The sequence below is a fragment of the Tursiops truncatus genome, chromosome 19 (assembly GCF_011762595.2).
Source record: "Tursiops truncatus isolate mTurTru1 chromosome 19, mTurTru1.mat.Y, whole genome shotgun sequence".
NCBI lineage: Eukaryota > Metazoa > Chordata > Mammalia > Artiodactyla > Delphinidae > Tursiops > Tursiops truncatus.
Genome location: NC_047052.1, coordinates 50337029 through 50478545, shown reverse-complemented (window position 1 = coordinate 50478545; position 141517 = coordinate 50337029). Strand labels below are relative to the sequence as shown.

Below are 141517 nucleotides of genomic sequence, written 5' to 3'. Positions count from 1 at the left end.
TCTTTCCTTCTGCTAACTTTGGGGGTTTTTTGTTCTTCTTTCTCTAATTGCTTTGGGTGCATGGTTAGGTTGTTTATTCGAGATGTTTCCTGTTTGTTAAGGTAGGATTGTATTGCTATAAACTTCCCTCTTAGAAATGCTTTTGCTGTATCCCATAGTTTTTGGGTCGTCGTGTCTCCATTGTCATTTGTTTCTAGGTATTTTTTGATTTCCTCTTTGATTTTTTTCAGTGATCACTTCGTTATTAAGTAGTGTATTGTTTAGCCTCCATGTGTTTGTATTTTTTACAGATCTTTTCCTGTAATTGATATCTAGTCTCATAGCATTGTGGTCGGAAAAGATACTTGATACAATCTCAATTTTCTTAAATTTACCAAGGCTTGATTTGTGACCCAAGATATGATCTATCCTGGAGAATGTTCCATGAGCACTTGAGAAAAATGTGTATTCTGCTGTTTTTGGATGGAATGTCCTATAAATATCAATTAAGTCCATCTTGTTTAATGTATCATTTGAAGCTTGTGTTTCCTTATTTATTTTCATTTTGGATGATCTGTCCATTGGTGAAAGTGGGGTGTTAAAGTCCCCTACTATGAATGTGTTACTGTCGATTTCCCCTTTTATGGCTGTTAGTATTTGCCTTATGTATTGAGGTGCTCCTGTGTTGGGTGCATAAATATTTACAATTGTTATATCTTCTTCTTGGATCGATCCCTTGATCATTATGTAGTGTCCTTCTTTGTCTCTTCTAATAGTCTTTATTTTAAAGTCTATTTTGTCTGATATGAGAATTGCTACTCCAGCTTTCTTTTGGTTTCCATTTGCATGGAATCTTTTTCCATCTCCTCACTTTCAGTCTGTATGTGTCTCTAGGTCTGAAGTGGGTCTTTTGTAGACAGCATATATATGGGTCTTGTTTTTGTATCCATTCAGCCAGTCTGTGTCTTTTGGTGGGAGCATTTAATCCATTTACATTTAAGGTAATTATCAATATGTATGTTCCTATTCCCATTTTCTTAATTGTTTTGGGTTTGTTATTGTAGGTCTTTTCCTTCTCTTGTGTTTCTTGCCTAGAGAAAGTCCTTTAGCATTTGTTGTAAAGCTGGTTTGGTGGTGCTGAACTCTCTCAGCTTTTGCTTGTCTGTAAAGTTTTAATTTCTCCATCAAATCTGAATGAGATCCTTGCTGGGTAGAGTAATCTTGGTTGTAGGTTTTTCTCCTTCATCACTTTAAATATGTCCTGCCAGTCCCTTCTGGCTTGCAGAGTTTCTGCTGAAAGATCAGCTGTTAACCTTACGGGGATTCCCTTGTGTGTTATTTGTCGTTTTTCCCTTGTTGCTTTTAATATGTTTTCTTTGTATTTAATTTTTGACAGTTTGATTAATATGTGTCTTGGCGTGTTTCTCCTTGGATTTATACTGTATGGGACTCTCTGTGCTTCCTGGACTTGATTAACTATTTCCTTTCCCATATTAGGGAAGTTTTCAACTATAATCTCTTCAAATATTTTCTCAGTCCCTTTCTTTTTCTCTTCTTCTTCTGGAACCCCTATAATTCGAATGTTGGTGCGTTTAATGTTGTCCCAGAGGTCTCTGAGACTGTCCTCAGCTCTTTTCATTCTTTTTTCTTTATTCTGCTCTGCAGTAGTTATTTCCACTATTTTATCTTCCAGGTCACTTATCCGTTCTTCTGCCTCAGTTATTCTGCTATTGATCCCTTCTAGAGTATTTTTAATTTCATTTATTAAGTTGTTCATCATTGCTTGTTTCCTCTTTAGTTCTTCTAGGTCCTTGTTAAATGTTTCTTGCATTTTGTCTATTCTATTTCCAAGATTTTGGATCATCTTTACTATCATTATTCTGAATTCTTTTTCAGGTAGACTGCCTATTTCCTCTTCATTTGTTAGGTCTGATGGGTTTTTATCTTGCTCCTTCATCTGCTGTGTGTTTTTCTGTCTTCTCATTTTGCTTATCTTACTGTGTTTGGGGTCCCCTTTCGCAGGCTGCAGGTTCTTAGTTCCCGTTGTTTATGGTGTCTGCCCCCAGTGGCTGAGGTTGGTTTAGTGGGTTGTGTAGGCTTCCTGGTGGAGGGGACTGGTGCCTGTGTTCTGGTGGATGAGGCTGGATCTTGTCTCTCTAGTGGGCAGGTCCACGTCTGGTGGTGTGTTTTGGGGTGCCTGTGGCCTTATTATGATGTTAGGCAGCCTCTCTGCTAATGGGTGGGGTTGTGTTCCTGTCTTGCTAGTTGTTTGGCATAGGGTGTCCAGCACTGTAGCTTGCTGGTCGTTGAGTGAAGCTGGGTGTTGGTGTTGAGATGGAGATCTCTGGGAGATATTCGCCGTTTGATATTACGTGGAGCTGGGAGGTCTCTTGTGGACCAGTGTCCTGAAGTTGGCTCTCCCACCTCAGAGGCTCAGCACTGACTCCGGGCTGCAGCACCTAGAGCCTTTTATCCACACGGCTGGCACAAGGTGGCCATCCCTGGTTTCACATCAACATGATCTCAGGCACAAACCTCCTTGTTTTTCCATTTTGTTTTTAAGTTACTTGTTGAAACAACCGGCCCACCGTCCACACGACTGTCGCGGCTTCAGCCGCCGGGGCCCCTCCAGAGCCGGCAGCCTCAGTGAGGCCGCCCTCCCCTCGGGCTCCGGGGCAGTTCCGTGACGGCGGAAGGAAGAGACCCCGAGCCGGGAGTTCCAACTCTGCGGAAACGCGGGCTCCGTTCAGCATGCATTCTTTATGTTTGGTTGCATGGATAAACGGATGGACCAATGGACAGATAAGTGGATGGAAATGGATGGATTGATAGATGGATAGATGGATCCAGTGATGGATGGATGGGCTGAAATGACGCCTGCCAGCCCCTAGGGGTTCTGGGTAAGGTCTCTGCCTGGCAAATGGGGGAAGGTACAGGGCAGGTGGGACAGGGGAGTAGTCAGAGGTGAGGCCTGACACGCCTTGCCTACAGCAAAGTGACAAGAACCTTTGAGTAACTGTCTCTGCCCCTCCTGCCCTCGCCCCCACCGGGATCTACACACGCCCTTCATGGCAGGATCCCTGTCTCTCCTATGGTCCCTCTGGCCCTCACCCTTCCATCACCTCACCATGTCGAGGACCCCTGCCGACCCCCCGCCTCCGATCTGCTCCACCCATTCAGAAAGCGTTGCCCCTCGCCTGGGGGGTGGGGTCTAGCTTTTATCCCGCCTGCTGCAATGTGGTCCTTTGAGGGGTCTTGAGTAAGGGGGAGGGGGAGTTAGGGTCACCTGGGAACCTCCAGGCCAGCTGGTTCCGGGTGTGGGCTTTCGGCGCTCCCCTGGCGGCCACCGTCTCTCCAGCATCTCAACTCGCTAGGGTCTAGAACTTCCGAGATCCTGCATCTGACAGTCCGCACCCGACACTCTGGGAGAGGGGGACGTTAATGTTCACGCAGGACCACGGGCGGTGCCATGAGACCGCTCCAGGTATGGTCACCAGGGGCGTCCCCGCCCTGGATCCCCAGGACAGTTCTCAGCAATCCATCCGGAACCCGACCTCCTGGCCAACCCTCCTCCCTGCTGGGGCACGTCCAGCTCGTGGGAGTGGTTCCTCTGCAGTCCAGATTCCCTCCCACCTCCTGGCCGCTTTTGCTGGGTCCCTTTTGCTGATCCCCGCCCGCTTCCACGCCTCCTTCCCTCCCTCTCCCATCCCCCTCTCTCCTCTCCTCCTGCTTTTGTTTACTTAGCTCCCACTGCCTCAAATGCCACCAATACCCACTTGCTGACCGCCCCAGTCTCTCCCCGACAGGGCCTCTGAACTCCTTGGGTCTGGCCACTTCCGCCACTTTGCCTTTTACAAGCCTGATAGGCAACTCGGGCTTGATCTGGTCAAAATTCAATACGAATTTCTCTGCCCCAAGCCCCCTTTTACTTAAGTTGTCCCCATCTCAGTTAACCAGCTTTTTACTATTCCCCCTCCATCCGTTCAGTTCTCACTCATTCTCTGTCTCCCTCTGCCTCTCCTCACCAGCCAGGAACGGGTTAGTGCTCTGCTTCCGGGAACCTGTGTTCCCCAAACCATCTATGTCCCATCTCCTCATCGAGCATCCCGCTCCATCCAAATGTTCCACCCAGAATATCCTCGGTGTCATCTTTGGTCTCTCTCCACCCTCTCACGTCCACGTGCAACCTCTCAGCCAATCTGGGCGTTCCACCTTCAAAATGGATCCAGAATCTGACTGCTTCTCCCCTCCACTGATTCCACCCTAGTCCAGCACCGTCATCTCCCACCTGGACTACTGCAGCTGCTTTCTCGCTTCATCTCTTGCCCCCAACAGTCTGTTCCCCAACCACGGCCAGAGGGACTCTCTCTCCTCACATGGTCTGAATGGCACTGCATGATGCCGTCTCAGGTTGCATCACGGGCCTCACATCCCACATTCTCTCTTTGGTTCACTTGGGTGCAGGCGCCCAGGTCTCTTTGCCCTTCCTGAGGCTCCCAACCCCAGGGCCTTTGCACTGGCTGTTCTCTCCACCTGGAAACAATTTTTCCTGTCATATCTTCATGGCTGCCTCCCTTGTTTTATTCCAGTCTCTGCTCAAATGTCAATTACTAGGAGAGGACTCGGTATTTTGGAGTTAGTACCTGGGTGGGTAAGTGGGGGTGGGGACAAATGCAAGAGCTCTTTCAAAGGGAGAATGGACATGACCTGGGTAGAATCTCAAATCTGGACAAGTCACTTCCCTTGTCTGTACTTCAGATTCCTCAATGGTAAATAAAAAAAGAGGTGGGGGGAGCACAAGAACGCCTGTCACACTGGGACCAGAACAAGGACGTGGGACAGAGACAGCCTTCTAATTATGGAACAAGCATTAATTGTTTAAATGACATTATCATTAAAGGAAAGGGAGGAATCCATGATGTTGCCAGGTTTTTGGCCGGGGGGACTTAATGTGTCACCCTAGAGTTTGGGTCACAGGAGGATTTTAGACCATAGGTCAATTCCCCCCTCCCCCGCCATGAACTTGTGGGGCAGGTGAGCACAAAGGGTTGGAGGTGTCCTCAGCCATCTATCTATCTGTGCTCCTGCCTCATTCATGGAAGGCTGGGCTCTCCAAGTGGAATGGACAAAGTTCTGCCTGGCCCCTGACTCTTAGCAACTGTGTGGTCTTGGGTAAGCCCCTTGTCCTCTCTGGGCCAACATCTCTTTGGATGGCAAATGAACACAGCAAAAACGTCACAGAAATGGTTTAGTTTCTTGCAGACCTCGGAAAGCTCTTAGAATTTAAAAAATTACTTTCCTGAGCGTAAAAACAATGCATCTTGGGCAGGGATCAGAGCCTAACTAGAAACCACTCCAGGTGTTTTAAACAGGAAGGGATTTAATACAGGGAATCAGGTGCTTACAAAACCAAGGGAGTCTGGGGCAGCAGGCTCTAGGCTGGGCCCTAGGCTGGGCTCTAGGGATAATGCCCAGGATGGCTGCACAGAACCCACCTGCTTCCAGAGAACCTCTGGGCATTAAGAACGCCCAGTACTGGCTGTGACCCTGGGGTCACTTCTGCCGTCCATGTCTCTGGAGGGACTCTAACCGCTGGGGCCTGTTCTACACCTAGAATCCAGCTGCAAGGGCGTCTGGGAAATGCAGTTGCTGCCTCCAGCCCCTGCTGTAAGGAGGGTGGGCGGAGGTTGGCAAAGCCCACCCAGGGTTTGCCCCAGTGAAGTGGAGAAGATACATAAAAGCAGATTTAAGGAGGAAGATACAAATCTAGCATCATTCACCATCCGAGCGTAGTCCCTGGTAACCCTGGTGTACATCTTCCGAAATGCCTTTCTCTGCCTATGTTTATTTACATTTTTAAACCAGTTAGAGTCATAATCCTTTCCCCATTTAACAGTCCTCTGAGACAGACCATAAGTATTTTCGCCGATCATTAAAAATTCCTCCCCATCCCCCCCCCAAATATTCTCCCCAAAGCTGTTTTTTTCCTTAAATGGTGATGAAATACCCCATTGTGTAGACATCTCACTTATAAAAACCCATTTCCCATCGTCTATATTTGGACTGTTTCTGTTTCTAATCTTCCACACAGCACATCAAGGCATCTATGTCCACATTTTGAATTCCTATTTTTAAAAAAGTTTGGAAAAGCTGGAAAAAGGCTGAAGATGGAAAACGCATCCCCTGGAATCCCCCACCTGAGAGACCCTGGGCACAGGGTTAGTACAACGAACCCCAGCATGGATGGGGCAGATCCTGTTTGCTTTATGCCACAAAAGAGCAGAACATAAACACATTCCAGTTACTACACGTGCTTCCGACCCCTGGGTTAGTGGCCGCAGAGGCCTCCCTCCCCCGAGTGGCCAGGCCCAGCCCACGGCCATTACCACGCTTCCTTCCATTCTACACAGCACTCCGACCGACCTGCCTCTGCATTATGCTTTTCCCCAAGTTTCCGGCCACTTCCTTCAGGCATGTTCCCAAGAGTGCAATCAGTGGGTCAAGGGAGCATGTGTCAGGAGTCTTTGGCACAGATTGCAAGTTTCCACACTTTTTTTTCCCCCATTTTTGTTTTTCCCTAACGTTATAATACACTCCTCTAGGGCTTACTCTGTGCCAGGACCCTGTCCTGAGCACTTCTGTGTGCAGAATCCACCCCTGGAATAACCCAATGAAGTAGGCACTATCATTATGTCCATTTTGCTGATGGGGACTCTGGGGCACAGAGAGGTGAAGTAACCTTCACGAGGTCACACAGCTAGTATGTAACGGAGCTGGGATTTGAAATCAAGACTCTAGCTCCCAAGTCCATGCTCCTAACCACAATTTAAGGCTGCTGCCTACAGATGGCCTCCATCCTTTAAATAACCAACTCTAGCTCCCTCTGCAGTATAGATGCACTATCATTTATTCAGGCACCACTCAACTGGTGGGTAATTCACTTTTTTTAATACCACAATTGGGAAGATTCAGGTTTTGTGGTGTCTGAAGCTTTTACAATTTGGGGGACCCGCTACAGGAAAAATTGTAAGTTACAAGTTCGAAAGGAGGTGTAGGACCTTGGAAGGGACCAGTGCAAGTTAATTAATTGACTTTGAACCTTAAGCCTCCATCAGCATCACGCTAAATCCCAATGTGCTTTTTCCCAATATTAGCAAGATTTTCAAACAGTAAAGGCAAGTGAGTTTTCCTGGGAGCACCCACATGCACCAGCACCCAGATTCTACCGTTAACATTTCCCTGAACTTGTTTGTCCGTTCATCCCCTTTATTTTATGCATTTCAAAAAGAAGTTGCCGACATCAGGGCACCACTGCAGCTTGCAAATCTTTACCTAGAGTTCAGCATTTTTAAGTTTTTTCTTTTAATGTAAAAATCAGAAGTGAAATATAATTGACATGCAGGGAAACCCACAAACCTGTCTTTGCTGCTACCCCGTGTTTTTTGCACACAGGGGAACAGATGCATTTCCCCAGGACATTAAACAGTGAGAACTTCCTGAGGACACTGCCTAATGCCCCGGCTGGCAGAATCTGCCCTCGGGTAGCTGGGATCACTCCATCCCCCGGGTATCCCAGCATTTGACAGATGCTCTGCTGGCCATCTCTGGACATTAAGAGTTTCCTTTTTCCAGCAGCTTCCTTCAGACTCTCTTCCCAGGATGAAGTTACTGGGTCAAAGGCTGGGGCTTAAGGCTTTAGCAGACACTAAATGGCTTCCATTTGCACCACAACTTACCATCCTCTGCCCCCTCCCCTATACACACACGCACACTGCAGTGTTCTTGTCTGTACAACAGTCCTTTTTAAGATGGGAGAGGGGGAGGAACAGCAGGAACAGTTCCTTAAATTGTGATGTGGGGGGAAGGAGGAGGCTCTGACGTTAGTCTCTCCCTTCAGCCATTTGTTTTATAAATTGCCTGCTCTATTTTTATAAACATCTTGTCCTGGAGCAACCTGCCTAAAGGCCATGATAAAAAATAGACGAAGACTAACAGAAAACTAAAAGCAGTGGACACTCCTGTCAAGATACCATGCACAAAGTCAAAGGAAGAGCCTGGAAGAAATGTCTGTGACATGTATGACAGTCTTCGGATCCATAATAAATAAAGAGCTACTATAAACAAACAAGAAAACAGCCCAGGAGGAAAATGGTCCAAAGATTTGAACCAGCATGGAAAAAACCACCAGTGATCATATGAAAAGGTGCTCAACCTTACTGGTAACCATGCACGATAAAATAAAAATAGTGAGACCATACCGTAGTAAAGCTATGAGCAAACAAGGGGTGGGGGGGCTCCTGTAAGCAGGGAGCATTTTGGCTGGATCCAAATGACATTTTAGATACACTTTCCCTGTAGCCCAGAGATTCACTTGCAGGTACCTGTCCTACAGACACATGTGAAATGGCACAGGTACACAGGTATCCCCTCCAGCTTCACCAGGAGCAATATGGGCCTGGGTGAGTGGAATCACAGCACGGTCGTACCGTGGAATTCTCTGCAGCTGTGAAAAAGAATGAGGATGCACCCTACACAGACATAAATTCCTCAACATGCACTAAATGGCAAGTTACAGAACCACATATGGTATGATCCTATCCCAGACACAGAAAAATTAAAACACTTCTATTTTCCAATGTATACGTATGTAATTTAACAGACTCACACGTGGAACATGACAGAACCCTTCAGAGCAAACTGCAGAGCCGGCTACCTCTGCAGAGGATTAGAATGGAGGGCAGGGCTTCCCTGGTGGCACAGTGGTTAAGAATCCACCTGCCAATGCGGGGGACACGGGTTCGAGCCCTGGTCCAGGAAGATCCCACATGCCACAGAGCTACTAAGCCCATGCGCCACAACTACTGAGCCTGCGCTCTAGAGCCCGCGAGCCACAACTACTAAAGCTCGCGCGCCCAGAGCTCGTGCTCCGCAACAAAGAGCAGCCCCTGCTCAACGCAACTAGAGAAAGCCCACACGCGGCAACGAAGACCCAACGCAGCCAAAAATAAATAAATTTATATTAGAAAACAAATCAAAAACCCAAACACCTCTCTCCCTTCTCTCTGCCCTGGGTCTCTCCTTCCTCCTGTAACACTGAGGGAATTACTTCTTCAGGAGCCTCAGTTTCCCCTTCTATAGAAAGGGGGGGGTGGGGAAAAAAAGGAGGGCAAAGGTCAAGGGTGAGGTTCACGTTTCTTTGGTATGTGTATGAACCGTATCAATGACTTACAGTGAGACCAGTCCTTTATTACTTGCAGAATAAGGGTTTTTAAAAGTCCTTTATAGTGGGGGTGGGGGGGGAGGATCAACCTCCTTTCATGGACTTCAGTTTCCTCACCTTTAAAAAGGGGATAGGGACGGGGGGCTTCCCTGGTGGCCCAGTGGTTAAGACTCTGCGCTTCCACTGCAGGGGGCGCAGGTTCAATCCCCGGTCAGGTAACAGATGCCACATGGTGCGGCATAAGAAAAAGGGGGCGGGGCGGGGATGGGTAACTCCAGCCCTCCTAAACTGGCTGTCAGGGCTTGAATAGAAAGGATAGGCGGGCAGCGAACGTCAGCTACTACTCTAAACAATGTGACATGCCTGTAGTCAAGGTGCCTGCGGTCAAGGTCCGCCTCCCCCCTCACTGCAGTGCAATGGGCCACCTCCCCCCACCAGAAACCCAAGTGCAGCCCTCCCCTCTCCCACACCCAACAGCAGCTGGCCCGTCCCCTCCGCCTACTTCTGTAAGACGCTGCTCGCTCCCGGGACGGCTGCCCCTGCCTCTGCCGGACAAGCCCTCTGCCACGCCCTGGCTTCCCACCAGCCTTTGGTGGAGACGAAGGTCCTGGTACCCACATCCCTGTGTGCTAGAGGGGAACAGGCAGAGCTGCCCTCAGGAGGGAGACAAGTCACACGCGAGGCCTGAGGTGTTGGTCAGAAGGTGCTTTATTGAAGGGCGGGGGCTCCAACATCTCGTGGCAGCTACAACCTGGGGACAGAGGGGAGGCTGAGGGTGGATGGGGGGGCCACATCCTCCTCCACGTGACACCCCTTCTTCCGGTTTGGGCCCTTCCATTTCCCCTCGGGGACCCTCCCTGGTCTGACTCTGGGGTCAGGTGGCTCTGGCAGGCTGACCCTGTCCCAGGCCTGGCCGAGGGAGCATCGCTCCATCACTGGCTACAGCAACCGGGTCTGGGAGGGGCCCCGGGGCCGCTGGAGGCCACTGGGGAGCAGGGGAGCGCCACTCACTGGATCTCGCGGAACGCCCGCTTCTCCACCAGCTTCACTTTGTACTTGCGCTTGAACCTGGGGGAGGGAGAGGAGAGCAGTCGGCGACCTAAGCCCATCTGGCACCCATCCGGCGGGGGAAGGTTCCCGATGCCCGCCCCACATGGCCGGCCCCGGCTCTCACTTGGCTCGCTCCCGAGGCTCGATCATGTTTCTTCTCTGGAAGCTCTTGAACCGGTCACGGAGGATGTTGCCCTCAGGCTGCGAGACACGGACAGGGAGGCCTCAGCTGGTGCTAGGCAGAAACCCCAGGGCCCTGACTGCTCCACAGGGTCCAGTGGAGGGGGGAGTCCGCCCCGCAGTCCCCCCATTAGTCAAAGCCCCGAGTCTGGCCTCACGTACACCAGGGGCTCAGCCTGGCCCTGACTCATGGGGTGATAGGTACTGACCCATGGGCCGGCCCTGAGCTGGGCTTGGAGGAAGCAACACGAAGGAGGCTGGAGAAGGGGGAATGGGTGTGGCCGGCAGGGGAGCGCAGGGGCAGAGGTGGGGTCAGAAGAAGGGTGCACAGTTGGCCCACTACAAGTACAGCTGGCTGGAGCCCCAAGGCGCGTCAGAGCACACAGGGTCTGTGGCTGTGTGAGCTGGGCTTCCTCCCGGGGGCACTGGGGAGCCACAGCAGGCTCCGAGTGGGGGAGGAACAGGGTCTATTCTGGGCTTTAGAAAGACCCCTCTGGGACTGCAGACGCTGAGAGTGGGGCCCGCAGACCAGGGGCTACAATGGGACCTGGCCAGGAGGAACGGTCTTCTGAGGGCCCCAGGCTGCAACTATCCATCACTCGGCCCCTCACCCACGGGGACCCCGTGCCCTCAGCCCCCAGGCATCAGCCCAACCAGCCCAGCCTGGGGGCAGCCATGATGTCGCCCATAGTCCCCGGGGGACACGGGGAGCAAGGATGGGTATCATCACCAGGCACGGGTGTCTCCCCTGCAGCCCCCCAGCCCCCCAGCCAGACAAATACCTTCAGGGTCCTGAGTGAGTCAGACAGCTCCGAGCTGAGCTGCACGTCAATGTCGGGGTCCTGATACCTGGGGAATACGGGGCGTCCGGTGGGGGGGGGGGTGAGGTGAGCCTGGCCCAGGACACAGGGCCAAAGACCCCTCTTGGGAACAAGAGGCCGGGCAGTGGGGTTGAGAACACGGAACTCTGGGGGAAAGAGATGGTCTCCCAGGAGAGGCCCAGGCTGAGCAAAGATAGGAAGGCGCCAGATAGGGGATTTGGACTCCTCCCAGACTCCCAGGGAGGCCCCAGCCCAGGCCTCACTTGAGCCGCCCCAGCCGGCGGGGTCTGTCCGCCTCTGCCAGCCGCTGTGCCTGCCGCCGCTCCCGCTGTCGAGCCAGCTCCGCCAGCCGCTGCGCTACCTGCGCCTTGATCCCGCGCAGCCTGAAGACCTGCTGGTGCCGAAGCCGGGCGGCCCGCACCGCAGCCTGCTGCACCCTCTGCAGGGACGGGCAAGGTCAGGGGCCAGGTCGAGCACCACCTCGCCCCGGGGGGCCTTTCCTCCACCTGCTCCCAGGTCACAGCAGCTGTTTCTCCACAGCGCTTGCTTTCCTTTCTTAAAAATTTTATTTATTTGTTTTTGGCTGCACTGGGTCTTCACTGCCGTGCCCGGGCTTTCTCTAGTTGCCGCAAGCGGGGGCTACTCTTCACTGCAGTGTGTGGGCTTCTCGTTGTGATGGCTTCTCTTGTTGCAGAGTACGGGCTCAAGGCACGCGGGCTTCATTAGTTGTGGCACGCGGGCTCAGTAGTTGTGGCTCACGGGCTCTAGAGCACAGGCTCAGTAGTTGTGGTGCACGGGCTTAGCTGCTCTGTGGTATGTGGGATCTTCCCGGACCAGGGCTCGAACCCGTGTCCCCTGCGCTGGCAGGCGGATTCTTAACCACTGCGCCACCAGGGAAGCCCAGTGCTTGTTTCGTGAACTGACCTTCCTTATCCGTTTCTCTCTGTCTGTGGTTCATAAAGCCTCCCCAGCCCCCACCCCCGAACATCATCACCAGGGCAGCAGGGCCTGACCTGGCGTGTTCCCCACTGCATCCTCTGAGCCCAGAGAGGCATCTGGAAGATGCCAGGAACTAGGTCTCAGCTGACAAAGGAGCTTCAAGGATCCCAAACAGCCCAAAAAAAGCAGGCTGCAGGCAGGAGAAACCAGGCTGTGGGACTGGGCAGAGCAGACTGGAGCCCAGGGTGCTCACCAGCATCCGGGCAGCCTTCTCCCGCCGCCGCTGCTGCTCCGTCTTCTTCTCCACGGAGGCCGGGCGGACGGCTGTGGGCGAGGCCTCTGCTCCCGTGGCCTGGTCTCCTCCAACCTCGGGACCCTCGTCCTGGCCCTCGCCGGGCTCCCCTTCCCCATCCGACTCCTCCAGCAGCCCCTGGCACATCTCCTGGAAGGCAGACTCCTGGGGAGAGGGGGCAGGTCAGGCGCAAGGCAGGGAGCGGGCGGGAAGGGTGGGCGAGTGGGCCTGGGCTCACCTGGGTGGCGGCCTGCTCCGAGGCCGGCGGGGCCAGCTGCCGCTCCAGCTTCTCTGCTGCCTTCTGCCGCAGCAGCTCCACCTCATGAGCCGCCCGGAGCAGGGTCTGGGAGGGGGCACGGATGCAGGTGAGGACCCAGGCCCTGGAGGCCTCTCCTGGGAGTTACAGACCCGGCCCTCTTACCTCCCACCTGCACCTCCACCCCAGGGCTCAGCCCACTCCCCTCGATGGCCCAGGCGCCCCCTCCTCTCCCTGGCCTCCCTGCACCGGCCAAAGGGGGCTTCTCATCCCTAATCTCACATCTGCTCTGCCTGTCCTCTTAAAGGACAGTCTGGTCTCTACACGCCGCAGGGTTCCACTTCTAGGCAGTGCCCTGAACAGGCACGCGCACAGACAGGAAGAAGTGGTGGCTGCCCGAGACCAGGGGAAATGCGGAACTGGGGGGTGACGGCTGATGGACATTCGCTTTCTTTCTGGGGTGATGAAAATGTTCTAAATTTGACTGTAGTGATGGCCACACAACTCTGCATATACTAAACACCACTGAATTGAGTCCTGTAGGTGGGTGAATCACATGCATGGAAATTATATCCTGATAAAGCGATTACATTAAAAAAGAGAGAAAAAGAAAGCGACAACATCTCCCCGTGAGCGACAGCCTCTGCGAGCAGCCTCCTCTGCCTGTGGCCGACCTCATCCTCTCAATGTTTCGCGCGGCGCTGTTCGTCCCGTAGTTGCTGTTCCCTGGGAGAGGGACACGGCCCCCTGCCCCTGGTCAGCTAAGAGTCTGTCTCACGGGGAACAATGCTGAACAGCATTCACAGGAGCACCTGCATCTACTCAGTGACCTCGATTTCTCTCCAGGAACCCGAGCTCCCCGAGGGCGGGGGTTTGTCCCCTCTGTTCGTGACATCTGTACCCGACAGATTTCTGTGAGATAAACACCGACTCTTGCCACCAGCTTTTCCTGTTGCTAAACTACCTTCACCCTTGCACAAAGCTTACTAGGTCACACGTTTTGTTGCCAACAGTTGAAAGTCTTTTTTTTTAGTTGAAAGCCTTTTGCATTTACGTCCCACAGAGTTCCTGAGACGTGCCACAGTCTCACGCATCTCTGGGCCTTTGCACGTGCTGTTCCCTCCGACTGGAACACCCCCATTCCTTCCTCTCTTACCATAACAAACTGCCCCCAGTCTCAGCTCTGATGCCCCATTCTCCAACAAGCCCTCCCTGACTCCCAAGGCTGGGTCTGATGCCCCCCCGTGCCCTTCCATCCCAGCCCTGCCCACTCTGGGTCATCACTGTGCACGAACAGTTCTGTCTCCCCGACTGGACCACAAGCCCTGCGAGGGCATGCTGACCAAATGGCCAAGCAGCGAGTGAGAGGCCCGGCGGGGCGGCGTACCTGGTGGTCCTCAAAGGTCGGGTTGTAGGAAGCTCCCGCGGGCATCACCTCCACGGCAGGCGCCTTGGAGGGCTTGGTGTGGAGACGCTGCGGCCGCTGGAGGAGGACAAGACCAAGGCAGGCTAAGGCCTGGGAGCGCCATGACTCAAGCTCCCACAAGTGCTGGGACCCGGGCCCGGGAGGCGGCAGAGGCCTCAGCACGGCGCACGGCCTTCAAGCTGGGAGGTGCCTGCGGCAGCTGGAACAATGGACAGCTGGTACCGCAGGCGCGGCAACCCCAGGACGAGCACGCAGGGACTCCGCTTGTCTTTCCTGAGTAGGGTTCCTGTCGCCAGAGCGGTGGGGAGGGGTGACACTTGCAAAACCGTATGGTACGGTCATCAGGCCATAGCTGAGATCGGCAGCTGCGCCTGGCAGAGGGCATGAGGTTCTGTGTCTGTCAGTGCAGGACACCGCAGACAAGGGCTGACAGACACTTAGAGTGTAGCCCTGCGCCCCCGGGAGCTTGGGAGAAACGCAGGGCCACGGGCTCACCTGAAACCAGCTAACCAGAACCTGCACTTTAACAAACCCCCAGGGGACCCGAGTGCACGCTCAGCTCTGAGCAGCATCTCCCCGTCTGGACTTGCCACGTCCCTGCACGGCTGGCCTCCACCCCAGCAAAGGCTCCCCGTCTACAGCAGAAGCCTGGGGGTTGCCCCTGACGCCCCCTGCCCCTCCCCACAGCCAACTGCCCGCCAGGCTGGGTGCTTCTGCCCGAGGACTTGCCTTGGGTCACCCCCTTCACCCCCGCGCTGGGGTGCCCGGCCCCACCTGTCCCACCTCCTCGGAGCATCCCACAATCCCACCGCTCCCGTGTGCAAAAGCACTTAGGATAAAAGCCCACAGCCCCAAGTGGGCTCCCGCAGCCTTCTCCCACCCCCGACCAGCGGGTCTCCGCACCCTACAGCCGCGCCCTCACTGGAGGCTCCGCCCCCCATCTCTGCAGGCTCGCTCACGACACCAGGTCTCCTGCCCCTTAGTACCATCTTACTTTCCAGTGAAGGTTCCCCTCATCTCCCTGAAGCACGTCCCACCGACCTGCCACCACTCTGCTCTGTGCCCTGGAGGCGGCACTGCCTGCCTGGCTCCAGCAAGTGGGCTCCCGGTCACAGGACGGTCGGGCTCTGACGCTGAGGCTCTACGGCCTGAACGCTCCCCAGCCCCGTGCTCTGACCCCTATCCCCCAGGACGCCCTTCTGACGAATTCTCACCTTCACACCTTTCTTCTTGGTCTGCTCCAGGAAAAAAGGGTCCTGGCGCTCCAAGGGCCGGTCCAGAGGGTCTGCGGAGGCAGCGAGGGGCAGCTGCTGGGGGAACATCGGGGCCCCGAGGGGCTCCCTCCCAGCCCTCCTCCCTTAAGACGGCACCGAAGCACTGACTGCAAGATGGCCCGGGAAGGACTGACTCTCAGACCCCACAGGGCTTCGAACGCCAGGCAAAAGAGCATGTGGACAGGGTCCAGAAAGCAGAGGAGACCCCAGGCGGAGGGGCAGGAGCCGGCCCGCTTGCAAAAGGGGAGCGCGAGCAGGAAAACGGTGCCACTTCAAGACTCCTGACTCTGCCGAAGACCCTCAAAGCAACCCCCGTAGGGCGCCCCCCTTAGACACGGCGCACCGCAGCTGCGACACTCACTGTCTTTGACCCAAAGGTCGTAGAAGGGCCGCTCAACCGTGTCCTGTGGCCCCGGCTTGGCTTTGGCCACAGGAGGGTGGAGGAGCCGGGCCTGAGCCCTGCGCACCTCCCGGGGCAACTCGCCCTGCTCTGCCAGCCTCTCCCATAGCTGCTCCTTCCGCTTGAGCTTCCTGGCGTTGGGGACCTGGTGGGCGCGGATGCTGGGCCGGGGAGAAGCGGCACAGGCGCAGCGGGTGAGGCGAGCTCCCCCTGCCCCCGCCAGGCATCCCAGCACCTCCTCCCTCCACAGGGGGCCTCCTCACTCGATCCAGCAGCTTCAGAGACCACCTCCCCATGTCTGCCCCCAGCCCAGGTCTCTCTCCTGAGCCCCAGACCTAACAACACAACAGCCCCTGGGGCCCTTGCCCTGGATGTCTCCCAGGGACCTCACACACCATTTCACAACCAACCTCAGCATCGCTCCACTGTCCGCCCCATCAGCCATCCACGCCCCACCCCCACTTCAGGGGTCAGTCACTAAGCCCTGCCTGACCCATCCCCTGGCCGTGGCTGCCCACCCAGCCCTCCCTTCCATCCCCAGAGCCCTCGGCCACGTCCAGGCCCATCCTCGCCTGCCCCGCCACAGCACCCTGGCCCCAGCCTCACTGCCTCCAATCCGCTCTCCAAAGCGCAAATCCGACCCCATCCTCCCCTCCAGTGCCCTTCACCTATCACCCTCCCTCCCCAGAATTCCTTTAGGGTCAGGAAGTGAATAGGGCCTGCACAGAAGGGTGTGAGGCCAGAACCAAAGGGGAAGGAGGGTCTGGGGCTGGTGGGACACTCACTCTTTGGGTGCGGGGACCTTGGACGTGTTCTCTAGGATGAGGTCGATCCGAAGGGGTTTCTTGAGAAGCAGCGATCTCTTCTGACCTTTGGTCCTCTTCTTGTTCGGCTCTGGGGGTGGAAGAAAGGAAAGAATTAAGGCCTCAGGCCTCCTCACTACCCAAGACCAACTTCCCACTCCCCTCATTCCGGCTCCTCTGGAGACCTGCATCCCAGTACAGACGTGGAGGGCCCAGGCTGACCCCAGGCTCCCACCTGAGGAAAGAGGCCCCCGCAAGGGCAGGGCCCAGGGTGCCCAAGCTGTGACTCCCCACACCACACCCATTTCCTGGGCCAGCTGGAGGCAGCCCTGTGCTGGGGACACAGAGGAGTCAGACCCACAGCCCTGCAGACAAGGGGCTTCCAGAGGCAACAGGGAAGAGGCCACAGAACCACTAACGCTAACTAGGAAGAAAGCAGGTGGTCAGGCGACATGAGGCCCAGGGAGCTGGACTCAGGACCCAAGACAGCCGATTCTCAGCGCAACAGAATTTTCTGCTTTTACTTCTAAAGCCTAACAGTAAAAAGGACTCTAGAACAACGCATACTAGGATGGAATCCGCATCCTTCCATTTGCTAAAGGACCTCATGAAAGTGACTTTCCTCCCCCGTGCTGCCAAAACGAGGTTTAATGCCTGCCTCACAGGATCGGGCGGAGAGGCACTGGGTTGACCAAAAACGTCGTTCGGGGTTTGCCGTAACATCTTACGGAAAAACCCAAACAAACTTTTTGGCCAACCCAATAATTGCAGCTGACCACTGAACAACATGGGTTTGAACTGCGAGAGTCCACTTATACCAAGGTTTGTTTCAACAGCAAATACTACAGGAACACACGATCTGCAGTTAGTTGAATCCACAGATGTGGAACCAAGGTACAGAGGGCCGACTACAAATTACACGTAGATTTTCGACCCCATGGAACGTCAGCACCCCTGACCCCTGCATCGTTCAAGGGTCCATTGTATTTCGACTCCACAGCACAGTGATCACCCGTGAAAGCGCGCAATCGCTGTTATCCTTCTGCTTTTTTTTTTTTTTTTAAAAATCTAAAGCAGAATCTGTAACTACTTCCTCGCCTGTTCACCAGGGCAGCTCCCTGCCTTTACTCTTCTGTTCACAGAGCAGATCTCCTCACTCCTGTGAAAGTCGACCTCTTTAATACCCCTTCCTTACCTGCTCACTCAAAGACTGCTCTCCCCCAAGAGGTCCTTTCACTTCCCTTAGACCAGACCCCTTGACTGACCTCATACGTGCTCATCAAGGCCATCCTGCTGCTACAGCAGCCTGACGTTTTGCTCATTAAAGCTATCGGCTTTCCCGTTCAAACGGACTCCTCAGCTTTTCTAGACGCTCCTTAAAGCAAGTCGCTTATCCTTCATCTGTTTCTCCAGGTATTGACAGTGAACCTTATTACTCACTGAAGCAAACCCTAACTTGCTTCTCCTCCACTTGTTTTAGAAGGTCCCGACCCTGCATTTTGGCAAATTAAAGCAAGCGGGTCAAGAAGGATCTCTTATTCAAGTTGATCCTTTTGTTCTCATTAAAGGAAAAACAGGTACGATTCCTTACAGCAAGTCCCTGACTTGGTTTTCTGCAAATTAACGGAGACCTCCTGATTTATGATTATCTACTCAACAAGGCAGACCCCGACTGGATTCCCTGGGCATTGAGACCTCTCTGAAACCTCAGAAGAAAAAATGAGTTCTTTAGGTTAGTTCCTAACTTGCTTTCTGTTCATTCCAGGTCCTCTTGTTTATACAGTAAATACCTTTTTTTTGCAGGCGTTTTCCACCCAAGCCACGTCATTAACACAGGTCCTCTTAGAGGCTGAGAGAGCCTCACTAAGGACTAATCATCGCCATACACCCGCCACAAAAACCCTTTCTCACCTTCATTCTTGGAGCCAGTGTCCACGAAGAAGAGTTTTTCATCGGGGGCCTCAGATATCAAGCCACTGGAAGATAGAAATTCAGAATGTCAGCCATACATGTTGGGGAGAGGAGCACGAAGCTAAGAAAGGAACAGGTTTAACCTCTCCGGGCTCAGCTTTCCTGTTATGCTCATTCAAGTACAAGCTTCCCGCCTGGGACCCCTCCAGGCCAGAGCTCCTCCCTCCGGTTTGCAGAATTTACTACGTAAAACGCACTCAACTAGGCTGGGTGCGTGGTACGTACTGATATCAGAAAAGTGTTTGTGGTTTACCTAGATTCTAATTTAACTGGGCGTCTTGTACCCGGTGACCCTATCAAGTCCCACAGGCCGTCACCCGGAGTTCCCAGTCTAACCCCTCGGCTTCCCCAGCGGTGCCAGACAGGGGCTCCCAGGCCCCCGGAAGTCCCCCCAGGCAGCTCGGCCTCGCACCCCGCCACAGAGAACTTGGCCCACCTGTCCGCAGTCCCGCCCCACTCACCCGCTCGTGCGCTCCTGCAGCCGCACGTCCTCCAGGAACTGATCGACCTCCAATCCCAGCGGCTCCTGAGCGAGCCGCCGCCAGCCCCGCTTCTTATTTCTTGGGCCTCGCCGCCGCCGCCTCAGCGCCGGGTCCACCGAAGTGGGCCGCAGCCCCAGGAAGCCGGAATTGGCCTCGCTTTTCGAGCACTGCCCGCCACCACCACCACCCCTTCCCACCGCCATCTTGTTAAAGGAAGAACTTCTTCTCCGGCGCCCGGAAATCCGGTTTGGGGCATGCGCGCGCCGAAATCCCGCCCCTTCCCGTGACCTACTTCCGGCGTCCGCCATCTTGGTAGGGTGGCTGGAGCCGCAAAGGGGCGGGGAGGCTAGTATCTTGGTAAAGGATAAATGGCTCCTCCCTCTTCTGCAGATTCCGGTCCGCCCCAGGTTGTAGGTTTGGGGCTCTAGCCCTAGGCGAAATACCTTTCCTGGCCGCCTAGGAAATCTTTTAAAATCGGAGTATCATTTTTAATTTGTTGAATTTTTAAAAAATCTAGTTTTCTTAAAAAAGAAAAGTTATACCCGTCAGTGGCAGATTCGGCACACAAGACTTTCCAATCTCAGAACGTTTGACCTGTCAATGTTCCAACCCTAGAATCTTGGAAATCAGAGTTTTCGGAATGTCGAGGTTGGGAGCACAGAACATTTACGTGCGAGAAATGTTAGAAACATACATTATTAGAACCCTAGAAGCACAGGCTCAGAATCATTAATCTTGGGTAAGCTACACAGTTGTGCCTCAGTTGCTTCATCCGTAAAATGGGGGCGATAATGGTTCATCTGCCTCAGAGGTAATTCTGGAGATTAAACAAAGTAATATATACAAAACCCTTACGATTGTGCCGGGATCTAAATGTTAACTATTGTTATTTCCTCGCCCCCTGAGACTTTATCTTAGAACCATTTAATCTATGCTGTTTACAAATAAGGAAAGGAGCTCAGATGCCCTTGGGCCCTGGCAACCATCCGTAGGGATCCAGAGCCTCATAAGGCCGTTCTCCACTCGAAAAGAAAAAAGGCACAGAGAAGGAAGGTGCCACGCTGTGTTCCGGGGTTACACAGCGGAACTCGGCCTGGGGAAGGTGACAGGCCCGGGATTTGGCCCTGGAGACCTGATCACCCACCACCTGGGGCAGGGGGTTCAGCGACCGGCCAGCCTAGCTCTCGTGTGTCCACCAGGGGGCGCCAGGAGCCGCGCCACCGGGCGCGCGTGGGCGGGGAGGGCGCGAGGCCAGAGTGTCCCGGGGGCCGTGGGTGTGGCCTCGGGTGTGAGTCGGCGAGACCACGAGCGGGGTCCCCCTGGGCGTGAGCGAGCGCGTGCGCACAGTTTGGGGATCCTAATGGGCAGCATCACCTCCCGGTGTTTTGTGTCAGAAGCTATGTACCCAGGTCGTGTGGGTGGACGTCGGCGGGCAGGGAGGAGGACGGGGGCACCTTGTAACCAAGTTGGCACACACACACACACACACACAACCCCACGGCCCAGGGCTTGGTTCCCAGGCCCCCGCGGCAGGAGGTCTGAGGGAGGGATGTCCCGGAGGGAGGGCCTCAGAGTAACTTTTCTTCGGAAAATATGTCGGTCTGGTCCCCAGCCCAGGCCTGAGTCATCAGGCTCCCGCAGCATTGAGTCACGGCCTCCACCTCTGCCCCTGAGAGCTTGGAGGGTACCCCCCTGAAGTTCTGCCCAGGGCTCTCCTTCCCCAGAGGGTTTGGTGGGGAGAGCGATCCCCACCTCTAACCTGTCCCAAGACAGCCTGACTCCCGCAGAGAAAGAAGCCATGGCTTTATTTACGCTGTGGGAACGCTATTACGTTCACAATCCCCTCCCAGGCACGGGGTGAGGGGTGATGGGCGTGGGAATCCCAGCGAACACCCTGGAGGGGGCATCGTCCCCATCTGTTTCGCGCTTCCCCATCTTTTCCGTGTGGTCCCCCACCAGGGTCAAGCACTAATACGTAGTGAAGGCAGGAAAAGGTGTGTGTGTGGGGGGGGTGAGAGTTCCCTTTAGGGGAGGGGAGGGAGGGTTGTAGCACCAAGAGCCCCTCCCCCCACGACGTCCCTGAAAAGGGGACTAAAATAACATCCTGGGGCCTATCTGGCAGGGGCTCCACTTAAATATGGACTGATGGTGGGCCCTGTGCCCCAGCAGTCTAAAATTCGGACCACCAGCTGTGGGGAGCCTGAGGTGGGGGGCGCAGGCTGGGCTTTCAATCCAGGGCAGGTGAGTGGAGGACAGAAAGGCCTCAGAGCGGACGCCTTCTGGGAGAAGCAGGGATGGAAGGCGGTTTTTGGTCTGCAGAGGATCCTTCTTAAAGAAAGGGGTGTGGCAGGAACTGGGGGGAGGGGCTGAGGGGTCCAGCTGAGGAAGTAGGAGGTGTGGCTCCCCCCCCCAGCCCCCAGTGGTGCCAAGACCTGAGGACGCCATGGGGTGGAGGGTCCCCGCCTGGCTGGGCAAGAGGAAGCAGGGCAAGGGGACCCTCTGTTAGTCATTTCAACCAAGTGGCCGCTCACTTATGAGGGGTCCTGCTCAGAATCACGGATCAGACGGGTTAGGCCTGGGGGTGTGTCTCTGTGTGTTTGAGTGATTCTGTAGGTGGTCTCTCCTGAGAATGTCAGCTCCATGAGGGCATATAGAGGTGTCTGTTTTGCTCTCTGCTGTAATCCCCAGTGCCTAGAAGGAGCCCTGAACATAGTAGGTGCTCAAACAAATTTTTGAATGAATGATGCATGGATGGATGCTTGTGTGTGTGTGTGTGTGTGTGTGTGTATTAGTGTCGGAATGATGTGCTAAGTGTACGTGAGGGTAGAGGTGTGAAGGGTGGGCAGAGAAGCCTTGCCCCTCCCCTGGTCCCCACAGAGGGACCCCCATCCTTGCAGCTGGGAGAGTGGGCAGGCAGGGTGCACGTGGGCCAGGGTGGGAATGTGCGTGCAGCCATCCGGAGCTGGGGAGCCACAGCAGGGCAAGAGGGAGGAAGGGCCGGCAGGCAGCGGCTGGCTCACTCAGCGGAGCCCTTGTGACGCCGCTTGGAAGGTGGCACCAGGCGGCGGGGCAGGTTGGTGGGCAGCCCGTGGCCCTCGAGCTTGGCCTCGATGAGGTGGCTGGCCAGGGCGAACTCCTCGTCGTCCAGCATGCCGTCTCGGTCAACATCGCTCAGCTTCCAGATGCGGCCCAGCACAGAGTTGGGGAGCTTGGTACCCACCATCCAGGTCTTGGCCTTGGTGCCGCTCAGCTTGCCATCGGACGGCGCCAGGTTGTAGAAGATCTCATCATATTTGGACTTGTCCTTGGTCACCACCCACTCAGCCTCATCATCCGAGCCCTCCTCGCCGTCCTCCAGGACCTCGTCAGGCCCCCGCTCTATGAAGGGGCCCATGTGCGTGCCCTCGAAAGCGCCCCCCTGCACGCCCACATCCGTGCTCTCCAGCTCCTCCTGCCGGAGCAGCGGCATGAGCTTGGCGATGTTGTGGGTCAGCATCTCATCCAGCGCCTCCAGCAGCTTCGGCTTCAACGAGTGGAACTTGGTGAAGTCGTGAGCCATCAGCAGCTCCTGTGGGGAGGGGAACACAGAGACGTCAGGGGGCACCATCCCGAAGCCCCCCAGCCCCGTGCTGGCTCCGGGCAGCTCTTGACAGAGAGGTGCAGAAGTATTTGATTATCTGAACACCCCAATCCACTTGGGTACCCACCACTCAGAAGAGACTTGGGCAGCAAGGTCCCACGGTGCCCCCCACCCCACCCAGTGCCGGGCATGACCCCAGAATCCCTGGACAGTAGGGAGAGCAGGGGCCTTTCATCAGCTGGTAGAGAAGGATTTCAACATTTTGACATCAGCCATGGCTTTACCAGAGCGCACCCACCAGCCCTCAGTCCTGCCCACCCTCTACGGTACCCCAGCTGCCCAGTCAGCATCCCCACCATTATGCACGTTGAGAAAATGCAATTCCTGCCACCCTGCTGGCTCTGTTACCCCACCTCACAGAAAGGGCTAAGCGGCTTGCTCCATATTTGGAGGTTAGGTTTGGGATGGACAGGTCATCAGGAGATCCTGGGACTACCCCCCACCCCCGGGGCAAGAAGTCATCTGGTACTAGAGCCGCTGCAGGGCTGGGTTTGTGGTCACGCTGCTTCTCACACGTGCAGCTGTTAACGCGATTGCCCCAGAAGAGTTGCAGCAAAGACCAGTCCATGTCGCAGCACCACATTAATTTCCAGAGCCAAGGCAGAGAGCTCCACTGATCATGACCATAAAGAGACGGGGGTGTGATTAATGGTGATGAGTACGGAGGACTCCAGGGCCAGGCTGCCCAGGTTCCAACCCAGCTCTGCCACTTGGGAGCTGTGTGTCCTCAGTCAAGTGACTTGACCTCTCTGGTTTCCCTGTCAGTTTCCAGATGTGTAAAACAGGTTGAGAACTAGCACTCCCCTCACTGGGAGGCGGGAAAGGCGAAATGAATTCATCTGGATGAAGTGCTCAATAAATGTCAGCGTAATATTCACAGCTGCTCTTTATCTAGCCCAGCGGCTCTCAACCAGGGATGACGGTGTCCCCCAGGGGACAGTGGGCAATATCTGGAGATTTTTTTTTTTTTTTTTTTTTGCGGTACGCGGGCCTCTCACTGTTGTGGCCTCTCCCATTGCGGAGCACAGGCTCCGGACGCACAGGCTCAGCAGCCATGGCTCACGGGCCCAGCCGCTCTGCGGCATGTGGGATCCTCCCGGACCAGGGCACGAACCCGTGTCCCCTGCATCGGCAGGCGGACTGTTAACCACTGCGCCACCAGGGAAGCCCCTGGAGACATTTTTGATTGTCACAACTCAGGGGTGCTACTGGCATCTAGTGAACAGAGGCCAGGGATACTGCTAAACAGCCTGCAATGCACAGGACACCCCCTACAAGGAAGAATTATCTGGCCCCAAATGTCAGGAGTGTGGAGGCTGAGAAACCTTGATTCGGCCCAAACTCTGTGCCAGACACTGTCTAAGGAGGTCGCGAACACTGGCTGATTAAGCATCCAAGGTAGATACTATCAGGATGCCGATTTTCCAGCTGAAGAAACTGAGGCTCAGAAAAGTTAAGTGACTTGACCAGGTTCACAGAGCTAGTCAGTGACCAAGGGGAAATTCACTCTATTATAATTGTTCAGTATTGAACTAGAAATATCTAAGACCTAAAGGTCACAGGCTTTCAGTATCAGCCTAACACAACCTCAAAACAGAGGCTGGGTTAGGGGCGCTAGTCCTTGCCTGCATGCCTGAGCCTGGACCTCTGTCCCCACGTGCATTGGTCACTCCTGCCCTGCCCACCTCCTGCGGCCCTTCATTTACCCCACACTGCCACACCCAGACTCAGTGCTTTCCCCGACACTGGTTAATCCTAGGCCTGGACATGTGAGGAGCCTCCGGTTATCCCCTAATATCCATCTTCCTTTCTTCCTCAGTATGGAATCCCTGAACGTTACCTGGGTATCTGGCCACCTAGAGAAAAGACTACACTTCCCAGCTTCCCTTGCAGCAGCTGTGGCCATGTGACTAAGTTCTAGCCAATTGGATGTCAGCACGAGTTGCACATGCAACTCTAGAATTGCCCTGTTCAATGCAGTAGCCACATGTGGTTATTTAAATTTAAATTAGTTAAAACTAAAACCTAAACTTTCAGTTTTAATGTGGCTAATGGCTACCACATTGGACAGCATGGCATAGAAAGTCACCATAGAAAGTACTATTGGACAGCACTGTTCTAGTAAGTGTTTTTAAAGAGAGAGACTGTACCATTAGCTTCCCCTCCCGCCCCGCTCCTCCCCCTCTTCTTGCTGGCTGGAACGCAGACACAATGGCTGGAGTTTCCACAGCCATTTTGTACCATGACGGGGTTCTTGGGACTGGAGGCCAGACTTGGAGGAGGATTAAGACAGAAGGAGACTGGGTCCCTGGCTCTGTAAAGCACCAAACCAGCCCTGGACCATATTCCAGGACATTTATGAAGGAGAGAAATAAACTTCTATCCTAACGAAGCCACAGTTGCTTTGGGTTTGCTGTTCACTCCCTTAATTCACAAAACCACGCTCCCACAGAATCATTTGCGGCAAGTGCTTTCAGGAACCTGCCATCCATCCCTCTAGTTTTCAAGGTCCCATCCCCGAGCCCATGGAAGCCAACCTTCCCATCACATCACCCCTGATGCCTTGCTCCTGGACGGCCTCCCACCTGCATCTTCTGGCAGTCCGGGAAGTCGCCGGGAGATATGTGATGCTCCAGCTGAATCTTGGCAAAGATGACGGGCAACTTGAGGATCAGCTGCTTCTTCTTGTTCTCCTTCCCAAACACGGAGGGCATCTCCTTCTTCAGGTAGCTGATGATGTAGGTGTGAACCTGTGGGGAGGAGAGTTCTCACCTAAGCCTGCCTCACGTTCACCTGCGGGGCTCGTTAAAACATGGGTTGCCCGGAGTTTCTGATTCACTAGGTCTGGGGTGGGGCCTGAGAATGTGCATTTCTAACAATTACAGGTGAGCTGCTGCCGCGGGTACAAGGGCTTCCCATCTCTTCTAGGTACTCTCAGCCCCTCCCGTGGCATAAACATCCCTCCACGTCCACTGCCAAACCTACATACCAGCCCTGGCCTCTCCCTGGAGCTCAAGACTCAGAGCTGATTGCCTTGTCAACATTCCTGGACAGCTCCGTCTTAGGACGCCCGCAATGGAATTCAGGTCCAGCTCCCAGAGCTGTGCCCCTCTCAGCTGTGCCCATCTCGGGAGACGAACGGCACCTCTACCTCTCCCTACCCAGTGGAGCCCAGAAATCTGAAAATCGTTCCTGATTTGATTCTCTCTCCTCACTGGCCACATCTGTTTCATCAGCGAGCCCTTTTAACTCCTAAATCTCTCTTCTACTTTTCCATTTCTCTGCACCTCCGTTGCTGCACCCCCAATCCCAGCAGTCCTGTCTTTTGCCTGGGGGGACACACCAGTCACCCCACTGGACTCCTGGCTTTTCCTCTGGCCCCTCCAGCCCCTCCAATCCTTTCCCCATGAAGTAGCAGCTGGAGGGTCGTTTTTGTTTTGTTTTGTTTTGCTTTTTTAAGGAACAAGTGCGGCACCATGAGACACTGCTACTATGTATCGATTTGTTTCTTATCCAAGTGCAAAATTCCTCCCACAGCTGATAAGGCCCTACTGCAGCAATTCTCAAAGCGTGGCCCGGGGGTCCCCGAGACCTTTTCAGGGGTTTGCAGACTCAAAACTATTTTCATAAGAATATTAAGGTGTTGTGTGTCTTTTTACTCTCATTTCCTCCCCAGTGGACAGTCGAGTTTTTAAAGGTTAAAAGATATTGCAATTGACTGCAGAAACAGATGCGCAAATCCAGATGTCTCCTCTGAAGCCAGACATTAAGGAGATTTGCAAACATGTAAAACAGGGCCACTGTCCTCCCTAAGTTGGGGTTTTTTTTGGGTTTGGAAAACAGTTAATTTTCATACAACATCTGTTACTTAGGTTAACAGGTAGTAGATTTTTTCTTGCTATTTTAAATGATCTTACAATGTTAATTACTATCAATATCTGTTCATTATTATCAATATCTGTTCATTAGTATACATCGACATGATCAAAATGTATAGGTAACATTTATAATAAACGTTACTTATTAATAAGGATATAAGTATTGTTTGGGAATTCCCTGGCGGTACAGTGGTTAGGACTCTGTGCTCTCACTGCTGAGGGCACAGGTCTGATCCCTGGTCGGGGAACTAAGATCTCGCAAGCCACGCGGCACAGCCGAAAAAAAAAATTTTATAAGTATTGTTGGTTAATTAATATTATGAGAGAAATAAATATGAAACGTTTTCTCAGTATTAACTTACTGTTTATTTTTTTTGTTTTTGTTTTTTTTTTGGATGTAACGCGAGGCTTGTGGGATCTTAGTTCCCCGATAAGGGATTGAACCCAGGCCATGGCAGTGAAAGTGCTGAGTCCTAGTCACTGGACCGCCAGGGAATACCCTCAGTTTTAACTTCTAATATGGTTAATTTAGAAAGATTTAATCCGTGTACATACAAACTCTTGGGGGGCCTCAATAATTTTTTTTTTTTTTTTTTTTTTGTGGTACACGGGCCTCTCACTGTTGTGGCCTCTCCCGTTCCGGAGCACAGGCTCCGGAGGCGCATGGCTCACGGGCCCAGCCGCTCCGCGGCATGTGGGATCTTCCCGGACTGGGGCACGAACCCGCGTCCCCTGCATCCGTAGGCGGACTCTCAACCACTGCGCCACCAGGGAAGCCCAAGGGCCTCAATAACTTTTAAGAGTGTAATGAGGGCCTGAGACTGCTCTATACGACTTGGCTCCTCCCACTTCATGCAACTTTATCTCCCTCCATCTGCTCCAGCTTCCTCACCTGCCGTCCTTTTTTTAATCAGCATGCCAACCACTTTCCTACCTCAGGGCCTTTGCACGTGCTACTCCCCACCTGGAACTCTGCCCTAGTCTCCCAACAACTGGCTCCTTCAGCTTCCTTTTGATGTCACCTCCTCACAGAGGCCATCCTATGGGAAGCAGGTGCCGCAAGCACCACCATCCAATTCCTTTCTACCTTTACTTTTATTGTTTCATTCACAGCACTTATCACAATTCATCATTATTTCATTTATCTGTTAGTTTACTTATTCTGTCTCCTTCCATCAGAATGTGAGCTTCCGGAGGGCTGGGACCTTGTCTGTTCCCTCTGTCCCCAGCGCCGGCACAGTGTGCAGAGAAAAGACTCAAGAAATATTTGTGGAATAAACCAATGAACTTGAGAACCTTTGAGCCATGATCTCATAAGTTATCGAAAAGCAAACAAGGAGGGGACTTCCCTGGTGGTCCAGGGGCTGAGACTCTGCACTCCCAATGCAGGGTGCCCGGGTTCGATCCCTGGTCAGGGAACTAGATCCCACATGCTGCAACTAAAAGATCCCACGTGCCGCAACTGAAGATCCCACACGCCGCAACGAAGATCCCTCACGCCGCAACTAAGACCCGCCGCAGCCAAATAAATAAATAAATATTTTTATAAAAAAAAGAAAGGAGAGAAAAAAAATGACCATTCATATGTTCTATTTTTAATAGGAAGCTCAATAATTAAATGGATAGGCTTAAATAAAAATAGAATATATCTGGAAAAAGCCACAAGAAACTACTCACGGGGGTTGCCTGCAAGGAAGAGGACCTGAGAGCCATTGGGGTCAGAGGTGGGAGGGGGCACGTTTGACAGAACATGAGTGCCTTCCCATGAGATGGTCTTAAATGTTCAATTAAAAGCACTCGTTAAAAAGTCCTTTTAGTGAAGAACCTAGAGGCAGGACAGGAATAAAGACGCAGATATGAAGATGTAGGACTTGAGGACATGGGGAGGGGGAAAGGGTAAGCTGGGATGAAGTGAGAGAGTGTCATGGACATATATACACTACCAAACGTAAAATAGAGAGCTAATGGGGAGCGGCTGCATCGCACAGGGAGATCAGCTCGGTGCTGTGTGACCGCCTGGAGGGGTGGGATAGGGAGGGTGGGAGGGAGACGCAAGAAGGATGAGATATGGGGACATACGTATATGTATAGCTGATCCACTTTGTTATAAAGCAGAAATTAGCACACCATTGTAAAGCAATTATACTCCAATAAAGATGTTAAAAATAAAAAGTCCTTTTAATGAGTCATAGGTTTAGAATGCTAAACATTTTGGTGGTACCTTGGCTGGCTCTGGATCCTCATCTCCCATCTCCACCACCCTGGGCTCCTCGTTCAAGCCCGTCCCGGCCTCAGGGCCTTTGCGCTTGCTGTTCCCTCTGCCTGGGTATGGTCTCCCCCAGATCTCCACTCTGCTCACCCCTTCCCCTCCTTCAGGCCTCTGCTCAAATATCGCCTACTCCAGGAGACCCTCCCCAATGACCCTAAAATAGCCTCTCACCAGTCTCTCTACTTCATTTTTCTTCATAATCCTTATTACATACAATATAATATTAGAGATTAATTTGTTTAACATCCACTTCCCAATTAAAAAGCAATTCTACAAGAAAAGAAACTTTATCTGGTTTTGTTCCCTGCTCTATCCCCAGGACCTAGAGCAGTGCAGGAGCACACTGTAGGTGCTCAATAATTGTTTGTTGAATTAATGCTATCGAGTCACCTCAGCGAGCTCGGTATGAAGGTTCACGGCATCCTGGTCTCCTTAGAATCAGAACCTCCCAAGACCCTGGCCTCAAGTGTCACAGCACAGTGAAATCGCCCCTTCTAGCAGCAGCTGCCACTTCAACCAAAGGGCAGAGCCAGAGGACTCATCCACATCGGACACTGGGACCGACAGGGAAACTGAGGCACAGAGGGGTAGTTACCAAGAGTGCGGAAAGGCCTTGTACTGTTGGGGGAGAGCATATGGGGAGGTAAACGGTGTGTGCTGTTGTTTGATGGCTGGACCAAGTGTGGCAGAATCACACGTGGGGGATGAGCGGGTGACACGGGGCAGGGGAGAAGCAACAAGGCTTGGTCATTGTAGACCCCGTGTCTTGATTGGCACTGGGGAGCCATAGATGGATTTGCAGGAGGAAGGGGAAGGAGTGGTCTGCAGGTCTGAGAAGGCCAATCAGGGCAGGGGTGTGGCCAGGCCGGTGGGTGGGGCCTGCGAGAGCGGGCCAACGGGGAGAGGGGACGGGGCCTAAGGGCGGCTCCTCGGGAACCCAGAAGACAGGAGGAGGCCAGGCACTAATGGCTTTTCCAGAGAGGAAGCCGCGGAAGGTGCCAGGAAGAGATAACGTGGGTGGGCGGGGTGGGCCGGGGCGCGGGTCCCGGACTCCGGGGTTTGTCTGGGTTTCCGGAGCCACCTCCTGCGTGGCGGGGGCACCAGGTGTCCGGCCCCACCCCACCCCTGGGTCCCACGGACCCTGGGCTCCCCCTCCCGCTGCTGTCTGCTTCCCCGAGGGACCTGGGGGACCGGGGTCCGTAGGGGAAGAGGGTGACCCGGGGGAGACTGAGGGAGGGAGGACTGAGAGAGGGAGAACGGAGAAAGAGAGAGAGAAAAGAGAATGAATGAGGGAAGAGAAGAGGAAAAAAAGAGAGACAATAAGGGAGAGAGAGAAACTGAGAAAGAGGTAGAAATGAGATGTAGAGAGAGACACACACAGAGAGAGACAGAAAGACAGACGGAGACAGTCCAGGGCCGGGGCAGAGGGTGAGAGAAAGGTGGATTCGGAAGCCCTCAGGAGCCGACCACACTGGGCGGCTCCCTCCCAAGGAGGATTCCTGGGGTGGGGGTGGGGCTCTGACTCACCCCCTCTCTGCAGCTCCTTAAACCAACACCTCAGCCTCCTCCATCCCCCATAACCTTCCAGGCCTCCCTGCCTGCCCAGCTTCCTGCCCCACCTCCACCCTGGCAGGCAGCCTCCCCTGTGAATGTTCCATTCGTCCTCCAAAACGCTCTTAAACCAGTGCTCTGCCCTCCCAGTCCCGGAGGCCCTGTCCTGATCCAGGCTCCTCCTTGACCCTCAATCCCCAGCCTCCTCCCTGGTCTGGGAGCCGAGTCTCACTGCCCTTGAATCCACCCTCCAGAAGGCAGCTAGAGTCTGACCCTGTCCCTCCCCTGCTCTGAATCCTTCCATGGCTCCCCAGTGCCCTCAGGACAAAGCACAAGTTCCAGGCCACAGCCCTGGGTGATCTTTCACCCACCCCACCCCACCCCTGCCCCTAGCCTCAGATTCAGTTACTCCCACTGTCTACACTGGCTTCAACACTGACATCTTTTCCTCTTCCTTGAACTGGCCATGTTCTCATCTCCAGTCCACGCACTTGCTGGTCCTGCTTTCTAGAATCTCTTCCCCTCTTCGTCCTCCTCATCCTCCAGTTTGCAGCTCAGATGCCCTCTCCTCCAAGAAGCCCTCCTGGATTTCCCCTGGGCTCCCCAGTCTCAGCCCTGACCATGTTGGATGGTCACTGTCTGGGGATGCGGTGGTCTTCTCCCCTGGACTGCCTTGGTCACCGCTGTGTTCCCAGCACCACCCGCCACAGGGCCAGGCACAGCAGGAGAACTTTCTCAGATTAGAGAACTTAGCTAATCAGAGAGTTGATGCCAGGGACCAGCAGTCACGTTAGAGGAGGATCAGAGGAAAGGCAAGAGCTGCCGCTGCCTCCCCAGCCCCGGTTACTGCTCAGCCAGCCCCCCATCACTGCTCACCCGCACCAGCCGGGCCCTCTTCACCAGATCGTTGAGCTTGCGCAGTGCGGCGTGGCGCGGCAGGCCCTGGATGTCGCGGAAGAGGTCCTGCTCCTCCAGCTCGAAGAGGCGCCGGTTGTCGGGTACCAGGAGGGGCTGGGACCAGAAGGAGCCGATGTAGACGCGCAGCACCTCGGGCGTGCCCACCACCTTGCCCAGCGCCCACATGAGCGCCCCATAGACGCGCATCAGCTGCTGCGTCTCCACCATGTCGGCCTTGTTGAGCACCACACGGATCTTGTCCTCGTGGCCTCGCAGGGCGCCGATGGCCTCCGAGAACTCGTCTGAGATCTCCAGCTTGTGAGCATCGAAGAGTAGGATGATGAGGTCCACGCGCTCGGCGAACCAGCGCAGCACTGCCGGGAAGTCGTAGCCTAGGGGGAGGGGGTGATACATGGGCGCCGGGGGCAGAGGTCAGCACCCGGACCTCCAGCCACGGGGATGCAGCCGTTCCTTTGGACTCAAGTTAGACTGTACCGGACGTTCAGGTTGTTAACCTTCGAAATTTTTGTCTGTGAGAAACAGCTGAGGCCCCGAGAGTGCCCCACAGCTCTGTCCCCACAGCCTTCAGAATTTCCCCCATCACTCTGGCTCCCGTCTCTCAAGCCATCTACTACAGGCGACAGTCACACCCTCCCCTTTTTCATTCATTCTTTAGGCAGATATTAGCAGCGGGCATTGGCCCAGTGATTGAAACACTCAAGTGTTCCTAATAGACTCCCTGTGCTTCTATGGACAACCCACCACCCCTACCCCCCGCAAGGCCCCCGAGTGCCTCCGTCACCCCAGCCCCTCCCCAGGATCTGTCAGATCTCCCCACCATCCAGCAACTAAAGATTTCACTCGGGCCCTGGTTACGCTCTTGCCATAGCAGATGTTAAATATTTTAAATTTATTCACAACATTTACTGAGTCTTCTGTGTGCCAGGCCCTGTCCTGGGCACTGGGGGGGGTCCCACAGAGAACACTCAGACAAGGTCCTTGCCTTCGTGGGGCACCCATCCCAACAGCTGGCTCCTGGGTCCATTCATTCATTCCTTTCACCTTTCATTTCCTCACTCACTCATTCATTCACGCTGTTTGCTTTTTTGCTTGTGCGCTCATTCATTCAGCAACAAGTGATGCTTGGGAGAGAGGAGCAGTTGAGACCCCCCGACTTGGCAGTTGGGAAGACCCGCGTTTGAATCCCGGCTCTGCCCCCATCAGCTAGGTGACCTAAAGCAAGCAGGTAACCTCTCTGAACCTCTGTTTCCTCCTCAGTAAAATGGAAATCATCATAGGACCTACCTCCTAGAACTGTGTGAAGATTAAAAGAATACACATGAGGGGACTTCCCTGGTGGCCCAGTGGTTAAGACTCCTTGCTTCCAATGCAGGCGGCGCGGGTTCGATCCCTGGTGGGGGAACTAAGATCCCACACGCCGCACGGCCAAATAAATAAATAAAATTAAAAAAAAATTTTTAAGTAATACACATGAGCTAAGATATATAAAGAGCTTAAACAGTGCCTGGCACTGAACTATACACTTAAAATGAGTGAGCTTTAGGCATGTAAATTATACCACAATAAAACTCATTAAAAAAACGGTGCTAGGCGCATGGTAAGCAGTAAACATTACTCATGATGCCTGTGAGACACCGCTGGGGGGGTCATCCAGGAGCCACGCCCAGAGCCGCCTGCTCTGTGCTGGGGACACAGTGTGGCTCAGGCAGCCCCAGGTCTGTCCTTACTGGGCTCACAGTCCAGAGTGGTCAGGCTGGGATGCAGCAGCCCAGAGGGGAGCACCTGACCCAGCCTGGGTGGTCAGGGAGGGCTTCCAGGAGGAGGGAACAGAGTGGCAACCTGGGGGATGGAGGAGTTAACGGGCAGAACAGGGAGCCATTGCTGATTCACCCGAAGTCACCTCATGCTCTTCCCGATGCAACTTATTGAATCTTCAAAACGACCCCAGGAGACAGGCACCCTTATGACCCCCATTTTCCAAAAGGGGAAACTGAGGAACAGAGAGGTTAAGGGATTTACTCCAGATACGCAGGTAGGAAGCAACAGAGCAGCAGCCCCGTGGGCCTCCATGCTCTGCTGGGGAGCTGGTGCCAGGCCAATCCTGCATGGGAGGAAGCAGGCTCCTGCAGCCACTGGGGACTGGATGGGATGCGGTGGGCGTGGGTGACACTGTTTTGCGGGGAGAAAGGGCCAGGTCATCAGCAGCTGGGGCCCCTCCTCCCTCCCCAATGTCTACACAAACACACACAGCGGCCCGGCTTTGGAAAGTGTGTCTCATGCAGGGAGGGACAGAGGGAGGGAGGTTGAGTCAGCGCGGGAACCGGAGACGTGGCAGAGAGGCGCCCGGGGGCGCACAACGACAGCCTTGCAGAGGGAAAGCAGTCATCATGGGCACTTCCATAGCACCTAGCGTGTGCCAAATACTGCTCTAAGTGCTTCATACATTTCGACATTTAAATTGAACCCTCAGGGCAACCTATGAGGCTGATACTATCACGTTCCCGTTTTACAGATGAGAAAACTGAGGCCTGGAGAGGTTAAGTGGCTCAGCCAAGGTCCCACAGTTTAGGAGGAGCAGAGGCCAGATCTGAACCCCGCCAGAAGGCTCCACTATGCTACAACCACACACATGTGGCCTTCACAGATATTCCAGGCAGAGGCCGCATGCTCCACCAGTGCACACACACATACACACACACGTGCACACACACACTCGTGCACTCAGGAGCGTACACCTGGACACCATCAGAGCCGCACACTACAAGATGCACACTCCCAAACACACCCCCACTCACAATCTGGAACCTACACAGATATCCGTGGTCACACAATTGCAAAGACGTGAGACCCGCACAGAGTAAGAGCAGCGGGCACACGCAAGCCCGTGCACACGCGCACACGCACCAAAGTAGAGACACAATCATATATAGTTACACAAAAGATACACTCACGCACATACACACACACACCCCCTCACTGTACACACAAGGGCACAACTGTATACAGAGATACAATCACATGTGGTCACACCAATCCAACAAAATCCCCTCAGTCTTTCCTACACGGTCACACACAGGTACAATCCCAAGCACAGCCCCGACACCTCAGAGTCACACCCACAATTACACACTTTCCCAGACACACACTACATGATCCACACAGTCACAGAAGAGTTCCCTTGCCCAACACACTCACACACACATTTCACAATACAACCACATATGGAAACACCACCAGTCACTGTCCCACACAATCCCACAAAGCCCCCCGGAGTCCCTCAGAGCTGCACACAAAGTCACACCCTGCCACAATCGCGGGCACAGACTCCCAGACACTCACACACACGCATCCTTACAGACAGATGGGCGGACTCTCCTCTTCCCCTACCTCTGCTGAAAGGGAAGGAGACCCTGTTCTCTGCTCTTCCCCACTTCCTTTGGGCTCCCACCCTGCACCCCTGCCCTGGCTTGGAGGCCTCCCTCCCCTCCGACTCTCCCAGGCCCACGCCCCAAGCTCCCCACCCCCACCATTGCTTCTGCAGCTGCCTCCTGCCCCTCTTCCGGGGAACAGGCACCGCCTGGGCAGCGGCCAGGGACTCCCGGAACCGTCCGCGCCCTCCCCCCGGGGCCCAGCCTCCTTGCCTCCCTGCAGTGGCCTCCCACTCCCCTCTGTCCCACACTGCAGCCTCCTTTGCCCCAGTTTCTGGCCTCCGAGGCCTTGTGGGACAGGGGTGGAAGGGGACAGAAATGCTGGGTGGAATGAGGGTGGGGGCCGGGCTCCCTCGGAGGCCCCGCTGGAATTCACCCCCTCCCCTCTACGCTCCCCCTGCACAGCTGTTTATAAATTCCAGGCCGCCCTTGGCGCCCGCCCAGATTCCCCTTCCCAGGTCCTGCTCAGCCCCATCTGGGGCCCAGACACAGAGCCAAGAGCTCACACGGGCCCAGGGCCTGCCTGCCCGGCTCGGCCTCCTCGCTGGGTCTCCTGCCTCTCTGTATCTCTGCCTCGCTCTCTGAATCTCTGTCCATCTTTGACTTTGTGTATCTCTCTCTGCCTCTCTTGATCTCTCCTCCTCCATCCTCCAGACCCACCCAGATATGCAACTGCAGCCCATTCGCACGTGTTCACCCACACGCCTCCCCCACCCTTCAACGTGTGCCAACATGGAGGAATCACAGCCTTCCACCAGCTCCCTTCTGCTACCCCACCAGCTCAGGGCCCGCGGACACAGGCCCAAGTCCTAGCAGAGACCCTGGGACCCTCCCGCCTCAGACCCAAAAGTCCAGGCCCCCAGCCCCTCCCCACTCAGACCCAGAGATCCGGGCCTCACTCACCGCGGCTCACTCTCTGTTTGGCCCCCGACAGGATGCCTGGGGTGTCGATGATACTAATGCTCTCCAGGACCTGATTGGGGAGCTGGGCGCACATGAACCTGGCGTAGAGGGAAAGTCAGGGGTCAGTGCAGGGAGGGGCGGGAGGAGAGGACACATAAGAAGGGAACCCAGGACTGCACCGAGGAGAATCAGGTTCAGGGATGGTTATCACCATTTTCCAGATGAGGATAGGAGAGAAACAGAGAGGTTAAGTCACTTGCCCAAGGCCACCCAGCTAGACAGCGGTTGAACCCATGCGTCCCTGGCTTAACTGCTCCCCTAGAGAAGGCAGGAAGAGGAAGGATCTAGTAGAGAGAAGGGAATTGGGGCTGAAAAGGAGAGACACACAGACAGGGATGGGGCAGGGTTGGGGGCCAGGGACAGGAAGATGCACTCCTGGCTCTTGGCCGCACACCTGTTGAGGAAGGTGTTCCCAAAGGGGTTGAGTTTGCGGAAGGGTTTGTCTGGGTCAACGACGAGGGCGTTGCCAGGCACGATGCCCTCGGTGTCACCATGCATGACGGCCACGAAGCAGTCGGTGGTGGGCTCGGGCCCGACCCGGGAGCCGGGCACCTCCTGCTCCAGCAGGTACTGGATGAAGCTGGTCTTGCCCGTGCTGTACTGGCCGGCCACCAGCACCATGGGCTTGCCGTCAAAGTCAGCATCCTCCAGGGCTGGTGAATGGAAGGCCCCGAAGCGGTAGTGCTCCTCGAGAGGCAGCAGTTTTTCACGGTACAGCTCCTTGAGGGCTGAGGTCACCGTGCGGATGGCCTCGGGCTGCTGACCCCGAGCCCCGCCCCGCTTCAGCCAGCTGAACATGGTGGCTGCACACTGCCTGCTGAGCTCGCTGATGGAGATGCACAGGGGGAGAGCTACCTGTGGGAGGAGAGGATGTTGATGGGGGACTGCCTGGAGGAAGAGGTGGAGAAGAAAGAGAGCCAGGAGGTCGAATAGATGGAGAAAGATGGGTAGGGAAGGGGAGCTTCTTAGAGCACTGTTGGTGGATGGTAGGAGTTGATGGCTGAAGGAGGAAGGTGATTATTCCAGCTGGAGGAAGAGAAACAGAGTAACAATGGCATGATTGAAGAAGGGGGATTGATGGTGGAAGACCAAGAGATAAACAAAGGGAACGATGCAGAAGCTGATTGGAAGAAGTGTATTCCTTCATCTTTTTCTTTCTCCTCCACCCCTCCCATTACTTTGCACAATTTCACTGAAATCACACCATGTGTCAAGAGCTATGAATGCAAAAATACTTCAGAGACCAGCCCCCCCGCCCCCAGCCCCGCACAGTCAGAGCCTCCAGTGAGGACAGAACCTGGGCACCAAGCAGTCAATGATGCTTGGGAAATGCCGGGCAAGTGGACTTGTAGGCACCAGAGGGGGACGTGGTGAGCCAACCACAGGATTGGGAAAGCTCTGGCTGGGCTGACTTTTGAGCTGCTCCCTAAAGAGTGGGCATGACAAGGGCATTTAGGCAGAGAGGGTGGGGAATATCATGACCTGGAGCTGTGGAATGGATGGACAGAGTGGCTGGACACGTGGGCACAAGGATGAGAAACGAGTCTGAACTACTGCCTGGGTCCCCCCAGATCATGATGGGGCTTGGGCATTCATAAGAATGTAACATTTATGATCACTGCATGCCAGACACTGCTCTAACTCATTTAATCTTCACAAAAACCTTGTCAGGTAGGGCTGTTATTATCCCCACTTTTCTGACAAGGAAATGTAGGTTCAAGAAGATAGCAATAACTTGCCCAAGATCACTTTGCTAGAAAGTGCTGAAGCTGGGACTCCAGGCCACCTGACCGCAGATCCTGCACTCCTATCATAGGTCTAAGGAGTTAGGGAGGGAAATAACTACCAACCCAGCAGCAGTGAGCACTTGCAGCGCCCAGATCATGTTCTCTACATTTCCTTACTATCCTTTCATGCTCTGTGGGATCTGTAGTGATGTCCCCTCTTTCATTCCTGGTATCAGTCGTTTGCGTCTGCTTTTTCTTCTTTTTCCCCCTTGATCAGTCGAACTGGACGTTTATAATTGCACTGATCTTTTCACAGGACCAACTTTTCGTCAGATTGGAGTCTCTAAATTCCATTTTCCACTAAAAGAGAAACTGAGGCTTCTTGAAGAAATGGCTGATTCTGGGGCTGAGGTGGGGAAAGAACAAGTGAGCCTGGGTCAGACAGTGGGGAAGTGCTCAAACACAGATGGGGCATGTCACAGGGACACAGACTCAGCTAGACAGGACTTCCGCTGGCCAAAGATGGGACAATCTGAACATCAAAAATAACTGCAAATCAAATATGTTAAAATACATAAAATCATAATGATACTTAAAAAAAAAAAAAAGGAAAAGAATTCGGGGAAGGTATGCCAGAGAGGTGAAGGAGAGGCTGGAGCCAGGACCTGGGATGTTGGCAGAGGGAGGGAGCCCTGGGTGGTGCCCTATGCAGGGAGGGACCTGGGGGACATCTTGGGGAGGCCGCTTTGGGGTTGACTGGACAGGCGATCGGGTTGGTGAGGTAGGAGAGGAGCTTGTGGGTGGGAGGAGGGACCAAATAGGAGAGAGATGGATGAGGGCGGTGGAGGGAGACCCCAAGGAGGGGATCCCCTCTGGCTGAGAGGATGAGGGAGTGGGAGACACTGGAAGGGAGGAGGAGAGTGGGGGACACTGTTAAGACTGGAAGGGGCTGGGGGGAGTGGGGGAGACAGGGAGGTTTCGGAAGGGAGTGGGGAGACCCGGGAGACCGTTACACAGTGACTGGGGTGGGGACTGAGGGTCTTTGGCGAGCAGGGAAATAACTCAGAGCCAAGGCAGACTCGGGGGCTCCGCGGGCGGAGGCTGGGAGGCGACATCTGCGGTCGGGGACCACTCACCGATGGGGCGCGCAGGCGGCTGGACCGGGCGGACGAGCTGGGCGGGGGTCCCGCGGGGATTCAAGGCGCCCGCGGATCGGCCTGTGCTCGCGGTCCAGTCCGGAGCCGTCTGAGCCGGGTGGGGCCGAGAGCAGGGAGGAGGGACGGGAGGGGCGGGACAAGGCGCCCCCGCACCCCCCCGCACCCCCCACGAAACCGGGCGCCGGGCCTCTGGCGCCCCCCGGTGGGGAGTGGCAGGGCGCCTTTGTGAGATGGGTGAGTGCGCGGGCTCCCGTTCCCGGGTTCAAACTCCATCCCTGTCTCCCTTCCTAACATGGGAATAGTAATAATAAAACAATAACACCAATACTAATAATAATTTATTATCAGTAATAATAATTTTAAAACTTAAACGAGTTCATGAAACTCCTCTGCTCACAACACTCCTTGGTTCTTCTCTCACTCCAAGTAGAAGCCAAAGCCCTCAGAGTGGCCCACAAGACCCTGAACGATCTGCGGGCTCCCTTTGCCCTCACCTCCTTCTCTCTCCCCTTTGCTCACTCAGCTCCAGCCACACTGGCCTCTTCGCTGTTCCTCATACAACCATCCAACTTCAGGGCCTTTGCACTTCTTGTTCCTCCATCGGGAATGCTGTCTCCTCCAGGGATCCAAGTGGCTCCCTCCCTCCCCTCCTTCAGGTCCCCACCCAAATGTCACCTCCTCTGAGAAGCCCTCCCTGATCTCCCACGGTTTATCCATTATCGCTGCTTTATTCTTCTCTGCTGTCTTTATCACCACTCTACATATTTCACATTTCTCTGCTTCAGCGACGATCTCCCTCACGAGAACATGAGCTCCACGAGAGCAGGGATTTTAGACTGTCAGCAAGAGGAATCGCTGATGTTCTCACACTTCGGTTGTTTTGGAATTTCTAGGGATTGTTCACTCATCGCTGATTAGACCCACAGCTAATCGTGAGCTGATACACCAGCCCCTATTACCATGTCACAAACTTGTGGATTAAAAAAAAAAATTTTTTTTATTTGGCCGTGCGGCATGTGGGATCTTAGTCCCCCAAACAGGGATCGAACCGGGGCCCCCTGCAGTGGAAGCATGGAGTCTTAAACACTGGACCGCCAGGAAAGTACCAGACTTGTGGATTTTTCCAAATATACTGATGGGACTTCCCTGGTGGCACAGTGGTTAGGAATACGCCTTCAGGGACTTCCCTGGTGAAGCGGTAGTTAAGAATCCACCTGCCAATGCAGGGGACACGGGTTCGAGCCCTGGTCCGGGAAGATCCCACATGCCACAGAGCAACTCAGCCCCTGTGCCACAATTACTGAGCCTGCTGTACTCTAGCGCCCGTGAGCCACAACTACTGAAGCCCGTGCGCCACAACTACTGAAGCCTGCACGTCACAACTACTGAAGCCCATGCACCACAACTACTGAAGCCCGGGCGCCTAGAGCCTGTGCTCCTCAACGAAGAGTAGCCCCTGCTCACTGCAACCAGAGAAAGCCCGCAAGCAGCAATGAAGACCCAACGCAGCCCAAAATAAATAAATAAATATAAATAAATAAACTAAAAAAAAAAAAAGATGAAGAAGGCAGCCAGTGAGCTTGTAGTTCGGACACTGTCAATCTTGGGTTCCAATCCTGCTCTGTGTCCAGGTGATCTGGGCCCTGAGGTAGCCATTCCTGGCCTCTTTTTCCAGATGGCTCAGCTGTAGAAAAGGGACCCCCCAGATGCCCACTCTGGTGCTCCTAGCGTCTAAGAGCAAGTATCTAAGAAGTTTGGTCCCAGGACTTCCCTGGCGGTCCAGTGGTTAAGACTTCGCCTTCCAGTGTAAAGGGTGCGGGCCGGATCCCTGATGGGGGAGCTAAGATCCCACATTGCCTTGTGGCCAAAAAACCAAAACATAAAACAGAAGCAATATTGTAGCAAATCCAATAAAGACTTTAAAAATGGTCCACATGGAAAAAAGAAGTTTGGTCCCAAGGACTAACCGTAGGAGTTGAGATCAGTTTTGGTGTCCTGCCCAGGGGCCCGGGAGGGGGAGCGTCTCTGGCTCCTGCACAGCGGGCCAAGGCTTGCTGTTATATACACCCCTCCCCCCAAGCTGGGTATGCATAGGGGAAGGTCGCAGGCTCCCAGCCAGACCGCCGGGCTTGCAGCCCAGTCTGACACTTACTGCCTCCCTCGGGGCCTCGGTTTCCTCACCTGCGAGGTGGGACTATCAATTCCCACACGGGGGCTTCTGTGAGATACCCCAGGTGAAGGGCTCGGAGCAGTGCCTTGGTAAGTGTTCTGAAAACGTTAGTCATCGTGTTCCTCTGCTCGGGCTGCATGCAGCCAGCCTTTCAGAACTGAGGCCGTGAGCAGGTGGAAATCACTGGCAAACTTCTTTACGCGGCCAGGCCACGTGAGGTCTTCCGGGAGCTTGCAGGGGACTAGAGGATGTTAAGAACTGCCATCCTCCTTCAGTGCTTTATTACGCACGCGGGGGAAGTAGGTCTAGAGCTAGGAAGGGGGGCGGTCCCTCTCCTGGAGATCCCATGTATATGCTCCTCCCCCTCAAACACCCCCAGGGGCCTGAAGAGGAACGGGGAGCATCATCCCAGTTCAGCCGCCGTCACTCCCACTGGCTATGGCAGTCGCCTCCTCGCTCGGTTCCCCACACGGCCGCCAGAGGGCGCCTGGGAAACCTAAAACAGCTCAGCTCTCTGCTCGGAACCCTCCCGGGGCTCCCGCCTCACTCACGGTCAAAGCTGTCATCACCGTGGGGCTCAAGATCCTTCAGGATAGGCCCCGTTTGTTCTCTCGGACCTTACCTCTTGTCTGCACCCCCTTCTTCCCTAGGTTCCAGTCACAGGGCCTCCTCGTTGTTTAACATTCCACCCATGCTCCTCCTTCAGGGCCTTTGCACTGTCTGTTCTCACTGCCTTGGGTGCTCTATCCCTAGATCTCCCCGTGGTTCCCGCCCTTATTTCATGCAGCTCTCTGCTCAAATGTCACCTCCTCAAAGAAGCCTTCCGCTCCCACCTGATCCTGAGGGCCGTCACGTGCAGTTGGGCAGGTTGTTCATTACACAAAGCACTCGCTTGTATGAAGGGGGCTGGACTCCAGGTCACATGCTGCTCTCCAAACTCTAGGAGAAACGGGTGCTGTTTTCTAGTTCACACAAAGGGGTTCTAGTGGATAGCAGCTGCTTTGTCCACTCCTTCACTCTGTGCCATGGATTGAGTTGTGGCTTCCCAAAAGATACGTCAATGTCCTAACCCCTAGTGAATCAGGTGTGAATGTGATCTTATTTGGAAATAGGGTCTTTGCGGATGGAATCAAGTTAAGATGAGCTCATACTGGAGTAGGATAGGCTCTAATCCAATATGACTGGCGTCCTTATAAGACACACTGAGGTACAGGGAAGATGGCTTAGAAGGAGAGACTGGAGTGGTGCGGACACCAACCAAGGAACACCTGGGAGGGCCAGAGACTGGAAAAGGTAAGGAAGGATCGATCCTCCCCTAGAGTCTCTAGAGGGACTGTGGCCCTGCTCACACTTTGATTTGACACTTCTAGCCTCCAGAACTGAGAGAATAAATTTCTTTCTTTTCAGCCACCCACCCAATTGGTGGTACTTTGTTATGCCAGCCATGGGAAACTAACACACCCTGCTTGATTTTCCCCACATCTCTGACACTGTACACGTTTATGGTCAGTCCTCGCTGTGAGCAGGTGCCCTATTTGTGAATGAGTCCACGTGTTAAAACGTCTGTGATGCCACAAACTCGCAGCACTTCCATGGACACGCACAGAGTGGCAAAAACGTTGAGTCGCTAAGGCGGCGCCCTTGTACTGGAAATGAAGTATCCTTTTGGGGGTCTATTTAGTGCCACGTGTCTCACATTTTTGTGCTTTTGTTGATTTTACTGTTTTATTTTTCATATATATATATTTAAACTTAATTTTTGGCTGTGTTGGGTCTTCCTTGCTGCGCGCGGGCTTTCTCTAGCTGTGGCGAGCCGGGGCTACTCTTCCTTGCAGTGCGCGGGCTTATTGCCATGGCTTCTCTTGTTGCGGAGCACGGGCTCTAGAGCGCAGGCTCAGTAGTTGTGGCGCATGGGCTTAGTCGCTCCGCGGCACGTGGGATCTTACCGAACCGTGTGCCCTGCATTGGCAGGTGGATTCTTAACCACTGCGCCACCAGGGAAGTCCTGATTTCTCTGTTTTAAGTGGCCCCCAGGTGTAGTGCTTTGTGCTGTCTCAAGTGCTTAAGCACAAGAAGGCTGGGATGTGCCTCACGGAGAAAACACGGGTTAGAGAAGTTTCACTCAGGCACGAGTTCTAGTATCGTTGGCTGTGAGTTCAACGTTAACGAATCAGCACTATACATTAAGTGAGGTGTCTTTAAACAGAAACACACATAAAACAAGGCGATGTCTTGACGGCTTGACAAAAACGTGACCAGAGGCTGGCAGGAAGCTAACCCTGTATTTCCCCCCAGGAGCGATGGTTCAGTATTTGCTAATTCCGTGTTCCCAGAGACCACAGAACCTTAGCAGGAATGATACGAATCGCCTGCGTTTGGTTGAACTTTTTCACTGTCTGCCTTCTCCACCACCAAGCTGGCCCTCCCAGGACAGGCACTTGTCTTGTTCAGCTGCACCCCTGTGCCTGGAACAGGGCCTGGCGCCCAGTAGGGGCTCACATGCGTATGTGGACTAAGCCCTCGCAATCCCCCTCTCCACCCACCTGTCGCCCCTACCCCCGGACTCCAAACAAGTCCCCAGAGACCCGAAAGCAAAGGGGGCCGGGGGGGGGGGCGTCAGTACAGTTTTAAAAAAAAGGATCGATTTTTAATTTACAAGAGTTCCAAATGTACAGAATTCTCCTTTAAAAAAATCGTTATACACAATAAATACAGTACAAAAAAATTTATCTTACAGTACTAGTTTTGTCTCCAAGATTTCGAAATCTGGCGTGGGTGGCTGGCGGCAGGAAGAACAGAGGGAAGACTGGCTGGGGAGGGGGTGGGAGGAAGACCCCGGTTTCCTGTTTTGGAGGTGCTCGGATTTCAGTCGAGGGACTGGAGGCTTCGCAATCTCTCGTTCTCATTCGAGCGCACACAGAGGGACATAGGACACGGAGCGGGACGCACACACATGGATGGGACACAGCTGCCCGCGGGCGCAGCGCTCCCAGCTGGGGGTGCCGGCATGCAGGCTCACGCCGCCCCTCCCGTGCGTTTCCTTTCTCGGCCTGTGGGGGGCGGTGGGGAGAGGCTGAGCGCAGCTCGCAAGGACCTGCCGGCTCTGAGCGCCCTCCACGCAGGGATCCGTGAAGCCACACGGACAGGCCCGGTACCCGGAGACGCGTGAGCAGTGGGGACAGCCAGGAAGCCCTCATCCCTGGCAAAAGCGCACGTGTCCCCCGGTGGGGGGGCGGAGTGTGCAGGAAATGGGAAGAAATAGGAAATGACACACCAGGATTACCCCCTCCTTTGGCAGGGGGACAGTTTACATTACAGCCCCTCCCCTTAATCCACGACCCCCACCCACCAACCCGGCTGAAGCAGGAGGTGGGGGGCGAGGCCTTTGTGACTCAAATAACTTAGGCAAGAAAAACTCAAGGGGTCCCCAGCTCGTGTCCCCCAGGAGGCTGAGGTCGGACGCCCGGCTGCCCCCCTCCCCCCTCCCCGCGGCGTCCCTGCGGAGCGAGGGGACAGGGAAGGGAAGACCAGCCCGGTGTTATCTGTTCAACGTCCTGGCGCCGAGGCCACCGTTGTGACTGGAGGGCGGGTAGGCCTCCGGCCTGTGCAGGGGCGTCGGGGAGGCAGGCGTGACCGCCGCCGGGGCGGCGTGTGGGTATGGGGGAGCGGGCGTCCGGCCGGGGGCCTGTTGGAGGTTCAGGATGCTGTCGATGGCGCTCTGGAGGTGTTCCGTGAGCGTGTCGTCCTGCGGGCTGTCGCTGGAGAAGCTGGCCTGGTCCACGTCGGGCGACTCGGACTTGCGCCGCTTGGCCGGGGGCAGCGGGGGCGCCTCCCAGCCGGGCTCCCGGCTGCCGCTGCCCTGCCCGGCGCCGGCCGCGGGTTCGGCCGGGGTGCCCTTCAGCATGCGCTGGTACAGCTCGTCCTCCACCGCCGCCAGCTCGCGGATGAGCCCGCTGGTGGCCTCGTCCACTTTGGTGGGCAGCGGGGCCGGGCTGCCACCCCGGGCTCTGCCCGCTGCCGCGCCCTCGGCCGCCCCGCCGCCCGAGGCCTCCACGTTCTCGCGGTAGGTCTTGCGGAGGGGCAGGCGGGGGCAGTGGGGGGCCGGCGCCGGTGGCTTGCGGTCGGCAGCGGCCGGCGGCGGCGGGTGGTCCACTGTGCCGTTCATCTGGCCGGTGGCGGGGGGCGGCGGCGGGGGCCGGGGCGGGGGCTCGGCCGCCTTGAGGGCGGCGGGGGGTGGCGGCGGGGTCTGGTGCACCGGGTCCAGGGCTGTGTTGTGGACGACCTTGCTGAGTCCGGCTTCCTGTTTGATCTTGAGCTTGAGGCCAATGCGGCTCCGGGCCTCATAGGTCTTGATGGGCGGGCGGTTACGGGAAGGCATCGGGCCGTCCTCGTCGGCGTCCAGGGAGGAGGCAGCGGAGGACAAGGCAGATGAGGACAGGGAGGAGGAGGACGCCCGGGCCCAGCTCACGGAAGGGGAGCCGCCCGCCCCACCGTGCCGGATCACCAGCTTGGTGGGCAGGTGCAGAGGGGGTTGGGTCGGGGCCCCAGACGCTGAGGACGGTGATGGGCCGTGGCTGGGGAGCCGGTGTCCCTCGGAAGAGGCGGCGAGGGGGAGGCCGAGAGAGCGCGAGGAAGACACATACTCATCTGCAGGAGAAGGGGGCCAAGAAAACCCAGGGGGTTAGGGAAAGCACGAGGCGCCTGCAGAGCAGAGCTGAGAGGAGCCGGCGTACACTGAGCGCCTACTACCTGCCAGGCCCGGGGCTAAGCCCTTGACGCATCGAGTCCTGAGGACATACTGCTAGGTAGGACCCCTTCCCCAATTCCCAAGTCCCCCCAGTGTGCAAGCACAGGTCAGCACCGGAGAGGGGACGCCCCCTCCACTTCTGCAGCCCAGGCACCTCGCTTGCTGCACCCCGGCCCTGGCTCTGCTCCCCTGCTTTTCTATCCCCTGGGGGTGGCAGAATGTTCCCTCCATCCAGGCCAGGATCGGGGAGGTGAAATGGACACTTGGTGATGGAGGAGGAGGAAGGTGAGCTCAGCTTTCTGTGGTTTCAGAGCCGGGAGCACGCGGCAGGAAGGCGGGACTCGGGCGCCGCCCAGTGGTGGGGTGAGGTAAGGCCACGCACCCTGCTCCCGCCCCAAGTCTAATTCGGCGGCTCTGGCACTGGGCACTACGCGGGTAGGAGTGGGGTACTCCGCCTCTCTCCCCTCTCACCAGGCTTCTCCTTGGCCAGCTGCTTGTCCAAGGCCAGCGTGGTCTTTTCCTCCTGAATGAACATTCGGTCGATCATTACCATCTCCGCTGAGGGGCTCACCCTCTGAGGGGGGAGAGAAGAGAAGATGGGCAAGTGAAGAGGTGAGGTGGGGGAGGGGACGCGAGCCACCGGCATGGATGGGACACATTCCAAACTGTCCTTGTGATCCCACCCAGCCCCCCTCCCTCCTTCTTGCCCAGAGGGGGTGAGGGGAAAGGGCAGGGTCCCCCGGGGAAGAAGGTGATGGCCACCCTACCCGGGACTCCTCCAAGAGCAGGAGGCGGTATTTATTGAGCATGGCCTGGGTGCGTTTCAGCAGCTGCGTGGAAACCGTCTCAAACTCCTCGTCCACTGTGGAGGAAGAGAAGGGGTCCGGAGGCCCAGATGTTGGGGACCTAGGGACCCGCAGATGCACACGGAGCTGGGCGCATCCTGACCCACAGTCAAGGGCGCGTGCAGAGTTGCACTAGCATCTGCTCCTCGGCACCCTCTTCAGTCCTCGCCACCCGCCTCCACACGCCGGGGACAGGGTGGGGAGAGTCCCAGGGGAGGCCTCACCTTTGTGGTAGTCGTTGGGGGAGGGGAGGGCACCCTGGTAGACGTGGTAGGGCAGGAGGCGATGCAGGGCGTCCTCAAAGGAGGGGAAGGCCGTCTTGTAGTCAGGGTGCAGGACGGAGCCCTGATGTTTGTGCAAATGCTCCAGGAAGCTGGGGGTTGGGGAGGATACCACACACCCACACCCACACACAGCACCCACACACACACAAACACACGCGCACACACACACAGAGCTGGTGGTGAGGCCAGGAGACAGCAGATCCTGGACCCTGAGCCCCAGGCCACAAGACAGAAAACGACGGGACAGGGAAAGGAACGCTGGGGGAGTATGTGTTAATGGGTGCTGAATGTGCCCGTTCTGCCTCAGTGCATCTCTGGTGACAACCAAAGGCAGTAGGCGCTATCATTATGCCTATTTTACAGATGAGGAAACTGGGGTCCACAAAGGTGAAGTCCCTGACCCAAAGCACCTACAGCGAGGAAGAGGCAGTGCTGGGAGTCAGAGGCCAGAGCTTGAGACTCAGCTTCCATGCAATACCGTCTCCTGCCACCTGGGGTCAGCATGTCCCCGCTCTGCCTCTGACCCAGCAGCAGGCTTGGGGAGGGGAGGTTGGGCCCCTGGTTGGTTGGTTGATAAGATCCTGTTCTCTCAATGGGCTGTTTTCTAGCCCAGCACGTAAACATGTACGAACGTACATCATACACCAGACATAATGTCCCACCAGACATGCTTGGCTGTACCCTGTGCTCTAGACCAGCAGCCCCTACACATCACGGAGGCAGGACCTGGTCTGGCTGGTGTTTCCAGAATCCAGCACAGGGCTGGGCACCGTATGAGGACACGACCAACGCTCTCGGTGGAAGGAGGGCAGGAGAGAGGGACAGACCACAGGCAAGCCGCCCATCCACCCAAACATCGGACCAGCCACGCACCCGTCTCATTACCATCCGTCCATCTACTCACCCAGGCCCCCATTCATCCTTCCACCTGCCCAAATGCTCATCGCCCATCCCCTGATACGAAGCACTGCCTGCCCCAGGCCTGTCTGAGATGCTGGGGGTGCAGAGGTGACCAGGCCACGCCAAATCCCTCCCTCTTGAAGCCGGCAGCCTAGCTGTCTCATGAATGCTCCTAACACGGCCTCACCGAATCCTCACCCATCACCCTATTATCACTACTATTCCCACCCCGCTTTCTAGAGGGGGAAGCTGAGGGTCTTCAGGGAAGTGGCACTGCCCAAACCACAGGGCTAATGGGAGGCGGAGGGAAGGCACGAGGACTGGGCACTGAACTCACCAGGCTTCTTTGCTGGGCTGAAGGGTAGGTGGCTTCTTCAGGCTGCTCAACTTGCACTCATACTGCGGGGGGGGGGGGGGGGGGGGGAGAAAGGCCAATGAGAGGTACTGCGACAGAGGAGCCTTCCCTTGGCAGCCTGACCCTCTCTACCCCCCAGCCCGGGACAAAGATGGGAGGGGGCCGACGGCGCCCGAGATGGGGTCCTGGTCCCAGCTGCGGGACGCTCTGCCGCGGCTTCAACCTGCGGGGAAGACCCGGGCTGGACACGGTGAGGAGAGGGTGACAGGCAGGCTCGAGCCCTCGGTGCCCTCCACCTGGGTCCCCTCCAGCCCCTTATCCGGCCTGGGTCTCTCGGCCTCCGCCTGGTGTCTCCCTCCCTGCCCACCAAATGGCCCTTGAATCCCTCGTCCTTGTCCGGCATCTGATTTGCAGACTCTTCTCATTTTGCCTAAATCTCTCTCTTGACTTCCCTTGCTCATGCCCGGTCTTCCCTCTCAAGCTCTTTCGAATCTTGGTCTCCGCCTCGGTCTCCCCCAGACCCCGCACACTCCCTGTCTCGTCCCTCCAGCCTGGGTACCACTATCCTAGTTCTCCCCGCAACCTCCCCCCTCCATCTCCGCTGTCTCTGTCTGACTCAGTGTCTCACTGCCCACCCCGCCCTGCCCCTCCATCTAGGGTCTCACCCCACCTGTCCCGAGCCCATGCAGCCCCTCCTCCTACAGTCAATCTCTCACCTGCTCCAGTCCCCAGTGACCGTCGGGGTTCTCACTCAGGCCATCTCTCCTATCATCACCCTGTCATTTTGGTGTCCGGGAGGGGTCTCTGTCCAACTATCTCGGTCTCCCGTGTGGCCCCCCCGCCCCGCCCAGACCGTCCTGGTGTCCCACCCATCGCCAGGCTGTGTCTCATCTGCTCGTCTCTGTCTGCCGGTCAGCACCCCTGCCCCCCTCCGGTCCCCGTCCCGGTTTCCCGGCGATGTCGCTCGGGCCCTAGCCCTCCACTCTGGCGGCCCCTTACCTGCAGCCCGGAGGACTTCCCTGGCCCAGATGCAGCGGCCTTGGCCACAGTCAGGGTGGGGAGGTTGCTGGCAAAGGCTTTGCTCTCGGCGGGAAGCAGAGGAGGGAGGCCTGGGGACGAGGTGGGGCAGACAGGACTCAGGGGTCACTGGTGCGAAGGTGCCTCCAAAGACGCGACCCTGCACCCCTCACTTCTCTGCTTCTTTGGCCTCAGTGGCTGTGTCAGCCCTGGAGGGAGCGCCCCCGGAGGGACATCTGGAGAGACGGCCCTTCCTCCTCCACCTTCCCTGTCCTGGGAGGTCTGGGCGACCCCTTGGGCTCATGCCCCCAGGCTCTGCCCTAGCCCGTCCTCCCCGGCCCCCAGCCCCCCATCCACCCACCTTCGGGCCCCCCAGCCCTCGTGCGTGGGCCACCTCTCCCCTACCTGCAGTGGCCACGGGCGCCGGGGCCGGGGCATGGCTGGGGGCGGTGGAGGTCCCAGATGGGGCCTGCCCGCTGACCAGCCCGGAGGCGGTGGGGCTGCCGAGGGGCCCCAGGCTGGCGGAGGTCTGCGGGGCGGCGGGGGCGCCCACAGCCTTGCTCTGGAGGATGATTCCGGACGGCACCTGAGGAGGGCGACAGGTGGCTGGGGGGCACACGCTAGGAGTGGGGGCGGCCAGGAACCAGGGCTGGGGGCGAAGACAAAGCCATGGAGTGCCAGGGGCTCCGATGGGACTTAAGGGGGGGCGGGGCGGGCGGGGCCGGTCCCTTCCTCCGATTACCTGGTGAAATCTCTCGAGAAGAGCCTTCGGCTGGGGCAGCGCCGGGAAGGGGGTGGCCACCATCTGGAAGGTCCGAGGAGGTGGGGCGGGGGTCGCGGCGGGCTCGGGGACCAGGTGGAGGGTCGGAGGGGGCGTGGGGGACTTGTGGGGCCCCTGGCCAGGGGGGAACTGGAGCTGGAAGTCGGGCGGCGTGGGGGCTGGCAGCCTGGAGGACGTCTCGGAGGAGGAGGCCACGACAGAGGAGGTGGAGGCTGGGGCCAGTGGCCCCTCCAAGGGCTGGGAGGGGGGTCGCAGAGGGGGCTGCGGTGGGCCTGGGGCACTGGGGGCCGGTGTGCTCGCAGGTGGGGGGACGCCCAGCTGGTTCTGGATGACAAAGATGCTAGGCAGAGTGGGGGGGGCCTGGGGCGGAGGGCAAGGGTGCAGGGCAGGCTCTGAGGGTGGCCGGGACAAGCTCTGGGGCTGCGAAGGTGGGCGGGAGTGGGGTCGGGAGGGCGGGCGGGAAGGGGGCCGCGGAGGGTGCGGGGAGGGCAGGTGAGGGCTGTCTCCCAGCGGGGCCTGGTGAGGTAGTGATGGGGATGACGAGGGGCCTGGGCCCTTCAGCGGAGCCGCCGCTGGGATCTGGGCAGGGGAGGGAGGGAGAGCGGAGGGGGCGGGGTCAGAACCAGCCTTGGCTCCCGTTGCCCCAAGACACTGGGGACCCCGGCCGCTCCCACCAGAAACCCCCGCTTCTTAGCCACCCCTTGTCCTGAAAGGACCCCACCACCCTTCCCGCCTCTCACTTCTGAACTCCCCACCTCACCGCTCCACCCGCCCCCCTCAAGCCCTGCACACGTCCACCTACCTCATTCCCTCAATCCGCCCCCCACCTTCCCCCACACTGTCTGTCCCCACCTCCGCCTTCCATCCATCCCCCCATCCCCCGACACCTCTGCCCTCCGATCTCACACCCCTCCCCATGTGCCCCCCCAGTCCCCCCAGATGAAGGCGAGCTCTGCAGGCTTTGGGGGTAGCAGCATAGGAAGCAGTGGCGGCGGCGGGGGCACTACGCCAGCTGCCCAGCGGATAGGCGGGGGGGGGGGGGGGGGGGGCCGGGGAGCACGAGCACAGCAGCAAGGGGGGGAGGGAGGTGGCCAGGAGGGGGCAGCGTTCCAGCCGCCGGCCCTGGCCCGACCGTCCAGCTAACCCAGGAAAACAGATAGCAGCACAGACACTGTGGCTGCATACTGGGGCGGGGGGCTGATGGCCGAGGAGCGCACGGCTGGGGACTAGGGGATCCAGGGAGGCAGGGGTAAGGACTGAAACTGAGGGTCAGGGTCAGGCCCCTCTGGACACCAGCCCATGAGTTACGGGTCCCCTTCTAAGTGTCCGTGGCCGCTGCCTCCGTGTGCCTGTGTGGCCGTGGCTGCACGCCTACCTGGGAGCCACGTGAGCCTGCAGGTACGGGCGTGCATGTGTGTGTGCGTGCGTGTGCACACTCATGTGTCAGACTTGCGCACGCAATCCGGGCACTCGTTCTGTAACACGTACAGTGACCTCGCCTACAATACACCTCGGCCAGAGCGCCTCAGCCCTCTGCACTCTTTTCCCTCAGAGGCCACCTCCCCAAGAACCGTAACCTCAGCAGCTACTGTTGAACCAGCGAGCACCACCGGGTACCTGACACTGTGCTGGCGGCGCCTTTCTGCTCACTGTGCCCCAGTGACGGTGCACACTGATCCAGCGCGTACGGCTGGGAACCTGTACCCCACTCATGTGGTCTCTCCACGGTCCCGAGAGCTGTGATGATATTGGACCCATTTCACAGATGAGAAATTGAGGCCAGGGAGCCAAAAGTACTGGTCGAGTCTTGGACAGGTGCTCGTCATCTCCCTGGCTTACCTACACCACCCAGTGAGTGACTTCCAAGCTGAGCAAGGAGGACGCATGCTCAGAGGGCTCGGGGGACTTGCCCAAGGCCACCCACGGCTGCCACGCTCCAGAGCTCGGGCTCTTTGCTTCAAGCCCCCAAAGTGGGCCAACTGACAATTCCGGAGTTATGGCTTGCTTTTTAAGCCTCCAGGCTTGGCCCTGCATAACTTCAAATTCAAAGTTAAAAAACCAACTAACCTATCAACCACTCTCTCTGTCCCCAAAGGCTTGCCACCTCTAAGGAGGTATCAGAAGCTTGGACCTTGGCTCTCAAGGGGCTGGTGAGATTGTCACCTGGACAACCCTCTGGAAGGCGGTTTGATCTGGTGCTTTTGAAAGACCCTCGAGTTGACCTGGTAATCCCCCCTCCAGGAATCTGGGATAAGGGGCATTCAGGAGCACGTTCACAGGGCTGGCCACTGTGGGACTATTTACACTAGAGAAAACAGGAGAAGAAACCCAATGGCGGCAGCAGGTGAGTAGCTGAAGTGAGTAAGGGCGAAGGGAGCCGGCCCACTCGACACTTCCCCCCACCCCCCCAAGCACAGGCTTCCGAGGGTTTGGTGAAGTGGCAACACAGCCGTGCCAGATGCTAAGGGAGATAAGGAGAACGGTCCATGACGCGGTCACTGGACCACTGGCTAGACTGCATTATGGACAGTGGATTTGCCAACTGTATTGTCTCACGGCTAGATTTGCGGAATCTGATAACTCTGCTGTGATCAAGTAAGAGAATGCTCTTATTCTCAAGGGCTGAAATACTATGCTAAAATATTAAGGGGTAAAGAAGCATGATGTCTGCAATTTACTCTCAAATGAGTCAGGGAAAAAAAAAAAAAGTAGACATGCTGAGAGGGCTACAGCTAGAGCGATCGCAGCCAGATAGATATTTACAGTGGGTAAACGTGGCGGGGCAGCCGGCTTCTGAGGCGGCCCCCAGCGATCCCCGCCTCCTCGGATCCAGTCTCCCACATTGTATCAGGGTTGGTCTCTGGTCAAAAGCGGCCAAGAGAACTCAGGAGAAGCGACCACACGTCACTTCCAAGATTAGGTTATACTATAAAAGACTGTGGCTGCCATCCTGGGTGCTCTCTTGCGCTCTCTCTGCTGGATCAGGCACTTGGGGGAAGCCAGCTGTAGAGCATGTTGTGAGCTGCCCTTCGGGGAGGCCTCAGCCTCAGTTCGTCTCTACATAGGCCCTCCCTCCTGCCAGCAGTTGCACGAGTGCACCATCTTGGAAGCAGATTCTCCAGCCGGGTCAAGCCTTCATATCACCGCAGTCCTGGTTGATACCTTGACTATAATCTCCTAAGAGATCACGAGCCAGAACCTTCCAGTTAATCTGCTTCCGATTCCTGATCCTTAGAAACCATGTGAGATAAGTTAACGTCTGTTGTTTCAAGCTGCTACATTTGGGGGTGGTGGTGGTGGTGGTAATTTGTTACACAGCAATAGACAACCAATACATCTGGTCAGAGAGTAAAGAACTCTCATGAGTATTATTCCCATGTACTAGTCTTATAAATTTGCTGTATGTTTGAAATGATTTTAAAATGAAAAGTTTAGTGAATTCCCTGGAGGTCCAGTGGTTACGACTCCGTGCTTTCACTGCCAAGGGCACGGGTTCAATCCCTGGTCAGCAAACTAAGATCCCACATGGTGTAGCCAAAAAAAAAAAAAAAAAAGAAAAAAAATAAAGAAAGAAGAGAAAAGTTAAAAAGTAACCAAAAAAGTTTAAAAATTAAAAAAAGAATCTCATCCTCATTAAAAATACAGAGATAGATACACACTCCCCCCAAACCAAGTCAAAAACCAAACAACATACTGGGGGAAAGAGTTGCAACTCATAGCCTAGACAAAGCTCATCTCTCTCATATACAAAGAGCCTCTAGAAATCACAAATAATAACAAGCAGTGAGAAAAAAGATGATCAGACAGTGTGCAGAAAAAGAAACACAAAAGGCTGAACTGTATCAAGAGATGTTCAACCTCACTTGTAATAAGAGAGACGCAAATCAAAACACCCTATGGAACCATGTTCAGGCATCGCATTAGGAATAAGCCGTATGTCTCATAAAGACACTCGTGCATTGCCTTTGGGGGTCTACACTGGCACCATTTGCTACAGCCTCAGAGGAATGCAATTCAGCAGCAGCTGTGCAAATTCTAAGTGCACCTGTGCTTTGAACCGGCAAACAGGCTTCCAGGAAGTGACCAGAGAGATACGCCTGCACATGTGGGAAATGACAGGTGGATGAGTTGTTTACTGCAGCTCTGTGTGGAGGACCAAAGCCTGGACGTGGTCTATCGTGCATCAGGACAGCACTTCCGGGGATGAATGCTCACCCATCCCTATCTGTACAGAGGAATACTTTTCCTCTGTAACAAAGGACCAAGGAAACTCCCCATGTGCTGCCCAAGTAAGTGGATAACGTGCTACCTGCTGGAGAGAGAGAAATGTAAACCCGTATTTGCACGAGGCTGTATATACACAGAGCTGGAAGGAGATACAAAAAGTAAGTGCTGAGGCTACGGGGAAGGGCCGGGGGCTGGGAATGCAGGCATGGGGTGGGATGCTTTTCCCCGTACTTTAAAAATGCTTTTTCATGATCGAACCATGGGACTATAATACCTAATGTCAAAAGGACAAACGTTTTAAATGGATGGGAAGAAAAAAAAGCAAGGCCGAAAGGAAACGTCATACCAAGAATGTTACCAGTGGCTTCTGCATGCTGGTATTGTGGGTGATTTGTTTTTCTTCTTGGTTCTTTTCTGTATTTTCTAAATGCTCTAAAGAAGCAGGAAATTATTTTTATAATCACTTTTTTTTTAAGCTCCCACATGAGTGGACTGTTTACTGAGAGATTCCAACTGCCCGTGAGGAGATGGGAAGATGCTCGACTGACGCAGAGAATGAGAGAGAAGCGAAGGAGGAGGAGTGCATTTTTCCGCCTGGCCAGCAGTGAGTCGGCTGCTGATCTGGGGTTGAGGAAGCCGTGGGAGAAGGCCTTCACTGGCACAGACCTCACAGAGGAGCAACCGGTTTGGTCCATAACATGCTTGGGAAGCACTTACAGTCAACCCTCTGTATCCACGGGGATTGATTCCAGGACTCCCTCGGATACCCAAATCCAAGGATGCTCACGTCCCTTATATAAATGGCACCGTGTTTGCATATAACCTATGCACGTCCTCTCGTATATTTTAAATCATCTCTAGATCGCTTATAATATCGAATATAATGTAAATGCTATGTAAATAGCTGTCTGAGCGCAGCAAAGCCAATGTTGCTTTTTCCGGAATATTTTTCCCCGAGTATTTCAGATCCGCAGTTGGCTGAATCTGGGGACGCAGAACCTGTGGATACGGAGGGCCAACTGTATACCCTCTGGTCCAGCCATTCTGTTTCTAGAAATTTACCCCTACGGGTATTCTCATGCATGTGCAAAGCCTGATACAAGAATACGTAGGGGAGTGTGGTCTGTTACCAATTCCACGGGAAACCACCTTAAGTATTCATGAATAGGGGACTGAATAAATGAAGCCTTGAGTGTCTACGTAATGAAATAAAGACATCAAAAGGGTTGGCAAACTATGGCCCAGAGGCCAAATCTGGCCTGCCACCCGCTTAGCTGACCATTCTGTATGGCCCGCAAGCTAAGAATAGTTTTTGTACATTTTTAAATGGTTGAAAAGAAGTCAAAAGAAGAAGAATATTTTCTGACTTGGGACACTGACAGGGGATTCAAATTTCAGTGTCCATACATAAGGTTTTATTGGAACACGCCCATGCTCATTCATTTATCTAGAATCTAGATCTAGAACTGCTGCTAGGCTATGATGACAGAGACCTGCAAAGCCTAAAATGTTTCCTGTTGGCCCTTCGTGGAAAATTCACCCGGCTTCTTTCACGCCTTCAGGACTTTCAACATGCCCGGCCCTGTTCAAGCACTTTACATACATTAACTTATTTATCCCTCACAACAACCTATGAAGTAGATGCCACTATCATCCTCCTCGTTTGACAGGTCAGGAAACTGAGGCACAGAGCCTGTAAGTGGCAGGGTCGGGAGCAGAGTCCCTGTTCCTAACTTCCCCTAACAACAATTCTCCGGGACGGTGGTTTTCAAGGCACACCTAGTGCCCATCGGTAATGGCTCTCCCTTTGCTCTCGCGGTGGGCTGCTCAGCGCCGGGCGCGTGCTCGTATGTGTGGCTGGGTTCCTTCCTCCACTCATTTATTTTACAAATGCTCACCAAGCATCTGCTGCAGGCCAGGCACTGTTCTGGGCGCTGGGGAGACAGCAGGGCCTGAACGCACACAACTCTCTGCCTCGTGGACTTTACGCTATAGTGAAGCGTATACGTTACAGAGAGGCATTCATGTTACAGTGAAGACAGTTAACAGGGAAAACAGGCGGCCTGGTCAGAGGGTGGTCAGTGCTATGGAGAAATGCAACGCAGGGAAGGTGGCAAGGGAGGGCCGGGAGGAGTCAGGAAGGTGACCAACTTGTCCTGGTCTGTCTGGGACCGTCTCAGTTTTAAAACGGAAAGTCCCGTCTCCCGAGATCCTCCTCGGTACTGGGTAAACTGGGCTGGTTGGTCACCCAAGGAGCGAGTCTAGACAAGTACCTGCAGGGTGTGCAACATTAAAGTGGCAGAGTACACGTGTGCCCTGGCCTGGCTCTCAACCACAGCACTCAGAAAAAGGGCTCCTACCAGCCCCACGTTCCAGCTGAGGACGGGAGCTCGTGAGGCTCGGAGAGGGGACTGCCCTTGGCCCCAGGGACCCAGGCCTGGTCCGACCACTCTAGAGACAGTGCTTCCAACCTGAGTCTCTCATGGGCCAGGCGGCCCCTCGCCCCTCCCCTACTCCTGCCTGGTCTTCCTCTCTGGGTAGAGATGACCTGAGGACATCCTGGCCCCATGTCCCTCTGGACTGACCCATAAACACAATAGCTAAGATAATAATAATAGCAAATATTTATGGAGTGCTTACCCTGTGCAAAGCACATATTAACTGGTTTATTTCTCCTAACAGACCTATAAAGAAACTATTATTCCCATTTTCCAGATGAGGAAATCAAGGCTCGGCAGTTACAGGGACTCGCCCAGGGTTAGCACAAGGCCTGACACATACGTAGTGCACCCCTTTCCCTAAACAACTGTTGATGGAATGAAGAAACTAGTTGCTTCAAGTCACATGGTGAGTAGCAGAGCCTGAGAATGAAATCATGGCTGTTTAAGGCCAAGGCCCAGCTGATTTCTGCCTTCCTGGACCTCGCTTATGTTATTCCCTCCTCTTCCTGCCTACCCTAATCCACCCACCCACTGGTCCTTTTCAAAGGAGTACAACATCCATCCTCTCAAATGCTGATGTGCTAATGACTTATATGAGACAATGGCTAATTTCTCTAATATGTAAAGAGTTTCTACAGATCAACAAGAAAATGACCATTAACCCCAAATTTGAAAATGGCCAAGGATATGAACAGACAATTCCGTAGAAAGGAAAACACAAATAGCTCTAAATCTATAAAAACCTGCCCCGCCTCATTTACCGTAAAACAAAATGCATATTAAAACAAAACAAGAGAGTATTTTCACCTATCCGATCGGCCAAGTTCAATATTGCTGAGGGTGAGGGCAAAAAGGCACAGATCATATATTGCTGATAATCTGTTAAACCAATTTACACTCCAGAGCAATTTGGCAATATCTGTCAAAACTACAAATACATTTGCTCTTAGACCTAGCAATTTCCTTTTAAAGAACTTATCCTACAAAGAGACACATGTAGAGTTCTTCTTTGCAACCTTGCTCAACCACAGCTAAAGACCAAAAGTGATCTAAATTCCCAACAACAACTGATTAAATAAATAATAGTACCTCCACACAATGGAATACTATGCAAGAATGAAGTACAGTCTCCAAGATGAACTGTTAAATAATAAAAGGTGCAGAATGCATGCAGAGTACACTATCACTTTGGTAAAAATGGAAGGGAAGGAATCCAGTTGTCATTTTGCTCGTCTATGCGTGGGAAAGGAGTGCCAGAAACTGCCTTGGGAGGGAAAGCAGGAGAGGGGGCTTTGACCTAGACCTCTTGGTATCTTCCTTAAAATGTGAGCTACCTGAAGATTAGTTACCCAGATGGGAAAATGATCATTCGAGGACCTAATCCATTTCCTGCTGTGTGGATCTCGTGTCCCTGACTAGAGTGTGGTCTCAAGCATCCATGACTGTCCGGAGACCCTCAGGAAACATCTGGGGAGCCAAGGAGAGCACCGTTTCCCAAGCCAGCGAGACAGAGAGGCAGGCAGGGCAGCCAGGGAGCGAGCGGAGGGAACGGGGAAGGGGGGCGAGGGGCAGGGCTGGTCTGCGCTGGGACAGAGGCTGCTGGGGTTCGTCTACCTGGGGGGCCGGCGCCGGGGAGGCCTGGCTGTCGGGGGCCTGAGGGCCAAGGCCAGCTCCTTTGGTGACGGGGGTGGTCAGGGCTGGGTCTTGGGCGGGAGGCGGGGCGCTGACTATGACCGAGGCGGGCACGGAGAGGTGGGGGCCCTCTGTGGAGAGGGGCTGCTGGCTCCTCTCCTGAAACAGGCAGCCCGCACAGGGTCAGAGGCCATCCCCACGGACCCGCGGCCTCCCCACCCTGACACCCCGCCCCCACTGATGCACCAGGGAAGCGGGTGGTGGGAACCGGCTGGGGGGCACCAAGGCCGGGGGCTGGGAGGGAGCCCCAGGGTCCAGGAGGCCACAACCCGGGGCAGCTCCGAACCCTCAGTCCCGTGAGTCGTCTTCCAGCTCCACCCCAATGTGCATCTCTCCTGCCCCATCTGTCCGTCCATGTCTCAGCCACTGTCTCTGTGTGACCCCTCTCCAACCCTCCAGCAAGTGGGCAGTCTGTCAGCCAGTCACTCTCCTTGTCTGTCTGTCTCTGTGTCAGTCAGTTGGCCCTGTCACCCTCAGGCCTCCTCCTCGGGGACCTGGAGCAGGGGGGCCATGTCTGAGACGCTCTCCCTAACCCACAGGACCCTCCCACCCGCTGCTTCAACCACACCCGGTTCCAGCTCTTGGCCCCTCTCCACACAGACCCCCCGCCCCTGCCCGGCAGCCCTGGTTACCTGGGGCAGGAACATCTGCAGGGAGTCCTGAGTGAGGATGGCCGTGGCGGCGGCAGAGGGCGGCTGCCCCAGGACCATCTTCTCCGGGCTGGACGCCAGGCCTGGGCTGGGCTGGGGGGTGGAGGCCTGAGCCGGGGCGGCCTGCGGGGCAGGGCCCTGTGCGGGCTGCTGCTGTTGCTGTGCCTGCGGCTGCTGGAGGCCCAGAGGCAGCGGCGTGCTGACCGCGGGGGACGCCTGGGGCGCTGTCTGCACTGCGAGGACAGGCGCGGCCTCCCCAGCGGCGGCGGCGGCAGGGGTGGCGGGCTGCACCAGACCGTCGGGGGCGTTGAGCATAGCCACGGCGCTGGGGGGCAGAGTGACCCCCTGGAGGACGGTAGTGGCGGCAGGGCCGGTGGGTGCCGGCTGGCTCTGTGTGGGCAGGCTGCCCGCGGCCAGCGACACGGGCATCTGGAAGAGCGCTGGCTGGCCCACCTGGATGGGGGCCGCCGAGAGGATGTGGGCTGCGCTGTGGGCCCCGGAGTGGGGGGCCAGCACAGGGCCCAGGCTCAGCGGGCCCGCCAGGTTCTGGTTGGTGAGGATGGGGTTGGCGATGAGCTGTCCGCCCGCGTGGGGGGCTGCGGCCGCCAGGATCTGCCCGCCCACGTTGGCCGGCAGGGCCGAGAGCGGCTGGGGGAGCTGGACTGCCGACGTGCCGGGCAGCAAGAACTGGTTCTGGCCCGGCAGCATGTGCTGGGCGGGGATGACGATGCTGCTGCCTTGATTCAGGAGGTGCACGCTCATGGGCTTGCTCAGGGCCCCGGGGGGTTGCGGCGGGGCCCCGCCCGTGGTGGTGGCGGGAGGCTGCTTGAAGACGTTCGCCTGCAGGGCGGGCGCCGGGAAGCCCGACAGCACCACGTTCTGGCCGGCCTTGCCCGCCGCCATGAAAGTCAGGTTCTGGGGGGCCTTGGGCTGCTGTGGGAGGCCCCCTGCCTCGCCCTGGATGGTGAGCGTGGCGCCCGCGGGGGCGAACGGCTTGGGTGTCAGCTGGTAGAGCTTGGGGGGCAGCACGCCGGCAGGCTTGGGCTGGATGGGCGTGGGCGTGCGGTGCAGGATCACATTGGGCGCCGGAACCAGTGGCGACGTGCCGAGGCCCGGGGCCACCGCCAGCGGCTGTCCCGAGGGCGCCCCGCTGGCCGCGGCCGTGGCGGCTCCCGCCCCTCCGAACACCGAGTTCCCATTGAGCGTGGTGGCCACGGCGGCAGGGAGGTTCTTCTGGATGACCAGGCCAGCCCCCTGCGGCGAGACGCCGGCCGATGCCAGGGTCACTGGCTCTGAAGGGCCAGCTGCCGAGGCCAGATAACCGCTGACGGGCACCTGCTTGGCCAGGAGCTGGGAGGTGGGCGGGTTGAGTGCCATGACGGGCTGGCCCACCACCTGGATGGGAGCCAGGCCGAGAGTAGCCGCCGCGGCGCCCCCGGGGCTGCCGTTGGGCAGGCCCTGAAGGCCTGGGATGGGCTGCAGGGTCACGTTGCCCAGGCCCACGGGCTGCAGGAAGGGCTGGACACTGAGGGCTTTGCTGACCACGTCCTGGGGCGGCACCAGGGCCTGGTGGGTCAGCACGGTGGGCGGGGCCTGCAGCCCCAGCAGGTCAGCCCCACCCGGGAAGAGGGCCTGGGGCCCCGTGGCCACGGCGGCAGCCCCTCCGGTCCCCGCTGGGCCAGCCCCGCCATCCGCAGGCTGCAGCGTGGGCAGCTGGAAGGGGCCCAGGTCCAGCTCGGCCTCGGCTTCGAGTGTCTGCTCGGTGATGTTGGCCTCCTGGAGGCTCTGCTGGAGGATGTCACAGGGCTGGTCGGCGCCCCCGCCGCCCCCGCCCCCCGCCGCCGGTGAGCCCAGGATATCATCTTCCAGGAAGTCGAGGTCCACGCTGGGGGCCGGCTGGCTGGGCTCTGGGTTCAAGTGGTTGCCAGAAGCTTCTTGCACGTGGAGCTGGAGGCAGGTAAGGTGTGAAGGAGAGAGCCGAGGTTAGCAAGGGGCCGGGCTCGGCACCGCGGAAGCAAAGGGCACTCGGAGTCAGGGCGGCAGGGATAGGAAGAACCTTCCACCTAGAAGTGGCTGGACCCGGGTTCAAATGCCAGCTTTGCCAGGGCTGGGCTGGGCAACCTGGGGCTTGCTTAATCCAGCCTGTTTCCCCATCTGCGCACGTCAGCAGAATGTAATAAAAACCATTTTCTAAACAGCCGTACAGGCCCGTAATACTTATCTGCAATTCCCAAACCCGCAAGGCTCTGGAAACCACAAACGTTTTGCTAACTGTAGGCTGTAAATCCTGAACGGAACTCAGGTGATGCTCTGAGGGAAAGGCATAATTCACCCACGTAATGTGACTCGCCTTAAGTCCGACCACAGAAAAGCGAGTGTGTTATGTTACATGCCGCACACACATATTCTGCATCACCTTTCCAGTATCTGAAAAACCCTGAATTCCAAAACAAGCCTGGCCCCAAAGGTTTCAGATAAAAGATCGTGCGGTTCTGTTAAAGGCAGCAGCGGCAGCAGCTACCGGACGGGAGCCTCACTTGGTGCCCAGCGCGACATGAGCCTGACTGACTGACTGATTGATTGCTTGCTTGCTTGCTGCGTTGGGTTTTCGTTGCAGTGCGCGGGCTTCTCATTGCAGTGGCTTCTCCTGTTGCGGAGCGCAGGCTCTAGATGGGCGGGCTCCAGCAGTTGTGGCACACAGGCTCAGCAGTTGTGGCTCACGGGCCCAGCCGCTCCGCGGCACGTGGGATCTTCCCAGACCAGGGCCCGAACCCGTGTCCCCTGCATCGGCAGGCAGACTCCCAACCACTGCGCCACCAAGGAGGTCCCGAACCTGATGTTTCTTAAATGCTTTCCGGGATGGCAATCCAGGACACGAGTGTGTAATCGATACATGCACGCATTTTTGAGCAAATATTCTACAAGTAATAATCATGCCAATGGCATGGAAAACCCACTGATACTTGACCAGGTAATGGATCAAAACCTGTAGTTCGGGGGCTTCCCTGGTGGCGCAGTGGTTAAGAATCTGCCTGCCAATGCAGGGGACACGGGTTCGAGCCCTGGTCCGGGAAGATCCCACATGCCGTGGAGCAACTAAGCCCGTGCGCCACTAGTGAGCCTGCGCTCTAGACCCCGCAAGCCACAACTACCGAAGACCGCATGCCTAGAGCCCATGCTCTGCAACAAGAGAAGCCACTGCAATGAGAAGCCCGCACACCGCAACGAAGATTAGCCCCCGCTCGCCGCAACTAGAGAAAGCCCACGCACAGCAATGAAGACCCAACGCAGCCAAAAATAAATAAAAAAAAAAAAAAAAAAAAAAAAAAAAAAATAACAACAACACCTGTAGTTTGAAAGATTCTGAGTTAATCCAAGTGGAGGGCTCAGAGCAGTACCTGGCTCTTGGCTGGCACGCGGGAAACATCTAGCGTTGTTACTGTCATTATTACTGTCCATGTTGTTGTTAATAACAGCCCAGTGAGGTGGGCACTGCTCCCTCCTTGCCTCCCAGACCGGGGAAAGGGGTCACCCTGCTGCGGAGTGGAGGGCAGTGCCTGGCAGGATGGGGCTCCGGCTCAGCCCCCAACCAAGGACCAGGCAGTTCTGAGTTCCTAACGGCTAAATGGCCATAACCAAACCCGCCTCCTAGGACAGTCGTGACATTCACTGACGTCACATACAGGAGGTACTGAGAACCTGACCCGGGACGTTATGGGTATTAAAAGAGGAGGGCATGGGTAAGAATAATGCGTATTGTTATTGTAATGTAATGCAAATAACATGTAAATGTAATAACAAGAACATAAGGTTTGTTTGTTGGGTTCTGGATTTAGTCATTTATATTACGCCAGATAAAGTATTTGGAGTGTTACTGTGGTTGTTGCGAGGATTAAATGAAAATTACTGTAAAGGGCCTGGTATATGATAGGTATTCGGTAACTGATAGTTATGTTGATGAAGAGGGAGGAGGGGGGAGCGGGAGGGAGAGAGAAGAGGGGGGGAGGAGGAAAAAGGAGGGGGAGGGATGGGGAGCGAAGTGGGGAGGGGAGAGGCCACAGGAGAGGGAGAAGAGGGAGGGACGGCTGGCACTGAGTAATGGCCCGTCGCACAGTAGGTGCTGGATAGAAGTCCACTGTGTTCCCCGCTCGGGGCTTTGCTCATCACCCCAGCCTTCCTCTTCCAGGTGGAGACTGAGATCCACAACAGTCGATCCCCTTCCCCCAGGTCACATACTCCACCCGTGGCTGGGCCGGGACAGGACCCCCACCCCCCACCCCCGCCCTGCCCACTGTGAACTCCACAGCCAGCCTCTGCCTCTGTACCACCTCTGTAGCAGCTGCCCTCCAAGGCCAGGGACTGAGGACCACACCTCCTTCTCTGAGGGGCCTGAGGGCACAGCTGGGGGTCCAGCAACTCCGGCCTCACCTCCACCCCACACTGCTTCTCAGTGACTGCCCCCTGACCCCCTCCCGGCAAAGTGCCTAAGGGGACAGTGTGACCCTTTCTCCCCTCCCCCACTGGCTGCCACCACAGGCCCCGAGCCCCCGGGCCACTTACCCCAGGACCTTCATAGAAGGCACTTTGGGCCTCCCCGGGATTATCCAGGAGGTCATCACTGTCAAGCTGCAACAAGACCCGCCCCCACCCAAGGTCAAAGGTCAGCTGGGCAGTGGGCCGGCCCACCTCTAGAACAAAAACCAATTTAGGGTTACATGGGACAAAAAGACAAAGACGAGGTGGGGGGGCTGAGGGGGAGATTCGAGGGGTACAGGAAACTCCGCCTCCAGAAAAGATGCCCCAAAGAAAGGGGCTTGGCTGCAAGATTAAAATGCGAGGCAACCCCAGCACTGAGTCCGAGCCTCTCCCGACACGCCTGCCTTGAACTCTAGAATCCTGCCTCTGTGGCTTTGCTCAAGCGTCTTTGGTAACACATCTGGCAGGGCCTGTCACCTTTGTCACGTCCTCCCGACAACTGTCAGTCCCTTCCTACTAAGTCGCTCCTTCCACCGCCCAGCCCAAGCACCCGGCACGCCCTGCCACCCGGGCACCTAATGTGCGTGCTGTTCCCGTGTCTAGGAGCACAGGGACCTGTCTCGTTCCCGCAGACATGGGCAATGCCTAGAACAGGCCCCAAGCGCCCAATGAATGTCTGTCCACAGCCAAGCCTCCCCAGTGTCTCTGTCCAGCTGATCTTCTTCCAGAACCCTGGTATATCCAATAGCCGCCCTTGGACTTCTACAATCCACCTCGAACACCCAGTCTCAGAGAACGGTACCACCACCCACTCAGCTGCTCAAGTCAAGTCCAAGAGGCATTCTGGATGCTCTTTCTTCCTCACCATCTAATCCACCAGCAAGTCTAGTGATTCTGCCTCCCAGACAGATCCCAGAGCCAGCGCCTGGCACCTGCTCCTGTGCCTGCCCTGGGGCCCAGGCCACCAACCTCCACTCCACACTCGCCTCCGCTCCACAAATTATGTGATACATCCCCTCTCAAGGAGCAGAGCTCCGTTCCCTCCCTGTGAGTGTGGGCGGGCTTAGTGACTCGCTTCTAGTAAATGCAGTATGACGGAAGTGACAGTGTGTGACTTTGGAGACTAGGTCATAAAAGGCACTGAGCTTCCTCCTGGCTCTCTCCCTTGGGTCACTTGCTCTGGGGGAACCGGCTGCCATGCTGTGAGGACACTCAAGCAATCCTATGGGGACGCCCACATGGTGAGGAGCTGAGGTCTCCAGCCAACAGCCACGGCAGTGAGTCATTGTGGAAGCACATCCTCCAGCCCCAGACAAGCCCTCAGATGACAGCGGCTCCAGGCAACATCCTGACTGCTACTCAGGGTAGACACTGAGCTAGACACCCAGCTAAGCCACTCCCCAGTTCCTGACCCTCAGAAACTGAGAGCTCTAACAAATGTTGTTTTAAGTCACTAAGGGATGGGATAACTTGTTATGCAGCTGTAGGTGACTGATACAGCTCCTCATGGCTCAACAGACATCCACTCTCCCCCACTTTGTTCCATTCTCTGGAGTGCAAACAGAATGTGGCATTCTCCTGCTTAATAACCCATCAGAACTGCCTGTCACGTTCAGAATAAAGTCTGAACTCCTCAATCAAGGTCCTCCAAGCCCTTCATGACCTGGTGACTTCTGTCCACTCCAGTCTTACCACCTTCTAGTTTCCCCTTCATTCCGGCCCCACAGGCCTTCTTTCTCAAACTTTCCAAGCTTCCTACCTGTCCTTCCCCTGCCCAGAGTGCCATGGGCACCTCCCTTTAATCCCTCAGGTTCACACCAGCTAGAGAAGCCCCTGCTTCTGCCTCCCATTCATTTTCTTTTAAACCTCTTTTGTTGTGCAAGTGACACTATTATTTCTTATGCTGCTCTGCATGGTGCTTCCCACCATCACCTTTATTAGCTCTCTGGTTGCTCTGTTTACCAAGGAGATGTGTATGGAGTGAGGGCAGGGATTTGCCAGCTCTTTCACTCTCTGCCCTAACCCTGGGGCCTGGCTCATGGAAGGCAAGGGGCAGATGTCTACTGAATCAGGGGGGAGCGTCTCTCAGCTCCCAATTCCACAGGCCCCTGCCCTGGGGATGCTTCTCCCTGCCCCAGCACTCACCTTCTCAGATCCATGTAAGAAGTCATTGAGGGCCTGAGGGTCACTGAAAGAGAGGAGAGGAGAGACATTTGAGGAGATGAGGGACAGGGGAGGGGAGGGAGAGGGTGGGGGAGGGCGGGGTGGGGTGGGGAGCCCATTACTCACCAAATCACGTCTAGTAAGCATCTCCCATCCTCATCATCCATCGCCACTGGACGGGGCGGGGCGGGAAGAGGGCAAGGGAGACAAGTTAGATGTCGGCAGCGTGCCAGGACCCTCCCTGCAAGGACCATTCCCTGGGGCCAAGACCCCTGGAGGGGTCAGGGTTTCTGTCCCCTTAAGTCTAGGGGCATGGGTAGGGGTGGGGCAGGTGCCCTCTGTACCAGAACCTCCTGATCAGAGACAGACAGCTGCCTCTTCCTCCTCCCTCTCTCTCCCCAGCATCTGATGACGATGGTGATGACATCAACCCAGACTGAGTCCTGATCACATGCAGGCCCCGTGCTAAGTGCTTCACACACATGTAGCTCATTTAATCCCCACAGTATCCCTCGAGGTGAGTCCTGCCACCCCCGCTCTGCAGATGAGTAAAAGGAAGAGCTGAGACCATGGTTCTCTGCCTCCCAGCTAGCAGGTGGCAGAGCCAGGCCTGAACCCAGAAGTCTGGCCCCAAGCCTGTGCTCCTGTCCTACACGTGACTGGGTGAAGGAGGGAGGGAGGGGAGGCGGCATGAAGGGGCCCGGGTTCTGGGTCCCCCTGGAAGACACATGCAGCGTGGTTCTCAAGGAAGGGAAGAGAGAGGGGGAGGGACCAGGAGGGTGGGCGCTCTGAGGCAGAGGCACCGCCGGAGCCGGGCTGAGCCTGTCGGAATGATGAGGACGGCTAACATTTGTCTCCTGCTTACCAAACGCCAGGCACTGTCCCAAGCGTTTCACAAATGTTAGCTTGTTCAGCCCCCATGGGAAAGGGATGCCGTGTGCCCCATTTTACAAGTGAGAAAACAAGTTCTCTGTGTTTGCCCATCCACCCCTGCGCCAACCACCACTGCTCCGGACATCCCACCAAGCTTCCACGCACCCATCTTTCCAAACTTCCACCCAACCACCCATCTTCCTCGTCTTCCAAACACACAAACGGACCCGTCCTTCCACCCACTCCTCCTTTTTACTTTTTTGGGCCACACTGAGAGGCTTGCATCCTCTCAGTTCTCCAATCAGGGACTGAACCCGGGCCCGGGCAGGGAAAGCACTGAGTCCTAACCCCTGGACCGCCAGGGAAGTCCCCATCCGCCTATCCTTCCATCAGCCCACACATCCTTCCCTCCCAACCGCGCAGACAGAACACGAGAAATCACACACAATCCCAGTCCAGGGCTGTGGAGTTCTTAGCCTCTCTTTTTCTTCTTGGTAGGGGGAGGGGGATGGTGAGGACATGGTGACTGTCGTGCACCGCCCCCCTCTTCCCCGCCAAACACACACAAAATCTTATTTGTGCTCTCAGCTGGGTCACAACCCCTAACCCCCAATAGCATTCTCTGAACTTCCTGATCGCCACTACAGCCCCTATTACCCTCGACGGCTCTGTGACACAAAGAATCTCAGGGAGGGACCCCACATGGTTAGTTCAGGGTCTTCTCTGAACAGTACCTTGGAGAGTCTGATGAAAGCAAAAGACCCTCTTGCCAGAAACATGCATGTGGGCCAGAAACGTTACACGTTCTTTCCCAGGGGGAAGTGTGTCATGGGACACACACATACATATGCACACACGTACACACTTCGTGGGCCCTGGATTAACAAGCCCAGTCTAGAACGGAAACACACGGCCCCGGAGCCTCACACACCAATCACCCTCGCCTCTAGAGCTGGCCCCGGGGACTGCCCCAGAGGCCCTTCCAAGGCTCTTGCTGCGTCGGTGCAGCAAGATAACACACTCTCTCCGGCTTCATATCTCCGCCCACACCCACTGTCTTCCCAGGTCACCAGCTCTGTGGCCTACGAGCCCCTGCCCTTCCCAACCAGCCTAAGGTGGGCAAGGCCTGGCTAGGGAATGACAAGGCAGGATCTGCAGAGAATCTGGAGAAGACGGAAAGCGGGGAGGGAGATCCTGGCTGCAGATGGCATGGAGGTTGGGGGAATGGCCCGAATGACCCAGGGGGCCCAGGCTGGAGAGGGAGGGGCTGAAGGATGTGGCTGAGCCAGGCTCTTCCAAGAAGGAACGTCCCTTCCGGGGAGGTGGACGGGGGACCACGGCCCCTCCGGGAATGAGCGGGATGCTTGGCTGGTTACCTGCGCTACAAACGAATCATGAAGGGAAGGAGGGGGTGTCCACTCCAGGTCTACGCAGGGCCCCCAGCTGGGGACGTGGGGAGCGTCCTTTCGGGGGCCAGCTGTGGAGAGAGAATGAGAGAGAGGCTGTGAGTGGGACAGTCAGTGAAAAGGAGAAGGATGTAGCCAGAGAGACGAGAGGTCAAATACAAGTTTAAAACTACAGGAAACAACACTGTACATTATCACATATATATAAGCAGACACGCCGCACTATATCTACATATACTGTGTGTGTGTGTGTGTGTGTGTACACACACACACACACACACACACACACACACACACATCATGCAATAGTATATAACATTATAGCAAAATACAGTCAGGTCTTGTCATCTGAGGTGCTTATGTCCCATAAGGTCACTGTGAATTTGGGATTATGGCCACTGAGTTGCCGCCCCTGGGGAAAGACGGGGTTAGCTTCCTGCCAGCCTCTGGTCCCATTCTCATCAACCCATCAATATATCCCCTTGGTTTATGTGTGTTTCTGTTTAAAGACACCTTGTTTGGGACTTCCCTGGTGGCGCAGTGGTTAAGAATCCGCCTGCCAATGCAGGGGACACGGGTTCGAGCCCTGGTCCGGGAAGATCCCATATGCCGTGGAGCAACAGAGCCCGTGTGCTACAACTACTGAGCCCATGCGCCTAGAGCCCGTGCTCCGCAACAGGAGAAGCCACCACAGTGAGAAGCCCGCACACCGCAATGAGAGTAGCCCCTACTCGCCGCAAACAGAGAAATCCCATGCACAGCAACGGAGACCCAACTCAGCCATAAATAATAAATAAATAAATTTATTTTAGAAATAATAAAAACAATAAAGACACCTTATTTAATATAAATCGTTGATTCGCTCACACTGAGCTCAAGGCCAACAGCGCTATAACTCATGCCTGAGGGCAGGCCATCTCACACGCGTGCGATTTCTCCAGAGCACATCGCAGCCTTCCTGTGCTTACGAACACTGGGCGGCCCTTCAGCCCTACACGGGAGGCGCCGTCTTTAAGAGCAAAACCACCAACAAAAAGCACAAAAGTGCAAAACAACAGGGCACTAAAGAGGATGCTTGTTTATAGCTCTCGCGCTGAACAGAGAGGCAGAGGGTCGCCGCGTTCGACCTCAGCTGGGAGCACGTGCATCGCGAGACTCAAATAGACTCATGGCTCTGCACACGTCTGCACGTGACCAGGAAAGCGCCGTGAGTATTGATTCGGGGGTTATCAATGTTAGCAAATCGGCGGATTCACAAATATGGAATCCACGAATAACAAGGATTGACCTGATGACAATAATGATGGTGGCTGTGATGATGACGATGATGGTGGCTGCTGGTTTTAAGTACTCTGCACGGATTAGCCTGTTCACCATCTTTGAATCCCTATGAAGCAGGTGCTTTTCGCAGCCCCATTCCACAGATGAGGAAGGCGAGGCTCAGAACGGTGAGCCATATGCCCTAGATCCCTCCAGTGGTCAGTGGTCAGGCTGGGGTCTGAGCCAAGGTAGGCTGACTGCAGAGTCCCCACCCTTAACCACTATCCCACAGACGGTCCTCTCATCATATTGGTTTTTTTTTTTTTTTTTGCGGTACACGGGCCTCTTACTGTTGTGGCCTCTCCCGTTGCGGAGCACAGGCTCCGGATGCGCAGGCTCAGCGGCCATGGCTCACGGGCCCAGCCGCTCCGTGGCACGTGGGATCCTCCCGGACCGGGGCACGAACCCGCGTCCCTTGCATCGGCAGGCGGACTCTCAACCACTGCGCCACCAGGGAAGCCCCATATTGTTTCTCTTTTAAATGTGAAGCCAATATGGCCACAGCGTCAAGATAAGACGAAGCTGGGTGACAGCCTTTGTTAGCATTTTGTGAATGCCTGGGATAGCTCAGATCCAAAAAAGCGATAAAGCGAGAGCAGATGGAAGAGAGAGGAGGAACGGGAGCTGCTTCTCCTTTTTATGGAGAGCCCCAGGCCCCAGAAGGATCTAGAAAGCATCTGTCACAAGACCCTGGAACACGGGATCCTGGCCCATCTAGATTCCAGGTGCGCTGCCCTGGACCAGGCAGCTTTGTGAGAGCCGCCAGCTGCATGTGGGTTCTCCCCTCCTCCCTGCCCCACGCTCTGGGTGTGGCCCAAGTTCTGTAAACGTCGGACCAGAAGTAGAGCCAGGAGGTGGGTGTCTCCTGAACAGGGCTCTCCAAACGGGATCTGCGGGTGAATGTCCAGTGGGAGGCTCCAGCCTGTGAGAATCTGTTATCCATGTGTTTTCATTCAGACGGTCACAGCAGAGCAATGGATGAGGGGGACTTTCCGGGGAGAGGGCAAGGCTCTGCATGGTGATAGGGTGTCCGTTACATGGGGGTTTAAAAATTCACAGCTCAGATTTGTGTATGTCAACACATGTCAATTCAACTCATGTTAATTTTACCTTTAAAAAACTGTACAAAATAAATAATCAGCATAGAGTTGTAGTGGGGGAGGAGAGCTAACAGACATGGCAAATGTTGGTAACTGTGAGAGCTGGATGATGGCTACCTGGGGGCTTCAGTACACCATTCTAGTTAATTTACGTCTTCTTGAAAGTTTCCATAATAAAAAGAAAACCATTTGTCAATGATCAGCACGTCCGGGGTTCCTCTGAGTGGGTCCCCCGTTCAGGTGCCAGGGTTGGCATCTATGTCGCTATCAGGTTGATGCCAAGAGGCCCAGCATGGGGTGACAGTCTGGGGTTGGAGTCAGCAGTTCAAATCCCCACTTCCCCATACATGGGCTGAAGTCGGGCAAGTGACTTCACCGCTCTAGGCTTCAGTGTCCTCATCTGTAAAATGGGCACAATCATAGTCCTTATTTTCGCGTACGGCAGTGGAGAGGCTCTTAGGCCTTTAATCCTCAGGTGCAGTAGAGTATTTCGTAAGCGACAGATCCTGTTACACAATCATTTTAGCTGCCATGTGAATCTTACCTAGCGTGGCAACTCCCAAAGCTTTCTGGCCACAGCACAGTCTGGTTGGACAAAAGTCCCCAGGCCCCAGCTTTTCCACCTGGTGCCTTTTGCCACATTTGGCCCTTGAGCACATTTTGAAGGGTTTACACCCAAGGGAATAGAAATACAAGCAAAAATAAACAAATGGGACCTAATCAAACTTATACGCTTTTGCACAGTAAAGGAAACCATAAACAAAAGGAAAAGACAGCCTATAGCCTGGGAGAAGATATTTGCAAATGATATGACTGACAAGGGCTTAATTTCCAAAATATACAAACAGCTCGTACAACTCAATAACAACAAAACAAACAACCCAATCAAAAAGTGGGCAGAACACCTAAATAGTCATTTCTCTAAAGAAGACATACAAATGGCCAACAGGCACATGAAAAGATGCTCAACATTGCTCATTATTAGAGAAATGCAAATCAAAACTACAGTGAGGTATCACCTCACACCAGTCAGAATGGCCATCGTTAAAAAGTCTACAAATAATAAATGCTGGAGACGGTGTAGAGAAAATGGAACCTTCCTGCACTGTTGGTGGGAATGGAAATTGGTGCAGCCACTATGGAGAACAGTACGGAGGCTCCTTAAAACACTAAGAATGGAGTTACCATATGGAAGGGTTTACATATCATTTGATTATGCACATGGTCCGACTTAAACTGCCAGGTACCAGGTCTCCTTGGGTCCTTCCAAACCCCTGTTGTTACCCTATTTGTTAGGTGAGATAAACGAGGCTAAACAGAGTGTTGAATGGGAGACCATGGGCTGCACACAACCAGTGATACGTGCCCCCTGCCCACTCATGCACAGGGCTACCCGGGATCCTGCAGCTCTCAACCTGGCAGACAGAGGGCGCCTTGAAAGACACAAGTGAACCCACTAAGAGTGGAAAGACAGAATTTGAATGCTGTCTGGATACCTGATGATACTGAGAAATTGTGATTAAGATTCCAGGTATAACAATGGCATCGTGGTTTTGTTTTTCTGCTTTTTTTCCTTTAGAGTCCTTACCTTTTAGAAACACATCCTAAAATACGTAGGGGTGAAATGATAAAATGTCTGTGATTTACTGCAAAATAATCCAGTTCTGGGAGTTCAGGGGCATACTGACCCACGCTGTCCAAAACGGAAGCCACTAGCCATGTGTGACTACGCGCATTTAAGTTCAAGCTAATGAAATGAAATTAGGGCAGATGACTTGAGTAGTTATTTGTCCAAAGAAGATATACAAATGGCCATAAGCACAGGAAAAGATGATCAACACCACCAATCATTAGGGAAATGCAATCAAAACCACAGATGCTGCCTCACCCCCATTAGAATGGCTACTATCAAAAAACCAAAAATTAACAAGTCTTGCCGAGGACCTGGAGAAACTGGAACCCTGGTGCTCTGTTAGTGGGAACGTAAAATGTTGCAGCTGCTGTGAAAAACACTTTGGCGGTTCCTCAAAAAATTAAAAATAGAATTAGCATATGACCCAGCAAGTCCACTTCTGGATATATACACAAAAGAATTGAAAGCAGGGTCTTGAAGACATATGTATACACCCACGTTCACAGCAACACTATTCACGAGAGCCAAAAGGTAGAAACAACCCAAGTGTCCATCAACAGATGAACGGGGAAGCCAAACGTGGTGTCTATTTACAATGGAGTATCATTCAGGGAGGAAATTCTGATACAGGCAACGGCATGGATGACCTTAAGCTAGGTGAAGTGAGTCAGTGACAAAAAGACAAAGATACCATCTGATTCCACTTATGACGGAGAGACAGGAAGTAGAATGGCAGTTGCCAGGGACTGGGGGCAGGGGAGGAGAAACCGGGAGTTATTGTTTAGCGGGTGCAGACTTTCAGTTCTGCAAGATGCTACAAGTTCTGGAGAAGGATGGGGGTGAAGGTTGCACAACTATGCAAACGCACTTCATGTCGCTGAATCGCACACTTCGAAATGGCTGAGATGGTAAGTTTTGTTATATATATTTTACTGCAATAAACAAATGGGAAAAGAAGGGAACAGTGAGGAATATGAAAGTTGTAAATAAAAAAGATTTACCTTAAAAGTGTAAAGGAAATTAAACATTTAGTTCACGGTCACGGTGGCGGCATTTCGTGGGCTTGACAGCCACACGTGGCTGGTGGCTACCACACAGGACGCCGCAGATCTAGAACATTCCCTTGGTGGCAGAAAGCTCTCTTGGACAGCGCTGGTCTGTCAGAGTGGCGGAAAACTGAAAATTGGCAAAGAGTTGGTTGATGGGGTCCATGTTTTACTATTCTACTTTGCACATTTGTGGTTTTCCAAAATGAAAATGTTTTACTTTGAAAATACTTGAACATCAAAAAATCATACGTCTCTCTGAGTTTTTATTGTCTGTCTCCCCCACCAAAATGTCAACCCCCCCCAAGGACAGGGATTTTTGTCTGTTTTGTTCCCTGTGGGACACCCAGAGCCTGCACAGAGCATGGCACATGGTAGGGTGTCACTAAATATTTGTGGGGTGAACAAATGAGTTTGCACAGGGGGTTAAACAAACCCAATCATTCGTTCGAAGAGCAGCCTGGTGAGAAAGGCATTTACTGATCTCCCGCTCTGTGGCCAGCATGGGGGAGAGCTGAGGATACCGTAATGAACAAAAGCAGACCCAGTCCTTGACCTTGGGGAAGATCATGACTAGTGGTTCTCAACCAGGGGTGACATTAGACGTCCCTCTCCTTCCTCGACACACACATACTCAAAAAGCTTTTGAAAAAGTGACCAGGGGAGGCGGGGGACACACAATGAGCATGCGAAGCTGCAACCCCAAATTACGCACAGGGGAGTGGACGTCTTGCGTTCCTTCAGAGCAGAAGCTTTAAAAGCCATCGCGTGGTTCTGCCCAAGTCCTGGCATGACATGGATACGTGGACAGAGCCACAGCCAATGCACGAAGCTCGGACACATGAGCGAGAGAGGAGCCTTTGCTGTTGTCAGCCACTGAGATTCAGGGCTCACTCATTACTGCAAATCACTCAGCCGAAGCTGACTGATACATCTCGGAAGAGCCCACCCTGCCCCAGGGCTTCCTTGGTATCAGGCCCTGGGCTAACCCCACATCTCTTGATTCCTCCCAGTCGCCGGGGAGGCAGGAGGAACGTTTCCCACAGCGCAGGAAACTGAGGCTCCCAGGGGTCAGGACACTTGCCCCAAACCACACTGTGAGGCCAGAATTTGAACTCAGACCCTGTGATTCTGAAGAACCTCATTCTCCACCACTGGGCTATAAAAAGCAGGAAAAGCTGGGCTTGCGAAACCACAACCAGCTCAAGAGAACAGCCATGATGCAACAATGACAAAGTGTCCTTCCAGAAAATCGTGTGAATTCCTCCGGCACTTGGAATGCCATTAGAGTTTTGCGTTGTCATCAGGAGTTGTGCAGAAGCCAGGCTGCTGAGCAGGATACAGAATTAAAAGTCCCCGCGAAGCTCCAGAAACAGGCTAATTTTAATTTAGATTTAATTTAATGCTAGTAACCCTCGGGTTATTTGCAAGTCATAAAAATGAAAGTCGACGGAACTCTACCATTTGCTGATGGGAAGTGATAGGTGGAGAAGAGGATGTGGCAAAGTCTAGCTGTTGCTTTTCCAAACACCGTTTCCCCACCTCTCCTCGCCCTGCTCACAGAAGCCTGGTGCTGCTCGGGGTAACCCCTGCCAATTCCAAGATGTAAACAAACGCTGTTCTGAGTCAGTCAGTCTTTTTCAAACTATGGGTCATGCCTTTGAGGGTTGTGAAATCAAATTAGCAGGTTGCGACAAGGAATTTTTTTTTTTTAGTTAAAGAGTATAGGGTCAAATGGAATGGGATAGAATAGAAAATACTAAAAAGCATCACACAGGGTAAGCAAAAGGACCAGTTTGTGATACTGGTTTCAATTATGTGTGTCTCTGTGTGTACATACTTCCTACTGTGGGTTGTGGCCAAAATAGCTTTAAAATAATTGGACGAGGCCGGGGCACTGCTATCCCGTTTATCAGCCATTCACTTTCCCAGGCTTCCTAGCAGCTAGGCTAGCCATAGTTTTGCAAATAAGGAAAAGCCAAAGTGTACAGAGCTGGGTTCTGCTCAATGAATCTTATGGGGAAGACAGAATTTGGGGAAGTTTTTCTTCCAGAATATAAAGACAGAGCTTCTCTAGGGAGAAAGTCTTTTGCTTCTTGCTTCCAGCTTTGAATACAGTTGAGAAGACTGGAGCTGTGGCAGCTATTTTGCAATCATGAGGCAATAAATCTGAGGCTGATAAGCCTACCTGTGGAGGATAACTGATGAGAGGAGAGAAAAAGCCTAGGTTCTTAACAACTCCTCATGGGTTGCCTGCCTCCAGACTTCTTAATCCTTATAGTTTAAGCCACTGTTAGGTTTTCCATTATTTGCAGTCAAACACAACCTGACACAAACGAGTTGGCATTTCTAGACATCTTTGCAGCCCATCACAAGGACTCTCAAAGCCTTCCGTGGGTCAAGGACTGTACTCTGTGAATCCGCTGATTGAGAAGAGAGGCCCAGCAAAATGAGAGAGGGCTGATGGTAAGGGGATCTGAAAAAAAGTCCACTGGGGCCAAAAACTCTTCTTCTCCCTAGTCCCATGTTTAGAGCTCCTCCTATTTATTATCCAACCCTTGAACTTGGGCTGGCCTTTTGACTTGCCTTGGCCAACAGAATGTGGTGGAAGTGATGGTGTGCGTTTCTGAGCCTACTCTTTGCCCAGCTGCCATGTGACAAAGTCCAGGCTAGCCTTTTGGAGGACAAGAGACACATGCCCATCACCTCTATCATCCCAGCTCACAGCCAGCCAAGCCCTAGAAGCAGAGCCGCCTAGCTGACCTACAGCTGTACACACCCAGGTAAGACAGAAGTAGCCAGAGGTACCCAAGGCCAAATTCCAACCATTAGAATCACCGTTTTGTTTTAATCCACTGTGGCGCATTGTGTTTTCCAAAGATGGCTGAAATAATGTCTCCAACCTCCCATGATCTACCAAAGTGCGATCTTGCCAGTCCTCTTGAATTGAGGAAACTTTGTGCCTCCTTCAACCAGGACAGTGCAACAGAAGTGCCACTATGTGACTTCTGAAGCTAGGTCATAAGAGTCAATTCAGTTTCTGCCATGTCCACCAGGACATTTACCCTGGAAGCCCTAAGCCACCTTAATAGAATTCTGACCGCTCTGAGGCCACCACGCTATGGGGAAGCCTAAGCTAGACACATGGACAGACCATGAGTAGATGCTTTGGTTGATGGTCTTATCTTCAAGTCATCCCAGCCCAGGTGCCATTCATGGCATATGAACAAGCCCTCAGCCCCCAGCCTGCGAGTCTTCCCAGCCAAGACCGCAGACATCATGGAGCAGAGACCCACTATGTCAAATTCCATGTCAAATTCTTGGCCCATAAAACCTGTGAGCATAATACAATTGTTCCATTAAGCTGCTACATTTTGGGGTAATTTGTTAAACAGCAACAGTAACCAGAACAGCCTCTAAAGTTGGGGGTTATTTGTTATGTGGCAGCAGCTAGCTGATACAGCCCTCTCTAGAGACTAAGTACCAACTTTGACCTCACACCTCTGACTCACCCAACTCTTTCTTTTTTTTTTTAAATTAATTCATTTATTTTTGGCTGCATTGGGTCTTCATTGCTGCATGCAGGCTTTCTCTAGTTGCAGCGACGGGGCTATTCTTCGTTGTGGTGCACGTGCTTCTCATTGAGGTGGCTTCTCTTGTTACGGGGCACGGGCTCTAGGTGCACGGGCTTCAGTAGTTGTGGCACGCGGGCTCAGTAGTTGTGGCTCACGGGCTGTAGAGCGCAGGCTCATTAGTTGTGGTGCACGGGTTTAGCTGCTCCGCAGCATGTGGGATCTTCCCGGACCAGGGATTGAACCCATGTTCCCTGCATCGGCAGGTGGATTCTTAACCACTGTGCCACCAGGGAAGTCCCTCACTCAAGTCTTACCCATTCCACCTCCCAAATCTCTCCACTTTATCTCCTCCTCTCCATGACCACTATTCCTGCCCAGATCCAGGCCTCACCATCTCTCTTTTCATCTATCCATCCAGCCAGACTTTTGGGGAGAGAGAAAGAAAGAGCTATTTGGAGAGCAATTAAAATCGACACCACCTTTATGTTCAGTGACCTTTAGAGTTCTAAAATCCCTGAATTAGTTTAACAACATAAAAGCGTGCCCTGTAAAACTTGGATTGCTCATAAAGCAACTGGTGTCTAGCTCCTAAAAGCCTTGTTTACACAGGTAGTCACACACTAGAAATGTTTGGTATGTTCTCTCTCTTCCCTTTTTGCCATTCACCGCTCTCCTAAATGCAGCTGTAAAGCCACAGACTTGCCGAGAAAATCAGGGATCTGAAAAGGTTGTTGAATTTTTTCTTAATACGAGTGTATAAAAAACAGGGGGGAGATTCTGAGGAGTGAAACAGGTAACGGGGTGGGGTGAAGGGAACAAGAGCAGGGATTACACTGACCGGACACAGAGCTGCCCAGGGCATCAAGCGAAAGAGAACACTTCAAGTTCAGGAAAAAATGGAGTTAAGAGAAGTGAAGGGGAAAGAAAAGTCCCTACAACATTCCACACATGCTTTAGACCACTTGTTCCTAAACGTGGGCAGGCAGAATCACCTGGAAGGCTTTTAAAATAAAGAATGAAAAGAATGGATTTCAGAATCAGCAGGTTGGGGGCAGGGGCGGTGGGGGGGGGGGTGCTGAAAATTTGCATTTCTCACAAGTTCCCAGGTGCTGATGCTGCTGGTCCAAGGACCACTGCTCTAGAAGCTTTCGTCTCTTTAGTTTTCCTTCTGGGGCTCTTGCTCTTGCACAGAACACAAGCCACCAGTTCCTAGCCAGTGTCCAGGCCCCTGACAATGTGGCCTCACAGGCTCCTCTCCGAGGCTCAGGAGGGTCCAACATCCAGTCTCAGTCTGATATCCTTTTAAACAGAACTTGGATTTGGTTCCATTCAGCAATGTACCCTCCTAAGAGGATGACTCACGGTGAGTATAGGCCTTTTGCCCCTTTGCCAGAAACTTCCTTTCTCAGCCTCCTTTGCAGCCAAGTGTCGACACGGGAAGATTTTTACATTTGGATAAAAAAGCCAGAGCCTTACATTGGGAAGAATTATTTGGTCCTACTCTTTCCTGCTTGAGAGAATGATGTGAAGCATGGTGACAATGGCCAGTGCTACAGCAGCCGTTTTGCACTCCTGAGGGGGAAGGCCCAGTGGATCAGAGACAGACCCAGCGTCCTGGCAACACTGAGTTGCCAAATATCCCTGGCATGGCCTTCAACTAGATGTTTTGTTCCAGAAGAGAACTAAAAGCCTGAATTAACTAAGGTTAAACATATACCTACTCTACAACCCAGAAATTCCACTCCAAGGTATTGATTTAACGGATGTGAAAAGTATGTCTACAGAAACATTTGTACAGAAATTTTCATGGCAGCATTATTCACAAAAGCCCCAAATCGGAAACAGCACAGTGTCCATCGACTGGTAGATGGAGAAACCAACTATGTTATATCCACACACTTGAACACAGCTTAATAATGAAAGGGAATAAACTACTGATACAGGTGAGGTCATGGATGAATCTCAAATCCACCATGCTGAGGAAAGGAAGCCAGACACAGAAGACCATTCACTGTGAGATCCCCTTGAAGTAAAGTTCTAGTGAAACTGATGGGGAAAAAAATCGGAGGTGTGATTGCTTTAAGGGGGCAGCAGGAGGGGGAGAGGGCTAAGTACTGACTAGGAAGGTCCACGAGGAAATCGTCTGTGATGGTGGAAATGGTCTGTAGCTAGATCTGGGTGATGGTTACATAGGTAATATTCGCCAAAATTCATCAAGCAGCGCACTTAAGGTTTGTGCCTTTTATTATACTTAATTTGTATCCCGGTGAGGCACAGCTTAAAAAAACAAAAAAAACCCCTACACAACCAACTCTTGTGATTCATGGCAGTTATGTTCTACGAAGTTGCCACAAACACTGAATTAGAGAATAAGGAACTATTGCTCCTGGGGGAAATACAGCTTCTCATGAGCCTCTGGTCCCAACATTTTCATCAACCGATCAATACATAACCTTGTTTTTAACGTGTGTTTCTGTTTAAAGACACCTGATTTAATATATACGGCGGATTCATTTGCAGCGAACCCATAACCGACGGCGCCGTAACTCACACCTGAACGAAGCTCATCTGAGACACATCACAGCCTTCTGGAGCTTAGGAACACTAGCCAACACTTCAGCACAATGTTTGGGGGGCATTTTAAACAGTGAAATCAGCAACCAAAAGCCCCAAAATGTGAAAAACGCGGCACTAAACAGACCAAGAAAAAGCCACTTGGCTACAGTGTACGAGCTGAAACAAGAAGACAGAGGATCGCCCTGGTCCATCGCAGCTGGGAACAGGCACGCAGGACGACTCAAATTTTTCACCTGCTCTGCATATGTCCGTAGATGACTGGGAAAGCACCCGGTGTGCTGAGCTGGGGGTTACAAAGAAATTTTAGCAGGTAGATGAAATCACAAATATGGCATGTGGGAACGAGAATCAACTGTACAGGGAAATACCGGTCAAGATTATAGCACATTTATTTACCCTTTACCCGGAGGTTTCACTCTTGGGCCTGATCCTACAGGTACAACCTGACATATCCAAAATTATACATTCAGGAGGTTTTTAGGGCAAGGTGTGTGTCTACCAGCGAGATATTGGAAGTAATCCACGGGTCATCAGTGGAAAACAGGTTAACTAAACTGGGTCCATCTAAATGGGAATACTATGCAGCTGTAAAAAAAGAATGAAGGATGCAAATGGCCAACAAGCCCATGGAGAGATGCTCAACACCATTAGCCACCAGGGAAATGCAAATCGAAACCACAAGTGGAGACTGCTTCACCCACTAGGATGGCTACAACCAAAAAGACAGACAATAATGAGTGCTGGTGAGGATGTGTAGAAAGCAGAACCCTCAGACACCGCTGGTGGGAGTGGAGAATGGCGGGGCCTCAGTGCAAAGTAGTCTGCGAAACTCCCCAAACAGTTAAACACCGTTACCACGTGACCCAGCAATTTCACTCCTACATAGATACCCAAGAGAAATGAATACATGCATTCACACAAAAACTTGTACCCAAATGTCCACAGCGGCATTATTCACAATAGCCAAAAGGCTGAAATAACTCAGATGTCCACCAATGGAGGCACGGATCCACAAAACGTGGTCTCTCGGTATGGTGGGATATTACTCGGACATCAAAAGGAACGAGGTACTGATACACCACAGTACAACACGGATGATCCTTGAAAGCATCATGCTGAGTGGAAGAAGCCAGACACAAAGGACCATATATTGTATGATCCCATTTTATGAACTGTCCAGAATAGACAAATCCACAGAGACAGAAAGATTAGTGGTTGCCAGAGGCTGTGGAGAGGGAGGAATTTGAAGTGGCTGTTCTTGGGCACAAAATTTTTTTTGGGGGGGGGGCGGTGATAAAAATGTTCTGAAACTAGATAGTGGTGATGGTTACACATTATATAATCTTGAATATATAACCTGTGAATATACTAGAAAGTGCTGAATTGTATACTTTAGATGGGTGAATTTCATGGTATGTGAATTATATGTTAATAAAGACGTTATTTTTATTTTTTTGCAGTACGCGGGCCTCTCACTGTTGTGGCCTCTCCCGTTGCGGACCACAGGCTCCGGACGCGCAGGCTCAACGGTCATGCATGGCTCACGGGCCCAGCCGCTCTGCGGCATGTGGGATCCTCCTGGACCAGGGCACGAACCCGTGTCCCCTGCATCGGCAGGCGGACTCTCAACCACTACGCCACCAGGGAAGCCCCAAAGACGTTATTTTTAAAAAAGGAACAAGGATGTTCTCCATATACTGACAGAGAAAGTTCTCCACGACTATTGTTCTGTGCGGAAAGTAAAATGCAGAACAGTGTGTATAAAACGTCACCATCCGCTTAAAGACAGTGGGGAGGAGATACAAGAATATATATTCTAGTAAATCAACTATACATCCACTTAAAAAAAAAAAAGACTATATATCCTAAATGCCTTTCTAGGTCTAAAGAACTTCCAGAAGGATCTCTACAGCACTAAACCCACTTATGAACTAGGAGGGGGACCCAGCAGATGGGACAAAGATGGGATGGAGACACTCCACTGCAAATTTTTCAAAAATAGTTTTTGGTTTTTCAGCCAATGTCCTAACCATTCCAAAAAGCAAAAGTTTTTTTTTAATTTGGTTTTTTTTTTTTTTTTTTTTTTTTTTTTGCCATGCCCCGAGGCTTGCGGGATCTTTGTTCCCTGACCAGGGATTGAACACGGGCCACAGCAGTGAAGGCTCCAAGTCCTAACCACTGGACCACCAGGGAATTCCCCAAAAAGTACATTTTTAAAAATGTGTTAAAAAAAAATAAGAGGACAGTTTCCGCCATCACTCATCAGCGTAAACTGTTACTTGCAGCCGCATGCACACAAACTAAAAAGCTAATTCAGTGGTAAAAGGAAGCACTGGGATTTGAACCCAGACTTCGGGACACCAAATCCTTGGACTGCCTTCCAGGACACCCCAGTGCCTCATTTCCAGTGTCCAGGAAAATGCTGCGAAACTGGGCATCTGCTGGCACGACCTCCCTTCCCTCTACCCTTCCCCGGCGGAAATTCTTTTCTTCCTGAACTTGTCAGGAGCCTTCCCTAATCATGGCCCGATTTCTCTCACATGATGCTTGAGGCAGAACCACTGGGGAGTCCTGAGAAGTGGGAGCCTGAGGTCTACCCCACGAGGGCCAGGGAGTTGGGTGGACAGGTCCTGAGCCAGCCATGGGTTTGTGGTCCTGGTTTCAAGATGCCACACTTCATCCTGTTTCTTAACAAATGCCCTCCACCCTCCTCCAGGGCTTACTTACAAGCAGCATCGTCCGTCTAACCCTATCTGTGCTCACCCCTGGAGGGCTGCAGGGGAGTCGCCAACCGGCCTCTGGCTTCCTCTCGGGTCCCTTCTAAACTCAGCTCCCCACTCGGGCCAAAGAGATCCATTTGATTTGAGGTCACGTCCTTCCCAGGACTCTCCACTGCCCCACTCACTGCTGGGGAGACAGCGGCAAGGACGACAGACATCCCTACTCTCCTGGTGACGTTCTAGGACAGGAGTCAGACCACGAACAAAGACATGGTGCGGAGAGGAGGAAAGCAAGGAGGCGTGCCGAGAGGAGGAAAGCAAGGAGGCGGGAGAAAGGTGCTGTGGGGAGGGGGCGGGGAGGACCGCGGGTGCATTTTTAGCGAAAGTGGCTGGGGCGGCCTCACAGAGAAAGGGGAGTCTGAGCTGACGTGCAGGAGGTAAGGGAAGGAGCGATTCAGACACCCAGGGAAGGGTGGTCTAGGAAGAAGGAACAGCAGATGCAAAGGTCCTGTGGCAGAAACACGCTGGGGATGCTTGAGCGACAGCAAGGAGGTGAAGTGGGGTTGAGGAGACGATGAGGGTCAGCCACAGAGGGCCTGGTGGGCCGTGGTGAGGACTCGGGCTTTTATTCTGGGTGAGTCCGGGGACGTGACCTGACTTGGGTTTTCACAGGATCCCTCCGGCTGCTGAGTGGAGAACAAATTGCAGGAGGTGAGGATGGGAGCAGGGAGCCCAGAGAGGAGGCAATGGTGGCAGGGGAAGAGGCGAAAAGTGGTTGGAGTCTGGATTTGATGGCAAAGCAACAGGGTCTGCACACGGACTGACCAGGAGGTGTAGGGGAAAGAGCAGAGTCAAGGGCCCGCTGGAATCTGAGCCGGACAGCAGGGCAGAGCAGCTAAAAGTGGGCGGCCAGGCAGGATGTGAAGTGCACACGCGCCCTTACGCCAGCTCTCTTGGTTGGTTGATCAAGCAACTGCCCCAGCTAAGGCCATTTCTCGCTAAGGTATTCTGATGGTCCCAAAGCTACTAATTATCTTATTAGGAGAGGGGTTGGCCTCCCGCCCAGGACCATGCAGGGAGGGCTGCTGCTCAGAGCCTCAGAGACAGAGAAAAATAGCTGAGATATGCAAGGCCTTCAAATCTTCCTCACCCAGCGGCTCTTTGTGTGTCTTGTTTCAGAACCTGGCCTTTCCCCAAAGTCTAAACTGAGATTGGCGGTTTACATCTGACTTTGAATCCTTAAACCATCTGGGGGTATACGGTGTAAGGTAGGGATCCCATTTCACCTCTTTCCAAATGAATGACTAGTTTTTGGTCCCCAGCTTGGTTTATCAAGTCTCTCCCTTCCCCATCAATGTGGCCACTGGCCACTCTGGCCTCAGACCAGATGTCCATACTCATCCTGGGCTCTCTGTTTGTTTCCATTAGTAAAATGTCAATTTCTAGTTATTCCCTAATCTCGGAGATAAAACATATTCAGCTGGACAGGTAATCAATAGATGGATTGATGCTGGGCAGAAGGTGATGGACAGTCCAGGCAGCAAGGTGCCTCAGAAGGGTACAAGGTCCCCAAAGCAGAGACCGTGATGTCCCTTTGCTTGACAATACGTTCTCAAGTAACTTGACTTATAGATCACGTTATCAACTTTTAATGAAACTATCCTCACAAAAAGAGACAGAGGGCATAAGAAAGGACTCACAAAGAAACCCAAAGATTAAAAATCATAATCTACGGACACAAAAGGTCACATATCGTATGATTCCATTTCTAAGAAATGTCCAGAAAAGGCAAATCCAGAGACAGAAAGCAAATTAGGGGTTGCCAGGGGCTGGGGGAGGAGAAACGAAGAGAAACTGCTTAATGGGTACAGGGTTTCCTTTTGGGCAACGCAATTATCCTAGATAGGCGGGTTGGCAGGAAACTAGATAGAGGTGATGGTTGCGTAACGTTATTAGCGTACTAAAAGCCACTGAACCGTGCACTTTAAAATGGTTAACTTTTTAAAATTGAAGTATAGTTGATTTACAATGTTGTGTTAGTTTCAGGTGTACAGCAAAGTGATTCAGATATACATATATATATATATATATATATATATATAATTTTTCAGTTGCTTTTTCCCTTATAGGTTATTACAAAATATTGCGTATAGTTCCCTGTGCTACACACTAGGTCCTTGTTGTTTATCTCTTTTATATATAGTAGTGTGTATCTGTTAAGCCCAAACTCCTAATTTATCCCTTCCCCCTCAAAATGGTTAATTTTTATGCTATGTGAATGTTATCTCAAAAAAAGAAAACACAGTTAATGTAAGCAGAAAATAAAGACGATGGTCCCATTCCTATTGTAAGCTGTTCCTATTGCAAGCTCTTTTTAAGCCACATTAAAAAGTAAAATCAGGGACTTCCCTGGTGGCACAGTGGTTAAGAATCTGCCTGCCAATGCAGGCGACTCGGGTTTGAGCCCTGGTCTGGGAAGATCCCACATGCCACGGAGCAACTAAGCCTGTGTGCCACAACTACTGAGCCTGCGATCTAGAGCCTGCGAGCCGCAACTACTGAGCCCACGTGCCACAACTACTGAAGCCCGTGTGCCTAGAGCCCGTGCTCCGGAGCAAGAGAAGCCACTGCAATGAGAAGCCCGCGCACCGCAAGGAAGAGTAGCCCCCGCTCGCCGCAACTAGAGAAAGCCCGCGCAGCAAAGAAGACCCAACGCAGCCAAAAATAAATTAAAAAAAAAAGTAAAATCAGTGATGTTTTCAGCAGAACTGGCAAAAAGTTGACTGAAACTTTAATTATCAAGAACATCATTCAAAATAGAGACTTTAGGTTTTATCATTAGTAATGACTATTGATAAATATAATGCTATTTAAAATGTTTGATTTTTTAAAATCTTCCTCACCTGTTTTTAATGTACATTTTTATGTATTTTTTTATAATGTGCCAAAATGGAGTCATGTACGTATACAGTTTATAAAAAACAGGTGACGGTTAAGGCCTGGACTTTGGAACCAGACCTCTGGGCTCAAATGCCACTTAACTGACGTGTGACCTCAGGCGAGTCACTTCAGCCTCCCTTTCCCTACGGTTTCTTTCTCTATAAAATGGGATTAAAAGTAGCGCCCACCTCAGAGGGTTGTGAGGATTAAAACGAATGGATGCAAGTAAATAGATATGCGTCAGGCACACGCTTACCATTTTCACTGCCAGGAGTGTAGAATCAGAAGTATTGTGGCCTCCGCCAGGCGATCAAGGTCAGTGTCAGCCATCATAAGTCAAGTGGATAGTATGATGTGATAAGATGGGAAGGGCACTTTATCTCTGTGGTCTTCCGGCCAAACCCCTAACCCCTTGTCTAATCACGAGAAAGACATCAGACAAATCCCGAGAGAGGCACATTCTCCAAAATCCCTGGCCAGTAGTCCCCCAAAATGTCGAGGCCATCAAAAGTAAGGAAAGTCTGAGAAACTGTCACAGCCAAGAGAGGTCTAAGGAGACATGACGACGCAACGTATAACGCGGTGTGCTAGGTGGAGTCCTGGAACAGAAAAAGGACATCAGGGGGAAACTAAGGAAATCTGAATCAATTCTGGAGCTGGGTTCATAGTGATGTTGGTTTTTGGCTGTGACAAACATCAACCAGGTTCTGTCCCCTCTGTCCCCCTGATTCTGCCCTGGTTCTCCTACAATCTCATCCCCACATGGTGACCAAAGGGATCATGTTAGAATGCAAGCCTGCTCACGTCCCTCCTCTGCTAGGAGCTCTCCCATGGCTCCTGCCTCACTCAGAATCAAAGTCCAAGTTCTCACTGTGATCATCTGCCCCCATCCCACCTCTGTCCTCACCTCTCACCCTCTCTCCCTCCTTCACTCCCCTCCACCCACGCCAGCCTGCACCATATTCCTCCGACGCCCCAGGCACACACCTGCCTCAGGACCTTTGCACCAGATCAGTGAGGCTCAACCTGATTCTGCTGGCAGTCACGATCCCCACCCCCTCACCCAGCACTTCCACCTCCCTCTCCTGCTTTGCTTTACTTCAAAGCTCTGATTACTATCTCACGCGTGACTCTGATTTATCTTATCTATTGCCTGACTCTGCGAGGAGGAGCGGGTGAGCCCAGGTTTCGGTCTGTTGTGTTCCCTCTGTGTAAACATGGACTGAATGACAGAGGGGCACCATTCTCAGTGGTCACAGCTGATTCTGAACAGAGTAGGTGCGTGACCAGGTTTGGGGGAGGGCGTGGTAGGCAGGGGGGACACATCACAGGCTGACCAGGGACCCACAGGGCAGGGCTCACAATGGGGGACCGGCCACTGGGATGAGAGCAAGGCCCAGGGGCCCAGAGGGAACCTGTCAGGGGCAGATGGGAGAGGAGGTGAAAGGTCACAGGTGGGGGAGGGGTGAAATTGGGCCTCACCACAGAAAGCTGCTCAGAGAAGGGAGAACTGAGCAGAGGTGCTGATGGGGCCGATGCCAAAGAGAACGTCTCAGAGACAGTCAGACACGGAGAGAGAGAGGAGGTGGGCGCATCTTCCCAGGACAGTGGGGGGATGCTCCACAGGACTTACCACCCGCCCCACCCTGCACACCAACCCAGGAGGCAAATTAATCCAATCAGTCTACACCAGTGGCTCCTGCCCCAAGTGCCAGGAGCCACCCCAATATGGAAGACAATAAAAACTCCAAGCAAGTGTGCAGAATGTGTACAGACACCACCCTGATGAACCCTGTCAAGCTGGTTAGGAACCCTCCACAGGGGCAGGACCCCCAGACAACGCCCGCATCCCCACTGACATTGTGGACGGCTCGTTCACAGGCGCTGTGGAAGACAACATCTCTCAAGTCCACAGAGCAAGAGTTACATAACCAACACCAGCAGCAGGGACTGCCATGATGGCTTTCAACCCTCACTCAGACAGGAGGGTTCTAGAACATGCGATGGGGGGCACACCTCCGTCAAGAAGGGAGGGGAGCCTACAGATAATTTCTACCTGGCATCACACAGAGCCTGGGGCTACTCTAATTCCACCCTTATGAATAATGGGGCAGATGTAGAACATTCTAGAACGTTCACAGCACCCTTGAACTGGAAACAACCCAGATGCCCATCAATGGAAGAATGCATGAATACGCTGCGGTCTATCACATAATGGAATACTACACGGCAATGAAAAAGGAACAAACTACTGGTATATACAACATGGAATCATCTCACAAACATCACGTTGAGTGAAAGAAAACACCACTGTATGGTTTCATGTGTAAAGTACACACCCACTTTTAACTATGGAGTTAGAATCAGGACGGTGGTTCCCTGGGGGGTTGGAGGGGTGGGGGGCATATGGAGGGGCCAGAAAGGGTTGGGGCATCTTTTGGGAGGGGGTCATGTTCTGGGGGTTTTCTGTGTGTTTTGTTTTTAAATCTGGGAGCCAGTTACATGGGTCCAATGTGCAAAAAAATTCATGCAACTGGACATTTATGATGTGTGCTCTTTTCTCCATGTTGTAATTCAACAGAAAGTTCCCCCAAAGGGGGAGAAGGCAGAAGAATACAAAAGAATAACTGTCTCCGTCATCTGCTACTGGTAGAATGTGACATGGTGTGATCACGTGGGAAACAGTCTGGCAGCTCCTCGAAGGATTAAACAGAGTGACGCTATGACCCAGCAATTCCACTCCTGGCTACATTACCCAGGAAACATGAAAATACGTATGCACTGAAAAACGTGTACACAAATGTTCACGGCAGCATTATTCATAATGGCCAAAAGGTAAAAGCAATCCAAATGCCCGTTAACTGATGGATGGAGAAACAAAATGTGGTCAATCCATACAATGGAATATTACTCAGCCACGAAAAGGAAGGAAGCACTGACACATGCTACAGCGTGGATGAACAGAGAAACCATCATGCCAAGTGAAAGAAGCCAGGCACAAAAGACCACATATTATATGACTCTGTTTATATGAAATGTCCAGAATAGACAAATCCACAGAGACAGAAAGCAGATCAGTGGCTGCCAGGCCTGGGATGGATGGGAGTGGCGGGGGAGGGTGATGGCTCAGGGGCACAGTGTTTATTTGGGGGTGATGAAAATGTTTTAAATTGAAATGGTGATGGTTACCCATCCCTGCGAATGGGTATGATATGTGAATTGAAGCTCAATAAAGCTGTTTAAAAAAAAAGTGTGAGAGTGTTAGTTGATCACTGCTAGGTGGAAGACACGTTTTCTACTCTTCTGTATGAACACTCTATTTCAAAATTAAAAAGAAAAGAAAACTACCAAACATGTACTAACCACACCCAGGCACTTGATTATTCCCATTTTACAGAATGAAAACTGAGGCAACACCCCCCTGAGCATGCCCCAGGTCACAAAGTAGGTCTGCCTGGAAGCCGGGCTTTCGGTTGTTAAGTGGCTGGGTCCTCCCGATACCCTGCTTGTTCTAGGGGGCAGAAGCACGAGAGGCTGGTTTTGGAGTGTGGCTGGGACTGACCTTCTAGCCCTCTTCCCTGCACATTTGCTTCTCCTACTGCTTTGCTGAAATCATTCCTTCATTCAATTCAAAAATCAATAAATAGTTCCCGAACCCACATCATGCCTGAATTTCTTCAGCAGCCTCCGCAACAGTCCCCCCACCCCACTCCCAGTTTAGGGATCTCCCCACCCCCACTCCCAGTCTAGGGATCTGGTTTGACCCTGAGTCACCTCCTGTCCCTCTTCTGCCCTGAATCCGAGCAGAGTTCTTGTCTCACTCGGAGTCAAAGCAAAGTCCTCACGGAGGCCCACCAGGCCACATAGGAACTGGCCCTGTTCCCACTGCCCTCATTCCCTGCCCTCCCTCCCTCCTTTTTCCACTCAGCTCCAGCGACATGGGCCTCCTCAACCTTCTTCTCCCTTGCCTGTCTGTCCAGGGCCACCTGGCAGGGGACTGTTCCCAGTTTCTTTTAGGGGGGAATGAAAATGTTCAAAAATTGATTGTGTTGATGGTTGTACAACTCTGTGAATATAGGAAGAGCCACTGGTGAATTGGAGGGTGTGCAAATTACATCCCATAAAGCCATTTAAAGAGAAGCACCAGAGGAGGCATCAGGTGGGAACAGGGATGCCAGGGCGCTTGCGGAAGAGACAGGGTGGTCTTGAGAGGTATCTGGATTGGGATGTAAGCTGGTGGGGGGAATCACCACAGTGGCACATCAGCTGGGGCCTCAGTTAGCTACCCGCCACTTGGAAAGCCAGCAGGATCTCTGAAAAGACCCCAATGTGGTGACTTTGTCAACCTTACAGAACACACCTACTGCAAATAACAAGAATGGACTCACATGTTGCGAGAAAATGTTCACAACACATGTATCAGACCAGGACATATATTCAGAATATATAAAGAAATACTACAACACAATAAGAAGACCAACAACCCAACTTAAAAACGAGCGAAAGGAGACCTACAAATGGCCCCTAAGCCAGTGAGATATTCGACATCTTTAGTCATGAGGGAAATTTCAATTAAGACCATAATGAGACACCACTACATACCCATTTGAAAATTTATAAGACTGATAACAGCAAGTGGTGGTGAGGATGCGGAGCAACTGGAACTCTTATGCACGGATGGGGTAATGTTAAATGTTCCGGCCACTTTGTCAAATGGCTTGACAGTTTCTAATAAATTTAAACATATCCTCATCCAACCCAGCCATTCCATGCCTAGGTATTTACCCAAGAGAAAGGATGGCATATGTCACACGATGATTAGTACCCGAATGTTCACAGCAGCTTCGTGTGTAATGGCCGAACACTGGCAGCAGCCCAAAGGTGCACCCACAGCCGAAGGGATAAACAGATCGCAATGTATTATATCTGCACAATGGAATTACTGCACAGCAACAAGAGGAAACGAACCACTAAGATGCGCAACATAGATGAACCTCAGAATCACCGTGCTGGGTGGCAGGAGCCAGACACCGAAGAATACAGGCTGTGTGATTCTGCTTACATCAAATGCTAGCAAATGTTCTGTGCCTTGACCGGGAAGGCGGTTACACAATAGTACTGATTTGTCAAAATGCATCCAATAAGTACCCTTAAACTGGATGTATCACTTGGGGGGAGGGATAAATTAGGAATTTGGGATTAACAGATACACACTACTATATATAAAATAGATACACAAGAAGGACCTACCGTATAGCACAGGGAACCACACTCAATATCTTGTAATAATCTATAATGGAAAAGAATCTGACAAAGAATATATATATGGGGCTTCCCTGGTGGCACAGTGGTTAAGAATCCGCCTGCCAATGCAGGGGACACAGGTCGAGCCCCGGTCTGGGAAGATCCCACATGCCACGAAGCAACTAAGCCTGTGTGGCACAACTTCTGAGCCTGTGGTCTAGAGCCCGCAAGGTACAACTACTGAAGCCAGTGAGCCACAACTACTGAAGCCCATGCACCTAGAGCCTGTGCTCCGCAACAAGAGAAGTCACCACAATGAGAAGCCCGCACGCAGCAACGAAGACCCAATGCAGCCAAAAATAAACAAATCAAAGAATATATGTATAATTGAATCACTTTGCTGTACACCTGAAACATGGTAAATCAACTACACTTCAATTAAAAAAATTAAATTAAAAACATTTTTAAACGGATGTATCACATTAAATATAAATTATACCTTAATGAAGTTCATTACAAAACAAAAACAAAAACAAACTCTAACTCCAGACTGCCTGGTTCAAACTGTGACTCCACAAGTTACCAGCTGTGAATTGGGGCAAGTATCTTCACTTCCCTGCCTCAGGACCTTTGCACTTGCTGTTCTCTGTCAGGAACACCCTTCCTGCAGATAGCTACGGGGCTTCCACCTCACCTTCTTCAGGTCTTTGCTCCAATGTCACATTTTCAGCGAGGGCAGGTTAAAATGACCACTCGCACCACCAGCCCTCTCCACCCACTTTCCCTTTTTCTCCACTGCATTCAGTACCTTCTGATGAGTCCTATCATGGGTCTCCCCCACCAGCCAGTCAGTCCCCAGACAGCGGGGGTTTTTGTCTTGTTCATGCTATATCCCCCCTCCTAGAATAGTGCCTGGCACATAATAGGCACTTAGTAAATAACTGCTGAATAAGTGAGCTAAGGGATACATGTTACTCCCATTTGGGGATGTGAATTGCAAAATGCTCAATAAGTATCTAGTAAAGAAAAGAAGGAGAAAGCACAAGGGAAGATGGAAAGAAATGGGCTTCACCACTAACCTCAAGGATCTGAAGCTCAGAGAGGCGAAGGCACTGGCCCCAAGTCACACAGCAAGTAAGGGGTGGAGCTTGGGTCCCCACTGGGCAGGCCGACACCACCAACCACCTACACTGCACACTGCATGCTGCCCCAGAGAAGGGCATGAGCCCACACCACCATGAAGCCCAGATTTCATCCCCTGAATGACAGGCAGCAAGAAGGATTGGAGGTCTCTGTACACAAAGACTACTCAGTCAAGACACAGAAAGCAGGGGCAGAGAAAACAGGCAGGGAAGAGGCAAGGAGAGTGTTTGGGGGAAAATTAAAGACAAGGCAGTGAAAAACAGTGGTCCCATCCGCCAAGTGGAAACAGAGATGAGAATTTAGATGCACACCCCCACCCCATTTAAAGATGTTCAACATCATTAGCCATTAGAGAAATGCAAGTCAAAACCATAATGGGGGGCTTCCCTGGTGGCGTGGTGATTAAGAATCTGCCTGCCAATGCAGGGGACATGGGTTCGAGCCCTGGTCCGGGAAGATCCCACATGCCGCGGAGCTACTGAGCCTGTGCGCCACAACTACTGAGTTTGCGCTCTAGAGCCCACGTGCCACAACTACTGAAGCCCATGCGCCTAGAGCCCGTGCTCTGCAACAATAGAAGCCACGGCAATGAGAAGACTGCGCACCGCGACGAAGAGTAGCCCCTGCTCGCTGCAACTAGAGAAAGCCCATGCGCAGCGACAAAGACCCAATGCAGCCAAAAATAAATAAAAAATTTTTTAAAAAACAAAACATAATGGGATACCGCCTCACACCCAGTAGGATGGTTATGTTAGAAGAGAGAAATTGGAATCCTCATGCATTACTGGTGGGAAAGCAAACTGGTGCAGCCGCTGGGGGAAAAAGTCCGGCAGTACCTTGATAACTGAACACGGAGTTATCATTTAACCCAGCAATTCCACTCCTAGGTATAGACCCAAGAGAATTAACATACAACCACAAAAAGACTTGTGCACAAAAAATGCCCATACCAGCATATTCACAAGAGACAAAAAAGTGGCAACAACCCAAATGTCTATCAGTGGATAAATAAAACCTGGTATATTCATATAATAGAACATCAATCAGCCAGAAAGAAGAATGAAGCGCTGATCCATGCTACGACACGGACGAACCTTGAAAACATTATACTCAGTGAAAGATGCCAAGTACAAAAGACCACACACACACCGTATGATTCCATTCCTGTGAAATGTCCAGACAGGCAAATCTATAGAAACAGAAAGTAGATTAACGGTGATCACGGGCTTGTAATGGGGAAGGAGGGCTGGGGGAAATGAGGAGGCTTCTCATGGAAATGGGATTTCTTTTGAGGCTGATGAAAATATTCCAGAATCAGAAAACGGTGATGGTTGTACAACCTTGTAAATATACTAAAACCCACTGAACTGTGTACTTTCAGACAGTAAATTTTATGGTATGTGAATCACATCTCCATAAAAAAAGTCATTAAAAAAAGCACATCCCGGGGCTTCCCTGGTGGCGCAGTGGTTGAGCGTCCGCCTGCCGATGCAGGGGACACGGGTTCGTGCCCCGGTCCGGGAAGATCCCACATGCCGCGGAGCGGCTGGGCCCGTGAGCCATGGCCGCTGAGCCTGCGCGTCCGGAGCCTGTGCTCCGCAACGGGAGAGGCCACAGCAGTGAGAGGCCCGCGTACCGCCAAAAAAAAAAAGCACATCCCTTGATGATACCAAATGACCATAATTTTTACTAGGTTTGACAATGTCATTGCGGCTATGTAAGAAAATGCCTAGTTTTGCTTTTTAAATACACACGAGTTTGTAGAATTAAAATGACAGGAGATCTGGGATTTGCTTTAAAATATTGATACTTCAACAGCAACAAAAAAGATATCGATACAAGCAAGTGTGGCCAGATCTCGATCTATGGAGCCTGGGGATAAGTAAGGAGGGTTCATTATGCAGTTCTCTCTAATTTTGTATACAGTTGGAAACTTTCATTAATAAATATTTCTTTTCTTCTGCACACCCTTTGTCTCAGCAATTCCACCTCTGGGCTTTTAACTTACACGGGACTCACATTACTCACATTCATGCAAATCAACAGGTGTACACACGGTACCTCACTGTGGTCTTGTCTGTGATAGCCTAGAACTAACCTAAGTTTCCAGCAGATGGGGACGGGTTCAGCAAGTTAGGGCCCTCCAATGGAATAAATCCCATGCAGCTGAGAAAGACACAGAACTTGACAAGTTAGAACCTCCAGGATATATCATTAAAAGCTAAAGGCAAAGGGCAGAACAGTGTTAGAATAACTTGTCATTAGTGCCTTAAAAAATGGGGGGGTGGGGCATGAAGAGAGAGGGAGGGAAGGAAGGAGGGAGAAGGAGAAGAGAGAGAGGGAGAGATGCTTACACATGCACAAAATGTCTGTTTGAAAAGAGGGCCCCAAACTATAACCATTTACCTCTGGGAAGAGGATGTGGGTACAGATAGCTGGGAGCTGGGAGAGGGAGGGAGACTTTTCACTAGAAATCTCTGATATTATTCGAGTTTTCTACTTGGGTGCGTTGTTCCTATTTAAAAAAAAGAAACAAAAATTGTTTTAAGCCCCAAAGAAAAGCTGTTTCCTACATGTGGCCCTGTCCCCTCACATCTCCCCTGGGGCTGGGTTAGAAGGATCTGGTTGTCCCCTCTGTTCCCTCCCAGGGGTGGGAGGCCAGGCAGGGCTGAGGCTTCCCTGCTGGGAGAGCAGAACCGCCCTGTGGGACTGCCCAGGGCTCCCTGGAAATGATTTCCAGACTCCTAAGCCCTCGGCTGAGGCTGGGGGAGGGGGAGATACAACACAGGAAGAACAGGAAGATGGGGAAGAGAAAGGAAAAGAGGAAGGGCGGGGAGGGAGAGAGGGAAGGGGAAGCCTGTGTACCTGTCAGCACACAAAGGAAGCACAGGCCTAGGCAGGGGGTGGCTGGAGATGCCATCTCCCACCTCAGCTGAAGAAACAGCCACCAAGTAGCTTTATTCACAGTTGACAAAAAGTGGAAACAACCCAAATGTCCACCAATTGACAGGTGGATAAACCAGATGCGGTACATTTGTACAACAGAATATTATCCAGCCATAAAAAGGAAGGAAGCACTGATCCAGGCTACAACGTGGATGAACCTTGAAAACACACTGCATGAAAGCCAGACCCAAAAGGCCGCATAGTGTAGGGTTCTATTCATAGAAAATGTCCAGAACAGGCAAATTCACGAGACAGAAAGCAGGTTAGGGCTTGCCAGGGGCTGGATGGAAGGGGGAATGGGGAGCAACTGTTAAGGAGACGGGGTTCCCATTTGGGGGGATGAAAATGTTCTGGAACTAGGTTGTGGGGATGGCTGCACAACTCTGGGAATGTACCAGAAAACCACTGAACTGTATGCTTTAAATGGGGGAATTATGGTTATGTGAATTATATCTCAATAAAGCTGCTCAAAATTTTAAGCAAGGAAAAACCGGAAGGAAGGGAGGGAGGGAGGGAGGGAGAGAGGGAGGAAGGAACGGGTCACATGGCCCATCCCCATCCCCACCCCCACCCCCACCCCCACCCCCACCCGGACCATGACTCCCAACCTGCACTTACCAGGCTGCACATCCTCCCAGAACATGTTCCCTCAGCACGGCCCCCGCCCCCCAAATGCACGGGGCACCGCCTGGACCCCCGCCTCCAGCCCTCGCTGAATTTCCTGGGTGCCCTCCATGACCCAGGGGGGACACCCCCAGCACGTCCCTGGGTCACTGCCCTCCGTACCCACTACTGGCCCTGGGATGGGGGCTGCACGTGTGAGAGGTGAGTGTGAAGATTTAGCCTCTCATTCCATCCACCACACCCCACCCCCCAACCCCACCAAAGCCAAAAATGGGCAAGAAAACACACAAACCACAAAGGCATGGGAAATGTGCTGGGTTTGTAGAATTTTCTAAGTGTGTCAAGTGCTGATTTCGGAGGCAGAAATACCTTTATACTTCAAAACACAGAACCAAGCAAACACAGAAACCTTTAGACTTCAACAAAAAGTGAAAACACACACACACAGAGCAAATCAGGCCAGAGGGACCTGAGGGAACCCCCCTCTGCCCCGCCACGCTCTGCGGTGCCTTGGGAGGTTAAGTTGGTGAGGAGGTGAGATTTAGGACTGTTATTTCAGCAGGGGGGACAGAAAAACACACACAGTTCCTAAGCGATTCTTTTATGAAATAATAATCTATAGACATTATGTTCTCACGTCAAGCAACCAAGCTATTGATTCCACAGAATTCCTGGGAACAGCTTTCCCAGCTCGGTTCTCCCCCTCTCACCCGACCCCCACCCAGACCCTCTCTTACAACACCCTGTGGACAATACACCTTCCCAAAATGCTGATGAGAGGAAGCTGCTTTCCCACTGGGCAGGGAGAAAAAAACACAAAACCAAAACATTTGCATTCATTCACTCAACAAATATTCAGTGAACACCTACTATGCCCCAGGCCCTGGGAGACCCCTCATAGAGCTAAATTCTCCTGGAAGAAGCAAACCATAAATTGGTAAAAAAAAAAAAGTCATCTACGTGATATTGGCTAGTGGCAAGTGGCCAGGAGGAGCTCAAAAGGCAGGATAAGGGAATGATGGGGAAGGGGAGGCTTTAGTTTTAAAACAGGCTGGTCAATACATGTGACACTGAAGCAGAGACTGAAATGAAGGGAGCCATGCAAATAGATGAGGGCAAAGCATCCCAGGCTGAGGGAACAGTGAGTGCAAAGGCCCTAAGGCAGGAATGTGCCTGATAGGCACCAAGAACAACTAGATCATTGTGAGGTGGGTGGAGGGCACTGGAAAGGATGTCAGAGAAGTAGCTGGGGTGGGGGGGGCAGTAAGCATGGGAAGTGAGTAGATTTTGTTCTAAGTGTTCTAACCTTCCAGAATTGCCCCAATGCCTCCAACGCGCTTCTGGAACTGGGCCTGGGACGCATGGGGAATTGAGGTGGTACTCTCTCAGGAGTGTAGAAGTTGCCCATATGGTTCCTCACATCTCTACTTTCATTTTCAGCGCTTTTCAAATTGTGAGTTGGAAAATTTGAGCAATGATGAAATCAGTATAGTGAGTCTCAACCATCACTGAAACAAATGAAGGAAAATTGAAAAAACATATTGAATGACTCAAAGGTGGTTCAGCTAAGTGTTCCACAAAACTTTGTTTCAGGTGTGTGTGTGTGTGTGTGTGTATCCCTCCTGGATCATGGTGTGAAATATATGTCTTATCAGAGACTGCAGGTCCAAAGGTCAGGAAAACAGCTAATCCAGATGCCCCCTCCCATTGACTGAGACCTTCCCACTCATTCCACTGGCCACCCAGGCATCTACAAATACACACCCACTATGGTGAAGACCGCTGTATGTTTCCCCCAACCATTTTCTTTCCCTGGACTACATTTCCCAGCATCCCTTGTAGCTGGGTGTGGTCCCATGACTGAATTCTGGCCAACAGAACATAAGTGAAAGTGACATTCGTACTTTCCAGGCCTGCCACAAAAGACATCCCTCCACACTTCTTCATCTACAGTGGACTCCACAGGCTTAGGGGAGGGCAAAGCCACTCTAGGGAAGGAGTCTGGTTCTCTCAATGAGTTCACATGAGGCTGCCCCACCAGAAACACCCTCACTGGTCTATAACATGTGTGAGAAAAATGCTTTGAAGCCACTTAGTACACTGAAGCCACTGAGAATAAAGGTCTTATTTGTTACAGCAGCTAGCATGACCTGTGCTAACTTACACACATCCCAAATGAAGGTTGGTTAACTCAGCAGCCTGCTGAACGAAGAATCTTGTGCTGAAGTTCCAGAGAGGAGAGGAGAGGAAACTGAGTCTCTGGACGCCTCACAGTACAACAGGTGTGCCCAACTCAGAAAAGCCTAGTGAAGCATTAAGGTCACATCCACGGCCAGAGACTTAGCATCCACAAAATGCGTTCTAAGCCACGTCAAGTTCATATTTTGAAAAGAAACATAAGCTCCATGGGAATTCCCTGGCGGTCCAGTGGTTAGGACTCAGCGCTTTCACTGCCTGGGGGGCCCAGGTTCAACGCCTGGTCGGGGAACTAAAATCCCGCAAGCTGCGTGGTGTGGTCAAAAAAAAAAAAAGAAAGAAAAGAAAAGAAACATAAGCTCAATGATGAAGGGTCCAAGTTGCATCTCGAGCCCAAGACCACACCAATAACAAAGCCCCCATTTAGAAATCGCCATTACCATAAACGGGGCACCGGGCTTCCATGACAACCATGCACCGTGGGTACCTCTATCCCTACCTTACCGATGAGGAAAGCTGAAGCCTACAGCTAACCTGACGACAGGAACTGCGGTTCACCACAGGCCACCACAGTGCTTAATTCTACAGGACCCTGGAGGTGGGGGCCTGGAATAGATCAATGAGGGTGAGGACGCTGCCTGCCTCATCTACCACAGTGCCCGGCACATGGCAGAAATGCAGAAAATATGTATGTTCATGTTGCATTCACGAACAAACAGCTGCTCTTCTCCCTTTTTACAGATGAGGCAATGAGGCCCAGAGAGGGCAAGTCACTGACTCAAGGTTACCCAGCAAATGACGGAACCACATTTCAGGTAAAGTTCAGACCCCCACCCCCCGCAAAGCACTCACTGTGTCTCTTCTGCCAGCCTGTTCCCTAGTGTCCCTCACACTCACCCAGGGCCTGATCACACCAGCTTTTAAGCCTCGGGGCCCTTTTTCTGCTCTTCCCAACTTCCTCTCCTCTCCCCAATTAACACACTTTCTTTTGGCTCATTCACATCCTCCCAGGTTCCTCATTCACAAAATATTCATCCATTCAGCAATTAAAGCGTGGGATATGTGCTGCGTGCCAGGCTCTGTCTAGAAGCTGGAGGGACGGCTGTGAACAAAACAAAGATCCCTGTTCACGTGGAGCTTACATTTTTGAGGAGGGTAAGGAGGGAAACAAAGAAAGAACAATATAACAGATTATACTAAGTATTTACAAATATTTAATTTACATGTATTTAGCTTTTATTTATTGAATAAATATTTAATAGATATTAGAATATATGTGTCATGTATAGAATTATCAATATTTAAAATACAAATGTTACAAAAGATTATGACATGTAAAATCAATATAAATGTAAAATAAATATTATGTCAGAAGTTGCTAAGTGCTGTGGAGGAAAAGCAATGAAAAAGAAGGACAAGGTATTTGTAATTTTAACTAGAGTAATAAAGGCAGGCTTGACTGAGGAGGGGAGGGAGGGAACCATGGAGCAGAGGAAAAGCAAGTGCAAAGGCCCTGAGGTGGATGAGTGTCTGAGTCAAGGAAGGAGGCCAGTGAGGCTGAAGTGGAGCAAGTAAGGGGGAGAGTAGTTAGTGGGAGATGAGGTTAGATAGATAGATAGAAAGCCAGGGGTCAGATCATGAACTAAAAATAATATCAGCTAAAAGGCAGAAACAACCCACGTGCCCATCACCTGAGGGATGTAGATAGAAACAAAATGCGGTACAGCCACACACTGGAATATTATTCAGTCTTGGAAAGGAATGAAATTCTGATACATGCTACATTATCGATGGACCTTGGCAACATTATGCTAAGTGAAATAACTCAGACTCAAAAGGACAAATATGGTATGATTCCATTGAGATGAGACCATACGGGACCTCCCTGGCGGTCCAGTGCATAAGACTCTGCGCTTCCACTGCAAGGGGCACGGGTTCCATCCCTGGTCGGGGAGCTAAGATCCCACATGCCGCAGGGCGCAGCCAAAAGATAAAAAAATAAAACAATTTTTAAAATGAGATGCATAAAATAGGCAAATTCATGGAAACAGAAAGTAGATGAGAGGTTATGAGGGGCTGGTGGGAGGAGAGAACAGGGAGTCATTGTTTAATGGGTACTGAGTTTCTGTTTGGAATGACGAAAAAGTTCTGGAAATGGATACAGGTGACGGTTGCACAACACCATAAATGTACTTAGTGCCACTGAACTGGACACTTAAAAATGGTGAAAATGGTAACTTTTATGGTATGCACATTTTCCCACAATTAAAAAGCAATAACAGCTAACATGTTGCATTAGACGTATCAGGCACTGCCCTCAAAGCTTTACTATGTGCGTTCATTCACCCTCCGACAACCCAGTAGGGGAGGTGTCTTCTGAAGCAGTGCTGCCCCCAGAAAGGCGATGCCGGCCACACATGTGATTCTAAATGTTCTAGTGGAAAGAAGAGGTGAATTTAACGTATGTTAATTTCAAGAATATGTTTTATGTAATATGATATATACAAACATGATCATTTCAACGTGTCATCCATATGAAAATAGTATTCATGGGGAACTGACTTTTTTCCCCCTTCCTTCGAAGTCTTTGAAATTTTTAACACTCACAGCTCACCCAGTGGTTAGCGCATTGGTGAGCAGAGTTCTTGGGCGAGCTCGGGAGGGCTATGAGCAGAGAAGGGCCGTGAGCTGACTCAGGTTACAACAGGGTCCGGCTGGCTGAGTGAGGGAAATAGCCGGTGGGGGGCAGGGGATGGAGGGAGCCCCAGGAGGAGGAGACTGAGATGGTCCAGGCGGGAGGTGATGGTGGCTGGACCGGGGTGGGCGCGGCGGGGGTGGGGAGACAGGCCAGACCGTGGAGATCTTCCACAGGCAGAGCTCACAGGCTACACTGCTGGACTGACGGGGTGCAGAAGACAGAAGGATAAGGGGCGTCCACACAACAGTGTGACTAAAAAGGGCTTCAGATGGTAAGTTTTATGTCATGCGCTGTTTATCACAGTAAGAAAAATTAAACGAGGGAGTTCCCTGGCAGTCCAGTGGTCAGGACTCAGCGCTTTCACTGCTGCAGCCTGGGTCTGATCCCAGGTTGGGGAACTAAGAGCCCGCAAGCCGTGCAGCAGCCATAAATAAATAAATAAATAAAATTTCAAAAGAGTCAAGGACGGTGCCAAAGTACCTGACCCAGGCCACTGGGAGGATGGACCGAGACGGTGACGAACCGGAGGGGGCAGGCTTTACTTTTGTTCATGTGCTTGGGGGTGGGGGCGAGGGCTCCGACGTGTTAAGTTCGAGGTGCCTCTGAGACAACCCGGTGGAGGGCTCGGCAGAGCGGGACGGGCTGGAGACAGAAGTGAACGAAATCTGCCCTTAATTCCTCTCCTGCCCATTTCCAGGGCCTGGCTTCTGTCTTGGCTCCCTCGACACCGTGTCCAGCCGCGCAAGGAGCATCCTATCACAGGGCAGGCCCCAGTCTGGCCCATCGTCACGTTCCCCCTTCCTCCCTCACCACCAGTCACAGCCCAACACAGCCTCCAGGCTCCCAGCTTTCGGGGAACAGGCTTCCAGAAGCCTCCCTGCCCACTCCTACCACCCACCCGGCTTCCTCGCCTTTGGAGCCCATCAAGGCTCGATGTGGCTGCCCATGCTGCGTTGTCTAGCGAGGAGCGCGGGATCTGAATAGTAAACACCATCCAACGTCGCCAAACAGTACAGGCGACATGCACCCTGGGGGGTGGGCAAGCGCGAGACAGAACATATATTCTAAGAGGTCCAAGAGCCTTTGTTCAAAACCTTTGAGGGGAGATGCTTTCCGAAAAGCAGATTCTTTCTCAGACTTTGCCAGGTGCTGGGATGCGCACCTGTCTATGACGGAACACCCACAGCCAGCTCTGAGACGCCACCCAGTAACCAAACACTAATATTTCTGCAGCCAAATGTATGAATATTCACACGGAGAGCAAAGACAGACCACAAATAGCTTGGCTTCGGAGCAGGTCCTGCTGCCTGTTGAGTCACTGCAGGCGAGCTGCCGTTATCATTACTGATGGAGGTGGTGTTACGGTGAAAGCATGCCTTGCTCGCTGGTTGATCTAAGAAGGGAAGAGTCTTTGTGCTAAGCCCAAGGCTCCCCCAAGGCCTGGAAGCGGGGAGCCCCTGAGCTCAGGTCAGACAAACCTGGCTTCAAATCCCTGCTCTGCAATTTCCTGACCCTGAGCAACCGACCTCATTTCTCCAGGGGGTCTCCGTCCTGGGGGGGGGGGGGGGGGCGGGTCTGGAAGGATCTGGCTGTTCCCTATAAGCCTTAAATCAACAACAATGACAACAGCAGCAGCAATAATAATAATAGTGGCTGACCTTTATGGAACCCTACTCTGGTCCAGGAGGGCCCTGAGCTCCATGTGGCCACCGTCTCATTGCCTGACCCTCATTACTCTCCTGAGAAGCAGCTTCTACTGCTATTTATCCTCTTCTAACAGAGGCCTGGCGCAGCTGGCCTGAAGAAGGAGACAGCTGGGGCTCCAAGTCCAAGTCTGTCTGCCACAGGGCCTAACCACGTCCAAAGCATGGATCATGCCTGTCCCTAGGTCAGGCCGCCCCGTCCCTGATGCTGATCCCCTCCCAGTGGGGATAAGTTAGCCAAACAACCACCCGTGTGCTGTCTGCTTCCTGCTGAACCCTCCCAAACAAGCCCCAAGGGGGAGGTAGGTACTATTACTCTACTCCTTAGCTGTACCTCGATATGTCCCACACGCGTGGGGTGCCCACACACGCAGTCTCCAGGCCAATACAGTCCACTTCTTGGTCCAGCCAGAGCTCACACCAGGGCTGTGCCAGGCCTCCTTTTGGCACCTAGAATAGCCTCTGGCCTCTCCTTTTTTGGTTCCTCTGAAAGCTTCACCTTCCTTTGAGCTCAGAGGCCGCTCCAGAGGCTGCCCCGCGTTTCCAGGACCAAGAGTTATTTAAGTAGCAGGACTTGGGCTGATTCTCGCCAGCATCTCTAGGGCCTGGCACGAAGCAGTCACTCAGTAAATTCTGGTTGCTGTTTGCAAGGGATGAGAATAGTGAGGCCTTTCTGGAATGCCATTTGCCAGGGCCTCCTCAAACCTCAGCACACGCTTCCCTTTGCCTTAGCAAGTCCTCTTCCAGGAATCTGGCCAGTAGAAACGCTCTTGCACAAGCAACTGCAGGTGTGGATACAAAAATGTCAGGTCGGGTCACTCCCCCGCTCAAAAGCCTGCCATGGCTCCCATCTCACTCAGGATCAGAGCCCAGGTCCTGGTCAAAGACGCAGAATGGAAACTCTAGGGTAATAAAGAGGTAGCATGAATCAGCTCCTAATGGAGATAAGATGGAAGGCCACATTACTCAAGTAATCTAAAGGAGGCAGGAAACGAGAGAATAAGGAAAAAAGAACACCAGAGATAAACCAAAAATGAATAGTAAGATAGAAGATTTCAACGCAGCCGCATCAGTAATGAGGGCAAATACGAACGGTCTAACCCTGCATTGTCCACTCAGAGAGGCCTCATGTGACTGCCCAGCCCTGGGAACAGAGCTAGGCCAACAAGATGTTCTGAGTGGAAAATGCACACTGGATTTCAAAAACTCAGTGCGGGGTAGAAGGGGGGAAACACTGTACAACACGTGCTGGCGAGGATGTGGAGAAATCGGAACCCTTGTGCATTACTGGCGGGAATGTGAAATGGTGCAGCCACCGTGCACAACAGTGATTTCTCAAAAAGTTAAAAAGAGAATTACCAGATGACCAAGCGGTTCCATTCCTAGGTATATATCCAAAAGCATTGAAGGCAGACTCAGACACTTGTATGCCAATGTTTATAGCAGTGCTATTCGCAATACCCAAAAGGCGGAAGTAACCCAAGTGTCTGTCTATTATTGGATGGATAAACAGTGTGGTCTATTCAGACAATGGAATAGTATTCGGCCTTAAAAAGGAAGGAAATTCTGATAGATGCTACGAATGTGATGACTATCCTTGAAGACATTATGGTAAGTGAAATAAGCCAGACACAGAAGAATAAATACTGTATGATTCCACTTATATGAGGAAGAAGTGGTCAAATTCATAGACAAAGAAAGTAGAATGGAGGTTACCAGTAGGTGGTGGGAGAGGGGGATGGGGAATTACTGTTTAAGGGGCACAGAGTTTCTGTTTGGAAGGATGAACAAGTTCTGGAAATGGACAGCGGTGATGGTTACACAACATTGTAAATATACTTAATGCCACTGAATTGTGCACTTAAAAATGGTGAAAATGGGAAATTTTATGTCACGTGCATTTTACCACAATAAAAAAGACTGTGAAATATCTCATTAGTGACTTCTAGACTGATTACATGTTGAAATAATAGTATTCTGTATATAACAGGTTGCATAAAATATATTCACATTAATTTTCCCTATTTCTTTCTCCTGTGGCTAGGATTTTCTTACTGGACAGCACTGGTCTTGACATTCCAATCATCAAAAGGATATAGGCTATTTGCTGTCTGCAAGAGACACACTTTAAATGTAAGCACACTTTAAATATAAAGACATATATAGGCTCACAGTAAAAACTGGAACCAAAAAACAAACAAATCCCTAGAGGAGAGGTTAAATAAATTACGGAATACGCCTCCTCCTTTCGTTTGCTAAAAGAATGGCTTCTGGGGGGAGGGGTGGGGGACGGATGAATTGGGAGTCTGGGATTAGCAGATACAAACTATTATATACAGAATGGATAAACAACAAGGTCCTGGGACTTCCCCGGCGGTCCAGTGGTTAAGACTCTGCGCTTCCAATGCAGGGTTTGATCCCAGGTTGGGGAACTAAGATCCCACATGCAGCACAGTGCAGCCAAAAAAAAACCTTAAAAAACAAACGAACAAACAAACAACAAAAACAAAAAAACAAGGTCTTGGGGACTTCCCTAGTGGTCCAGTGGTTAAGAATCTGCCGTCCAATGCAGAGGACGTGGGTTTGATCGCTGGTCAGGGAGCTAGGATCCCACATGCCTTGAGGCAACTAAGCCTGCACACCACACCTAAGCCCGCGCACACCGCAACTACTGAGCCCACGTGCTCTGGAGCCCACATGCCACAACTGGAGAGAGAAGCCCATGCACCGCAGTGAAGATCCCGTGTGCCACAACTAAGATCCAACAAAGCCAAAAATAAATTAATTAAATAAATAAATATTTTTAAAAAAACAAGGTCCTACTGTAGAGCACAGGGAACTGTATTCAGTGTTCTGTAATAAACCACAATGGAAAAGACTATGAAAAAGAATGTAAATATATATGTATAACTGAATCACTTTGCTGTACAGCAGAAATTAACACAACATTGTAAATCAACTATACTTCAATTAAAAAAAAAAGAGTGGAGCTCTAGATTGCTGCCATGGAAATAATTCTAAGACATTTGTTCAAGTTAAAAAGCAAGGTGTAGAATAATTCATACGGTACATGTGACCAAGAGGAAAAAAATGTCTGCACAGAATAGAGGGGTAGAAAGAATGCACCCTCTCCTCTGGAGAGGGCAGGACAAGGGGACAGTGAAAAGACTTTCATAGTGTTATATATGACTTTTTTCCGTGCCTAATTAATTCATACAGATCTGCCCTCAAATTGGCAAACCCCAAAGAGTTAAGGAATCTGATCTTAGCCTCGGCATCCAGTGCAGGGCCCTTGAAGCAACTCGGAAATCGTCCGGAAACCACTCTACCCCTTGCTACTCAAAGGAGCAGCCTCAGTGTCCCCTGGGAGCCTGCTAGAAATGCAGAGTCTCAGGCCCGCCACAGACCCGCTGAATCAGACCCCCCCATTTGAACAGGCTCCCCAAGGGATTCGTGTGCACGTTCAAGTTTGAGAAACTGTTGATCTGCAACACAGCCCAATCTGTCTGCACAGATTTAGTAGGTACAGACTAAAGGCTGGTCAGTGATAATAATAGCAACCGCTGTGATAGTAATAGCAACCAGCACTTTCAACGGGCTTATTAACTGCCAGGCGGTACCTTATCTCAATGAAACTCCGCAGACATCCCACCACGTTGTAGATCATCTCGATCTACAACCCCAGATCTGCAATTCCAACCTCCAAAAATCTCTAAGAGCCATCCCCTTGTTTTCCCCTTTATTCATTGTGGGGCAAAAGCTAACCTGCAATGACTATCCTTACGTATCCTTCTTGGTGTAAAAGCCACAGATATATTAGCAGCAGGAACAGTACTTGCTGCAGAAATCTTTGGCCTATCTGGGGAAGGGGAGCTGCCCTGCCTGGCTGAGGGCTGCTTCACCTCATTCCAGCCTGCGCTGTGGTCTGAAATATTCTGAATGTCGACGCACCTCGTAAGCTGGTTACTGCCATCAATTTGCAGCACATCTGTTGACATGTGACATCATCTATGAAAACTCCGAGAGGAAGGCATCAGGCCCCCCCCCTCGCTGATGGGGAAACTGAGGCTGCGAGAGGTGGTGGGCCCCTGCTCCAAGTCCCGCAGCTGCCTCCAGGCCAGATCTGCCTCCGGGGTCCTGACCCCTTCCTTGCAGGTCTCACCATCAGTCACCCACCCGGGCTCACAAACTCACAAACACATCCGAGGAAGCTGGGAGCACCGCAGTTATGTTAATGAAGACACCACGGAGGGTAAAAAGGGAAAGAGGAGGGGGGGACGGCACCCTGCTGAGCCGGGGCCTCCACTGGCTAAGCTGAGACCCAGGCTGGATCCCAGGGCAAAAAGCGGAGTGGAGAGGGGCGGGGCAAAGGCAACTTCCTGACTGTGGGCTTTCGGTCCTGGTCCCTGTAACAAGCAAACAGTTAGGCTTTATGGCTAAAAGCCTGGGCTTTGGGGCCAGACTGCACCCCCCGGGGTTGGGTGGGGGATCCCCAGTCTACCCTTTAGCAGATGTGTGACGCTGGGCAAGTCACTTAACTGCCCAGTGCCTCGGTTTCCTCATCTGTAAAATGGGGATGCTCACTGCCCCTACCTCCTAAGGTCCTAACGTGAGTAACCGAGTCAGGACTTGTGAGGGCCCTAGACTGGTGCCCATGGCCGTGTGGGCTGTTATTATTATTGCTGCTACAGTCATGAGCTGTGGAAAGCTCCTAACTGGATCCACAACACCCCTGAAGTCCTCCGCCAAAGGTTGCGATGTGGAGTCAAGCATGCGTTTCTCTGGGGGAAACGTCGGAGGCCTCCGAGCAGGTTCCCCAAAGGACCTGAGCCCTCCTTCCCCCACACTAAGGACCACCTCGTGCTCTTAAGACCTTGCCCTGGAAAAGATAAAAGGCAGCTGCCTCTCCCAGCTGGGGCAGGACGGCCAAAGCTCTCGCCCTCCCAACAGCTGGCAATACCACCGGCCTCCCCATCTCCTGCCCCCCAGCTCCTGTCACCCCCTCCTGTCTCCAAGCAGGTTTGCACTGGCCTCCTGAACTCCTTCCCAACTGCACAAACATCTTTCTTCTGCCTTCACACCCCTCTCTTCCTCACCTCCTGACCTGTAAGGAAGCTTCACTCTTGAGCCCAACCCAGCACCGCCCCTCCTCCCTCTTCTTCTAGAATCTTCCTTCGCTCCTTTCCTTTTCTCTAAGCCTGCTCAGATCCTAAAACTCTCTAAGCCTGGTCCCTCATTCATGCAGTGAATACTGAGTCTGGACGCATTCCCAGTCAGGTCCGGGGGAAGAATCCTCATACAGAAATAAACTGTGTGACATGGAGGAATTTGGACAGGGTAGTCCAGGAAGGCTTCCCAGAGGAGGCGGTATTTAAGCAGAGGCCTGCAGGACAGGACGAGGAGCCCAGAGACAGGAAGGAATGGGAGAAGATCACGGCAAGTAGAGGCAAGGGCAAAGGTGGGGAGGCAGGAACAAGCTGGGTGTGGGAAGAAAGCAAGGTGAAAGGGCAGGAGATGAGGTCAGGGAGATAAGCCCAGGCCAGACTAACGGGGCTCTGTGGGGGGAGGTGAGAGTTAGACTTTCACCTGAGGGCACTAGGGAGCCATAAAGGGTAGCAAGATTTTTTTTTTCAATCTCTGGCTGCCAAGAGCTCCATCTGCCTGCCTGCCTTCCGTCCGTCCGTCCATCCATCCATCCATCCATCCACGAAGCCATCCTTCTCTCATGACTTCGCACCATATTCCAGTCTGGCTTCCGCCCCTACATACCCATCAAACCCAGGAAATCTTTGCTTCCAGAACAGCCTCATCCAACCCAGGAAGCCTGTCCTCAGGTCCATGGAAGTTAAGCCTCTCTAAAAACTCTCCCACTTTGTTCCTGAGACGCTGATTGTGCCTCATCCTGCTCCTCCCTTTCTCTGTTTGGGCCAAAGAAGCTCCCACCCCTCCCTACACGTGGGTGGCCGCCTAAGTTGATTCTCCACCCGCTCCTGTCCTCTCCCTGGGGAATCATCCCCATCCCTGGGACTTCAGTGATCACTCCGTGTCGCCGTCTCTCACTCGTGATGCCTCCAGTTCATTCATTCATTCAGTCCGCACCTCACCACCAGCCGAGAGGAAGCTGGAGCTTTACTCTCTGGGGTTTGTGTTCCCCAAACTATAGATACCACTACAGCATCTCAAGTAAGGGCACCTGCATCCACTCAGTTGCTCAGGCCAGTGACTTTGGATCATCCTGGGCTCCCTCTTTCTCTTACCTGCCATCAACAAAACCAAAGCACCCCAGACCTCAGCCCCAGTGTCCTGGGCCCTCTTTCCCCATGAAGCTTCAACTGGCCTCTGTGCAAAGCATGCCAGGTTTCTCTCTGCTAGAAACGGCGTGGAGCCCAAAGCCTGGCCCCAGAAGCCCTCTCCTCCAGGAAGCCTGCCCTGATACACCAACATACCCCAGAAGCAATGCCTCCTCCTGGCCTCCACCAGCCCAGCTGACACTCCTGAGACACTGATCTCACCTTGCAGGGAGGATGCGTGTGTTTTGGGCTTACCCCACTCCCCTGTCCCGAGTGCAGAGCTCTGAGGCCCTGCACAAGGGAGGCCTGCTATGTGGGTCTGAATTAACCAGTACGACGCGCCTGGATTCAAATCCCTGCTCTGCCAGCAGCTAGCTGTGTAACCCTGGACAAGGCGCTTCACCTCTCACTGTAACAGGGAGAGGAAGGCAACCGGGGGTCTGGCCCTGGGGAGAATTCTAAGCAAACCATGAAAACTGCACCGCACGCAGTCCCACAGCCAGGAGAAGCAACAGACAAGATGGACAAGTAACAACACAGGAGGCCTGAAAGCGGGTGCTGGGCGAAAAAGACTCAGAAGGAGAAATACAGCAGGATCCTCTGTAGAAAGCAAAAATCCACCACACAAAGCAAACAATTCGCCAGGGCACAGAACAATTTGCCAGGGCATTGGGCCAGGGAAGGGAACGGGAATACGAGGGAATCTTACACAGATATATATATATGCACTTGCATATACGTGTATACAATATATACATTTACTATATGCCTATTATACTGCTAAGTTTAAATTTACCACTAAATTATTACATAAAGTATAATAACATGTAACATATATTAATGTATGTGTGTGGGTATATATATTTTACCGTTCATTTGCTTAAAGCAGACTTCCGTCAGGAACTCCCTTAAATAAATCTCCCTATTCTGCTACAGAGTCTGGCCGGGGGCTCTTCAGGCCCAGAAGTTGGCTCCGTGTTCCCTGTGACCAATGCAGACACGGCTCCCTGCCCCTTAAAGGTCGCAAAGAAAAAATAGGACTGTGGAAGGGGGACGGGCTCGGGGAGGGGCAAGGGCTGGGCAGATGTCAGGGAATTCTGCTGGTCCAGCTAAGGAGACAGAAATCTGACAAAGAAAAACGGCTCCTCACGAAACAGCTTTGAGACTTTAGGTGGCAAAGCACAGGCAGCCCGGGAGGGCCCCAGAAACCAGAAGGCAAAGACGGAGCAGAAGTTTCCCGGACATTTTTATCAACTTCGAGACCTGAGTCTTTCCCCATTTTAGCATCTCTGTAAAAGGAGGCGTAACTCACAACAAATGGCTCGTGTGAACACAGCATGTGTGGCTTCCAGTCCTGGTTGAACTGAGGAGGACAGCACCTGAGCACCCCCCTCCAGCCTCAGTCTCCCTGCTGAGCAGTGGGCAGTCCTGACCTGCCCCCTGGGCCCTGATTCACTCCCTCTCTGAAGACACTTAGGGAGCGAGTACTGGGCAGTGGGGAGGTGGCTAGGGCAGGATGGGCAACGTCCATGGACCAAGTGTCAAGTGCAGTTGGGAGACCCATGGCTGCCTGTCCTGGGTGAGGGGCCTGCCGGTGGAGCTTTGCCACTGCAGGCAGAGCCCTGCAGCTTTGAGGGCTGGGCTTCCTGAGCCAAGGAACCACTCAGGGGCCAGGCTTGATAAAAGTGGTGGGGGGATGGGCCCGGGGATGGGGGCAATGAAGGCAGCTGAGCCTGGCTGGGGGCCTCTCGGGCCCCACCCACCAGGACTCCCAGGAGATGCGTGGCACCCCGAGACTGGCATTTTTGGTGCTTTGGAAGCAGGTGGGTCACACTTTTTAAGAAACAGAATAGCGACTGCAAGCACAGGCTCTCTGCTCCCTTTCTCCATGCCTGTGACATGTCCATCCTTCAGTCAGTCAGTGGGTCAGTCAACAAACATTACAGGATTCCTACTGCACACCAGGAGCTGAGAACACGAGGCACATCATTTCCCTCCTTCTGTTTATAGAATCTAGTGAGAAAGCCAGGCCTGAAGAAAAGCTCACGGGATACCTACATCCCTATGGGGCTACGAGGGGTGGAACAGTGAAATGGGAGAGCATCCCTACGCCAGAGGCTGAGGCTGGGAAGGGCACCCAGGGGAGGGGTGATGAGACTTCAAGGCGGGGCTGGGGGGGCAGATTTCTCTCTCCCGAGAGAAAGGAGGTAAAGCCTTCCCAAGGACTCCTGCTCCGTGATGAAAAGGCTAAATCTCAAAGCAGTGATGCTGAGCTGAGGTGCTCAACCCAAAGGACCACACAAGTCTGCGGGATTCAAGAAGAGGCAAGGGCAGACCCACAACAGGATAAACGAGCAGCGGCCCGTGACCCGCTGCCCTGGGAGGGGGTGCTGACTGTGAAGGGGCACAAAGCAACTTTTTGGCTGCGATGTGAACGCTCTGGATCTCGATGGGGTGTGGATTACACAGGCTGCTAGGGTTTGGCAAGACTCGTGGAGAAGCACCCTTAACCTCTGTGTATTTCATCGTATGCCAGTTACACTCCATGAGAGGATGGGGGAGAAAAACATACATACATACATGCACACACACACACACAAAACTTTCTGTGAAAGGGGATGCACGGGGGCTTCCCTGGTGGCGCAGTGGTTGAGAGTCCGCCTGCCGATGCAGGGGACGCGGGTTCGTGCCCCGGTGCGGGAGGATCCCACATGCCGCAGAGCGGCTGGGCCCGTGAGCCATGGCCGCTGAGCCTGCGCGTCCGGAGCCTGTGCTCCGCAACGGGAGAGGCCACAGCAGTGAGAGGCCTGCGTACCGCCAAAAAAAAAAAAGGGATGCATGTCCACAAAAGCGGGAGGGCACTGGGCATGTTCTGGGGAGAGAAGTGAGGTCACCGTGGCCAAGGCCTGCTAGGCCAAGGGGAGCCTGGCCTGAGAGGGTAAAGAGCTGAGAACTCCTCCGGGGGCCCCCCGTCACCTAGCCTGGAGGGCTTGGTGCTCGAAGATGGGTGAGGTACCTTGAAGGACAGGAGGGAGGTTACAGTCTAGCCAACTGCCACAATCATCCCGTGAGCATCTGTGAGCAACAGCCTGCCCAGTACCACATAGTGGACGAGAGGCAGGGCGGCATCCACCCTCTGGAAAGGGGGCTCCAGGGACCTTCGATCTGCAGGTGTCCTGGAGGAACGGACCGCTTTTACCTCCAAGCTGCAGAGGCCACCGGGGCTCCCTCCAGGGCCCCAGGGGTCATTAACGAGGGTCCCACAGCCATAGAGATGTTCCTCCCTCACTCCGCATCCAAGGCTGCCAGGATGGGACATAGGGGACACAGGAAGCTGGGGGGGGTTACCTAGATGTCAACAGCCCCCTCCAGCCCCTCGAAGGACAAGACACACTTTGAAGGAGAATTATAGAGGATGGAGTGAGCAAAAGGAGGGGATTAAGGCAGCCAGACCTGGTCAGGGGCTCCAGGGATATAACCCTTCCTCTGACCCTCTTACCCCTGGAAGGAGCGTTTGGTTACAGCCTCCACGGAAGTGATAACTAACTACAGTGACAATGGTGACGGCTACCTTCTGCAGAGCGCTTACTCTGAGCCAGGCACTTGCAAAACACTTTTCCCCTCAGGACCTGATTTAACTGATGCAAAAGCTCTTGAGAGAAGCATCGATTTATTATTCCTGTACTTCTGGTTCTCTAATCTGGAATTAGAGAAAGGAAGTAACTTGCCGCCAAGTCACAAGGTTAGAAGGGGCAGAAAGAGGACTCGAACCCGGGCGGCTGACCTAGTAACCCCTCATTGCCGGGGTCATTTGTCCATCCCCCTGCCACTGGCCCACCTTCTCTGACTGTGATTTCTGCACAGAATATCAGAACCCACTTCCAGGCATAAATCCCCAAGCCCGTGTGATCAGAAACAGCCACCAAGGTGCAAAGCCTGGGGTGGCCAAGACAGGATGGGAACACAGATCAAGGACAACCTGACCAAAGTTTACTACCCGCAGCCTCGATTTCCCCAATCTATGAAATGGGCCTAATGTCTCTTCCATCACAGAACAGGATAGAACCCAGAGGTGATGAAACAGATTCTGGATACCAAAAATAATAACACCATTAGTAACGATAATGATACAGTTGAACTGATATGATATCTGGAATCTGCTTAAATGTACTCCAGTAGAAAAGGGAAAAGAAAGCGCAGGGTGGAGCGGAGGGTGGGGGGGCGGGCGGGAGGAGGGATCAGTAGAAAATTGGTGAAGCTGGCGATGGGTACACAGGGGTTGATTATTTTATTCTCTCAACTCTTGGTGGGTACTTTAAAATTTCCATGATAAAAAATTAAAATAATAACAAGCAAAGTGAATTTTCACCGCACTCCTGCAAGCCAGGGCCTGTCTTAAAAGCCTTCTACATCTTCACTCATTTAAGCTTCACAAAGACTCCATGAGTTCTGTTACAGATGAGGAAACTGAGGCCCAAAGGGTATTTGATTGCCTTGGAACCTTCCCTCTGATTAAAATGCCAACATTGACTGCCCGGGGTTGTAGGGGAAGGAGGCAAGGACGCAGGTATCTAATTCCACGGGAGATTTCTCTCCATCATCATCATCATCACCACCATCATTACCATCATCACCACCAACACCATCACCACCAACACCATCACAGCCACTGACATCTTCTGAGCACTCGTGATATGTCAGGCACTGTGTTAAGCTCGGAACATCCATGAGCACACAGGTAGGTCTCCCATCACAGCCGTTCTTCCAGATGAGGAAAGCGAGACCCAGAGCAGGACAGCCCTGTCTGTCCCCAGGGCCATGCCGCCGCAGCAGCCTGCCCTGTGCCCTCCGCTGCTGTGCGGTTTAGAATGCCAACAATGTTCCCTATGTGCCTTTCAGGAAGACAATGGAGAGCTTTCAGAGTGGCGAAGTCAGCGTGGGGCCCACAGGAGAACAGTAATCATAGTGAAGATAACAGTAACATCAGATGCTCCTTCCTGAACGGCTACTGCACGCCCGGCTGGGGAGGGCAGGGCCTCCTTCGGCCCTCACAGCCCACCTGCCAGGGAGCCATCATGGGCCCATTTTACAGACAAGGAAATCGAGACCCAGAAAAGGATCACTTGCCCAAGGTCACGCTGCAGGGGAGTGGAAAAGCCAGCATTCCCTCCCCTGCCTGCCAGTAAGGGAGCTCACAGCCCAGAATTAAGGGGTTCCTGACCCCAGGAGACAGAACTGCATAGAATGACAGATGACACCTCCACTGAATGACTCAGCTAGGCTACCCATGCACCTTGATGGGTATTATTTAATCCTCACGACAACCTTTCCAAAAGTAGGTACTGAGGTGAACCCATTTAACAGAGGGGACAACGGAGGCCCAGAGCCAGCAAGCCCCCTGCCTGCATCCATTCAGCCAGCAAGCGGCAGAGCCAGGATTCGAATCAACAGCGCCCCCACCCTTGACCTCTACACCAAGTGGCAAGCTCAGGGTGCAGACCACAGGCAGGAAGGAAGGGGCAAGGAGGTCACAAGAGGCAAAGACAATGGATGGATGGGTGGGATGACTTGAACAGGAGCGGAAACGATTTCCTTCAAGACATAGCTCCACAGGTGCCTCCTAAGAGTGACCGAATCGCAGGCTCTTGACCCAGCAACCCCGCCTCCAGGAGTTTATCCCGCTGGCATACCCACTTCCCAGTAAGACAAATGGATGCATGCCCTCTGGCTCTGCATGCTGAAACTTTAGGAAACACCTCCATATCCGTGTTGAGTCAAGGAGGATTTGCCCACACTGAGGAATACAACGCAGCTGAGAAAAAGCCAAAGAGACTCCTCCACGTATTGCGCACATCTCCCAGGGAGATGAAGTGAAAAAAGCAACGTGCAGAACGATGGGAAGAGGGGGCTACCATCTGTGCAAAATAAATATTTTTTAAGACATACACATGTATATAAATGTGTGTGCACAGAACATCAGGATTGAGGCGGTGCTCTGGGGAGGCGAGTTGGGGGACCAGGGATGCCCCGGAGGGTAAAGGGGGAGACTTACTATGTTTGAGATTTTGAATTTGTCCCACGTGGATGTATCAGTCAGAAAAAAAGAGAAAGAGAGAAAGAAGCTGCTTCCCCCTTGGAGCCTTTGCAAACCACCCAGACAAAAGGCATCAAAGTCCCCCAGCGGCCTTGAAGACGACACTTCTCTCTAGCCTCCTCCCGGGTTGGGTCCCAATATCACAACTGGGCCCCAGGGCCGTGGCACACAGTAGGCCCTCAGAAAGTTTAATCGGGAACAATTAAAGACAGACAGGCCCTCTCTCCAGCTTCTCCTGCCAACAGATCCCCCGCCACCATGAATACCTGCAAACTCAGGACACAAAACTAACTGTCGCCAAACCAGAAATGTCTTAGAAAACCTTCTCTTTTCCCGTTGGGGGACCTTGCATGCCACTGAGACACAAAGGCTTCAGTCAATGGGGATAAAACTCTATTGGTGGTACCCCAGGCAGGGGAGAAGTCTAGGGAAGGAAGGAGGAGGGAATCCTTGGGGACCAGTCAACCAAACATTTCCCATGTGTCTCTAGTGTGACACATCCTACACTGGGGAGCCAACTGAGACAAGCCCTCCACCCTCAGAGAACGGGGACAAACTTGGATATGACCCGGTGAAAAAGGGGGGCAAGTCATTCGGATTGGGGGGAGAACATTTTATATCATGGATGTAAAACAGGCAACTTGCTGTTTCCACTAAGAGTCAGGGAGCCTGGTGGGGGAAAGACCCCGAAGAGACAGAGGCAAGAGAACCATGCCCCCCCCCACCTCTCCCCTGCAGGGCGGGAGAGGGAGAAAGGCAGCCCCTCACTGCTTTCCAGGCCCAGGCCGGCTAGAAAGGAATGCCATGTTTTCCTGTTTCCAATTAACTTCCCCCCACCAGCAGCCCTCTGCATTCTTGAGACCAGGAGTCAAGACAGCCACGGGGGAGAGCTGGGAGGGCGGGAGGGAACTCTGATGGTGGCTGGGCCTGGAGCTCAAAGGTGACCCCCCCAGGACCCCAGGGTACCCACACACACCCCAGGACCCTCCTGCCAGGCCCCCTGGGCTTGGGGCTGACCCCTGGACCCTTTCACAGACTCTCACAGGGGAGAGGGGGAAGACCCCACATCCCCAGGGAAGGTTGGGGAAGGCCCCTGAGGCCTCTGGGAAGGAAGCGGGCAAAAAAGGGGGGCGGGGCATAGGCCTGTCACTCTTGGGCCTCACACTTCCCCCCTTTTCCACCGCCACCCTGCCCCCCCAAAAATCAGTTCCAACTTTCAGGAAGCACTCACCCTAGAGAGACCTACAGCTCCTCCCCTCCTGCCCCTGCCCCACAGGAATTATGATTACTTATGATGCCTGTCACCTCAGGAAGGTATTTGCAGGGTGTCCCTCAAAGTGTTAGCCCCTCTCCAATCACACCCCCGTCCCTGAAGTCTGGGCTGGAGTCCCCTCTCAGCCATGGAACAGGTTTCCGCTGGACTCGGTTTCCTCATCTGTAAAATGGCAAGATCGCCCCGTATTGCCCCCCTCACTGGGTAAGCTGGGCCCTCCCCAGCCCTTCCCCTTCCTCCCCCACCACCACAACCCACCGGCCAAATGTGTATTCGGCACCAGTAAGTGCTGAAGGAGTGGGGTCCCAGAGAGCTGGAGGCTGCTGAAGGGGTGGGGTCCCAGAGAGCTGGAGATGGAGAGCCACCAAAGTGGAACTCCTTACTGCCTGCCCTCACACACCACCACAGGGAATTCCTCCAGGGTAGATGCCTTTTGCCATTCACCCTAAAATACCCAGCACCCAACTTTCCTCCCCACTCCTACAGGCCTGCCATATCCCCATATGCTGAAGGAGAAATAAAAATAACACGTTTGGATAAAACTTTCAGTCACCGCAAGGTCAGTTAAGGAAGCTCTACTGATCCCCACCTGCAGATGAGGAAACTGAGGACCAGTGACTGAGGTTACAGAGTGGGACAGGGAGTCTGCCACCCAGGCTGAGAGGAGAACGGGCAGGGGAGTTCTCTGCCAGCTACATCATGGAGCCACGGAGGGTCCCAGGACAGAGCGACGACGAAGGTCCCCGGCAGCTCAGATTCCCTCCCAGCGGGGCCGAGTCCCAGCTCAGGTGGAACAGGAAGAGGATGATAGAGGGGCCACCAACCAAGTGCCCCCCAAACCCCAGCCGGCGAGGCCTGGGGCCCCCCCTTCTCCTGACTCCACACCTCCAATCCTCAGCTCCTGCAGGCAAACACTCTGCTCCAGCCACAGGTGAAAGCATCCTGCCCTCAGCCCAGCTTCCAGATGCTCCTTACCCCTTCCCCAAAGGAGCACTCGGTTGGGGGGGGGGGGGGGGGTGAATTCAGCCGCTCCTTCCTGGTATTATCTACATTTGAGACTCAACTGAAGTCAAAGGGACAAATTGCCAAAGAGGGGTACAGGAGAACCTAAGAGTTTTGAGCTGAGTTGGAAAAACCTGAGACGGTTACAGATTGGGGCTGTGTGACCCCGGGCAAGTCACTTAGCTTCTCTGAGCCTCCATTAGCCTGTCTGCAAAATGGGAATCACATAACTGACCCAATTTCCTCCTCGGGTGGTGGCCAGTGGGTAGCGCACCTAACAGTAGCCAATTCCTAATGCTCTCTGGGTAGGAGATGTTATTTCCGCCTTCCAGAAGTGGGGGAGCTCTGGGGGAGGGGGGTGTAGCTAAGCACACCCCTTAAGTCTCACTGGACGCTGGCACATGGGAAGGGGGTGGCTCCTCAGCTGTCCTCCTCCCCTGTTCTCCCACCACCCTAGCAGGTCGGCGTTGACTGAGGCCCCCATCCCCACCCCAGGTGAGGGGAGAGGTGTGAAAGCACAGAGCACTTCTCAGAAGTCTCAGGCCGTGAAGTCTGGGGGTGTTTCTAAAAACTGTTTCCCTGACAAGCGCCCCAGGAAAGGAGGTGTGAGGGAAAAGCAAACCTCCAATACATCCCCAGATCTATACTATCGGAGGGCTGTGTGACAAAAGGGGCTGCCTGTCCGGACAGAAGGCCGAGCACCGGCAGGAGCCCCGGTCCAGGTACACCAGAGGGCTGGGACCTGTCACCCTGGCCTCCGGGGAGAGCTGACACAGCGGCCTCTGACCCCACCTCCCGGGAAGTTCAGCTGCTCAGAACCACAAAGCAAAACAAAGGGGTGCGGAGAGGAAGGAGCCGCCGTGCCTTCCAATCACCGCTGCCTCCCGAGCCCGCCCGCGGCTGCTCGCCCCGCTCGCCGCTGGCCGCGGACCAAGGCCTGGGCAGCCGGCGGTCCCTGGTCTCCCCGCGGCCGCCCGTGACAGGAGCCGGAGAAGCAGCCGAGGGGCAGCGAGGGATGGGAAAACCAGATGGCTCCATCCCTCCTCCCTCCTGCTCCATCCCTCCCTCCGGGTGCCCGCGGCCCGGCCGCCCTCCGCAGGGGCTAGGGGAGGCCTCGGGCCCGGCTCGTCCGGGCTCACCACAGGGAAAGGGCTGCCTTTGTCTAAAGGTCACCACCCGAGCGCGGTGCCCGGGCTGGGCCTGGTGCCTCCCATTGCTAGGACGAGGGGGTGGAGATGGGGGGCCGCCCCAAATCTCGGAGGTGACAGGGGTAAGGCTCACCTCCCTCCTCCCCCCACCCCCCGTAACGGCCCCCTCCGGGAACAACCAGCTAGCGGGGGCGGGGGTCAACTCCTTTCATTGCTGGGGGGTGGGGGACCAAGTCAACTCCTTTCATTGTTTCGGGGCGGTGGGGAGGAGGAGACCCAGTGGCTTCCTTCCGCATCCATCCCTCCCCAGCATGCCGGAGGCCCCGTTTCTCTCCGGCACCCCCGGAGGGATCTGAGGAGGGAGCGCAGGGGACGGGCGAGAGGGGGAGATGAAGGCTCGCCAGCTCCGGCCGGGAAACCACCATCCGCTGCCCCCATTGCCCTCTTCTTCCCCAAAAGGCAGGGAGCAGGGTGAGGGGAGGGGGGGCCCCCGGGCCGGGGGAGGGGGTCTCCCCACCCCTCCCCCCGTGGAACGTTAGGTCTCGTTTTTCCGCCGCTCCATTGTATCCCCGGCAGCCGGCGGGAGGGCCGGAGAGGCACCGGGCGCCGGGTTTGGGCAGGGGAGCCCAGGGTGGGTGGAGGGGGGGTCCCCGCAGAATCGGGGCGGCGGTGATGGAGAGACGCGGGGGGTGAGGGGGGGCTACCGGGGGTGGTGGGCGCCGAACAGAAAAAGAGGCAGCGGGCGATGCGCCCCGGTTGGGGGGCTAAGTGTGTGAGTGTCGGGGGGGTGGGTTCGGCCCCGGCTCCGGCTCCCCCCACACACACCCTCGCCGCCAACCCCCACTCCCCCCTCGCTTTTGCGCCCTGTCACAGCCCCGACTCGCAGGTAGAGAGAGTTAAGAGATTTAAAGAGAAATTGCTACATTGTGAGAAACTCACCCTGATGTTTGAGCAGCCGTCGGCGCGGGGTCTCCGAGACGGCCCCGCACGGGCTGCAAAGGGAGGACCCAGAAGGGGCCGACCGGCCGGGCCGGTCAGCGCACTGCCTGATCGCATGGCGGCCGCCCGGCAGCCTCCGCCAGGCCCCTGCCGCCGCCCCGCGCCGCGGCCCGGGCACCCCGGACCCGCGCCCGCTCCGGGCGGGACCCCTCGGGTTTGCAAAAAAAAAAAAAAAAAAAAAAATTATTTTTTAATTACATGCAAAAGAAAAAAAAACCTTGCGGGTTTTGTGTTCCGCCCCCCCCTTTCCTCCTCCTCCTCCTCCTCCTCCTCCCTCCGCCCTCGCCGAGGGACGGGCTTGGGGGAGGCCCCGCCCCGCGACTCAGCAAACCAGCTTCGGCTCTGGGCGCCGAGCTGCGGGCCCGCGAACGAATGGGAGGCTGCGAACGCCCCGGGAGGGTGACCTCCGCACCGGCGCCGCCCCTTCCCCAGCCCTAGTCCCGGGGGTTCAGGGGCGCCCCTTCCCAGGCTACGGTGGAGTCCGCCGACTGCATCGAGCAATGCTCCGGATTAGGGGAAAAGGCTAAAGGGATTCGCCCTCCCGTATCCCGGGCGCCCAGCCCGTCTGGGGAGCGGGCGCGGTGCGCCCTGGGCGCGCCCCGACGCGGGGGATGGTCGCCAGGCGGGAGGACGCGACCAGGGGGAGCGCCGAAGGTTCGAAAAGGTAGCGGGAGTCGCGGCTGGAGGAGAGGGGGAGGCCCCGCAGGTGGAATCGCGAAGGAGCCGGGAGTCGGAGCCAAAAGGGTGGAAGGTGCGGGGGCGGGGGGTGCTTTGGGGCTACTGGCCGGGACCCCGAACGCGGCTCGCTCACTCACCTCAATCGGTCTTTTGAGCTGCTACGCCCCGGGGAGGGCGCCGGGGACGTGGGTCCGACCTGTTTTAGAGCCTCCTCGAGGCCTCTCGGGCCGCGCAGATGGGACTCCCAGAAGCCCCGGGACGCCTCGGTGGTGTTTGGTCTGTTTCCGCCCCGCGGGGCCGTGTACGCCTTGCGGGCGTGACACTTCGGTTCGCGCGTTCGTTCAGGGAACGCTTGCTGAGCGCCTGCTGTGTGCCCTGAGCCTTGCTCAGGGCCCATCGAGCACCCAGACAGCTCGGAGCTACCCTGCCGGGGCGCACAGGCCAACGGGACTTATATTCTGGTCTCTTCTTACCTTCTGTTTCCCCGATGCCCTGGAAAAGCCATGTGTATACCGAAGCAATTCAATAAATGTGTGTTGAATGAATGAGTGATTGAGACCTATGTGTTTTAAGCTTTGGAATTGATCCTGGCATCTTGGTGGCACTACGCGTATTATTTAAGACACCACGGAGGTTAAGCGCGCTGACTCAAACCAGCGAGCCTGTGCTTCACATCCTGCCGCTTCCTTTGCTGTGTGACCTTGGACAAATTACTTCACCTCTCCGTGCCTCCATTTCCAAGAGGAAATAATTAATAGGCCTCATTTCATAAGGTCATTAGGAGAAAATGTTCTCATGGGGAGCAGCATCTGACAGGAAGTGCCAGAAAAGTGCTGTTATTATTTACTATTATAGTAAAAGGAAACTTTATCAATTCCAGAAGTGAACACGTGTTGCCGCAAACATGAGACAGTGGTCAGTCTATAACTCATATAGTTATAGTAATCCATGGCCCACTGAGATATGTGACCTTCCAGGAACGGCAACATAGGAGGACATTATTTTTGTGCAGGTTGCCCTTCCATTTGCTAAGATTGAGCCACTGGGCTACACCTTCAGTATTCATTTACCTGGGTGCCATTTTTCCAGTCTTCACCAAGAAGAGATCTCCAGGAACTCCCATCTAGAGACCTTTAGTTATTCCCACCTTGCAGTGTAGAAAACTAAATTGGCTCAGAGAGGGGAAGCGTTTTGCCCAAGGTCACACAACCGGGAAGTGGGACCTGATCTGAGCTGGGTGGCACTGGTGTCTCTTGTTATAGCTGCCAACCCTGGGGGGCTCGGAACTAGGGAACTGACTGGGGTTCAAAGGTAGCAGACCTGAGGCATTGCGGGGGGTGACTGTCCAAGTTTATTCATTCATACAGGAAGTATTGTTTATGGGTATCTAGTGTGTGCCAGGAATATAGCAGTGACCAAGAACACCCTGGTTCCTGCCCCATCGCTACCCCCTAGCCCCATTCTGCAGCTCACAGTCTATTAAGGGACACAGACAATGAGCAAGTAAGCAAATAAGTCACTTAGCCTCAGTTTCCCCTGCCCTCTGTAGCAGGTTCCAGGCTTCTTAGGTGCATTATGGTATCTACCACTCCCCCAACACACACCCCAGAACAGTGCCTGGCACTTAATAAGTGCTCAAGAAAGATCTGCTGAGCAATGAGATAATACCCACCCTTCCACAGGCATACCTGACCTCTTAGGAAGATGGTCTTGAGGCCAGGCGGCCTGGAATGGGCATGGGTGTGAAAGAAGCCCCCAATCTAGCCATCGCTGGCAAAGCCCTGGGAGGTCAAATGTCCAAGGCCAGAGGAGGGGTCTATATGCACCCAAATGGGAAGAGACCTGCTATTCTTTAGGGGGTGACACACCCCTGCCCTTTGAAAATCAGATGCAAGTTGTAAGTTCCAGGTTCAGAATCGGGTTGGCAGTGAGACCCAGATAGGTTCAGCAACTTGCCCCAGGGATACCCAGCCAGGGGAGGGACTAATCCCAGATGTTCTGTTATGAGTCACCAGATGAACCTGGGGCAAGTCACTTCTCCAGCCCCTCCATTTTCTCATCTGTAAAATGGGACTGTATAGTCAGACACCAAAATCCATCGCCCCCCAACATTTTATTCTGAACATTTTCAAATATGGAAAAGTGGAAGAAATAGGATAAATACCCACCACCTAGATTCAACCATCAGCATCCTACTCTACTAGCTTAATCACACATCTGTGCATCTATCCATCAAATCCATCTCAGTTTTTGATGCATTGCAGACATCTGTTTATCTCCCCCGAACACATCATTAAGCTGGTAATCCTAACTAACTCCTTGCTTTGATAAACACTCTGACAACTGTTAATACCAACCCCCTGGGCCAGGCCCTGACTCTCATTTAAACCTCAATTCTAACTTTTTTGTGTGGAGAAACCAGTTCAGAGAGGGTAAGAAACCGGATCAATGTCACACAGCCGGGGAGTCAAACCCAGCTCTGTTTGTCCCCAGAGTCCAGACGTTATGAAGGCTATGGAAAGGATGAAATGGGACGAGGCACATAGAAGCTCTTATGGGACAGGGACAGAGCAGCATCCAGATGTGAGAAATTAGGACGGGAGAAGATGCACCCACCTTTTCTCATCTACCAAATACGCTACACCTCTGTGCTCAGCTGGGCTCTGGACACAGGGTCCTTGCCTGCCAATATGGAACTTAATCCCATACAGGTCATGATATTTCCTCTCTCCTAACATAGGTCTGGGCAGGAGACAGACACCTCACAAATATTTGCTGAATGAGCTTGGATTTCTGGGCCCCTCATCTCAACGTTTCATGGACTGTTTTAATTATAACCGTGCAGCTGAAAAGGAACAGCAGGAAACCCATTTGCTGTGGAAAGTCCAGGACACTGGAGAATTAACCTGCCCTCTCCCAGGGGCTGTGATGCCTTGTTCCACTTTTAGCCCACCGGCTCCAAGTCCCCCTGGTCCTCCCAACCCTCCAGCCCAGAAACCTCCCCTCTCCCACCCCCAGTACAAGCGCATTTTCTATCCCCTCAAATTTCTAGTCCCCTCAAATTTCTAGTCCTTCCCCACCCCACCCTCAGCTCTCCCAACCGGATCCTAATGCCCTTTATCTCTGAGTCCTACACCTCCTACCCGTCCAACAGCCCAGTTCCTACCCTGAGGGAGCCTGACCAGAGTCTGGCCTGATTCCCGTTTCTCTACAGAGGCGTGGTTTTCCTTTTTCCTTCTTTCTTTCTTTCTTTTTTTTTTTTTTTAAACAAGTTGTTTGTGCCTCTGAAAGTCAAAGGAACGGCCATCGCGGCTCCTCCCTCGCACCCGCAACTGCAAAGTCTAAAACTTGGCCAACCCAAGTTCTGTTTCTTGATCTGGCAAGATGTTTCCGAGGGTGTTTTTCGTTTTCAGTTGAGCAGCACGCTTAGGATCCGTGCACTTTTCTGGAGGCATGTAACACTTCAATAACAAGAAGGAACAAAGCAAGAAAAAACCTTGCCCAGAACACCCCTGCGGTCCCTCCACTTCTCGTTCAATCCGACTTCAGGGGAAAGTTTTCATCAAAGACCTGTCCAGGATCCGAATTCTAGCCGCCAGGAGGGGAAAAATAGGAGGACTAGGAGGGAACTGACTCCGGAGCGACCTGCGCCCTCTGACCGCGCCCTTTAAATATGGCTCGTACAGCGGGACGGTGCTACCCCAGCACGCAGCTACGCTGGCTCGCCTGGAGCGCCAAGACCGCGAGCGGCGGCAAATCAGGCAGCTACAAGCCCACCCCGACCTTGGGTCCTCAGAGCGGCAAGTGCGGGGGGCGGGGCCTAGTCGCCCATTGGCCCAAGATGGGGGGCGGGGCCGCATCTCCGTCCCGCCCCCATCCCCCGCCTAGTTAAATAGGCTTCGCGCCGGCCCGGGGAATTATTCATCGTGGGGCGGGGCCTGGGTTTGTTTACACGCTGCCATTGGCTGGATTTGAATCGGCCCGACTGCGGGCCGGCCGCGGGGCGGGGCGCCAGACGGCCCCGGCCTGCGCCTGACAGCTTCAGCTAGGCAACCCACATAAGACGAGCCGCCAAAGCACTGGAACCCTGGAGATGGGGATACTCTTAAGTGGAGGCTGGCAGCGGGGGCGGGCAGGTTGAGGCTTCTGCAGGTTTCTTGATAAATGCTAACCAAGGGAGTAGGGAACATTGTTTTTGTTTTCATAAAAAGTAGTAAGGATAAACAAACCCGCAAACAACCTAGCTGTCCATGGATAGGGGACTCATTAAATAAGCTGTGGTCTGGCCCACAGGGGGACATGAAATAACCGTAAAATGAGGAAGTAATACATGAATCGACGCGGAATAAGCTATGAATTCAGTTAAGGGGAAAAGGCAATGAAGGAAGAAGAGTGTATAATAATTTAAGGGGGAGGTGAGAAAATATAAGCTTCTGCTTGTTAAATGCACAGAATATCTTCGAAAGCAGAAACTGGTAACTGCAGCGTCTGTGGGGAGGGAGACCGGGGTGCGTGGAGGGTAGATCTATTTGGACCTTTGTAAAGTTAGAAACTTGTAAACAAATATTAAGTTCTGAGAACTCTCCCTTTTCATCCACGTACCTCGAAGCAATGGCCCCTAGGAAACTTCTTGACTTGGCTATAGAGGCCATGGACCCCCGACTTGCGACCCCTACAACCCACAGTGGTATTTGGGGAATTGAGCTGCTTCATGTACTCAGGACCAACAGAAATCCAAATTCAATGAAGAGTGGCTTTATTTAATAGTAATCACTGCAGGATTTAACATCCCAACGGAGAGGGAGGGGCCGCTTCCTGAGAGATGCTAAGTGGGGGATGAGAAGGAGAAACCAGCCAGGCCCTCTTAGGAGAGAGAAGAGAAAGTCAAAACTAGGAGAGGCCCCTTTAAGAAGGGAAGCCTGCCTCCTCCGGAAAACGACGCTGGCGGAATTGACCTGAAGAAGGGAGAGTTGTCCGGGTTTTGACTTTTATTATTACTCTCTGTTCCGGGAGATCTGGAGCAGAGAATGAGAACGACTTCCTACAGCTGAGATTTGACCTGTTATGGATCTTACTTGTCAAGACTTCCTCCGTATAAGTTCGCTACAGGGTTTATGAAACATTGTTTAGATGGCTGGGAAAGTCACCCAGGCCTGGAGTGAAAACTTGACCGGCTACGACATGATGTAGTTCTAAGTTAACGCCTACCAGAGCTGGCGCTGCCGGCTCAGGTACATAGATAAACTCGGTGAATGCCCCTAAAGATCCTAGCAGGTTCTAACAGCATCGCGTTTTACGCATGTGGAAACTGAGTCACAGAGAGTTATACAATTGCCCACATCAGGCGTCACAGGGATTCGGACTCAGGCAGCCCTTCTCCAAAGTTCATACATTTAACCACCATATTACACTTGCCCCTAAAAACGTTTTTGTCTTTTGATGCATTGTTTTAGAAGCTATAAGAAGCTTAATGCAGATTTTGTTTTCAATCTTTGAATTTTATTTATTTTTTTATACAGCAGGTTCTTATTAGTTATCTATTTTATACATATTAGTGTATATATGTCAATCCCAATCTCCCAATTCATAACCGCCCCCGCCCCGAGCCTCTTTCCCCACTCGGTGTCCATACGTTTGTTCTCTACATCTGTGTCTCTATTTCTTAATGCAGATTCTTAATGAAGGTGAACTATTTTGTATGCTTTCTGTCGTAGAGGAGTCTTGTGGGTTTTTTTTTTTTTTTTTTACTTTTTTAAATTGAAGTATAGTTGATTTGCAATGTCATGTTAGTTTCAGGTGTACAGCAAAGTGATTCAGTCCATATATATATATTATATATATATATTCTTTTTCAGATTCTTTTCCCTTGTAGGTTATTACAAAATACTGAGTATAGTTCCCTGTGCTATACAGTAGGTCCTTGTTGGTTATCTATTTTATATATAGTAGGTGTATATGTTAATCCCAGACTCCTAATTTATCCCTACCCTCCTCCCCTTTCTCCTTTGGTAACCATAAGTTTGTTTTCTATGTCCGTGAATCTCTTTCTGTTTTGTAAATAAGTTCATTTGTATTTCTTTTTTTCTTTTTAGATTCCACATATAAGCGATATCATATGATATTCGTCTTTGTCTGACTTACTTCACTTAGTACGATAATCTCCAGGTCCATCCATGTTGCTGCAAATGGCATTATTTCATTCTTTTTTATGGCTGAGTAATATTCTTGTGGGGTTTTTTTTTTTTTAAATAAAATAATTTCTGATGGTTTTTCCTAAAATTCTGTATCAGGGCAAGCTTTTAAATCTTATTTTATTTTTTCACCCTCCAGCTTTTTAAATTTTTTAAGTACCTTTCACGAGGAAATGTTCTGCCCTCAGCCCTCCGACTCCTCTCACCATTAAATACTTCCCTGATCATTACTGTGTAATCTTCAGGCACAGTTCTAAGCTCATTGAATTGTTACAACAACCAAGAAGTCGAAATAGTTAGCGGTCTCATTTCACAGATGAAAAAACCGAGGCACAGAGAAGTTAAATAACTGGCCCAAGGTCCCACATCTCTCTCCAGAAAAAGAAGAGGAAGACCAAGAATGGGTAGGTCATGGTGGGAGAGAGAGGAAGGCGTCCAGAGTTGCTGAGAGACAGGAAAAAATGGGAATTAAGATAAACCAGTGGATAAACAACAAGGTCCTACTGTATAGCCGAAGGAACTATATTCAATATTCTGTAATAAACCATAATGGAAACAAATATGAAAAAGAGTGTATATATATATATATATAAAACTGAATCACTTTATCACTTTGCTGTACAGCAGAAATTAATACAACATTGTAAATCAACTATTCTTCAATAAAATAAATTTTTTAAAAAATTCTTAAAAAGGGAAGCCAGTGGACTGGTGAATATGGGGAAAATGGCTTTAGCAAGGTGGTAGGAGCTGAGGTCAGTTTGCAAAAGGTAGTGAGAAAATGACCAAGAAGCACATAAAAAGATGTTCAAGGTTATTAGTCATTAGCGAAATGCAAGTCAAAACCATGAGAGGCCACTTCGCCCTTGCTAAAATGGCCATAATCCAAAAAAGGGACAATACCAAGTGTTAGGAAGGATGTGGGGAAATCAGAATCCTCACACACTGCTGGTGGGTAAAGGGGCCACCAATATGGACAACAGTTCGCTGTTTCCTCCATAAGTTGCATCTGGAATTACTACATGGCCACACCTATGTGTATACCCAGAATAGTTGAAAACAGGTGTTCAAACAATAACGTGTACATGAATGTTCCCAGCAGCATTATTCACAATAGCCAGAGGGTGGAAACAGCCCAAATGTCCACCAGCAGATGAATGAATCAACCAAATGTGGTCTATCCACACAGTGGAATATTATTCAGCCACAAAAAGGAACGGATCCATGCTATGACATGGAACCTTGAAAACATGATGCTAAGTGTAAGAAGCTAGACCCAAAAGGCGACATATTGGGCGAGTCCATTATACGAACTGTTCAGAAGAGGCAAATCCACAGAGACAGAAAGCAGAGGTGGCCAGGGCCTGGGGGGAGGGGGGAATGGCTAGTGACTGCTATATGGGCATAGGGTTTCCTTTGGGGGTGATGGGAAATTTCGAGAATTAGATAGTGGTGATGGTGGGACAACACTGTGAATGTACTTAATGCCACTGAATTGTACATTTTAAATGGTGACAACAGTCAATTTCATGACACAAAAATTGTTTTTTAATTTTAAATGGTGAGAAAGCAGTGGTGTTAAGCACACGATTTTAAAAATAATACACATGGCAGTGTATATGAGGAGAGGATCCAAAAACAGCTAGGGAGGGGCTGGTGGAGGAAAAGAATGGAGCGAGATCTAGGGAGATGGCGGTGGAGAGAGGTCCAGTCAACGCATCTGCTCTGGAGTGGTTCCTGAGAGCCTAGGGCAGAACTTGTGGAGATCTCACAAGTCTCTGGAGGATACAGACCCACCCCCAGGGTAGACAGGGCTGGGATGGGGGCAGTGGGGGGTTGTGGAAGCCCAGAGCAGGCACCTGACCCAGCCTGCAGTTCAGGAAGGCTTCCTGGAGGAGGAGAAGGGTAAAGAGGAGTCTGATAGGAAAGGTCAGACGGGGAGGAATGTGGATTTTCCGGGTCCAAAGTAGAAAGGGAGCCTGGAATTTCTAAAGCACAGATCAACCTTGACACTCCCCTGATTGAAGCCCTCCTAAGGCTCCCTAGTGCCCTTGGGGGTAGTCCACAGTCCAGAACAGCTTGGCCTCAGTTTATTCAGCACACCCTCTCTGAGCACCTGCTCCGTGCCCCGCCCTGCATGGGCAGTGCTGGGGACACAGTGGGGAAGAGCCAGGCCCAGCCCTGCCTTCATGGGACTCACACCCTAGTGCGGGAGACAGACATAAAACAAATCATTTCGCAGTGTGACAGATATTAGCCTGACGGCTGCTATGGGAGGTCAGGTGGAGTTAACTCAGCCCCCCGGGGTTTCTCCACTTCTAGTATTCCTAAAAGTCTATTTCACAACTCTTGCCGAGTACTGCCTCTATTGTCTGTACCTTGAAAATGTGCTCTCTCATAAACAACAAGGTCCTCCTGTATAGCACAGGGAACTATATTCAGTATCCTGTGATAAACCATAATGGAAAAGAATATGAAAAAATATATATGTATCACCAAATCACTTCGCTGTACAGTAGAAATCAACACAACATTGTAAATCAACTATACTTCAATAAAATAAAATAAAATTTGTTCTTTCAACCAACTTTTTTTCTTCCTTTGATGGGTCCCCCTGGGGCTACCTTAGGCTGATCCCAAGGGACAATAGTCATGAAATCACAGGTGTGAAGGGCCAGTTCCTTTTTTCCCCAACGCGCTTTAAAATAAATGCATAACAATTAAAACGTCACCTGGAAATCATCCCAAATGCTACTTTGGGAACCCGGTGACTCAGACTCTGGGGATTAAGGGACACCTTCCTGAAGGAAGTCAATTGTAAGCTAAAACTTGCAAGATAAATCGAGTTAGTCAGACAAGCGTGGAGGGGAAGGGCAGGTGCAAAGCCCCAGAGGTGGCAGCGGCAGGGAGGGAAGGCAGGTTGGGCTGCTGGAGTCTTGAGAGCTTGGCTGAGAGAGGCTCAGGGACTGGGTGACCTTACACCAGGGATTTGGGGTTTGATCCCAAAAGCCATACACAGTCATTGAAGGCTTTGTTGTCACTGTCGTGATTACTTTTAATTGCTATGCAATCCACAGACCATAAAACTTACTCGTGTAAAGTGGACCATTCCACGGTTTATTGTATATTCACAAGGCTGTGCAACCATCACCACTATCTAGTTCCAGAACATTTTCATTACCCCAACAAGAAGCCCTGTACCATTAGCAGTCCTTCCTATTTCCCCCTTCCCACCGACCCTATCTCTATGGATTTGTCTATTCCGGACATTTCATATAAATGGAAACCTACGATATATGGCCTCTGTGTCTGGCTTCTTTCACTTAGCATAATGCTTTCTTTTTGGTCACCCCTCATGGCTTGTGGGATCTTAGTTCCCCAACCAGGGATTGATCCCAGGCCCTTGGCAGTGAGACCGCAGAGTCCTAACTATTGGACTGCCAGGGAATCCCCAGCATAATGTTTTCAAAGTTCACCCATGCTGTAGCATGAATCAGAACTTCATTCCTTTTTATGGCTGAATAATACTCCACTGTTGGGTCTCCCAAGGCAATAGAAATAAGAGCAAAAATAAACAAATGGAAACTAATCAAACTTATGAGCTTTTGCACAGCAAAGGAAACCATAAACAAAACAAAAAGACAACCTATGGATTGGGAGAAAATATTTGTAAATGATGCAACTGACAAGAACTTAATTTCCAAAATATACAAATAGCTCATACAACTTGATAACAAAAAAAAAAACAAACAACCCAATCAAAAAATGGACAGAAGGCCTAAATAGACATTTCTCCAAAGAAGATATACATATGGCCAATAGGCACATGAAACGATGCTCAACATTGCTCATTATTAGCGAAATACAAATCATAACTACAGTGAGGTAGGGGACTTTCCTGGCAGTCCAGTGGTTAAGACTCCACACTTCCAATGCAGGGGGCGTAGTTTCGATCCCTGGTTGGGGAACTAAGATCTCACGTGGTGCAGCCAAAAAAAGAAAAAAACAACTACAATGAGGTATCACTTCACACTGGTCAGAATGGCTGACATTAAAAAGTCCACAAATAATAAATGTTGGAGAGGGTGTGGAGAAAAGGGAATCCTTCTACACTCTTGGTGGAAATGTAAATTGGTACAACCACTATGGAGAACAGTATGGCAGTTCCATAAAAAACTAAAAATAGAGCTACCATATGATCCAGCAATCCCACTCCTGGGCATATGTCCAGAGAAAACTGTAATTCGAAAAGATACATACACCCCAATGTTCATTGCAGCACTGTTTACAATAACCAGGACATGGAAGCAACCTAAATGTCCATTGACAGAGGAATGAATAAAGAAGATGTGGTACATATATACAATGGAATATTACTCAGCCATAAAAAAGAATGAAATAATGTCATTTGCAGCAACATGGATGGACCTAGAGATTGTCATACTGAGTGAAGTAAGTCAGAAACAGAAAGACAAATATCATATGCTATCACTTATATGTGGAATCTAAAAAACTGGTATGAATGAACTTATTCACAAAACACAAATAGGGTCGCAGATGTAGAAAACAATCTTATGGTTACAAGGGGGGAGAGGGATAAATTGGGAGATTGGGACTGATATATACACACTACTATATATAAAATAGATAACCAATAAAGGCCTACTGTATAGCACAGGGAACTCTACTCAGTACTCTGTAATGACCTATATGGGAAAAGAATCTTAAAAAGAGTGGATATATGTATATGTATAACTGATTCACTTTGCTGTCCAGCAGAAAGTAACATAATATTGTAAATCAACTATACTGCAATAAAAAATTTTTTAAACATAAAATAGATAAACAACAAGGTCCTACTGTATAGCACAGGGAACTATATTCAATTACCTATATTCATAGGTAATAACCTATGATGGAAAAGGATATAGATAGATAGATAGATAGATAACTGAATCACTTTGCTGTGCACCTGGAACTGACACAACATTGTAAATCAACTATACTTCCATAAAAAAATATTTCTACTGTTGGGATACACCACATTGGGTTTATCCATTCATGAGTTGATAGACACTTGGGTTGTTTCTGCTTTTTGGTTGCTGTGAATAATGCTGCTTTGAACCTTCGTGTACAAGTGTCTGTGTGGACATAGATTTTCCTTTCTCATGACACCTACTGAGGAGCAGAATGAAGAGTGTGTTTTTGCTGATTTGTTTTTCACCCGAAATAAGATCAAACTACAGAAAACTCTTTCACAGTTTACTCTTCTCAAACAAGAAGAGTAAAAAGAACTCCTAGGTTCTCCTAGGTTCATCAGCCAATAATATTTAACCACATGTGTTTTATCTCACTCTTTTCTGAACATTTGAGAGGCAGCGGCAGACATCCTGTCCCTTGATCCCTATAAATACTTCAGCATGGAGCTACAGAACAAAGACATTCTCTTCAAAAACCCCAGGACAGTTATCAAAATCAGGAAATGTAACGCTGATACAGTAATACTGTTGTTTAATCCACAACTTCAAATCTCTCACTTCCCTTCAGTAATGTCCTTTAGAGCCATGTTTTCGCCAGTACAGGATCCAGTCTTGGATCATGCATTGGACTGATTCATGTTGCTGAAAAATCTTCAGCAGACTTGATTAGCTTTACCCCTTCCTTGCCTCCCTTTGGCTGACTGAGGAGCAGAGACTGGGGGGTCAGAGGGGAAGCGGGGAGACAAGGGAGAAGCCGGTGCTCACAGTCAGAAAGAGAAACTTAGGAATCAGATGGATCTCAGTTCCAGTCGTGGCCCAATTATTCAGTAACCGTGACCTTGGGCAACCGTGACCTTGAGGCTCTCTGAGTCTCAGTTGTCTCATCGGGAAAATGGAACTAACCCCTAGGCTCACTGGGAGCACCAGTGACATACTGAGCACAGACCTAGCACATCGGATGGAATCAATCCCCCCAAGCCCATCCTATCATCGCCATTTATCCCTGTCAATTTCCAGGACCAGAACAGTCCCAAGTGCTTCAGATCTTCAGATGAGGTTGCTTTTCGGATCCTTACAGCAAACAACCTTATAAGCAGATACTATTATCATCACTATATAAACAACAGAAATTTATTTCTTACTGTTCTAGAGGCTGGGAAGTCCAAGATCAAGGTGCTTCCTGGTTCACAGACAGCCATCTTCTTGCACGTCCTTGCATGGCAGAAAGGGTGAGGGAGCTCTCTGGGGTCTCTTTTCTAAGGGAACTAATCTCATACATGAGAACGCCACCCTCATGACCTAATCACCTCTTAAAGGCCCCATCTACAAATACCATCACATTGGGGATTAGGTTTCAACATATAGAGTTTGAGGGCTGGGGGGAAATATACATTGAGTCTACAGCAGGAGGAAACTGAAGCACAGAGAGGCACAGTCAGTTCCCTGAGGTCACCCAGCTGATCAACAGCAGAACCAGGATTAAAAACCAGACACCATCCTCCACCATGCCTGTGTGTATGGTTGTTGTTAGTCTAGGGCAAGAAATAATGGTGGGGCCTGGACCAGGGTGGAAATGTGGGGATGGAAACAAGACGACTGACCCAGAGGGAGGTAGAAGGGTGACTAACTCGGGGCCAGGGGCGGGGGGTGGATCTGAGAAAGTGGGAGGAGTCCAGGTTGAACCCTTCCCTCATGAGCATTCGAGAACAAACACTTCCTCACAGGAGATGGAAGAAATAAACAAAAGCCAGGGAAGCTGGAATCAGCCTTATCCTGAAGTAAGAGGGGGACACATCAGCCTCCAATGATGGGTGGAGGTGGGGTTGGGGGCTTGGAGAGTAAGGAATGGGATAGAGCTGCCCCAAAAGAGACCTAAGGGACTCACAGAAAGAAGTGAAGGTTAAAGTCAGAACACAGGACTGTGCAACTGTGGACAATGGGAATCAGACTTTCGCTGGCTCATGGGAGAAGCAGAAATAAGAAAGACCTCTCTTCCCTGCCTTGAGGCTGCCCTTCTCCACCCCTCCCTTTATCCGGCGCTTTGCGGTGTGCTTTCACAGCTCCTCCCATCAAGACATGGAGTCTCTTGGGACTTCCCTTGAGGTCCAGTGGGTAGGACGTCGCGCTCCCAATGCGGGGGGCCCGGGTCCGATCCCTGATGGGGGAACTAGATCCCAAATGCATGCCTCAACTAAAGATGCTGCATGCTGCAATTAAGACCCAGCAGGGCCAAAATAAATAAATAAATATTTTTTAAAAATTTTTAAAAAGAGACATGGAGTCTCTTTTCCCATCCCCTGAACTGACATTTACAACTTGCTTTAGCCAGTAGAATACAGCAGGAGTGTACAAGTTCCAAGGCTAAGCCTTAAGAGGCTCGGAGTATTTCACTTCTCTCTCTTCTTCTCCACCTTTGCCATGAGAACCTGCCTGGGCTAGCTTGCTGGAGGGATGTGAGGGAGAGGTAAAGAAGAATTGAGGCATCCCAGCTGAAGTAATTCGAAATCAGCCAGCCTCTAGTTAACCTGCCAGAGGATGATGGCAGATTCACGAGTGAAACCAGCCAAGGTCAGCCAAGCCTGGCCCAGATTAGCAGAACTGTCTAGACAACCCAAACACACGTGAGAAAAAAAGAAAAAGTTGTTGTTTTAAGCTACTAAATTTCAAGATGGTTTCTTACACAGCTGTAGCTAACTGATACAAAGGAGAGGCTAAGCGCTAGGATAAACGTGTGGGCATCCCCAATACCCAGTATTTTAGTATTTATTGAATGACAAAAGAAATCCAAAATTATCTCTCACCTTTCCCTCAACAACTTCCTCTTGAAACTCTTATTCCTATATTCAGCTCATAGCTTGCTGCTAATAATACAAAATATGCCCCTTCCAGGGATGCTGAATTAACATTTCAAGAAAGAGAGAATGGCACGGCCAAAGAATAACAGCTTTGAAACTTGGACCATGTGTTAGCTGAGAGCTATTATTATCAATGAAATCAAGGAACAATGGTCTTAATTTCAGAGCAGTTGATCACCTTGCTGAATCTCAGGAAATAAGGTGAGAGGTACTAGTGGAAGGGAGAGAAGCACGGTTCCTCAGCCACCCACGTCACCTGCGCAAAGATGGCTTTGGCCAAATTGCCTTTGTCACACCCTTTCTTCTTTTCTGGACCCCACACAGGGAAACTTCAACGACTCTGGTAAGGAAGGGACAGTACCTGTGAATCTGGATTTTTCTGTTAGGAAAATGAATATCCTGGGTGGCTTCAGACATAGGACACACTTGAATTTTTTTCTTCATGGAAGGAGCTGCACTTTGGAATCTTGGAGCCTTGTGCCCTAAAGGACCTGGCATGGCGGAGCAGGGACCCATCTGCCAGGCTGGCCCAGTGCGACTCTCGTGCTCAGAAAACGCATTCTGTGAAGGCTGGACATTTCCCATCATTGAAAAAAACCCAGCAAACAAGACTAAAATCCCCCTTAAAAGGATTTTAAGCAGAGGGAGCTGAAATGACCTGGAACACATTTCCCAGACTCCCCACTCCCCATCCTCTCCACACCCTGCAGTGTTAACTCATTCAATAAATTTTTACTGCAGCTTCTTCTGTTATTTGCTTTGTTTTGTTTAAGGAGAATATCTTTATTATTATAGTCTCAAAGGATTTCTTTTTTTAATTGAAGTATAGTTGATTTACAATGTTGTGTTAATTTCTGCTGTACAGCAAAGTGATTCAGTCATACATACATTCTTTTTCACATTCTTTTCTGATAAACTCTTATGGTTTATCACAGGATATTGACTATAGCTCCCTGTGCTCTACAGTAGGGCCTTGTTGTTTATCCGTCCCATATATAATAGTTTGCATCTGCTAATTCCAAACTCCCAATCCTTCCGTCCCCCACTCCCCCTCCCCCTTGGTGACCACAAGTCTGTTCTCTATGTCTGTGCGTCTGTTTCTGTTTTGTTGATAGGTTCATTTGTGTCATATTTTAGATTCCACATATAAGTGATATCTTATGGTATTTGCCTTTCTCTGTCTGACTTCGTTTGGTATGATAACCTTTAGGTCCATCCATGTTGCTGCAAATGGCATTATTTCATTCTATTCTTTTTATGGCTGAGTAGTATTCCATCGTGTATATGTATTGATACCACCTCTTCTTTATCCATTCATCTGTCGATGGCCATTTAGGTTGCTTCCACGTCTTGGTTACTGTAAACAGTGCTGCTATGAACATTGGGGGGCATGTATCTTCTCAATTATGGTTTTCTCCAAATATATGCCCAGGAAAGAGATTGCAGGAACATATGGCAATTCTATTTTTAGTTTTTTGAGGAACCTCCATACTGTTTTCCATAGTGGCACTGCAGCTTCTTTCTTTCTTTCTTTTTGAATTTATTTATTTTATTTATATTTTTTTGGCTGTGTTGGGTCTTTGTTGCTGTGCGCGGGCTTTCTCTAGTTGCAGCGAGCAGGGGGTACTCCTCGTTGTGGTGCACGGGCTTCTCACTGTGGTGGCTTCTGTTGTTGCAGAGCACGGTCTCTAAGCATGTGGTCTTCAGTAATTGTGGCTCGTGGGCTGTAGAGAGCAGGCCCCGCAGTTGTGGCGCACGGGCTTAGTTGCTCCGCAGTGTGTGGGATCTTCCCAGATCAGGGCTCGAACCCGTGTCCTCTGCATTAGCAGGCAGATTCTTAACCACTGTGCCACCAGGGAAGCCCTGCAGCTTCATTCTGAAGCCAGAGAGTATGATATTGAAGAGTACAGGCTCTGGAATGAGGTCTCCAGGTTCATATCCCAGCTCTGCCACCTACTGGCTCTGTGCCTTGAGCAAGTTAGTCTCCTCTCGGTGCCTTAGTTTCCTCATCTGTACAATGGGCATAGCAGCAACCCTCCTTGCTCAATGAGGGAGTGGATGTGAAGTGCTAGAACACTACCTGGTGCTTTTATATTATTGTTACTGGAAGGTCCTCTTAGGTACTGGAGACACAGTGACCAAGACCTGCATTGCCCCCATCCTCACGGAACGAGCAAAGGAGATGCGTACTTAGTCATTAGTTACACAGTGAGGGATTGATTTCATTACAATTAAACCCAGAGTCATCATCTTTGATCATCTCCATTCCGACTACTTGAGTTCAGGCTGCTATCATCTCTGACGTGGTCAACTGCTGGGAAACGTTGTTCCAGGTGAAGGGTAGAACCAGGTGCCAACATCCCTGGGGAAAGGTTGGTGGGGTGCAGGATGCTCACACGGTCTCAAAGCATCACGTCTCAGATTGCTGTTCGCAAAGGAGAAGAGTTTCCTTTACTACGGAGGGAGCTAACAGTTACCACCTAAACACCTTTAGACAAAACAGTGGTAGCTGAATCTGTCCGCAGTACTATGACCCTTCTTCCCACCAAGAGGTGGAGGGTCCCCATCTGCCTTTTAGAAAGGATTACAGCAGCTGGTATGGGGCCAGATTGTACAGGAAGCAGGGAGGAGGAGAAGAATTAGAAGGAGGAGAAGTAGAAGCAGCGGCAGAAGAGGAAATGCGGAAGGAAGGAAAGAAGGTAAAAAAGAAAGAAGAAAGGAAATAACCTCAGTCCTTGAGAAATAGGATGGAACCCAAGGGTTGGGGGACTGGTAACCAATGGGAAAATGAGGGGGCTTGTGCTCTTGGGCTAGGCAATGAGGGGGTTCCCAACTGACGGCTTCAGTTTGCACAGAGAAGCATGGGACATGGCCATCAGGGGGATGGCAGGGGTGGGTGGGTGGGAGGCCTGGAAGGAAACAGTCCTATTGTGATGGAGCGAAAGCAAGCTCCCCAGAGACACAGAGAGAGTGCCCTGTGCCCCCTTGAGGTCTGTGATTTCTGTGAGTCAGGTACAACATGCCAGGCTGGTTGGGTGGTTTCCTCTCGCTGCGTTCAGCTGGCTTGGAGAGGCAGATGGCAGAGTTTGGCCACGTGCCTACTGCAGATTGTGAGGGGCATGGGCTTTGAGGATGCTTGAAGGAAGTGATTCAAGGGATGAATGTGAGGACAGGAAAGCGGGATGGAGAGGAGAAACCGGTGGCCAGGGTGGACCCCTCACTCCTTCTGGAGAGCAACTTTTCCCTTCGCTTCACCGGGGCTTAATTTTTCATGGTTTTTCTTCCACTTCTCTGGTTCTTCTTTTTCAGTGTCCTCACCGATTGACTTCTCCTCAAATGCCTGCACTTTTCCGAGTGCAAATCCGGGCACCCCACCCTCTCCACCCCCCCACCCCTTGACTCTCCCTTTCTGCCTGGGCTTCCTAAGCATTCTCACGCCTTCCAAAGTTTCGGTGACCAGATAACCTTCCTGATCCCAGTATCAGAAGCACTGTCATGACCTGTTGAAAAGAGCAGGTGGTCTGCCTGCAGGTCAGGCAGTGGTGGGGGGCGGAGAGGACCACGGGGGCAGCTTTATCCACCAACATCCCAGGGAGAGCACGGTGAGGATTTGATTTCTGAGACAGGCAGGTTTTCCTGCAGCCACAGCAGTGATTCCCAAACCAGGCTGCACACTGTGATCACCTGGGGAAGCTTTCAAACCAAACAATGCCCTGGTCACAGGCTTGTCAATTCATTCACAATCTCCAGGCATGAGACGTGCATTTCCCATGACACCATTCCGTTTAGGGCTGGTTGTGTAAACTTTGGTCACTCCAAGGGGAGAAAATATTGGAAGATGCTGTTTGCCACCCCTAACAGATTTTTTTTTTTTTTTGCAATTGTGTATGATCAACCTTAGGACAGCTCTAATCGTCACCTGGAATCTTATTCCTATTAATATTATTAAGGGGAGATATTTGGACGATGATTGGGAAATCTGAATATGGATTAACATTAGATAAAGATCACTGAATGAATCTTAACGTTGTGTGGATTTCTCCTCTGGCCAAGCCTAACCCAGACCATATATGGAAGGGAATTCTGAGAAATGTGGTTCCAGCTTAGCTAAGTTGTCACAGTATGAAGTCCCTCAGGCCCAGAGGGACATGGTTGTAAATGCCCATCAGATTGTGTCTCTCTTCGCATATAGCCCTTCAATGGATTCTGTTGATTTCACATGCTATCCAAACTCCTTCCCAGGGCCCACCAGGCTCTGGTTGGCCCTCATCCACTTCTTTAACCTCATCAGTATCCCCAACTTGCTTGCCATAGCCACACGGGTCCTCTTTGAGCTCCTCAGACCTCTACTTGGTATCATGACCTTTGTACTTGAAGTTCCCTTTGCCTGGAATTCTTGCTCCAGACCTCTGCTTGACAACCTGACTCTTAACCTTCAAGTCTCAATTCAAATGCCACCTCCTCCGAGAAGTCTTCGTGGATCATGCGTCTAAGGCGGTTCTTCTCAAAATTCAAGGTACACATGAATCCCATGGGAATTTTGCTAAAATGCAAGACCTCCTGCCTTAGGAGGTCTGGGATAGGGCCTGAGCTTCTGCATTTCTAACAAGCTGTTGACGCTGCTGTTCTGGGTACCATGCTTTGAATAGCCAGGTTCTAAAGCACCCAGACCCTTTCTATCACACTGTCGTGTTCATTTCTTTCATAGCTCTCATCTCATTTTGGAGTTAACTTGTTATCTCTTTCCTTGTTTATTGCTTGTCTTCTGCACAAGAACGTAAATTCCATGAGACCAGGGAGATTGTCTGCTTGTTTACTGCGGTATTCTGGCACAGAGCAGGTGTTCAATATCTGTTAAATGTTTGACTGCAGGAGACTCAAAGATAGAAAGAGATGGTGTCCATCTAGAAGATACTGAAGGGAAAATGCACTTACAAGATGATGGAGGTGTGGCAGAGTACAAGCAAAGCCTTGCCTAGGGTTATTTTTAAGCATGGCCAATCCTAACCTTGATCATTGTTCTTTATTATTTTATGTGTCTCTTTTTACTTCTCCAACCTTATCTGATGACAGTTGTGAAGTTGGTAAGGGTGTGTCTTAGTCCATTCAGGCTGCTATAGCAAATATAGTATAAACTGGTGGCTTATAAACAATAAACATGTATTCCTCATAGTTCTAGAGGCTGGAAAGTCCAAGGTCATGGTGCCGGCAGATTCAATGTCTGGTGATATTGCTTCCTCATAGACAGCTGGGGTTTTTTTTTGCTATAACATCGCATGGTGGAAGGGGTGAGGGAGCTCTCTAGGGTCTCTTTTAAAAGGGCACTAATCCCATTCATGAGGGCTCCACCCCCATGATCTAATCGCATCCAAACATGGATGAGCCTAGAGATTATCATACTAAGTGAAGTAAGCTAGACAGAGAAAGACAAATATACGATACTGCTTATATGTGGAATCAAAAAAAACAAAAAAAGATACAAATGAACTTATATACAAAACAGAAAGAGACCCACAGACATAGAAAACAAACTTATGGTTACCAGAGGGGAAAAGAGAGGGATAAATCAGGAGTTCGGGATTAACATATACACACTACTATATATAAAATAGATAATGAACAAGGACCTACTGTATAGCACAGGGAGCTATACTCAATATTTTGTAATAACCTACAAGGGAAAAGAATCTGAAGAAGAATATATATATATATATCCCATTTATATCCCATATATATATATATATTTATATAATATATATATATATATATATATATATATATATATATATATATATATATATATATATCCCATTCATGAGGACTCTACCCCCATGATCTAATCATATCTCAAAGGCCCACCTCCTAATACCATCACACTGGGGGTTAGGTTTCAGCATATGAATTTAGGGGGGACACAAACATTAAGACCTAACAAGGTGGGACAATTTCTTGGGTCTTTGTCTATAATCTCCTTTGGTGCTTAGCTTACTGGAGATATAGCAGAGACTTAGGAAATACTTGGTTGAATCATTTATTCAGTAAAATGGCTGAATGTCAAACTTAAAAAAAATTTAATAGCATGGTTGTTGTTGTTCATTGTCAAGGCAAGCACCACCCGATTCTCCTTTAGTGCAATATGGCTGGCAGATCCCCTCCCCTGCTCCCATCTCTTCAATTCATGTGAATACCCAGATACTCCCATACACAAACCTGTGGGAGAGGAAAAAGCACAGGTCCAGGAGTCAAGATAGCTGCATCTGGCCCTGTTTCTGCCACTGACTTGCTGTGTAACTTTAGGCAAGTCCCTTGCCCTCTCTGGGCCTCAATCTCCTGATCTGCGTATATTGAAAGGGTTGGACCAGATGACATCTCTGGTTCTTTCCAGTTCTACAACCTATTTCACTTTCCTAAATTGAGATGAGTTTTCTCTGGGGGTTTGGGGGGAATTCTGAGACTCCACCGGAGATAATGGGACATGTCTTCAGGGTGGGAGGCCCTGACCCAAGGAGCTGACCCCCTCAGAGTCACACTGTCCCCACCCATGGGAACCAGCATTACCAGAAGAGTGCCTTGCCCTGTGGCCACCAAGTGGCACATTCACTAAGCACCAGAAGGAAAAAGCTGCTCCAGGAGGCATCCAGGATTCAGGCACAAACACACCTCACTCCCCATCTCCTATAGCATCTTCCAGCACAGCCATACTGGCCAGGCCTTCAAGGTGAGGCCTCAGTACATTTGCTCCTGCCTTTTTCCCTGCCAGGACTGCCAGCCTCCCTCCTGGCTGTTTAATCATTCACATATGTTCAGCATATGTTATGATTCAGTGAGGGCTTTCTTCCAAGTATTCCCATTTTCTCTTTGTGACCTCCCACGCAGTGGGTCGCTGTCCTCAATCTGTGGGGCAGAAACTGAGGTTCGACTGAGGCCATATAGCTTGTGGGTTAGGCTGGGTTCAAATCCAGGTCTTTGGATCCTGACTCCTCCATTGATTCGGTGAGTGTCTCTGTGCCTCAGTTTACTCATCTGGAAAACGGGGATAAGAATAGTATCTGCCTCATAGGGTGCTTATAAGGATTCAAGTGAGTTCATATATGTAAAAGGCTTCAAACAGTGCCTGGCACATGGCAGGGATGCTGCTGCTGATGATAAATATTTGATTACAGAGCTCATGCTCCTTCCACCATGGCATGTGATCTCTGGCAAGAGGTTAGCGTCCCCAGCTCCTAAGCCTGAGCTCACGTCCTACCTCGAAACTCACCCATCAGAGCATCTCCCATGCACCAGGCCCTGCGTTTGGTACCTTCACACACATGTTGCATGAATTCCTTTCATTGTAGAATTAAAATTGTAGAACATCATCTGCAGAAAATGTAATTTAATTATTTAAAATTTAATTTTAATTCACTGTTTACTTTTATTTACTACATTTTAATCAAAATTTAGTAAAAAAGTATAATCTAATCACTAACATTTAAGTTTAGTGTGACTACTGAATTTTAATTTAACTTTCATCAAGAATTTAATTTTTTTTTTTTTTTTTTTTGGCTGTGTTGAGTCTTCGTTGCTGCACGCGGACTTTTCTCTAGTTGTAGTGAGCGGGGGCTACTCTTGGTTGTGGCGCACAGGCTTCTCATTGCGGTGGCTTCTCTTGTTGCGGAGCACAGTCTCTAGGTGCGTGGGCTTCAGTAGTCGTGGTGCGTGGGCTCAGTAGTTGTGGCTCGCGGGCTCTAGAGCGCAGGCTCAGTAGTTGTGGCACACGGGCTTAGTTGCTCCACGGCATGTGGGATCCTCCCAGACCAGGGCTTAAACCCGTGTCCCCTGCATTGAATTTCAGTCTTTAAGATTTCACTAGTTTTTCCACTAATGTCCTTTTTCTGTTCCAGAATCATCCAATCCAAGTTGGGTTTTTTGTTTGTTTTTGTTTATTACAAACCTTGCTGCTTATGACTATTCTTGTGCACATCTCCTAGTGCACATGAGCAAGTTTCTCTACCGTCAATTCCTGGATTGCTGGGGCATGGGACACATCACATCTTTAATTTTATTCAATATATTCAATTTGTACTCCACTGTGATTGTACCAAGTTTACCCATGACCAGTACTGTGAGTTCCCCTTGCTCTGCGTGATAGAAAAAAATGTAAAAATTTGCCAAACTGGTGGGTGTGACCTAATATCTGTGGTTTTAATTTGCATTAAAATCTTGCTATAATTAGGCCCCTTTTCCTATGTTTCCTCTTGTATGAAGGCCTCTTCATATCTTTTATTTGTTTGTTGGGCGGTCGCATTAACTTGTCTTCTAAAATAATTTCTGAATGCTACTTCTTTGTGTTATGTGTTGCAAGGATCTTGTCCCTGTCCATAAAGTGATCAGTGTTTGTCAAAGGACAGGAAAATGTCAGTTTCCTTCAGGAGCTTAAGTCCTGTTCTTTAAACTCTCATCTACCCATTGGCCAGGGTCCTCATTTCTTCCACCAAGAGATCGCACTGCTGAAGCTCAGTATTTTTTAGTGTTTACTATATAAATGAAGAATCAATCCCTCCTAAAACGAAGGCAGGTTTTTAATCCCTGTCTTTGCATAACCTACAAGGCCCTACATAATCTGCCCCTAGTTTATGCTTTCCTTTACTCACGTCGTTCTAACCACACTGGTCACTGCTGTTCAAATGGATCCCACATCTTCCTGCCTCAGGGCCTTTGCACTTGCTCCTCCCCCAGATATTTTTATAGCTCCCTTCCTCATGGCCTTCCAGTCTCTGCTCAGTGTAACTTTGCCAGAGAGGCTTTTATTGCTCTATATAAAGTAGCATCCTCTGACAGTCTCTACCTTCTTTCCTTATATTTTTCAAAAAGGATAACCACATTGCATTCTAAATGTATTTGCCTGTCCCC

General features: G+C 52.0%; 3 protein-coding genes, 1 long non-coding RNA gene and 1 other non-coding gene across 14 annotated transcripts; 1 reads left to right on the top strand and 4 right to left on the bottom strand.

The window, feature by feature from the left end:
• Positions 1–10206: 10206 nt before the first annotated feature.
• NOP53 (NOP53 ribosome biogenesis factor) lies at positions 10207–19416 on the bottom strand. Its single transcript, XM_033845756.1, has 12 exons — positions 19073–19416; positions 18552–18616; positions 16623–16731; positions 15799–15998; positions 15378–15448; positions 14125–14220; positions 12720–12824; positions 12443–12646; positions 11514–11689; positions 11212–11278; positions 10374–10450; positions 10207–10267 (listed from the first exon to the last, which is right to left on the bottom strand). The coding sequence occupies exons 1-12, from the start codon at positions 19399–19401 to the stop codon at positions 10207–10209; spliced, it is 1560 nt and encodes a 519-aa protein (XP_033701647.1). The 5' UTR covers positions 19402–19416.
• Positions 11055–11165, bottom strand: LOC117309295 (small nucleolar RNA SNORD23). Its single transcript, XR_004523583.1, has one exon. It is a non-coding gene; the product is annotated as a small nucleolar RNA SNORD23 (small nucleolar RNA).
• Positions 19417–20879: 1463 nt separating the features above from the next.
• On the bottom strand, positions 20880–38740 carry EHD2 (EH domain containing 2). The gene is made up of 6 exons (XM_033845754.2): positions 38604–38740; positions 36135–36595; positions 35681–35778; positions 31308–31720; positions 25319–25483; positions 20880–22661 (listed from the first exon to the last, which is right to left on the bottom strand). The coding sequence occupies exons 2-6, from the start codon at positions 36536–36538 to the stop codon at positions 22110–22112; spliced, it is 1632 nt and encodes a 543-aa protein (XP_033701645.1). The 5' UTR covers positions 36539–36595; positions 38604–38740; the 3' UTR covers positions 20880–22109.
• Positions 38741–43419: 4679 nt separating this feature from the next.
• BICRA (BRD4 interacting chromatin remodeling complex associated protein) lies at positions 43420–119155 on the bottom strand. Of its 10 annotated transcripts, XM_073796076.1 has the most exons (17): positions 118738–119155; positions 117863–118071; positions 95826–96027; positions 67622–67722; positions 65499–65544; positions 65355–65397; positions 63294–63359; positions 58716–60680; positions 58006–58182; positions 49685–50302; positions 49348–49528; positions 48925–49034; positions 47908–47969; positions 46611–46759; positions 46309–46403; positions 46013–46115; positions 43420–45441 (listed from the first exon to the last, which is right to left on the bottom strand). In XM_073796076.1, the coding sequence occupies exons 5-17, from the start codon at positions 65537–65539 to the stop codon at positions 44333–44335; spliced, it is 4719 nt and encodes a 1572-aa protein (XP_073652177.1). In that variant the 5' UTR covers positions 65540–65544; positions 67622–67722; positions 95826–96027; positions 117863–118071; positions 118738–119155; the 3' UTR covers positions 43420–44332. The 10 variants fall into 10 exon arrangements, with proteins under 10 accessions (XP_073652177.1, XP_073652176.1, XP_073652178.1 ...); XM_073796075.1 differs by lacking the exon at positions 95826–96027; XM_073796077.1 differs by lacking the exon at positions 95826–96027 and having other exon boundaries at positions 49685–49747; positions 118738–119154.
• LOC141277164 (uncharacterized) lies at positions 72372–84519 on the top strand. Its single transcript, XR_012328054.1, has 3 exons — positions 72372–72612; positions 80363–81958; positions 82802–84519. It is a non-coding gene; the product is annotated as an uncharacterized lncRNA (long non-coding RNA).
• Positions 119156–141517: the final 22362 nt, after the last annotated feature.

Excerpts from the sequence above, each read along its gene's own strand:
- BICRA (XM_073796076.1), bottom strand. The coding sequence starts at position 65,539 with ATGGATGATGAGGATGGGAGATGCTTACTAGACGTGATTTG. Across the intron at positions 47,970-48,924 it reads GGAAGTCCTCCGGGCTGCAG|TATGAGTGCAAGTTGAGCAG; the intron begins GTAAGGGGCCGC and ends CCCCCCCCGCAG. Across the intron at positions 46,760-47,907 it reads CAGCCCAGCAAAGAAGCCTG|CTTCCTGGAGCATTTGCACA; the intron begins GTGAGTTCAGTG and ends CCCAACCCCCAG.
- EHD2 (XM_033845754.2), bottom strand. The coding sequence starts at position 36,538 with ATGTTCAGCTGGCTGAAGCGGGGCGGGGCTCGGGGTCAGCAGCCCGAG. Across the intron at positions 31,721-35,680 it reads CAAACAGAGAGTGAGCCGCG|GCTACGACTTCCCGGCAGTG; the intron begins GTGAGTGAGGCC and ends CCCTCCCCCTAG. Across the intron at positions 22,662-25,318 it reads CGGACTGCCAGAAGATGCAG|GAGCTGCTGATGGCTCACGA; the intron begins GTGGGAGGCCGT and ends CCCTCCCCACAG.
- NOP53 (XM_033845756.1), bottom strand. The coding sequence starts at position 19,401 with ATGGCGGACGCCGGAAGTAGGTCACGGGAAGGGGCGGGATTTCGGCGC. Across the intron at positions 18,617-19,072 it reads CTGCAGGAGCGCACGAGCGG|TGGCTTGATATCTGAGGCCC; the intron begins GTGAGTGGGGCG and ends TCTATCTTCCAG. Across the intron at positions 15,999-16,622 it reads AAGGTCCCCGCACCCAAAGA|CATCCGCGCCCACCAGGTCC; the intron begins GTGAGTGTCCCA and ends TCCCCGGCCCAG.